General features: G+C 40.0%; 2 protein-coding genes and 1 non-coding gene across 4 annotated transcripts; 2 read left to right on the forward strand and 1 right to left on the reverse strand.

Moving 5' to 3' along the window:
• Positions 1–13,476: 13,476 nt before the first annotated feature.
• On the reverse strand, positions 13,477–13,582 carry LOC148364672 (U6 spliceosomal RNA). Its single transcript, XR_015850797.1, has one exon. It is a non-coding gene; the product is annotated as a U6 spliceosomal RNA (small nuclear RNA).
• A 22,832-nt stretch (positions 13,583–36,414) lies between these two features.
• Positions 36,415–58,824, forward strand: camkva (CaM kinase-like vesicle-associated a). The gene is made up of 11 exons (XM_088338853.1): positions 36,415–36,745; positions 49,310–49,436; positions 49,498–49,629; positions 50,884–50,958; positions 51,026–51,164; positions 51,251–51,371; positions 51,449–51,524; positions 52,054–52,190; positions 52,255–52,333; positions 53,473–53,560; positions 54,901–58,824. The coding sequence occupies exons 2-11, from the start codon at positions 49,342–49,344 to the stop codon at positions 55,171–55,173; spliced, it is 1,215 nt and encodes a 404-aa protein (XP_088194979.1). The 5' UTR covers positions 36,415–36,745; positions 49,310–49,341; the 3' UTR covers positions 55,174–58,824.
• Positions 58,825–59,506: 682 nt separating this feature from the next.
• On the forward strand, positions 59,507–80,718 carry rbm6 (RNA binding motif protein 6). Of its 2 annotated transcripts, none has more exons than XM_088338854.1 (23): positions 59,507–59,645; positions 65,247–65,296; positions 66,235–67,621; positions 67,742–67,831; positions 67,919–67,988; positions 68,735–68,808; positions 72,190–72,264; positions 72,411–72,666; positions 72,757–72,914; positions 72,984–73,087; positions 73,174–73,243; positions 73,322–73,370; positions 73,452–73,510; positions 73,586–73,682; positions 76,068–76,165; positions 76,240–76,542; positions 76,617–76,766; positions 76,838–76,903; positions 78,776–79,009; positions 79,086–79,160; positions 79,337–79,437; positions 80,190–80,241; positions 80,321–80,718. In XM_088338854.1, exons 2-23 carry the CDS (start codon positions 65,250–65,252, stop codon positions 80,414–80,416), a joined length of 3,711 nt encoding a protein of 1,236 aa, XP_088194980.1. In that variant the 5' UTR covers positions 59,507–59,645; positions 65,247–65,249; the 3' UTR covers positions 80,417–80,718. The 2 variants fall into 2 exon arrangements, with proteins under 2 accessions (XP_088194980.1, XP_088194981.1); XM_088338855.1 differs by having other exon boundaries at positions 59,508–59,645; positions 73,325–73,370.
• Positions 80,719–144,179: the final 63,461 nt, after the last annotated feature.

A 144,179-nucleotide genomic window follows, 5' to 3' on the forward strand; every position in this document is an offset into this window, starting at 1 on the left:
TGAGGAAAAGAGAAGAGAGGGACGTACAAGTGGGAAAAGGAAGAAATGAAAAGGGGAAAAAGTAATTAAATGAAATATTTTTGTTGACAATTGGCCGCAGTAAAGAAAGCATATGTTCCGGGTGGATGTGTATATCTAGATACCATCAGACAACCGAGAGGAATTCCAGAAGAATTTGAAGCTAGGAATAAAATTAAGTCTGGATTAGAATCGATATTTATCTGGATAACTCCGAATAAGAACGCAGAAGGGATTAATTACATTTATTACAACCAGCAACGTCATATGATAAAGGAGGAATGCTGTACTTATATACCTTTAAACACAGCCAAAGCAGGAGGCTTCACAAAAGCACTGTCAAAGATTCGTGAGTTGAGCAATGAAGTGACAGTAGGTACTGAAAAGAACAGTATCTCTTTTGATTGGTTCTCGTCTACATTTGGGTACTGGGGTAGTCTGTTAGCGAAAGGGGAAATTTTTGTGCTAACTGTCGTAATAATTATGTGTTTGTTGTGTTTCTGTGCCATACCTATTCTTAAAAGAGGAATGTTTAAGACTTTTGGAGAACAAATGACGGTAGTGGCTAATACTAGGGTGGCAGAAGCTCAATGAGCACGGTTAGTGATTAAATATCCAAGCCTATTCCTAAGTGAGGAAGAACAGATGACTCAACTAAATTCAACGCCTTGAATTTTATCTGGCAACGTTGATAGTCAGTCTACATTATAATAAAAAATGGAGCATCTGCGGAAAGAGACACATGTGATGATCTGGACTGAATACGATATCAATTAACACTATTGTTAAACACGCAACACACTATATAGCACTAGGAATAACAGCAACAAATATATTGGTTTCTGATTGTGATTCTTTTGTTGGTATGTCACACTGCCGGGGAGCAAGCTGCTGCCTGGGATGGTCAGGATGCATCGTCGCTTCCGGGTTTTTGGGCTGCATGGAAACTGCGCGTGATGCCTGCTGGGATGAACACTCACTCCAACATCTGACTTCACGACACCCGTTGACGAATACGACAATGCATGGTCTTCAAATTGTTCACGGGGGTCAGGCCAAAGGCCAATGTGGATATCACTATCCAGTCATGCACTCATCTTGAAATGTATCGACGACTGTTACCGAAATTTGTTATCACTCACTTATCAGTTCATTTATTCATTTACCTTTATCACGTACCGATCAACCGTCGACGGTCCGCGTGTATAATCCAGTATGTACGGATAAAGATAAATGAAGGGGGGGTTAGTGCATGGGTCAGATGTTTGGAGTGTTGGGGGTTTTTGTAAATGAAACATGAACAATGAAAGTTAGAATGATCACAGCAGGCTGACCGCCAGAATTTTATTTTATTTTCGATTCGCGTAAACTCTGTCCGTGTATTGATATCTATGATTTGTAATACTTTGCCACTACTCTGTATTGATTTTCAATTTTAATTTCCATTCAAAATGGGAGTATAAACTCCCAAAAGGGGGGATAAGGTAACAGAAGAAAAAAAAAAAAAAAAAAAAAAAAGGGGGGATATGTTGTGGCAAATACACTTGCAAATGTAGAATGGATTTGCATACATGTGGAAATTTAGAAAGACTTGCTTACGTTTGTGGGAAAAGGTCGGGTAGACATCCTTGAAGATACTCTTGGCAGACATTAAGTTTCCTTGAAGATAGCGTGCAAGGGACGGGACGCTCTGTACTTGATACGTGATACAGGACCGCCTTTTGGGGTGTACTCAATCGAAGCCTAATCGTCACTACCAGCTTTAAATACATTGTCATGTTCCTAGCTCTGTGAGATCTTTATTGACGCATCAATAAAGTGACATCTCCCTCCGTAACGAGGCTGGCTCTCTGTCTATTTCTTTTATCCACTTATGAGAAGACTTTCTCTCGATTATCGGACCTCCAATTTCTACAACATGCATGTGCGGCACAGTTCATGTCTTGGGAACCTCCTGCGTGGGTTCAAATCCAGCTCCAGACTTCCTGTGCGGAGTTTGTATGTTCTCCACGTGCTTGCGTGGCACTCCGGTTTTCTCCCACATTCCAAAAACATACATTTCAGGTGAATTGGCCGGTCCAAATTGTCCCTAGGTGTAAATGAGCGAGTAGGTTGTCTGTCCCCGTGTGCCCTGCGATTGGCCGGCAACCAGTTCAGGGTGTCCCCTGCCCACTGCCCGATGATTGCTGGGATGGGCTCCAGCCCCCCCGCGACCCTACTGAGGATAAGCAGTGTAGCTAATGAGATGAGATGAGACTTTTGCGGGGCTTGGAACGAAATAGCGCATTTACATTCGGAATATGTCTCTACTTACAAAGTTTTGATTTTAAGAAGCGACTCCCAGAACAAATTAAATGTGCTAGTTGTAGCACTGTATTTGAAATTATAGGGATTGATTTTTTTCATACGACAGTATTAAGTAAGTGTTGCTGAGAACGCATGTGGGCGTTATATCTCAAGTGACTTGATTTTGAAAGGAAACAACTTCAATGCCGGCTGTTTGTTTGTAGTTGGAGCGCTATCCTTGAGCTCGCCAAGCGCTAGCTAGCACATACCTGAATAAAGAAGCAATCTCTGTCACACTCCTTCATTGTTGCGCTCACTTTCACCGAGTGGATGGCACAGCCGGGAGGTCACAGATGGAGAAAAGTGTCATTTTTTGCCCCCGACTCTCTCGCTTTCTCTGAAGCCAGTGTCTTCACAGATGGGGAGTTTGCGGAAAGACGAGCGCTATCGCCGCTCGCTAAATGTACTTGTTAACCGGCATCCATCTTGTTGTCAATATGCCTGCGGAATGTGCGGGCTTCGGCAGGCGCAAAGCACAACTCATACATCGGGGTACACACTCGTGACAATCTGGGCTCGAGTTTGAGTATTTCCGTTCCCATTCGATCGCGGTCGCCGATGATGCCCGAGTAAGAAATATCAAGGCCAAGTGTCTTGTTGCGTGGGCAGTATTAAAAGCGTTTTTTTTCCTTCCTGTTCTGCTCAGAAAATGGTCAGCTTTTACTCTGGGGTATACAAGTTCTTATAATTTATCAATGCATCAATTTTCAGCCTTAGAAGAGAAGCCCGGGTCTTCTTATACCCATCCACGTCATCCAGCTCACCCGATGTGATCCCGAGGGGTTCTCAAGCCAACCTAGAGCAGTGTTTTTCAACCATTTTTGAGCCAGGGTACGTTTTTTTTACATTGGAAAAATTTTGCGGCACACCACTAACTAAAAATGTTATAAAATGACACTGTGTCAGGAAACGGACCGGGAAGCAGGAAGTCGGAACTCATATGGAGCGGCAGTAGCTCAGGAGGTAGAGCGCTCGTCTTGGGATCAAGGGATCCCAGTTCGAATCCCGGCTCGTCCGTGTTACCTGTCGAAGTGTCCTTGGGTAAGACACTGAACCCCTAATACCCCCAATAAGCAGGTTAGCGCCTTACAGGGCTGCAAGGCCGCTATTGGGAAATGTGAAGCACAATGTAAAGCGCTTTGGGAAGTCATTGACTTGAAAAGCGCTATATAAATGAAGATCATTTCATTTCATTTCATATGCGTAGACGATCTGTCACTTTAATTAGGAAATAAAAGTTGTCCAACACACAAACGGACCAAAGACAAAACAAAACAGGTTTAAAGGCAATCGAAATTACAAATTATGTATTACTCAGATCAAACAGGCATGAACAGGTCTTCAACAAGGTAAAGCAATGGTCTGGCAACGGGCAGTCCCAAAAGGAGCGTTTAAGTAGTCCACAAGCAATCAGTTCAATGCGTCTCAGCCGGTGTCAAGGGGCGGGGCCAGCTGGGTGCCATGACAACAGTGCAGGACATGACACATTGAACAGTATGTTTAATTACAATATCATTTATAATACCCCCATTTTTTACAACACAGACACTTGACAATGACACAATATTTGCAGAAATTGATTCATAAAGGTTTTATAAAATTTTGCATTTTAAATAGTGACATTGGATGATTTCTCACGGCACACCTGACGATCTCGCACAGCACACTAGTGTGGTTGAAAATCACTAACCAAGAGAACAGTGGGTCCTGGGTTGTTCCCCGGGTGTTACACCCTAACAATTCTTAGCTGTGAGCAATGTTCCCTCTAATTTTCAGAGCGTTCACACAAATTCGGCGAGCAACGCTTGAAACAACAGTGAGCAACAGCAATCCCAAGTGTGGCAACTAAATCATCATCAAAAATGTCCAAAACTTGACATCACGTTACATTTTGCCGAATTTTCCGGCAATGCAAAATTATTTTTCACTTTTGAATGAATTGACTCATGTACTATTGTAAAGGTTGTACAGCCTACAAACATCGTTTGTTCTGACAATTCTTTCACAAGATATCCATTTCTTTTTATTTCCTGATATATTTTGTCGCATAATACTAACATTTTGGGGGGCTTATTTAGTCGGTTGCACGATACAGAACTGTATTTAATTACATTTTTTAGTGGAAGTACAATGTTGGCTACAAAATTAACTTGATATAATTGGAAATTATTTGAATGCAACACAAACTTTTTCCTCTTTTTTCCTGTTTTTTCTCCTTTTTTAAAATTCCTTTTTTTTTAAAAAAATCTCAGTGTTTATTTTTTCCTAGCTCTTAATTTTTTCTTGCTTTTTTGTTGTCTATTACCGTTTTTCCCTTTATTTGCTTCTTTCTTTTCTTCTGTCTTTTTTCTGAATTTTTCCTGCTCTTTTTTGATCTTTTTCTCTCCTTTTTTTTTAGCTTTTCACCACTTTTTCATTTTAGTATTTTTTTCTTTTTTGTTCTATTTCCACCCCTTCCTTTAAGTCATTTTGTGCGCAATTTTACATAATATTTGGTCGTGTAGGGTTTTAAGAAGCAAAAACAACCTGAAGAGCCATTTGAACCCGAAAGAGCCGGTTCTTTTTAGTGAGCCGAGCCGAAGAAGCCGGTTCCCGAAAAACTCAACTGACTTTACTCAACTTCGTTCTACTTCGACATTGACTCCCAAATACCGCATTTAGAACACAAAGTCAGGGGAACCCATGTATTTTTACCTTCATGCACTTTAACTTTGACTTAATCCGCTTCTTAATTAGCAATTTCGAGCCCTCATTTTTGTGAGCTGGCTAGATTTTCTTGTGCGCGGAAAAGCTCTGGGTAGTGCGCAATTGCGCACACACACGCAGCTTAGAGGGAACATCGGCTGTGAGCAATGCCAAACAGACCGGCTGCAGCCCATACTTTTCAAGGTAGCTTGGACCAGCCACTCAACAATTAATCATTGACCAAGTAGTTGACACTAGTACAGGTTCATTTCAAGTTTGCCTGCGATGGGCTTAATTTTTGCCTTAATTTCTTAAATGCATCTAACGCCTCCTCTACACGCCTCCTCTTACGTCCATCCTGATGAATTTCCTGACCACTGCTCTCCTGAGGTACGGCCTGGAGCTCAACTCATCTCTACCCTCCAACCCCCCTCTCTGTTGTAAGATTCCCCTTATGAATATCATTTTTGTACTGATCAAAGTCTCCAGCCTCTTTCGTTCTGGGTCTCGGCATTAGTAGCTCTTCCAAAGTACATACCACCGAGTTTTCTGACAGTGGGACATGCTCGTAACACCTCTCTAGGGACGGGTCCAGGAGCCTCCGGACTAGATACCCATGGCACCTCACAACTGGCCTCTCTCAAATCAATTTATGAACAGTTGCTTTGAAAGTCTGGTCCCTCCATGCTACATCTGACGCTACTGGATCAAAGAGCATGGGCAAAACTGGAATTCATTTCTTGTCAATGAGCGCTACATTCAGACGATTCTGAGATTTTGGACGAAATCCGATCAAATCTAATTCTTCTGGATTAACATTGGGATATTGGATAGATAGGGATGGTAAAATCATTGATTCCACCCTTGCAGTCACAAAAGCAAAGACATGAATGTGTATCTCATCTCATCTCATCAGCCGTACCGCTTATCCTCATTAGGGTCGCGGGGGGGCTGGAGGCCATCCCAGCCATCTCAGGGCAGTGGGCAGGGGACACCCTGAACTGGTTGCCAGCCAATGGCAGGGCACACAGGGACAGACAACTCATTCGCTCATTCACACCTAGGGACAATTTGGACCGGCCAATTCACCTGAAATGCATGTTTTTGGATGTGTATTTTTGTCAATTTTTCTTCCTTGAAACTGTCAGAATAGTCAGGAATGGCTGACAATGGAGTTTTACAGTTTTTAAGGAAAAATATCCTGCTAAAAAGGTCATACTAAAATATCTATGAGTTGGGGCTTGAATTTTCTGTAATCATTGAATCAGTATTTAATGAGTTTTGTGTTGATATCCAATGAATACTACTTTCTTTTGAACAATGAATGCCACATGCCACTACAAACAATCACAAACAATGGGAGGAGTGTTTTTATTATGACTATGTAAAGGAAAATTTATATCTGTATTTTATTTTTTTTATTTTTGCACAATGTTGCTGCTTATGTCCTGGCACTATTTTCTGATGTAAATGTCTAATATTGTTGCAAACAATGTTCACTATGTTATCACTGACAAAGACAAATCATTTCACTACATACACTTTATACCAGTCTTCATCGACCCTCCAATTATGACCTATCTTTCTGAATATACTCTTTATTTTCTTATTATTATAAGTTTTTGCTTATCTTAATCTTGGAGTTGCCATGTCAAATCCTAATGTTAAAATGCACACTATTTGGAGCATTCTGGCATTCGGCATAATGTTGTGGTATGCTGGGAGCATGGCACCAGACTGAAAACCCATGCATGGTTATCAACACAGCCCAAAAATTTTTGGCTGCTCTCTGCCAGGTTTGGAGGGAATTGTGGCCAGCTTGTGATACTGCAGAAGTGCCAAAAGCTATATAAAGGAATCCTTATCAGGAAACCAGAAGAGACCAGTGGAACCCAGAACATTCGTTTAAGTCTTTTATCAAGGACGGGTTCAGGGCTTGCTGGAGACGTGATGGCTGTCAGACGTCAGCAGCGGCGCCGGGGAGATAACTTTGGAACGAGTCCAGAATCGTAGTGCGGAAGTCAGGCAGGTCGTGTTTACCGGGGCTGGAGAGGAGATCAAAGCGTGGGACGGAAACAGGTCGGATCGGAGGCAGGCAGAATCGGGTAAGCAGAGTTCTGAATGAACGGGATATCAGGAGAAACACACAGAGTTACAAAAATGTACGCTCTGACATTGCTCTCTGGACACAGGGCGCTTAAGAGAGAAGTGCCAGCCAATCAGAAGGCGCCCATCCAGGCGCCACATAATTGCTCCAGGTGATCTGAGTTAGTAATCATGACACTCCTCTTACCCTGATCACCACCTCTTTGACCTGCTGCCCTTTTTTAGACGTTACAGGTCCATTCAAACAAACACTAACAGGCTAAAAGACTTGGAAGAGCAGTTTCAGTGACAGACTGCTGTCACAGTCTTGTTCCACGGACAGACTAAGGAGATAATTTCTTCCTCATGGCATGAGGCTCTTTAACTCCACCCGGGGGAGTAAAAGCCCACATTAAACCTCACCCCCACATTTGCACACTACCCTATTTTTATTACAGTGTGCATTTTATGGAGCACTATTTAAATACTCTATATCAACACGTTACATTGGGTATTTATGTATTATATTCCCTTTCCTTTATTATTGATTTATTTTCAACACGGGGATACTGCTGGAAGTGTGAACTTCCCTACGGGGATGAATAAAGTATCTATCTATCTCTATCTATCAATCTATCTTTTCGGCTTATTTCTCTCTTCTCAATTATTATTATCTGTTTATGCTGGAGTGCCATCTCGTATTTCATTGTAAACAATGTTTACTACGTGTCATGTCCTGTCATGGCGCCCAGCTGGCCCCGCCCCTTGACACCGGCAGAGACGCATTGGACTGATTGCTCTTGGAGTACTTAAGCGCTCCTTTTGGAACTGCCCGCTGCCAGATAATTGTTTAACTTGTTGAAACCCTGTTCATGCCCAGTTTATCTGAGTAATGCCTAGTTTGTAATTTTGATTGCCTTTGAACCTGTTTTGTTTTGTTTTTGGTCCGTTTGTGTGTTGGACAACTTTTCCTTCCTAATTAAAGGGACAGATCATCTACGCATATGAGTTCCGACTTCCTGCTTCCCGGTTCGTTTCGTGACACTACGTTGTTATCAATGACAATAAAGACAGATGTAGTTAGATTGGGTGAGTAGCTATGTCTAGAAGTTCTGTTCTTTTTTGTTGTATTCTTGTATTTTTCTTTTCATTCATTAAACTTGACAGTGTTTTCAGTGTTTGGCCCTCCTGCTCTTTATTCAGAATGTGACATTATTGTTGCAACATTTGAGTATTGCAATTAGCCTAAAGAAAAAAGTTGTATGTAAAATCCAGAATTGAAAATGTACATTACTTTGTCAGGAATTACTGTAAATCTTTGACACAACTTATACCAGAAATCAATTTACATCCACAGATGTAAACGGGGAAGAGTTGACAAAAATTGACATTAGCCCCAAGGCCCATTCTGCTTTGCCTGTCCAGAGCTTTATTAGAGTCACATATTGGCTTAATTTCTGATGAGTGACATACAAAACTAACACACACATTTGTTCAACAAGTATAAAACTACAGATGTATTCAGAAGTATATATATTCCGAACACTACTTCATTGGATCTTGGTTAAATTATACTTACTACTATGAAGTTGTACCATATACTGTAAATCACACTTGCACGATGACTGAGTCCATTTTGTTGAATTATGCACACCTCAGCTTCCATCTCTGGAGGCAACTGAGCATGGGATGGCTTTCATTTCTTGGTGAATGGACTGAAAAATACAATTGAATATTTCAGAGAGAATGCAGGAGGCAGAAAGAGAGAGGGGGAGGGAGAGAGAGAGAGAGAGAGAGAGAGAGAGAGAGATGGAGGATACACAAAAGTCATTTTTCAACCCAATTGCTTTTTGAGCATTATTTCCATTGTCACTTGAATTTTCCTACGCGCACACAAACAGTTTGAATCGCAGAAAATTTCCATTTTGATTAAGTTGATACGCGTCTCATCACCGCTAATGCAAATCTACTGTTTTTTGTTAGGGGGGAAAAAAAAGAATTATAGACTGAAAATAGAAATGAGACTTTCTCTGTTGGTCTGTATTTGTCCTCCAAAAGCCATGTTGTGGCTTGTGCGCTTGTTTCTATGGCAACCGTCATTTGATACCAGAGGTTGTGTAGGAAGGCAGAAAAACATGGTTAAAAATTAGCAAACTGCCTTATGCATGGTCCATAATATGTCCATGTCGAATCATATGTGTGTGTTAGAGATGAGTGTGTCAATGCGTTGCGCATCTAAAACATGGCGTCCATTCATGCATTGCGAGGCTATCCGGGAGCGGTTTCACAAACACGGTCCGCGATGCTTTGAGTTAAGAGTGATTCTGAAAAAAATTTTATCCTCAGTTTACTGTGAAGTTATACTGATTTCTATATAATGGATGCATACATTGGTTATTTTAAATAATGCACAGGATAAGAAGAATAAGAATGTTTTTAAAATACTATTGACAAAATGGTGCATTTTCATTATAATTTTATGTACCGTATTTTCCGCACTATAAGGCACACATAAAATCTGATTTTTCTTTTAAAAAGCTGACTATGCGCCTTATAATCCGGTGCGCCTTATATATGGATCAATATTGAATTACAAGGTCTCGCAACTTACGGTAAGCAGCCACCGACTCCATTTTTCGCGTAGAAGAAGAAGTGCGCTGTGCATACTAGGAAATATTAAACACGATTCTCTTTTATTTGTGCGTTTGAAATGGCTCCTATTAAGAGACACGCTTACAACGCAGAGTTTAAACTCAAGGCGATCAGTCACGCAGTAGAACACGGAAATAGAGCAGCAGCATTTCGAACACTGCAGAAGAAGAATTCGAGGGATTTGTAAATGAGGAGCTGATAGAGTGAGCCTTATGTTTTTATTTTGTGTGTTTACATTTTACATTTTACAGTTATTATGTTATTGCTCTATTGTTGTTGTTTTGCACTTGTTATTGTTTTTGCCGGTGCGCCTTATAACATGGTGCGCCTTATAGTGCGGAAAATAGGGTATTTTAATAGTATTTTGTCCTATAAGTCAGTGTTTTTCAACCTTTTTTCAACCAGGGCATGTTTTTTACATTGGAAAAATTTTGCGGCACACCACTAACCAAAAATTTTATAGAATGACACTGAACAGTATGTTTAATTACAATATACAGTGGAACCTCGGTTTTCAAACGACTCACAGTTCGAACAAATCGGAGTTCGAACAAAAAATTCGAGAAATTCTTGCTTCGTAGTTCGAACAAAAATCGGAGTTCGAGCGCCGGTACGACGCGTGAGTGCGTACGCGAGGGTGGGATGCTGAACGGCGTACGGGTGATGAAAATACGTGAAGTTGCAAAACCACGTTAAGTATTCCGCAATACAGCTATGGCTAACTGTGGTACCGTCTAGGGGTGGATGTTTCACATCACATATTTTTACTCCTTTTAATTTTCTCAGGTGCAATTGCACCTCCACTACACTAGGGGACGTCCGAGATTACACAAATGTGTAGCTTATGGGCCGAGTTACAGAATTTCGTCGACTTCCACCACCCCGATGAAGCTGCAGCCACCAGAGTCATCAATGACTTTAACGACACTGTCATGAACCACTTCCGAAAAGTGCTAAAAAGAAGGCAGAAGCAAGTGTCATTGGATAGATATTTTAAGAAAAAAGAACATCCTGTAGCCGAGTCATCCGTAGCAAAGAGATTTGAACGTGTGAGCACCCCTCAGACAGAAGAGCTCCTCGAAATTTTTATGGAAGAGGACTCTTCTTCCAAACAATAATTTTCCTTCCTCCTCCATCCCTCTCCACCGTCCACCTGCGCCTTCGGCTGACCACCACAAAGGTAAAAAAATCCTATTTATAATTATTTTCTTTATCCTTTTATTTAATTCTTAGACGTTCATGTTAGCGTAATCTTTCGTACGGAAGATTACGATAATGGAACGTACGATTAGCCTGGGTTACATTTATGTTTATGTTATTTGTGTCTTAAAGGTAAACAAAGGTAAACATTCAGGGTGTTGGAACGGATTAAAACAATTTACATTATTTGTAATGGGAAAAATGATTTCGGTGTTCGAACAAATCGCTTTTCGAACAGGGTTCTGGAACGGATTTTCCACTGTAATTTATATGCCCTTTTTTTATAAAATTTTTGACATTGGATAATTTCTTACGGCACACCTGACGATCTCTCAGGGCACACTAGTGTGCCACGGCACAGTGGTTGAAAATCACTGCTGTAGAGAGTGTCACTAAACCCTCTCTGTCATCCCATTTTGATGGGGTGAATAGGGTGCAGACGTCTCACGACTAACCCTATTCTTACTTAGAAGAGCCTGGAAATCTCGGCTTGGGGTGTTGATGGTTGGATGGATAGATGGATGGATTGGTGAAGATTGCGGTATGCCTGTCTTGTGAACAGCATTTTGCTTGGTAGTTCTTTTGAGTTGGTCAGTTGCTTTTCTATTTTTATTAGGGCACTATTTTCTTCTGGATGCTACTCACCCCATGTCCAGTCCCTTCTCAAGGTTTATTCATTTTCCTCTTGTTGAGGTTTTTGAGTTTTTCCCTGCCCTCATGTAGGTTTTAGATCAGGGGATGGTGTAAAAACAGTCTGTGGTTTGCAATAATCTGTGGTCTGTGCAGCCCTTTGAGACTCCTTGTGATTAAGGGCTCTACAAATAAACATGACCTGACTTTTATTAAAGGTTTGTTGGATTTCAACTGGCGAGTTATGAAGGTATGTCTCATTTGCCTAAACTTGAATACAGGTTCCAACTGCAGTTGGCTAATATGCTTTAAGGCAGGGGTCGGGAAGCTTTTTGACTCAGAAAGCCATAAAAGCAAAATATATAAATTTTATTTTGGGAAAGAGCCACGCCATATATTATGAGACAAATTTACTAAATTGCTAAACCTGCGCCCCAGACAAAAGCTTTGTCTTCAGCACATTTATTTTTGATGATTTGATAAAAATTATGAAAAGAGAATAATGCCAGAGCCCGTGACCCAAAATCAACTACTTACTTACTCAAGATCGGTTAAACTCATTTTGACCTATTTTTCATACATATTGCTTTCAAAACCAGATGCAAGCAGTTATTTTGTAAAAACGTCACAACATTCTGCAAACAGGGAGCCTGATGTGCTTACCTTTGGCGCAGACGGCGTAGGGCGAGGGATGGGAGGGGGTGCTTGCACTTTTTGCATAGCTCCACCCATCCCTCCCACTCACCCAATCAAATAACTTTAAGTTCTCTTCTGGTGTTTTGGCGTATTTACAGTTTGTTCTGTGGATTCATCATAAGATATCTGAACACTGAACACAGATTATATGGTGAGCTTTTATACAAAGGATTCTTTAGCGTTGTACAGCCAAAACGAGTTTATTTTGGTGTGACCCCTTGACTGTAAATTGTAGTGAAAAACGTGTCCTACATATTCTGCGAAGTACTGTTCTGCAAGCCAGCTTTGGTTTGGCTTGGCGTGTATCTGAACAGAATTAGTGGCCAAGTTTTTAACAAGATGGAGAAAATTTGCATGCAATCAAATTTGTCTCTGAGCCACAGGTCCTCATAGAAAGAGCCGTATATGGTTCGCGAGCCATAGGTTCCCGACCGATGCTTCAAGGCACAGTTGCCAAACAGGCGGCCTGCGGGCCAAATCAGGCCCGCTAATGGATTGAATCTGGCCTGCGAGACAACACTCAGAGAAGCGCAAGAGAAAAACAAGCTGCAGGTTGAAATATGTCAACTTGATGTTGCCAAAACAAGGTTCCTCTCACAAGGACACTGTGCTTGTATTTGTTTCTCTCTCTCTCTCTCTCTATCTCTCTCTCTTCTCTCTCTCTCTCTCTCTCTCTCTCTCTCTCTCTCTCTCTCTCTCTCTCTCTTCTTCTGTCTTTCTATTTCTCTTTGGATTTCTTTCTTCACCTCCCTTTTTTTCCCCCTCTCTCACGACTTCTCTTTTTATCTCTTTTGTTTCTCACTCTCTCTCCCTTTTTTCTTTATTTGTCCCACCCTCTCTCCTTTTCCCTCCCCTCTTTCTCTTATATCTTTATCCCTCTTTTTCTTTCTCTTTAATCTACAAGTCCGGCCCCCGACAGAATGTTTGTTCTATCGTGTGGCCCCCGAGTTAAAATGAGTTTGACACCCCTGTTTTAAGGTGATCAACTCGAATGGTAAATGTCACTGTTTTTCTATACCTTTCAGTTTCTATGGGCTGACAGTAATCTCTTCATTTATTCGTATGAGGTTATGGTAAGAATAAAAGGTAGAAAAAGCATTCTTATTTTGTTAATTGTTACCGCTCCATTCATTTTAAAAGACATAACTTTCAGGTTAGGGTCAAGAAAATGAGGAACGCTTCACGAATTTGCGTGTCATCCTTGCGCAGGGGCCATGCTAATCTTCTCTGTATCGTTCCAATTTTAGTATATGCGAAGCCGAAGCGACGCATCGAGCCATAGTTTCGGCGTGGTATTTATAGAGTACAATATTCACTACGATTCAGAGTCACGGTTTTAGACCGACTCATCCCGTTTTCACTCTAATTTCCAAAGGAATTATTTTATGGAAGCTCCATAACAAATGAATGTTCACTGTTGAGACATCTAAAGAGTAAAACCCACGGAATAATTTGTAAACTTTCTAAAAGGCCAGCCGAGGTCCCAGAGCAATTCGATTGGTTGAGCAGTAGAGATGGGCGGATCTCTAGCACACTTCCCTCTGCTACTCTGCGTAATTGAGTCAGGCACACTTGTAGCCCCGCCCCCTCCTTAGCCACTTACAAATCACACACGATGTGTTTGTCAATACAGTGGGACCTCGCTACTTCGCGGTTCAACGTTCGCGGGTTCAGAGCTTCGCGGGTTTAAAAAAAGGATTAATAATAATTAAAAATAAATAAATAAGGAATATATATATATATATATATATATATATATATATATATATATATATATATATATATATATATATATATATATATATACCGTATTTTCCGCACTATAAGGCGCACCTAAAAGTCTTAATTTTTTTCAAAAGCTGACCATGCGCCTTATAACACAGTGCGCCTTATATATGGCTCAATATTAAATTCGCACGGTCTCGCAACTTACTCAACAGCCGCCGACTCGATTTTACCCCGAACGTGGAGTAGTCCGCGGTGTATGCTGGGATTTATATACCGGCGTTTCATTGGCTAACCAATGTGTCAATCATCATTTGAATCGATCACAATTGGCTGAAGTTATTCGGAGCCTTGGATTGGCTAGATGGCCGAAACAAACCTGCAATCGGCCGAGTTTAGCAATGGCGTAGCAAGTCCGCGGTGTATGCTGGGATTTATATACCGGCGTTTCATTGGCTAACCAATGTGTCAATCATCCATTAAATCGATCGCTATTGGCTGAAGTTATTCGGAGCCTCGGATTGCATTTTAAGACGTGTACGACGTACAAGAAAATCTGTACGGAAAAACGCAAATTTGTCAATGATGGGTACCATCCGGTATACACCGACTATCAAGAAACGGCAAATCGATCAAGTCAAACGAGTTCGCCGCGGAAGCCTCTATCTCGGTAACGTTATTTTCGTTGCAAACGAAGCGACCGGTTTGATGTAGTGAAAGGAAGTCCGTCTCTTTTTAGACAACCGGCGTTTTCAGCTCATGTCATTTAAGAGAGCCGGCTCTCAAACGGCTCACTTGCTTTGATGCATTATATTATGAATGATTATGTTGTATAAAGAAGTTAAGAAAAAAATGAAGTATAAAATGAGAAAAAGAAAAAGGACTGGTTTGTGGCTATCCCTTTAATCAGTATATTGCCAACAATAATTTAATGCAGAAAATGAATTCATAGTTTCATAAGAAAATGTATTATTCTACTTAATTATATTTGCATGTATTTTTTTCCTTCTACAGTGAACGTCCAAGCTACTTCATTTTTGAACTTTTTTTATTATAAACCTCATTTAACTCATGATCTCACAACAAAATGTTAATTAACAATATATATGATGTAACGAAACACATGTACAATATAACATATTAAACTACATAAATAAACACGTTTGTAAAAAAAAAATATGGTGTAAGATTATTTTGTATTTTGTAAGGGGAAAATACGAAAGTTTGTAAGGGCATGGAGCCCTGGAGGTTGACAGGTATGATTTGTAATATATGTTGCTGCCTGAGCTGTAGCCCCGCTAACACACATAACGTGCATTGCATAGCCTATGCCCTAGTCCACAGGTGTCAAACAGGCGGCCCGCGGGCCAGATCAGGCAACACTCAGAGAAGCGCAAGAGAAAAACAAGCTGCAGGTTGAAATATGTCAACTTCATGTTGCCAAAGCCAGGTGCCTCGAACAAAGACACTGTACTTGTATTTATTTCTCTCTCTCTCTCTCTCTCTCTCTCTCTCTCTCTCTCTCTCTCTCTCTCTCTCTCTCTCTCTCTCTCTCTCTTTTCCACCCTTTTTCTCCCACTCTGTCTCTGTCTCTTTCACTCTCTGTGTCTATCTTTTTCTCTTCCTTTGTTGCTCTTTGTCTCTTTCTCTCTCTGTGTCTTTTAAAGTCTTTTGCTCTAAATACCTTTTTTCCTTTTCTCTCTTTTCTCTTTCTCTCTTCATACCCTTCCCGCTGTCTTTTCTCTTCTTCTGTCTTTCTATTTTTTTTTTGATTTCTTTCTTTCTCTCCCTTTTTTTTCCCCTCTCTCATGACTTTTTATCTCTTTTGTTTCTCACACTCACTCCCTCTCTCTCTTTTTCTTTGTTTGTCCCGCCCTCTCTACTTTTCTCTTTCTCTTATTTCTTTCTCTCTTTTTCTTTCTCTTGAATCTGCTAGTCTGGCCCCCGACAGAATGTTTGATCTATTGTGTGGCCCCCGAGATAAAATGAGTTTGACACCCCTGCCCTAGTCCAAGTGGCTGGAGGATCAAGAATTAGAGCACAATAACCTGAGTTGACCGTGTGTTATAATCGACCACTAGTAGTCGCTGCATCAGATAATGGAGCCAGGCGTTATTTTTGGGGCGGCAGTAGCTCAGGAGGTAGAGCGCTCGTCTTGGGATCAAGGGATCCCAGTTCGAATCCCGGCTCGTCCGTGTTACATGTCGAAGTGTCCTTGGGTAAGACACTGAACCACTAATACCCCCAATAAGCAGGTTAGCGCCTTACATGGCTGCAAGGCCGCTATTGGGAAATGTGGAGCACATTGTAAAGCGCTTTGGGAAATCATTGACTTGAAATTGCATTTATATAGCATACCTGTCAACCTCCACGGCTCCAGGCCCGTACAAACTGTCGTATTTTCCCATACAAAATAATCTTACACCATATTTTTTTTTTCTCGGAATGATGCATGATGGGAAATCTCCAGGTGGCAGACGCATGCGCACAGTAGCATCAAACCGCTCGCTTCGTTTACAACGAAAAAAAATGATACCGAGATAGAGGCTACTGCGGCGTACTCGTTTGACTTGATTGATTTGCCTTTTCGTGATCGTCGGTGTATACCGGATGGTACCCATAATTGACATATTTGCATTTTCCCGTACAGATTTTCTTGTACGTCGTACATGTCTTAAAATGCATAATACTCGTACTTTGTACGGCAAAAATGTACAGGTTGACAGGTATGATATAGCGCTTTTTAAGTCACTGAAGACCTCCCAAAGCACTTTACAATGTGCTTCACACTTACTCATTAACTCTCTCTCTCACACACACACACACACACACACACACACACACACACACACACACACATACACACACACACACACACACACACACACACACACACACACACAAGGCGACTACCTACTTATTGGAGGCATTAGAGGTTCAGTGTCTTGCCCAAGGACACTTCAGTTCTTCAGTCCCACTACAGTATTACTACAAAACTAAATTTCAATTGAAATGATGAAAGCAGGGATCTATTTTTTGTTTTTAATTGTGATTGTTTCAAAACCCATGTGATGATGTAACGATACCCAGGTGGATAGGCTAGCTCCAACTGGAGTTACACATTTGTTTTCTATATTCTTGTTTTTAATTGTTGTTTTACCTCATCTGCAAAATAGATGATAAATGTCAGTCTCACACGACATAATTTAATTGTTGGCATCGAGGATGCAAAATGTTTGTTTGATTCTCCTAATTATTTACTTTGATAGTTTTCTTTTAATGAATAAAGTATTTTCATACTGTTTCAGTAAAATATTTTTCAGTCTTTTTTGAGCATAGTAGACTTTTTTCTTTCAAAAAAGTCTCAAGTTGATCCACCAAATGAGCAATAAAAAGGAAGAAAACTACTGTCTCCAATTACATTTTTAACACTTGAATTCTCAATAAATTCTATCATGTAGCCATTGTTGAAAATAAAATGTTATTCTCATCAAAGTGACTCGGATAAAATTTGTAATTTGTGGCCCCTGTGGGTCAGGAAGGAAAGTACCGTATTTTCCGCACTATAGGGCGCACCAGGTTATAGGGCGCACCCCCCAAAAATAGTTTTTGGTCCTATATTTTCCATACATAAGGCGCACCGGATTATAAGGCGCTACAATGGGAACGTCGACAAAACAGTCAGATGATTCAGTCAAACTTATTACCCCCTTAACATTCCCAAAGCTTGCAAAGAAGCAAATACGTGTCATAGACACGTGCGGATGCGGTGTCCGTACGATGTCACTCAAATGCATCGTTTCAAATATCATTCGGAAGGTTAAAGTTTTGGGATTCAAGAAATGCCAACCATTCCTTAGTTTCTATTTTCTTTTTCGCTTGCAACTTTACTGTGCATATGACAATAAACACTTGGAATTGAGTTTAATTCACCCAACTCATCACAGCAACATCAAAATCGTTCTAAAACAAGATACCGGGAAAATAAAAAGCCGCATAGCTCACCTAAGTTCTCACGTTCAATAATGATACGCAACCATGGTCTTCTCACAACCGTGAGTGTAGTAAATCCAGGAGAGTAAAATATTTACAAATACAGACTAATGAAACATGTTTCTTTATGGCGTACTTTAGCAAGCTTGCTTTTCAGAGTCATCTTTTTTGGCCAATTGCAAGGTTTGTTTTGGCCCTCTAGCCTATCAGAGGCTATGAATAACTTTAGCCAATAGCGATCGATTCAAATGATGATTGACACATTGGTTAGCCAATGAAACGCCGGTATATAAAACCCAGCATAAACTGCGGACTACTCCACGTTCGGGGGAAAATCGAATCGGCGGCTGTTGCGTAAGTTGCGAGACCTTGCGATTTAATATTGAGCCATATATAAGGCGCATTGTATTATAAGGCGCATGGTCAGCTTTTGAAAAAAATTAAGACTTTTAGGTGCGCCTTATAGTGCGGAAAATACGGCAATAGCAATCAGAAATTTTTAAAAATATTTTGTTGTTATTTCTCAATGTATCAGTGTAATTTATAACGTTTTGTCCGAGTTTTGCTATATCAGTTTCCATTGTTACGCAGATGACACTCAACTGGAGGAATCCGCCACACTAAATTGTGGAAATTTGGAGGCCTGCCTTAATGAGATAAAAGAATGGATCTCACTCAACTTCTTGCGCCTTACCTCTGAAAAGACCGAAATGTTAGTTATTGGTCCATCGAAATGCCGCGACTTGTTCTCAAAATCTGCTGTGAACATTGACAAATGTCATATCACCCAGATGGACTCAGTTAAAAATTTAGGTGTCATATTCAACCCCGATCTGTCCTTTCATACACACGTGAAGAAAATTACTAGAACCGCTTTCTTCCATCTTCGCAACATTGCTAAAATTCGTCCTATGCTGTCTCCGTCGGATGCGGAGATTATAATTCATGCGTTTGTTACTTCCCGTCTCGATTACTGTAATGCACTACTCTCTAGTCTCCCGAAGTCCAAAATCAAGAGCCTTCAGCTAGTACAAAATGCTGCAGCAAGGCTTTTAACTAAGACAAGAAAGTTTGATCACATTACCCCGATTTTAGCTAACCTGCATTGGCTCCCTGTTAGCTTAAGATGTGATTTTAAGATTATCTTGGTATTATACAAAATCATTCATGGACTTGCTCCCTAATATCTTTCAGATTCAATTTCCCCCTATGTTCCGGTCCGGAGCCTTCGCTCTGAAAATGCTGGTCTACTAGTAATCCCAAGAGCCAAGAAGAGTTCCGCAAGTTCGAAAGCGTTCTCCATCCGGGCACCGGTGCTGTGGATGTCATGAACCAGAACGGACACTCGGATCCAATTGCGTCAGTTTTAGAGTTTTTATTGGCAAGGATCGTTGGAACAGGCTTGGGACGTCGGCTCTTGCTGGTCGAAAGCCTCTTCGGACGGAACGGCAGCTCCGTGATGAAAAGCGTAAGGTGCAACGTAGCGGGTAAGTCGGTGGCCGGGGCGGGAGAGTAGATCGTAAAACTTGTAACAGAAATAGGTCAGGCAACGAGAAGCAGGCATGAATCAGGCAAGGGAATTCGTGGGTACCTTGTATGTTGGAGTCACACTATACGAGGATACGAGGAGTACACTCGAACGTCCATCTCTGGACGCTGACAGCTTAAGTGGGGAACGCCATCCAATCAGGAAGCGCATTCCAGCGCGCCAGATGATTACCCCAGGTGGCTCCACTTAGGTAATCACGACAGTGGAAGCTCTTCCCCCTGATATCCTCAGTGAAAATGTTTAAGTCTAAGCTTAAAACACACTTCTACTCAATAGCATATGAATAACCTATATTTTATGTTGACAACATCTGTGTATTATTTGTTATTGAAACATCCATTGCAGCCTGGTCACCCTGAAAGGGGGATTACCACATATGCGGTCCCTTCTAAAGGTTTCTTCATTTTCCTCATGTTGAGGTTTTTGAGTTTTTCCTTGCCCTCATGTTGGTTTCAGATCCGGGGATGGTGTAATAGTAGTCTGTAATAATAGTCTGTGCAATAACCTGTGCAGCCCTTTGAGACTTTTTGTGATTAAGGGCTATACAAATAAAAATGACTTGACTTGACTATTATTTTATGTATTTATTTATTTATTTATTTAATTGCCATCTGATTCACACCTCGAACAAAAGAACGTAGAGAGCCTCTTGCTGGCTCTCAAATAGGGGGGGAAGAGTTTAGCTGGGGACAATTGCTACTATAACAGAACAATGAGCAATACACCCGACCTCTATCAAGGTAGGGGGAAAATGAGAGACTGAAGAACCTCACACTCGCTGACCAGGGACCAATGACGGCCCTCAGGATGATAGGCTGAGGCCCCGGCCTAATGAGAAATCTAAAGGGACAGTGTGTATTATTCAAAGTTGTAGTATTCTGTTGTACAACCTTAAATGAGTGTTAAAAATCACATGAAAGAATGAAGATTACAGAAACTCAAAGGGACCATATTTTTTTTTGCCCAGCGTTTCACCATATTTTGTTTTTTTGGGTACCATTAGCTTCAAGATGGCAAACAATTATGTCAGCTCCCTGTATGTGGGGCTCGTGTTACATAAAATGAGTGCAAACATCTCAACTTAACAGTATTTTAAAAATGCACATATATATATAACGGTTCATGTATTTTTTTCTAATATATCAATCAATATTCGTTTTTTTAATGAGTGACATTTTACCGTTAGGAGATACTGAATAATACACACTGTCCCTTTAAGTGAAGCCCTAGCATATTATGGAATAATTTGTTACTGATTGATAGATTTTTATATGAATTGTTTTCTATTTTTAGAAATTATGTTGTGTAGGGAAGTATAATAAAAATTATATTCCGAAACAGAGTAATGTTTTCATTCGAACTTTTTGTGGAAAACCCAGTTGGCCCCGATCTCACCCAGACCCCAGCCTAGGCAGACCCCAGGTTAATTGATTTTAAGACCCGTGGCCTAGCGTATATAAGAACTCCCGGGACACATTATATTGGATTATTGTATGTATGTGGGTGGGTGTTGTATGCTACTCTGTGTGCCTTTTAATTTCCCCTTTGGGACAAAATTGATTGATTGATTGATTGATTGATTGATTGATTGATTGATTGATTGATTTAATCAAAACTATTTTTACAAGTTAATCAGCCAGTTTTTTTCATTAGTTTATCGCTAATTATTGGCCAGTGATTGATGCAAAAACCTTTTTTAATGTATAATGTTACTTTTCTTTATAAGGTGGAACCTCAGTTCTCGACCATAATCCGAACCAAAACCCTGTTCGAAAACCGATTTGTTCGATTACCGAAATCATTTTTCCCATTAAAAATAATGTAAATCGTTTTAATCCGTTCCAACACCCTGAATGTTTCCCTTGAATGTTTAACGTAAACTAAAGCTAACCCAGGCTAATTGTACGTTCGCGTTATCGTAATCTTCCGTACGAAAGATTACGCTAACACGAACGTGTAAAAATAAAAAAAAAGGATAAAGAAAAGAATTATGAATAGCATTTCTTACCTTTGTGGTGGTCAGCAGAAGGCGCAGGTGGACGGTGGGGTATTCCCTAGCAAGATCAGCACACCTTCTTCATATTTTGCTATTTTTTCTTTCTTAAATGCAATAGTTGTACGCACTACTTTTTTTTTTCACCTGTAGCAACTTTGCTGCTTGGACTGACTTTCCTCGGAGGCATAATTAGGGGCTAAAACACTTGGTACACCTATATTAAAAGCGAAAGCAAAACGAAGAACGTCCGCACGCGATAACAGTTGGTCACGAAACGAGCGATCTACACCCGTACGTCGCTCAGCATCGCATCCTAGCGTACGCACTCACGCATTACCGGCGTTCGAACTCCGATTTTTTGACCGAACAGCGAAGCAAGAATTTCTCGAGATTTTTGGTCGGACTCCGATTTGTTCGAACTGAGAGGCGTTCGAAAACCGAGGTTCCACTGTATTATAATCAATACTGAAATGTATTCCTTTATTTATTCGTAGAGTATGTGTTAATACTTTAATTTCATATCTAATGCAATATCAATAGAAATCATTGTATATAATCAATATGAAGTTATTTTAAGGACAAACCAGCAGGCGATTCCTTTGTCTTATAAAGTGTTTGTGTTTTACCTCCCACACGGCAAATGCAAACACAGGTAAGTAGGATGAGTTTGCATGGAGCTTTAGAAAAAAGGAACACTAATGCCGAGCAATAAAAAGAACCATTTACAAGCTGGGTGAGGAAGAGCATTTAACAGACAGCAACAAGACAAGCAGCCCTTATAAACTCCGTGTTAGTTGAGGAGAACGCAGAGATAAATTGCATTTATGGGCAGAGATTAAGTAATCAAGAGGATATGAAACTCAGGGATCAGTCTAGACAGCATGAACAAAAGATAAAATTAGAGTACAGATTTTTACCAAGGATTTTCCAGCCCAGCACTTCAAAAGTTCAGCTCTGGAGTTGCACAGAGCATATCTCATGACTTGTAAGATGTTTCTTTTTACTCAGTACCGCACACGATGGAACAAAGTGGTTGCTTTGACAACAGAAATCATAGATGCACACTGATCAACACTATGGACATCCGGTCTAACAATGTTGCGGTAACTATGGTTACCTCAAAAAGCACCAAATGTTCGCCACTAAAGTGTGAGGGTATCATCTGTGACACTGTGCAGAGGCGCAACATTCCAAATGGAAGCAACTGTCAGAACTGTATATGAAAAAGTACGCCTAAAGGAATGGTTGCGTGAGATATATACTTTTTGACCCAAAATCTAAAATTACATTTCTTCCTAAAATTTAAAAAATAGTACCCTCCGTGATCTGTCACCTAATTGTGGTGGAGGCTTTCACGTGTCACAAAGATTCTATGAGTTTTATTGTCTGGGGCTTTAAGCTACTAGTAGGGACTTAGGTAAGGGCCAGACAGAATGTAGCTCATAGACCGCTTGTGATGAGCAACAATAAGCCAGGCCTATAGGTGGGGTCTGCTTGCGAGTGCCAGCAGAACTTCTCACAGTGTCCCGAGAGAGGCAGGCGATATTGAATCTGAGTTAAGCATGTTCCACGACTCACCAATCTGCAAATGTGTGGCCCAATAGTCAAAAATGGTTCGAAGTGGTTAATGCGTGCAAGATTGTTTTAGACAGGAAGGATCCAATCATGGACAGTCACAGCAATCTAGCAGTTCATCTCGAGCCTTCTCATATCCAAGAGACCTTTTTTAACACCGCCATTCCCTTCTTGGGAGAGGAAATCAGTATGCCATTAACACTATGAATAGTGGATATGGGACATTGCTGACCCAAGCGGAGGAGTCCAAGTATCTTGGGATATTTTTTACAAGTGAGGGGATGATTGAGTGAGAAATAGACTGACGGAGTAGTCCAGTGTCTGCAGTCATGCTGACCCTGTACTGGTCCATTGTGGTGAAGATCAAGCTGAGCTAAAAGGCAAAGCTCCTTATTTACCAGTTATTTTACGTTCCTAACCCCACAATGGTCACAAACCATGGGTCGTGACCAAAAGACCAAGCTCTGGATACAAGCGGCTAAAATGGGCTTGTTCATCTGGGTGGGACTCTATGTTGAGAGGAGGCAGTTGGGGTGGTTCCGGTATCTGGTAAGAATGCCTCCCGAACGCTCCTCTCGGGAGATGTTCTGGGCATGTCCCACCAAGAAAAGGCTGCATGGATGACCAAGGAAACGCAGCAGAGACTGCGTCTCTAGACTGGCTTAGGAACGCCTCTGGATCCCGTCGAATAAGCTGGACGAACAGACACAGAATAGGAAGGTCTGCGCTTGCCTGCTGAGGTTACTGACCCCGCAACCTGTCCCTGGATAAGTGGAAGATGATGGCAGGATGCATTAAAAAAAAGAGTTCCCAATTTCAGTAGTCAAGTCAAAAATATTGTTTAATGGGGTGCAATTTTCTAAACATGCGGTTTTGATTAATATTGTGTTTGAACAATATATGTTCAGTAGTAAAAATCTGTATAAATCCATTTGTGTGGTTTACCCCATCTACTAGGTGTGTTAAATCAGGGTGAGCTTTACCCTTAACCTCATACTATTGGAAAAATGAGAGTCTATGATAAAAGTGGATGCAATTTCTCATAAAAACAGTCAAGTCAAGTCACGTTTGTTTGTATAGCCCTTAATCACAAAGAGTCTCAAAGGGCTGCACAGATCAAAGACTATTGCAAACTATTATTACAGACTATTATGACACCACCCCTTGATATTGTCAACAGAAATTATAGGTTATCCATACGCTATAGAATACAAGGGGTGTTTTAAGCTTAGATTTAGATTAGATTTCCACTGAGGTTGCAGATCAAATCTCAGGGGGAAGAGCATTCCACATCACCGGGGCCCGAATGGAGAACGCTCTCGAACCTCTTCTTGGCTCTTGGGATCACTAGTAGACCAGCATTTTCAGAGCAAAGGCTCCGGACCGGAACACAGGGCGAAATTAAATCTGAAAGATAGGAGGGAGCAAGTGCATGCATGATTTTGTGTACTACCAACATAACCTTAAAATCACATCTTAGGCTAAATGGCAGCCAATGCAGATGAGCTAAAATCGGGGTAATGTGATCAAACTTTATAAGCCTCGCTGCAGCATTTTGTACCAGCTGAAGGCTCATGATTTTGGACTTCGGGAGACCGGAGAGTAGCGCATGACAGTAATTGAGACGGGATGTAACAAACACGTGAATTATAATCTCCGCATCCGAATGAGATATCGTAGGGCGAATTTTAGCAATGTTGCGAAGATGGAAAAAATCTGTTCTAGTAATATTCTTAACGTGTGTATGAAAGTACAGATCAGACCTAAATTTTTGACTGAGTCACATTTGTCAATGTTCAGAGCCGTTTTCGAGAACAAGTCACGGAATTAGATGGACCAATAACTAACATTTCGGTCTTTTCAGAGTTAAGGCGCAATAAGTTGAGTGACATCCATCATTTTATCTCAGGGAGGCAGGCCTCCAAATTTCCACAGTTTAGTGTGGCAGATTCCTCCATCGGAAGATATAGTTGAGTGTCATCTGCGTAGCAATGAAAACTGATATTATACTTGCGAATATTATCACCTAATGGAAGCATGTTAATGCTGAAAAGAAGGGGGCCAAGTACTGAACCCTACGGAACACCACAGGTAACACTAAAGGGCTCAGATGTCATTTCACCATATTTAACACAGTGCGTCCTATCTGAGATGTAGGATCCGAACCATAAGAGGACGGTTCCTGAGAGACCAATCAATTTTCCAACCGTTCTAGTACGATATTATGGTCCACAGTGTCAAAGGCAGCACTAAGGTCCAGCAGCAGCAAGAGTGATGAAGCGCCGGAATCCATTACCAGTAGAAGATCATTGCTTACCTTAATTAGGGCTGTTTCAGATAGAGTGGCTATCCCTGAATCCTGATTGCATAGATTCGTAAAGATTGTTCTCGGATATAAAATCATTCAGCTGCTGTGCCACATATTTTTCAAGTACTTTAGAAAGAAACGGTAGGTTTGACACAGTCAATCCAAGGATAGAGCTGAGGTCAAGTTTGGCTTTCATTGCCATGGCGACACAGGTAGGTGATAAGGTTTTTCCGAAAGCAGAGCGGCTAGGGGTTGTTGTTTTTTTCTTTCAAGAAGGCAGCACTTCTTTTCTGAGCCATCCAAGCAATATAAACTTTTTAGTAAGTCTAACTCAAAAGTATGCAAATAATGGCCCAAGAGCCAATTGCGGCCTGCGGGCGATTATTTTTTTATTGGCTCAAAGCATAAGCTACAATTATGATGCCTCCCCTTAAAATACGGTTAATAAACTGTGCAATTTTTTTTAATATGCAACGATGTATATCTATAGTGACAATTTTCAAAGTGAGAAGCTTTTTTTTTATCATAAAATTGATTCTTGAAAAATAACTAAACCACAATGATTTTGGTGTGATGATGTATTACAGTAAACAGATAAAAGCACTGGAGAAAAATAATTAACATTTTCTTTCTGAGAGTCAATGTTACTTAGTAAGATGCTGTAACAATGGTCATTTAGGGAGAAATTTAAAAAACGTATGCTTGTAAGTATTCTGAAATTCTCTTTCTACATTTTTGAAAATTTTGTGAAGTACAAACCTAGAACCTCAGCAATATGAAGCATATATGCTAATAACCATCACTACCATGCTAATCAGAATCGTCCTATGTTTGGGGGGTTTGCGGCATTATGTCCAAAAAAAGCAACTATTAAGGAAACAAAAAACAAGTAGGAAAAATATTTGTTCAAACGAGACATCAGTAATGTTTCCTGAAAATTAAATGCTGTATATGCCTTTTTTTTGCCTAAAAACACAAATTTGATTAATAATAATTTAGATGCTGAGACTAAAGTCTGAAGCTGTGTTCCCAAATCGATTTTTCTCCCATCTGGATTTCAATTCGATGATTATTTTATAGTCTGAGCAGTGACTTGAAATCACTTGTTTTAGCTGGGTTGAGTTCCCAAAATAACCTGTAAAGCATTATTTTATTTTACTTTTCTTTACTAAAAACTTTGCTTTTAATTCACGCAAAACAAAGAAATCCAATTTCTTGCAGGCCCGGGCACTTTTTTAACAAATAAAAGGCTTGTATATGATATATAAAAACATTTTTTTCAACAAATAACTACTCTCTCTCTGTTTAGCAAATTAATATTCTGGGCTGAAGAGTATAGAACAAGGCTGTATTGGTTTCAAAATGGCTGAAAATTATTTATATACCAGAGGGGCTGATCACAGTGGGCTATGAGAAAAACTGAACAAAAGTCAGTGGATAATGCCCCAAATATGGTAGTGTGCCCGCTTTGAGACTGGGAGGTCGCTGGTTCGCGCCTCGGCCGAGACATACCTAATTGGTATAATGGCGGCGCCCTCTGTTGGCTGCGGCTGCATCGACTCGCTACAACGGGTCAGGTGTATCGACATTTCGTTCTGTGTACATTGTTACAAAGAATGACAATACAAAGGAAATTATTATTATTATTATTATTATTAAATACCAGGATTTAATTGAAAGACTTATACAATGATGGACAAATATGCAGTAACACATTTCAATGTGACAAAACAAATCAGAAGGTGTAACAAAACACAAAATGCAATTTAATAAGCAGCAAGCGTTGTCATTTTTTCAGTGGACCCTTTTTTCAGTGAAGGGGAAGCAGAAACCGAAGCAGGGGCGCTCAAAATAAAGGATGGTATTATTAACATGCCTGCCATGGTCCCTGCTACCCCTTCACTTGGGTCCACACCCAAAAAAATCATAACAGAATGACCCAATCACCAAAGGAACCAGGGGGAGGCTTTCTGGGCTTTCATAGACTTTCTGGACTAGTTTACAGGCTGAGGGCGTCGTTACTGTCATGCACTTTCCGGACATTTTCAACATCTTACCTAGTGTTTACTATTCTGTGTACAGTAATGCTAATTGTGATTCACCTTGGTCAACCCTGGAAGGGGGATTACCACATGTGAAGTCCTTTCTCAAGGTTTCTCTATTTTCCTCACACAGAGGTTTTTGAGTTGTTCCTTGCCCGCATGCTGGTTTAAGATCAGGTAGTTGTGCAATTGTGTAATTGTAATCCTGTGCAGTCCTTTGAGACATTTTTGTGATTAAGGGCTATATAAATAATGTGACTTGACTTGACTTGAGCTTATGATTTCTGTCTCGGTGGCGACGAGAGAACCCCTCGGCTGCTCCTGGTTGTTGCCCCGGTGGCAAAGAGGAAGCCCATTGCCCGCTCCTGTCTCTTGTCTCAGTGCTGCGGAGAAAGCCCCTTGGTTTCGGGCGGCAGTGGCTCAGGAGGTAGAGCGCTCGTCTTGGGATCAAGAGATCGCAGTTCAAATCCCGGCTCCTCCGTGTTACATGTCGAAGTGTCCTTGGGTAAGACACTGAACCCCTAATGCCCTCAATAAGCAGGTTAGCATGGCTGCACGGCCGCTATTGGGAAATGTGAAGCACACTGTAAAGCGCTTTGGGAAGTCTTGACTTGAAAAGCGCTATATAGATGCAGATCATTTCATTTCATTTCATCGGTTGCTCCTAGTTCTGGTGTGGGCGGTAAGGAGAAAGCCCCTCAGCCGCTCCTGGTCCCTGTCTCGGCGGTGAGGAAAAAGCCCGTAGGCTGCTCCTGGTTCCTGTCTTGCGTGCGAGAACAACTCCCCTTCTGCTTCTCTTTCACTTGGGTCAACCCCCAAAAAGTGTGACAGCAAGACTGTGAAAGATGAGCTGCATCATAGTAAGGTATTTGATTTGGAAAGATTTGAGATGTACAATATCTTAATGAAATGATCTGCATTTATATAGCACTTTTCAAGTCAAGACTTCCCAAAGCGCTTTACAGTGTGCTTCACATTTTCCCAATAGCGGCCGTGCAGCCATGTAAGGCTGCTAACCTGCATATTGGGGGTATTAGGGGTTCAGTGTCTTACCCAAGGACACTTCGACATGTAACACGGAGGAGCCGGGATTCGAACTGCGATCTCTTGATCCCAAGACGAGCGCTCTACCTCCTGAGCCACTGCCGCCCCAAATCACCCCAGGCACACCATTATTAACAAAGAGACAAGTTAAGACTAAGATAATACAAGACATACTCATCCAACTGTAACTCAGGTGAACAGATAGGAAACATTAATATGCAAATGTTTTTTCCTGACTCCATTTCATGGGAATGGAGCTTGATTTCAAAGATTGATGATCATTTCCAGATTTGGCCCACAACAATTGAATGTGGAGCCTCATTCATCAACATTTTTTTTCTTTTGCATGCGGTGGAAATTGCAGTGGTGCACAACTGCACTGCATCATCCTCAGACCTTGATGTTGCCACATGAAGTAAGTATGGAATCATCTCCAAGAATGCCGCAGTGTAATAATTCGACTTTATCAAATGTCTTCAACAAAATGTTGAATTGACGGGCATCTTCAAGGACGTTTCCATTAAAAAAAATGTACAAAATTCCCTCAATTCAAGCAGCAGTTTCTTTTAAGGTTTGATATTTCCCACAAAATAAATAAATAATAAAAGCGAAAAAGAAGAAAAAATCCACTGCAGAAAAAAAAAAGCTGTCAAGGTCTTTCGCTGATGCTTGTGAGAATAAAACATTGAGCTCTTCAGTGGTTTTCAACACGGACCTGCTCGCATACTTTGGGTTGCCATGACAACCAAGTTGAACTATACGTTGACTCATCTCTTCATGTTCGAGTATAAAATTGTATATAAAGAGAAAATTGACGTCAGAGTTCCGTCATGACCTGTTAATAATACAATACTTGACAGATTAATAAGAAATGCGCTTCCATCATTGATTCATACGTGTGGACAGAATTTCGATTATTTTTTTCAATTACCGAAGAGATTGTGGCAGAAGTGCGAAATTGTTGTCAAACAATAGCAGTCTTTTGCTGTTGCTATGGTGATGAAAATCACACATTAGTGGCCGAGTCCTGAACTGTTGAATGAGGGCAATCAACAAATGAATAGAAGTGAATTTCTTGAACTTGCGTTATAACATCCCAAAACAATTTACACAAAAAACAATCATAATGAGCTCCTCTTTAAAAACCATAAAGTGCAGAGTTGCTCGAGTGTTGTCATCAGGGATGGTGGTCCTAAAATGGAACGCCTGCAATCTTTTCAAAATAATCTCAAACAAAATGCCATTGTGGAGACTGGATTATGTTTTTTTTTTAACTGGAAATTGTGTTTGTTGTTGTTCTAGGTGCAGTTGCTTCCTAAATTATTCTAAAGTCATGGCCCACATCATTTTATCTGGCCGGCGGGAGCTTGAAACCTCCAAACCTTTAAAAATAAACGTGTAAAAATAGTGCTTTGAGCAAAAACTATATTTCCCGCAGTTCTTTTCGTCGATGATATCTATGAAGTGACTGCTCAGCGTCAATACACGCCAGTATTTAAAGATAATAAAGGACTGAGTAGATTTTTTTCACACAGATATAACTCTATATACTAGATAGATATATAGATAGATACTTTATTCATCCCCGTAGGGAAATTCACACTTCCAGCAGTCTACCCTATTGTTTATTAACGGATTAACATGATGCCCTAGGGGTGCTTGTAGCGGAGTGGATGACATCACGCTAGTCCAAAAGTTCGACATCCCTGCGGCAGATGGAAATCTTTTCTTTGTGTCCAGGGATACACCACCTCGTGTTAGCAAGTCCGCCTCCTCTCCGATTCCCACAGGCTTTCGTGTCTCTGTATAGCGGCGCTAAAGCCGGATAATAGCTCCGGGTAGCTCCGGGTGGCTACGCGTTAGCATCCGGAATGCTAAACGTGAGCCATGTTTCCGCAAAACACAGCAACTGCACTCCCTGTGCGCTTCGATGTTTTCCACCAGCACTCGTTGGTCTTATTTAGTAGTGAGTTCACATTTACCGTGATTACGGATGGTACCGAAGACTTATAACGCCGCTAGCCGCTTCGCTAGCTCCGGCTCTTCTTCCACGATAGGCCCTTTCATCACGCCGGCACGAGAATTCTTCAGGGCAAGGAGTTGATTCCTTGAATAAACTCATTTTTGTGCGCTAAAACCTATGTCCATAGGATAGAAAGTAATCCATAGTGTAGTTGTCAAACAGGAAGAGAAACACCGAAGATAGAAGCAGACAATAAAACAAAAAATCACAAAAAGGGAGAGATAACAGGGGAGCTGCTGGAAAGCATGTTGCAGGGCACTGCGGGAGCGTTTGTGCCTATCCCCACATCGCGACACGGCAGGCCAGTTTCACGGGTTCCCTCCAACCTGCGCTCGGCTGGTTTTGTCTTCATTCGCCACGATGCCCACCGCGGCCCATTGCGCCCTCCCTATAATGGACCGTTTAAGGTCCTGCAGCATGGTGACAAGACCATGGTCGTGGACATTGATGGTAGGCCAGAGACTGTCTCTGTGGACAGGGTTAAGCCTGCCCACATGGATATATCCAAGCCATTGGAACTGGCCCAAGCTTTGATCATCACTAGATTATATAATTAACCGATCATGCTAGTATCAAGAGTTGCTCATATCTTGAGCGAATTTTTCCAATAGGAACTAACTGAAAAGCAATTAATCGGACCTTGGCCTTCAAATTAACACTAAATAGCTCTAAAAGACATCATTCATCTATTTTCTGCGCCGCTTATCCTCATCGTGGGGGTGCTGGAGCCCATACCAACTATCTATGGGCAGTGGACAGGGGACACCTTGAACCGGTTGCCAGCGAGTCGCAGAGCACACAGAGACAGACAACTCACTCGCTCATTCACACCTAGGGACAATTTCAACCTGCCATTTAACCTTACATACATGTTTAGGAATGTGGGAGGAAACCGGAGTGCCAAGGAGAAAACTACGCAAGGACGAGGAGAACTTGCAAACTCCACATGGGATGCGATAGCTGGACATGAACCCTGGACTGCACCGTTGGGCTGCGCGCTAACCATCCAGCTGCTGTGCCACCCTGCTATAAAAGACGCCTAAAACTCCAAAAGATTTAAACATTAATTGAACGGGCAGCACGGCGGTGCGTGTGCAGGCAGGCACAGTTCTAAGGTTCAAATCCAGCTACCTGACTTCCTGTGCGGAGTTTGTATGTTCTCCTCGTGCTTGTTTCCTCCCGGCACTCCGGTTTCCTCCCACATTCCAAAAAACATGCATTTCAGGTGAATTGGCCGGTCCAAATTCTCCCTAGGTGTGAATGAGCGAGCGAGTTGTCTGTCCCTGTGTGCCTTGCGATTGGCTGGCAACCAGTTCACGGTGTCCCCTGCCCACTTCCGGATGATTGCTGGGATGGGCTTCTGCACCCCCGCGTTTCTACTGAGGATAAGCGGTGCAGCTAATGAGATGAGATGAGATGAACATCAAAACAATCATAAGATAAATAAGTTGATAATAAAATGATTTTAAAGCCCCAGTGTTTGGTGGAAGTGTCTGGAAAGTCTTGCAACTTTTCTCTCATATGTCAGGCAACATTTTTGTCTTAAAGACATCTCGTATCTCAAATTTCTCATAGTTCGTATGCAGAGGTATGACTGTAATTGATAAATAACACATTATATGTGTGGTGACATTTTTCAATGCAACTGTCATGTATGTCACGCAGGGTTGGGTAGGGCTACTTTAAAATAAAATAAAATTACAAATTTTTGAGCAGGCTTGGGGAGTAACAGAATACATGGAATGGCAAAAATGATGTTGGCAAGCTGTTTGGATTTCTTTTCATTTTGTTTCTGTCGCATTTGATGTTAGTTTTGCCGGAGATCAAAGAGATCAAAGCCAGGAGAGAAAGCTTACCACGTGTTGTGACTCATAATTTTATTCATATTTAGTTTCTTTTGTGTTTTATTAGCATATTTGGTATCGGAGTAATCCAAAAGTAATTGAAAGTAACCCTGTGTATGTGACTTGAATAATAGTTAAATTTAGAGTTACTTTACTTGAAGTGGTTACATTTATTATACATACATTTATTTTTTTAAGTCATATTTTGAGGAAAACTATTTCGCTGATGTGGGCCTGAATGAAAATTAATTTGACACTTTACTATGGACTAAAAGAAGTTAGATGTGATAGCTTTTACCTTGCAGTGTCTGAAACTCGTGACAAAAAGTTACCGGACACCAGGGCAGACAACCCTGAAAAGTTGCCTGCCCAGCCATAAAGTTGCCCCATTTTTCACAACTTTAAACACAATAAGACGACTAATTGCAAAAAAAACAGTATTGAGGATTCATAATCAGAATAAATAACAGAACATTTTAAAATTAAGTTTATTATAAATCTACTTATAACATTCATTGCATGTATATGACACTACTGTTTTCCATCTTCCATCAGAATGTAACTGTATTTACTCATCTTCATTCATGCAATGTTTGCGTTGCGTCGTCTGCTACAAACCAAGTGAACTCCTCTTTCCATGATGCTTTTAATGTACGTTTACGTTTTGTAGCGTCATCAATTTTGTTAGCTTCTTTTTAATATTTCTTCAGGGGCTGAGGTTTTGGCTTGATTCCTAACCACTTTTTTTTTTCTTGTGTTCTCTGTGTGTCTACTTTGGAAACTGTTATGCAAATGCACGACCTTATAACACTCTAGAAAGTCCGGAACCACAAAGTTATTCGATGCAGGTTTCTGATTGGCTGCCGAGTATGCAAATGTCACAAGCCGGATCGGAGACAGGACCCAGTAGCGTTCGTTTAATCAGTTTTATTGATAAAGAGAGAGAACAGCGCTTGCTTCTCCGATCCGATGATCGACAGACACAGGTACCAGGTGGCAGGAACGCGGAAGGTGCACTTCTGTGTCGAGCTAGGATAATCGTAGGCAGCAGGGATACTGGTCGATAGCCAGGACAGGAGAGCAAGGGCGGTATCGAGTCCAGAAAAGAGGTCGGCAACAGGTATCAGGCAGGAAACACGGCAAAACAGGTCAATGGTCGGGATGGACGAGCAGGGCAGAAACGGGTCCAGAAACAGGTCGGCAACAGGTGTAAGGCAGGAAAAAACAGGGCAGGAAAATGTCGGAAGGTAAGGAGCTTGCCTAGCTGGGAGCATAGGTTTGCAAACGGTCTGACAGCTTCCTCTTGGAAGCCAGGGGTTTAAAAAGAGTCTTTGAACCAATCAGCACTCTACGCTGTTGGCGCCAATTGGGCCGTCACAGGTGCCTTGAATCAGCAATCATGACAGAACCCCTCCCTCATGGGACGGCTCCAGAAGTCCACCTAAAAAAAAAAAAAAAAAAAAAAAAAATTCCACCAGGAGGAAACAAAAACAAAAGTAATCCATCAGGCCGGAACAACGAAAGAAAACAAAAAGTAATCCAAAAGGAGGAAACAAAAACAAAAATAATCCATCAGGCCGGAACGACATAAAGTAATCCAACAGGACATGACAGCAAATTGCTGAATGAACCGAAATTCCAAAATTTCCAAACCAAACGAAGATTTCGAAATCGGAATAAAGCAAACGTTTGATTTGAAAAAAAAACAACCCCCCCTCAAAAAAACCCACTTTTTTTTTTTCTTGAAAAAGTTGTCAGCCACCCAGGCGGAGACATTTTGTAAGTTGTACGCCCGTCTTAAAAGATGCACACCCCGGGCGTCCGGGCCAACATTATTTCAAACACTGCTCCTTGATTGGGAATGATATACTCAACCAGCTACATGGGCTTCTATATTGCCAGCAAGCAACGTCATACACAACATTGAGCTGAAAATGGAGAGTAGGTGGGTTTACATATGTGTCGGGAGCAGGGTGGAAATGCTCGACTCAGTCCCTCTGCTGTTTTACCTTGAACGCATTAGTCACATTACTCGGTGTAGGACAGATACAGGTACACTTGTCTTACATAAACTGGAGCTTAAGTGTCTGCCTACTACCCAAAAGTCCCTGCAGATATTCATCATGCATCCATTCTATTGTGCTTCTCCTCAATAGTGTCACGACTTCCGACTGAGCTGGCGTCTACCCAGGTTGAGAACTTCAAACAGGGGGCAACAATCACCATTAGAGCCATTAGTGCATAACCCTCTATTTTTAGGTGGCATTCTCCTTTTTGGCAGTGTCATTAGCAGATGAGAATGTAAAACACAAAATATAATACTGGGTCCAGATGGAGAAAAGGGGGTACAAACAGCCCAAATATGTAATCTTCCACTTAGATATTGTTTGGAAAAGATTTCCTTCAAGATGCAAAAAAATCCAAGAAGAAAACCAATGAAAACTGGAAGTTAAAAAGCAGTCATCCTCTTTCTATTTAGTGCTAAAAAAAAACTGAGTCAAGACTTTGCATCTTTCACATCTTGGGTAACCTACTTGACTGCCTTTGAAAAGATGGTGGTTTTATCTTAACTCATTTCCCCTTTTCTTGGGTGGACGGACACACAAACAGACATATATATATATATATATATATTTACATATAGGGCAGCACAGCAGCGCAGTGGTTAGCACATGTAGATTTCACAATGCATCATTTTTTAACAATTTGTTTGTGTGATATAGCTGCAAATAAGTATTTGAACACCTGTTCTTTCATGTATATATTTATATAATTTCTTAGTTTCGATTTTTACCCTGGCAACGATGTGGACAGCAAAGTAAGAATTTGATTGTGTAGGGAAACGTGGTTCTTAACTGTGCATGTGACAATAAAAACTTGTAAAATTTGAATTTACAAACTTGTTATCACGCATCTGTGCACCACTGCTTCGTCTGTACCATATGAAAGTTTTTTCAAAAGCAGGTGAAATTATCTGCAAAAAAAAAAGAAACGACCTTGGTCCAATAACTTTGGGAAAAAAACTTTTTTTTTTTCATAAAAATGAATACGTTAAGAAGCACTGCGGCTGAGTGGTTAGCACGCCCGCATTGCTGTTCTGAAGTCATGGAATCAAACCTTCCTTTGTGGAGGTTGCATGTTCTGCCCGTGCTTACGTGAGTTTCCTCCGGGCACTTCGGTTCTCTCCCACATTCCAAAAACATGCATTTCAGGTTAATTGGCGGGTTCGAATTGTCCCTCGGTGTGAATGAGCGAGTGAGTTGGTTGTGTCTGTGTGCTCTGCGACTGGCTGGCAACCGCTACAGAGTGTCCCCTGCCCACTGCCCAAGGATAGCTGGGATGGGCTCCAGCACCCCCACGACCCTACTTAGGATAAGCGGTGCAGATAATGGATGGATGGAAGTACTTTATTTTCCCTATTTCACTTTTTCACTTTTTCCATAAGCACAAAGTAACACAACTATTAATGAAACATTCTTACTCCAATACTCGCTCAGTACACTTCAAATATATTTTGGGGGATATATTATACACTCCCCAGTTTTATTGCGTGCACCAAGCATGTTATACATTTTTCTGTCCACATGATAGCGCAGTCTAAGACATTGATCATCTTGAAGCCACTCAGCTTGTGTGGAGCATTCTCTGCAGGGATTCAATGTTTTGAGTGGTTTAATTTTGCCATCACTTGTGGATGGTATCAGCAAAAAAATTTTTTTTTTCTTTCAGTGCGAATCGGTACCATATGACCCACAGTCCAGTATAGGTTTGCGTCCAATAAGCGCTGACCACTGGTGTACGTCCAAGACTCGGTGTACGACCTGAAACTCAATTGGAAATCATAGAAATAACAGAGAACATACTTCTGATGTACCTGTGAATAATTTTGCGTCTTCCATAAACAAAACACGCATGTTTGAAATGTGGAAACCCAATGTATTTAAACGCATGCACCGAGAAAACATTTCAAAGCTCCAACTCTACCCATGGGAATCGAACCTAGTGCTTGGGATGCGCACATTTTGACCACTAAAGGAGCGCACTGGTTCCCATTAATGACGACGAAGTGAAAACCGACGTAGAGGCTCTGACGCACGTAGAAGTCGTGCGTCCTGCGAGCGCGCACGCACCCATCCTGCCTCCCTCCGCGCTACACTGCGAACACGTGCGCGCTCCCGGCAGCAAGCTGACCTGTTGGAAATGTTGCAAGGAGCCTGAAAAATCGAAAAAGTCCCCACTGCATCCAAGAGGGCAAAGTGGAGGAAAAAATTGTGCAAGGAATTAAGAAGGACGAAAGAGGCTTGGATTCTTCTTACATAATCGATTCTTTCGAGGTAAGTGAGCAAATAGTGTGCATTTTTTGGAATATCTTTTTGTTTTCTTTGCTGGTTGTTTTGCTCGGAAGTAAAATGGTTTTTTTATTTCGTTAGCCCACAGACTTCATTTTTATTCTGAGACTTTATCAGAACTCTACTTGGAGACAAGCTGATTCTGTTTTCACAGTACAGTATTCACGGTGCCTGCGACAATTGACAAGTAATCCTTTCGCACCGAGTCATCTTGCACCCCGCGGGGCTGCACAATGAAGAGTGGGGAGGGAGGGAGTTTGAGAGAGAGAGAACGAGTCAAGTTCGAGACTGCATTGTGCGTCAAAAAATATATAAATGCATTAAATAAATGTGGTTGTTTTTCCTGATCAGCACAAGTAGTGCTTTGCAAATTTATCTTAAATGTCCTGGGGTGTGCCCTCGTTGTCTCCCCAAAAGTCTGCTTGGACGTTCTCTAGATCCTCTTGATCTCAAACATGGGGATCAATGCTGTGATGGATGTCAAAGCCAGGCCAATTATGAGATCATTTTGACACAACTTCAATAATCACAGCCAAAACAGATGTTCTATAAGCTTTGAATGTTAGGTGGACTTTCACAAAATTACGCTTGGCTGTTCCAAACTCATCAATGGGATTCAAAGTTGCTCTTCATTGTTTTGCCGTTATGTAAAATATCACGTCAGAAAAGCCGCAGTTTTCAGTCCCATCATGCAAAAGATGATCAGCGTGAATGCTGTATCGACAACAGCGCAGCCGCATACTGTAGCCCTGGGTCGCCATAGCAACTGAACAACATCAGAGAGAAGCTGGTCGGATGAGCCGGCGATGACAGAAGAAGATATGAATGGTCGATTCACGTTCTTGGCTGGCTTTTTTGTTGCTTGGCACCAATTCTTTCATAATTCCCTTATGGTTTTGGTTTGTTGCCTGAGCGAAATGTTCATATCTCAAATGGAGGCTAAATGAAGCACATACTTCACAGCCTGGCTAAAACACAAGACCATCTGTCCTGTTTCGTCAAGCCTTTGAAGAGGTGCCACTTTGGCGAAATCCGCTGCTCTGGGATGCGGCTGTGGAACCAAAAATCATGGGCGTTTAATGTGATATCACGATGTGCGTATGGTCAGAAAAGCAAAAAACTCTCAATTCAGTCAATAACTCCATATATATATATATGTATCCGCAGACAAACAGCTGAGGAGCATGTTTATAATGGGGCAATTGGGAGGAGTGGAGAAATGATAGACAAAAAACACAGTCCAGAAAAAACTCACAACTGGCAAGGTAAAGGCAGTCCTGAATCAGTCAAGGACAGGCATCAAGGGGTCAGGAACCAAGTTCAAGCAAAAATGGAAAGCAATGATCCTACAGCTTCTGCCTTTGGTCCAGTCATTATATACCTGGTTGTGGAGATTTTCCAATCATTCTGACCACTGGCACTCTCTCAAGAACGGTGGCGTGCCAGATCTTAACACCTATTGTATTTTTTATATAAAAATGTCGGGTGGATTGGGTGGATTACATGTCCAATAATTGCACATATTTATACCGTATTTTCCGCACTATAAGGCGCACCGGCTTATAGGGCGCACCCCGAAAAAATAGTTTTTGGTCCTATTTTTGACATACATAAGACGCACCGGATTATAAGGCGCTACAATGGGAACGTCGACAAAACAGTCAGATAGTTCAGTCCAACTTATTACCCCCTTAACATTCCGAAAGCTTGCAAAGACGCAAATACGTGTCGAGAACACGTGCGGATGCGGTGTCCGTACGATGTCACTCAAATGCATCGTTCCATCATTCGGAAGGTTAAAGTCTTGGGATTCAAGAAATGCCAAGCATTCCTTAGTATCTATTTTCTTTTTCGCTCGCAACTTTACTGTGCATATGACAATAAACACTTGGAATTGAGTTTAATTTAAAAATAGACACTCCATTCCATCCATTATCTACACCGCTTATCACAGAAACATCGAGTTCAGTCTCAAACAAGATACAGGGACAATATAAAACCCGGAGTAGCTCACCGAAGTCGTTGTGTTCATAATAATGTCCAGCCAATGTCCTCTTATATCCGTGAGGGTAGTAAATCCAGGAGAATAAAATATTTTCAAATACAGAATAGAAAAAAATGCTTTCTCTATGCCGTCAGCCACGTGCTATACACATTCATCTTTTTCGGCCAATTGCAGGCTTTGTTTCGCCGTTTAAGCCAATGCCAGCCTGTAAATGATAAAAAGGATCCGCCCCTTGACCTCCGAATAACTTTAGCCAATAGTGATCGATTCAAACGATGATTGACACATTGGTTAGCCAATGAAACGCCGGTAAATAAATCCCAGCATACACCGTGTACTACTAGTCGGCGACTGCAAGTTAGTTGGAAACCTTTGCAATTTTAAAATTGATCCATAAATAAGGCGCACTGTATTATAAGGCGCACGGTCAGCTTTTGAAAAAAATAAAGGCTTTTGGGTGCGCCTTATAGTGCGGAAAATACGGTACTTAGTCTAAATTTGGTTTCCATGAGTACATAGCGGCAAATTATGCATTATTTACCACAATTTCAGTGTGTAAAAATGACATTTGTTGTATTATTTTATCAAAATACCAAATGGGTTAAAAATTATTGTAGGCTGTCCAACTTCTTTATGTAGCTTTACTGAAGTTAACCCGTTCAATGAGTTGCTATCGTGGCACTGCTCAACACAGCTCTTGCACCAACGCAGAAAAAACATATTTATATTTATCAAAGTATTAACTAGGTAATACATATTATTATATCAGCGCACAAGAAAATCTATCCAGCGCAATGTTCCCTCTAAGCTGCATGTCTGCGCCATTGCGCACTACCCAGAGCTTTTCCGCGCACAAGAAAATCTAGCCAGCTCACAAAAATCAGGGCTCGAAATTGCTGATTAAGAAGCGAATTAAGTCAAAGTTACAGTGCATGAAGGTAAAAATATACGGGTTCCCCTGACTTTGTGTTCTAAATGCGGTATTTTTAAGTCGAAGTAGAACGAAGCTGAGTAAAGTCAGTAGAGTTTTTCGAGAACCTGCTTCTTCGCCTCGGCTCTCTAAAAGGAACCGTCTCTTTCAGGTCCTCAACGGCTCTTCAGGTTGTTTTTGGTTCTTTCATCACTATATGACCAAATATTATGTAAAATTATGTGACTTTAAGGAGGGGGGGAATAGAGCAAAGAAGAAAAAAAAAACAAAATGGAATCGTAGTGAAAAGCTGAGAAAAAAGAAACAAAAGGAAGAGAAAAAAGAAGAAAAAAATCAGAAAAAATCCAGAAAAAAAGAAAAGAAAGAAACAAAGAAAAAAAGGTAAATAAAGAACAAAAAGAAAAAAGTAACAGCTGGGAAAAATCAAACACAATCAGATTTTTTTTAAAGGAATTAAAAAAAATTGAAAAAAAAAAACAGGGAAAAAGAAGAAAACGTTTGTGTTGCATTCAAATAATTTCCAATTATACCAAGTCAATCTTGTTGCCAACATTGTACTTCCACTAAAAAATGTGATTACTAAAAAGGCCCCCAAAAATGTTAGTATTATGCGACAAAAGATATCAGGAAAAAAAAGAAATGGAAATCTAGTGAAAGAATTGTTGTAAAAACAAATGACGTTTGTAGGCCGTACATCCTTCGCAATAATACATTAGTCAGTTCATTCAAAAGTGATTTTTTTTTTTGCATTCCCGGAAACTCAGCAAAATGTAACGTGATGTCAAGTTTTGGACATGTTTGATAATGACTTTGTTGCCACACTTGGGTTTGCTGTTGCTCACTGTTGTTTCAAGCGTTGCTCACCGACTTTGTGTGAACGCTCAGACCCGTGGAAAATTAGAGGGAACATTGTTTACATCTGTCCAGTTTTTTATCGAAGCATGTGAATGTGACAATTTTCATGTTCAACATGACACCAACGTGCACATGCAAGCTCATTTATTTGTTTGAGAATAATTGCAAGCTAAGATGCTTTGTCATTTCCCCCTCAAGTGTTTCCTCAATCGCTGCAAGTGAATTCCCAAGCATTAACCAAGAGCTTTTTATCCAGATCGTCCCCAAAAGGCATAGATAAACGACGCCTTGAGTCAGCATTACAGGGTCCCTGCCGTCGTCTTTATCAAGGAGAACTGGCTTTTTTCTATGAGCTAGGTGAAAGAAGTAGGCGTTAGCCTTGTAGCTTGAGCACTAATGATGAATTACAGTACCAAACGTATAAACCGGGCATGTAAAATATTGTTGAATTCAAGACATTTGCCCAGGGTAAGTCGAAAACCACTACACATAGCGTGCGAGGGAGACAAGTCAAAGACATTGTCTTTTGTTTTGAACACTATTTGTGTATGTCTAAATTGATATACAGTAATCCCTCGGTTATCGTGGTTAAGGGGGACCAAAACCACCCGCGAAAAGTGAAAATCCGCGAAGTAGCGACGCCCCTTCAAAAATGCTTAAACATTGTTTTTTTTGTTTTTGTTTTTTTTTTAAATTATTTTATTTTATTATTATTATTTTTTAGACCCGGTTAATGGGGACCAAAACCACCAGTGAACAGTGAAAATCTGCGAAGTAGCGACGCCCCTTGAAAAATGCTTAATAAAACAAAACAAAAACAATTATTATTATTTTTTTTTTATTATTATTATTTTACTTTTTAAAAAAAATTTTTAGACCCGGTTAATGGGGACCAAAACAACCCGCGAAAAGTGAAAATCTGCGACGTAGCGACGCCCCTTCAAAAATGCTTAAAAAAATAATAAATAATTTTTTTTTAATTGTATTTTATTATTATTATTTATTAGACCCGCGAAGCTCTGAACCCGCGAAGCTCTGAACCCGCGAACGTGAAACCGCGAAGTAGCGAGGTCCGTATCATGCCCTTTGACATTTTAAATAACATCTCTAAAATAGACCCATTTGACAATAACTTTTCTCATTTTAAATATTATATTTCTATGTTTGGTGAATGTTTACTCACATTACACAATCATTTGACGATTTCTCAATAAGAATTAAATCCCCAGATAATTTTTCTTAGTCTTATTCTGAGAATTACTTTTCCTGTATTACAATTTTTTAAAGTTATTTTTAGTATTTTACATTTTATGAAATTCCATTATTGATTAAGTATGAGTTTTCTTATTTTACTCAGAAACTAGTTAAAATATGGTAGAATTGGAAAAATATTCCTAAAAATGAAGTGTTACTTATCTTGTTGTCAGAGAAAAACAAGGTAGGAAATCCAGTAAAAATATAAAATAATTACTTGTAATTATTTTTAATTACCCAGAAAAACAAATACGATAAAATGGGAAAATCAATGCCTAAGAATAATTATTTGTCTTATAATACTTGAAGATAAAGTTCAAACATGACGTCAAATAGAAAAAAGAAAACTTGAAATAAAAAAATATTTGGTTTTTTTTTTTGTGTGTGTGCACAATTTCAAGGATTTTAAGTGAAACACTCTTTAGCGAGTGCGAGAATTGAGATGATGAAATAACACTGGTCTAATTGAGGAGGTAATCCATATGTATATCATATTTTCAGTCAATAACCTAGCTGGTCTCATCAAAAAAGACACACTTATTCACTCCCTGCAAGCATTTTCTGCACAAACCCCACCCTGGAATTGATCATCCAATCAGGTTTATATGAGAATCGACCAATGGGCCCAAAAACTGTGAAGCAGACTTGTTCAGGGTATTGATGTTAACCTATTCGAATCAGAATATATCGTATCATTAATGTGAAAACGCAGTTGTGCAGGTGTTACTAAAAACATTTTTAAAACACCTTTACAGTGGAATTGCATTTTATTCATCCATTTTCTGCACCGCTCGTCAGTTGGGTCGCGGGCGTGCCTGAGCCCATCCCGACTGTCTTTGGGCAGGGGACACCCTGAACTACTTGCCAGTCAGTCGGAAGGAACACAGAGGCAGACAAAAGACAGACATTCATACCTAGGGACAATTTGGACCTGCCAATAAAACTGAAATGCATGCTTCTGGAATCTAGCAGAGAACATGCAAACTCCGTAAAGGGAGACCGGGAGTTGGATTTGATCCCAGGACCTCTGAACTGTGGAGCCTAGAACTGCAATTTAGAATTAAAAAAAAATAAAAAAATTTAACAAATGATTTAGAATGTCATAAAACTAAATGCTCAATCCATTGAGAATAAAAAAGTTTCTTAACCTTCTACCATTGATGTATTAAAGCCTGAGCAAAAATAAGTTAAGAAAAAAACATTTCCCATTTGTTATTAATTGTGTTGATCGTGCTTGGTTTTAAAGCATTTACTCATTTTACTATACTTTATATATATTTTTCTCAGTTAAAAAATGAACAATTTAAATCCTTAAAATGATTTAAAAATAGTCAGATAATTTTGTTAATTTCACTATTTCAAAAATCTTTAGCCAATAGTGACCGATTCAAATGTCGAATGACACAAATTTGTTACAAATTTTACACAATTTTACGAACTGTTTGAAATCAGAGCCAGAAAAAAAACATGTGCAAATGGCCTATATAAAATACATGAATGCAAAGTTTTAAGAGCTGTAAACTGGTGGTTTCCAAATGGCCACTTTTGGAAACGCCTGGACCTACCATTAGAAAAAGGTGTAAAATACAATGTCTAGTTTTTCAGATTGTGATCATATTTGACAAGGTACTAGGTAATATTAACATATATATATATATATATATATATATATATATATATATATATATATATATATATATATATATATATATATATATATATATATATATATATATATATATATATATATATATATATATATATATATATATATATATGGTGGGAATAAAAACCTTCTCATTTTGTGTGTTCCAACTCAGATTACTCAATGTTAGTAATTGCAGATATTATTAGAGTTTGGGACAAAAGTCTTGCTTTTCAAACGAGACCAAACAAGACCGTCCATATTCTCCAAAAAGTTCAAGGACAGCATTTGATTTACAATGGGTACGTCTTGGATTTTAAGCAAATTTGACAGGAACTTTAAGGGGTTAAGAAGATAGTTGGAGTGGATGCTCACTGGACAAGGAGGGAACTGAGAAAATAACCTTTGGGAAGAGAAGCTTGTCATGTGAATGTATTGAGCAGGAATCAAAAACGACCCAGCAACTTAAAGTGGGAGCCTGGAGTATTAATGGTAGTGGTTGGCTAATTTTCTGATTGGGGGCATATTGGCAGAGGAATTGTGAGTTGGACTGGTAAATGGGGTAATGCTGCTATCTCTCAGAGAAGAAAAGGGACTGCAGGCGCTGAACCATGACAGTAAAAAATAGACATTAGTATTAGTTCTTATTTATAGCTGTTAATGCCCGCGGCTTTAAATTCGTGAATTTGTTTTCTTAAAATTAAGCATTCGTCTTTCAATCGGGTGCGCTCTGTAGTGTGTAATTTACAGTTACCTTTAAAAAAAATAAGAAAAACCTCCTTAAAATGAGCAGAAATGTCAGGTAAACTTACCTATTTCAAATATTTTTTTTGTACGTGGCAGTCTTGTTAAAAGGGAAGCAGGAGGTGTCATTTTGCATCGATGTTAGTCAATTTTAAAATCTTAAAGTACCCGTTAAAGTAGCTTCAAATTCCCCCAGTGGTACTCGTACTCCAAGAACCACTCATAGAGTCTGTCTGAAACAAAAACAACACCGTCAACCTCTCCAAGCCACAGCTAGGAGTCCAGGCTGCTCTACAGCCTTCAGCTATTCTGGGTTGATGCTCCACTGCACTGTTCTCTGGTGCGCTGTGAAAAATTGATACTGCATAAACATGAATACCCTTTCATATGAGAGGCCGATCGCAAGTCAATTATACTTGCTCTCACATATAACATCTTACACTCAAACATGTACACCTATAATCTCATACAGACACAGTAATATTCTTACAAAAACAATACTATACTGTCTCATACATGCTACGATACACTCTATGAATCCTCTCAAACACTCACTTCTATACCCTATACCATACTACTATACCAGGGTTTGGGAACCTTTTTGACTCAAAGAGCCATAAAAGGAAAATATATGAATTTTATTTTGGGAAAGAGCCACACCATATATTATGAGAGACATTTACTAAATTGCTAAACCCGCGCCCCAGACAAAAGCTTAGTCTTCAGCACATTTATTTTTGATGATTTGATAAAAATTATGAAAAGAGAATAATGCCAGAGCCCGTGTCCCAAAATCAACAAACATAGCACTTTAAACTTGTCTCTTTCTTGCAATTACTCAAGATCGGTTAAACTCATTTTGACCCTTTTTTTCATACATATTGGTTTCAAAACCAGATGCAAGCAGTTATTTTGTAAATACGTCACAACATTCTGCAAACAGGGAGCCTGATGTGCTTACCTTTGGCGCAGACGGCGTAGGGCGAGATATGGGAGGGAGTGCTTGCACTTTTTGCATAGCTCCACCCATCCCTCCCACTCACCCAATCAAATAACTTTAAGTTCTCTTCCGGAGTTTGGGAGTATTTACAGTTTGTTCTGTGGATTCATCATAAGGTATTTGAACATTGAACACAGATTATATAGTGAGCTTTTATATAAAGGATTCTTCAGCGTTGTACAGCCAAAACGAGTTTATTTTGGTGTGCCCCTTGACTGTAAATTGTGAAAAACGTGCCCTATATATTCTGCAAAGTACTGCATCGAAATTCAGCTCTGGTTTGGCTTTGCGTGTATCTGAACAGGATTAATGGCTCAAGTTTTGAACGAGATGGAGAAAATTTGCATGCAATCAAATTTGTCTCTGAGCCACAGGTACTCACAGAAAGAGCCATATATGGCTCGCGAGCCATAGGTTCCCAACCCCTGTACTATACTCTCATGCACACACTACTATGCTTTCACACACATTTAACTATACCCTTACACACATACTACTATACTCCCACTCCACACACACACACTCATTTACTCTCTCACACACTACTATTGTTTCTCAAAGACCATTACACTTACTATTAATGTACTATATGGGTTTTTCACACCAAGTGTGAGCACCTCACCTCTCAGTGTTGTTTTACTTTGCGTACTTTTGGTAACCACACATTACACACTTTATCTCTGTGTGTGTGTATACATAGTACTGGAGTTGCTCCCAGCACAGAAGTATGTGTGAGAGAGTATCGCAGTAAATGTGGGAGAGTATATTTGTTTATGTATGACAGCATAGTAGTCTGTGTATGAGACAATAGTAATATGTGGGGGAGAGTATAGTAGTGTATGTATGAAAGTATGGTGGTATGTGTAAGAGAGTATAGTAGCATGTGTTTATGAGAGTATATTAGTATACGTGAGAAAGTTCTGTAGTGTGCGAGAGTAAAGTTGTGTGTATGAGAGACTATAGCAGTGCTTGTTCATGGGCATGACTGTGTCTGTATGAGAGTATATTTGCGCATGATATAGAGTATGTGTGATTTACGTGTAACAATTTACATTTAACGTGTGAGAGCAATTCCGATTTACTTTTCAAATGGCCTCTCATCCTTTCAGGTAACGGCAAACGTAGATTACCTCCAAGCCGGCAACAAACATAAACATCATCTTGTTTTCCTCTTACCAATTCCAGCAAGATTTTTTTAAGTGTTTAATTCCACAAGAATCTTATTACATTAGTTTGTTTTTGGGTGGATGTTTTCTCCTATTTAAATAATCCACGAGAAAATTAGGAAAGAAAGTTAAAAAACAAACAAAAGCACTTACTTTCAGTGGTTCCCAAATGTTTCATAGACTTGAACCCATTCACCACTCAATACCAATTTCCTCTATTTATAGCAGTTCATTTAAGATTTTGTTTGATATTATGGCTGACTCTGATTGTAAATTTAACTATACAGAGAGTAATAAAGGTTTTATCCGCTCCACAATAGAGAATAAAGCATATCTGCAGAGATATCAGTCTTAGTAATGAGCCCCCTCGTGGACCGTCCACTGACTCTCAACCTGCTTGTAAGCAATAAGCTGTATAAAAGCTGCTCGGTCAATACTCATTTTCTCATTCATATGGTTCAATTTTTAAAAACTGGATCGTCAGAAGAAACATAATATATGACGGCGCTTTTACAGCCAAGAGCAATTTTTTTGCTTTTGTTGGGGTCTCGGCTGAGGCTCCAGACAGCAGCGAGCTCACTTAGATTTCTCTTATGACTTCCCACTCTTTTCTGCTGGCTGCTGTTTGTATCGCGGAGCTTGCCAAGATAATGCCTGTTTAACATAAAAGGATCTAGTATTCGGATCGACTTGGTAGATTGTTCGTATTGTTCTCATGGTGCAGTATAAAACGTGAACTGGGGATTTGTTGTCAAAGCCGTACACCAGTGGCTAGATATTAGGTACACATGCATAATTGAACCACTGTGTCTCTGATAATATCGTTAAAAACTAAGCAGTGTATATATATATATATATATATATATATATATATATATATATATATATATATATATATATATATATATATATATATATATATATATATATATATATATATACATATATATATATATATATATATATATATATATATGTATATATAGAGCTCGGGGGTATGGCGCCCGCCCTGAGACTGGGAGGTTGTGGTTCAAGCCTCGGCCGAGTCATACTTAAGACTTAAACATTGGTACCCGTTGCCTCCCTGCTTGGCAATCAGCATTAGGGGTTGGAATTGGGGGTTTGGTCACCTAATGACTCCCAACACCTCAGTTGGGTTGAGCGAGGGGGGCTGGGAATCCCCTCCTCTTAATCAATCTCCCAAAAAGAGTCAGAAATGACTCGAGCCACCTCCCACTTGGGGGATATGGCTGTGGTATATATATATATATATATATATATATATATATATATATGCAATGCATGACTCGATCCGTTTCATGTCGTCTGATCGCAAAAAAACATGTTTCGCATCATTTTTGCTGGGGACGCATAGCCTCAAATCAACGTGCGTCCCCGGGACGCAACCTTTTTGCCACAAAGTTGTCATTATTAACAAAGATTTACTGCACTCCAAACTTTTCTTCAGGCAGATCCGCCATTGTTGTTTTGGTCTCGCGGTTCGAGTTTTCGTCTGCACGCCGAACTCGGCCAACGAGATCTCGTTGTGTAGTGAAAGGAAGTCCGTCTTTTTTTTAGAGAACCGGCTTTTTTGGCTCAACTCATTAAAACAGCTCACTTGCTTTGATGCATTGTATTACGAATTATTATGTTGTATAAAGAAGTTAAGAAAATAAGGAAGTATAAAAGGAGAAAATGAAAAAAGACAGGTTTGTGGTTATCCCTTTAATCGGTATATTACCAACAATACTTTGATGCAGAAAATGAATTAATAATTTGATGATTAAAACTGAATAAATATATAGATTTATACTATATATTTGTCGCCGATTTACGATTTCAACCTCGATAACACAAAATTTTGGGGACCCATAGATCTCTGTTGGGACCCATAGATTTTTGAGCATGCGAGTCCCCGGGTCCCATCACTTTTCAGAGGTAAAATGAACACTGATATGGTGGTGGGAGTTTTACTGTGTGGGGCTGCATTAGTGCTGCCGCCATATTGGTCTCAACTGTTCTATCATCTAACCCCAAAACATGTACAAGAGGACTTTCGTTTTTTTTTGAGAGACTCAAGGTAAACGTGATGGACTGGCAAAGCACGTGTCCGACTTGAACCCTGTTGAACACCTCATCCTTCACGGTTCACAGATCCCTTGACCACCTGGGTTGTCAGTGGACCACTGAGGATGCAACTCTGGACAGCTTTCTCCACTGCTGACGGTTCCAAACCTGTTTTTGGGTCGTGTGCAAAGTTGGCACCAGTCAATTCTTTGATGTTGTCTGTCCAGTTATTTTTCTGTCTTCCTCTTTTGCCCTTTTGGACTGTGCCCTGGAGAATAATCTTGCCCAGTCCTTAAGCTATTGTGAAGTAACCGTACCATTGCAGTTTTCTTCTGCGCACAGTTGACAACGGTTCTTCGTAGGGACCAATGTACCGTCTGACTGTGTTGGGCACCGTTTCCTTAGTCACCTGTAGCTGATGCCTAGAAGTTTCCAGAAGCATTGCATCTCCATTACCTGGATTTTCATTTCCAGCTTCGCTGTGAGAGTCCTTGCCTTGCAAGTGTAGACTATAGCGTAAAATGGAAGTAACCAGCGCTTGCATTGGTCTGATCTTTGATTTCACTGCTATGATCTTCTCCTTCCAGATGGGTTTAAGTCTGGAAAGTGCAGCTGTAGTTTGAACTATCCTGGCCATGGTTTCTGGTCCTGACCCATCTTCTGATATTTCAGCTCCGAGATATTTAAATTTTGTGAGAGGTCCAAGCTCTTGGTGGTTGTTGATGTTTGTGGTGATACCCTTGGGCTTGTTAGTCATTACTTTTGGGTTTTTTTGTGCTGATTTACATCCCATACTGTGTTGATGCTTTGTCCTCTGTAGCATCTGTGAAAATGAGGGAAATGAAAAGAATTGTCCTTGATGTGACTTGTTTTTTTGTCCAGCAAAAGATTCCCTGGCTAGGGCAGGAGCTGCCATGCCATTTGGTTGCCTGACGCTCGGGGAGAAGAAGGATTACAACAATCCAACTGACATCACTGACAAATATGATCTGGGAAATGTCATCAAAACGTAAGACTTGCTGAATTATGACAGGGTGCTTCCAAAATGTCAACATCTATTTGTTTTGCAGAGAGGAGTTCTGCGAGATGTTCAGAGCAAAGGATAGGACCACACTGAAAATGTTCACATGCAAAAAGTTTAACAAGAAGGATGGCAGGAACGTGAGGAAAGCAGCCAAAAATGAAATAAAAATTCTAAAAATGTAAGTGGCGTTTGCATTCAAGGCTGATTAATATTGAAAACATTTTACAAATACTGTGAAAATATAACGTGGAAGCTTTAACAGTGACTTTAAAGTGACACCGATTTAAGTCCCTGTTATACGTCTACTGCCCTAATGGTTACACATTTTTTTTTAATAGATTTCAGATAAAGATTGTATTGTACTCTGATTATATGACAACATCTAAGGATATAATGTGGTAATTCATCAATTTTCATTCAAGATCCATTTAATGAATTTAATAAATATGCTTTTGTAGATGCAGAAGAGCTGAAATAAGCCAGGAAATGTCGCCAGAGTATACAAATTAAGAATAAAAAAATTAACACATTAAAACCAGAGGCAAGCTTTAGTGCCAAACATTAGCCACATATTTAAAGTGATAGGGAAGAGCTAGAATAATCCAGGAAAGGTGGCAAAAGTATAGCAAGATTTTTAAACAATTAATTTTAAAAAAAACACACAGGTTGACAGCCTAAATTTCCATCGGGGTATTAAAATATATATCCTTAAATATTGACAATGCACAGAATTTATTAACTCATTTTTCTGACTAGAAAAAAGTCTCATTCCCTGCAACAAATCCCGTATGGAAACTGTAGTGAAATAAGTAAAACAATAAGTTTTGCACACTGTATTTTAATTATTAACAAATATGATTTGAATAAAATTGTGATAAATGGGCAGATGTGAGTTTGACAAAATATCATATTCCCTGTAAAGCGTATTCAAGGGTCCAAAAAGGGCTATATACATCAAATTAATCATATTACAAATAATATCATTATTGGGTTTTTTTTAATAAAAAGTAGTACCAAAAGTAGCTGACATTTTCTACATTAGATAATTTTACTGATTTTAAGTCTTAAATTTCTTATCTCAGTAGAAACACAATTAACAATTAGTACTATAAGGAAGTATTACTTATAAGTAAAAAAACCTTTTTTCTAGTGTATTTATTTCCATATTTGCTGCTTTATTCGTCTATTTTTGCAGTGCTCCTTATTGCTTTCCACTTGTAGAGTTACTGTAAATACTGGCTGGTATAGATTATTATCATTGTGATGTCTTGTATGTGTCAGTTTATCATCACTGTTTTGACCCTGTCATGACTCAAGATTCCTGGTGAAGCACTATGGCTTAATGTGCATTTTGATGATATTGCGCGTTATACATAGATGGAATTATTATCAAAGTATGACTTTTTTTTATTCCGCTTTCCCCTTTACGCAGGATAAAACATCATAATATCCTCCAGCTGGTAGATGCTTTTGAAACAAAGAAAGAGTACTTTATCTTCCTGGAGCTGTAAGTGTCTCCAGCTTCTAGAAAAAGCCTTGATGAGCCTTTCGACAAGTATGTTTCTCTTTTGTAGAGCAACAGGAAGGGAGGTATTTGACTGGATTTTGGATCAAGGCTACTACTCAGAGAGGGACACCAGCAATGTGATGAGGCAGGTTCTGGAGGCTGTAGCGTACCTGCATTCTCTCAACATCGTCCACAGAAATCTAAAGGTACAAAGGGTGCTCTGCTGACACCAGGTGATGAGTGAAGAGCACTTCAGCTGCATCTGCTCACATGTTTATGTTCTTTCACACAGCTGGAGAACTTAGTGTACTTCAACCGCTTGAAACATTCCAAAATTGTGATTAGTGACTTTCAACTGGCAAAACTGGAAAACAGACTTATTAAGGATCCGTGCGGCACTCCAGAATACCTTGGTCAGTCAAGTTGTATATGGTGTATATCCACCCGAAAAACTATGGAAAGCTATGAGAGCCTCTTTTTTTACTTTCAGCTCCTGAAGTTGTTGGAAGGCAGAGATACGGACGACCTGTTGATTGCTGGGCGATAGGGGTCATCATGTACATACTGTAAGTGCATTTTATTGGTGAACGAAAAGATTTTTTATGAATCGTACGTACACTCTTGTGTACAGTGTTGGGCATGTTACTGAAAAAAGTTCCTTCAATTAAAAGGTGATTCCGATACCCACCAGATTACTGACACTCAAAAGTAGCCTGTTACTAGTTAAATTCAACAGCCACATACTCCACCGCCACCGTAACTGCATTTAGTTGTACTTTGAGGGTCAATACAAACCGGCCCACCGTCATCTAGTGTTGCAGGTGGATTGAAGGTTGTAGTGTATGTGACATTGTGAGCAAATGAAGAACAGTTAATTAGAAAACATTGTAATTCTTGATTAACTTTTAATAAGTTAATGTTATAACGACAGTTAATTTCGAAAATTTAACTAATAACATGTTACACTACAGTACTTGTTCCCTTCCAGCAACATGTTCCTTTGTAACCTGTTTGTCCTAACATTGGATATACTGTATATGACTGGAAAAGTCAAAACTGCATCTCTAAAAATGTTTTTTCTTGTTGCTTTTAAAGATTGTCTGGGAACCCTCCTTTTTACGATGACACGGATGAAGATGATCCAGACAGTCGGGACAAGAACCTCTTTCTCAAGATTTTGTCAGGGGACTACGAATTTGACTCGCCATATTGGGATGATATTTCTGATTCTGGTAAGCAATTCAAATTTGTTTTGCCATAGATCTGAAAATAGTTGACCGGTGGACATCTTTTCAGCCAAAACCCTGGTGGCATCTTTAATGGAGGTGGACCAAGACCAGCGTTTGACTGCACAGGAGGCTATTGCTCATGAATGGTATGATATACATTTTTAAAAATTCCCACCTAACACAAATGTAAATATATTAAATTGAGCTAAACTGCATTTCCGGAGTGAGAAGAAAATGTGTCATGATGCTATAGATAGATCAACGGATGAGTAATCATTTTGAAAAGTGTTTTGAGATCCTACCAAATTACAATAATAAGTTTTCTTCCAAGAAAAAAAAAGGAATTACATAAATTAAAAATTGCATCAAACACACACACACACTACACTGCAAAAAGACCTACCCAATAACCAGAAATCTGTGCTTACAATTAAGTATAACTATTCTCATTTGAAATTAATTTTCTATAGAAATAAGAACAATCATGCTGAAAATGTCGAATATAGCAGGTGGTAAACTGGTAAATTTTAGTCATCAATTTTGTAGATGAATAATCTTAAAACACGAAAAATAATACATTATCTGTTATGTCATATGTTTAAGGATGTATTTTCATTTATTTTTTTCTGGATAAACAAATTTTTTTGAGTAGCTCGCGGATATGGTTGTAAAAAATTGCCCATCATTTAGGAGTCATTGCAATTATCGAGTAAATTTGATTTGATTTAACTTCTAATAACTAGTCCCTGGTGACAAAATACTAAGAATGATAATAGTAATAACAAGTTATTTTAGAATTGAATATCCAAATGGTAGCCCTTTCACTCCAATCAGTAAAAAGTAGGAGCTCTCAGCTTCAAAATGTTGGTGACCCCTGCTTTTAAGGATAACACTTTGAAATAAAATAAATAAAATTTCAGGGAGGTCCTTGATATAAGAAAATAGTTTAATGAACTGTTATGGCAAACGGTAGCTATGAATTTACCAGAAAATAATTTTAGGATATAAAGTATTGTTAAAAAAAAAAATCAATCCCAAAATAAAAAAGTTGTTTTCTCTGGGTTAAGAATGTATTTTATAGGCTCCCTAAGCTTCTGAGAAAAAATAGATTAAAAAAAATAAAACTTACATCGGGAAAATAAAGTCTTAACACACATCACAGTACAGAAAAATGCGTCATAAGATATAACAAAAATCGGGCTTTGGCAAACTGTGATGGAAACAAAAATGCTCAAGCCAAGTTATCATGTGTGCTGCTCACTTAAGTTATGGCGTTTTTCCACAGGATTTCTGGCAACGCTGCTTCTGATAAGAACATTAAAGATGGCGTCTGTGCGCAGATCGAGAAGAACTTTGCAAAAGCCAAATGGAAGGTATGCAGTTTAGATCTGTCTGCAAATGTTTGCTTTCTATATACAATGATATATTTTTTTAATTTTAGGATAAACACACTAAAATTTTAAATTATGGAGGGTTCATGAAATAAATGATAGAAATAGAAACGTATTTTTGATAGAATTTATCCTATATTCACACACCTGTCAACCTGTACGTTTTTGCCATACAAAGTACGTTTATTATGCATTTTTAGACGTGTACGACGTACGAGAAAATCTGTACGGAAAAACGCAAATTTGTCAATTATGGGTACCATCCGGTAAACATGGACTATCACGAAACGGCAAATCAATAAAGTCAAACCAGTTCCAGTTGAGTCGTGAAAGGAAGTCCGTCTCTTTTCAGAGAACCGGCCTTTTCGGCTCAACTCATTAAAGATAGCCGGATCTCAAACGGCTCACTTGCTTTGATGCATTATATTACGAATTATTATGTTGTATAAAGAATTTAAGAAAAAAAGGAAGTATAAAAGGATAAAATGAAAAAAGGCAGGTTTGTGGTTATCCCTTTAATCAGCATATTACCAACAATAATTTAATCCAGAAAATGAATTAATAATTTGAATAAGAAAATGTATTATTGTACTTAATTATATTTGCATGTATTTTTTCCTTCTACAGTGAATGTCTAAGCGACTTTAATTTTTTAACTTTTTTTTATAATAAACCTCATTCATGTCGAGCAACTCAGTATCTCACAACAAAATGTTAATTAATAATATATATGATATATCAAAACACATGTACAACATAACATGTTAAACTACACAAACAAAAACGTTTGAAAAAAAAATATGGTGTAAGATTATTTTGTGTTTTGTACGGGGGTATATATATATATATATATATATATATATATATATATATATATATATATATATATATATATATATATATATATATATATATATATATATATGAAGATCCACTTCCGTATTCCGATCACGATCCGATTGCGAGAGCGACTTGCTTCCCGCGTCCAGTAAGCACCGGATCGCTACGCATATGGGGCCTGATTGCGTTCTAGGCGTGACGTATGTATGTATGTATGTATGTATGTATGTATGTGTGTATGTATGTATGTATGTATGTATGTATGTATGTATGTATGTATGTATGCGTGTAATAAGGCACACCAGCCTATAAGGCGCATGGAAATAAAACTACATTAAGGGTTAGGATTGCAATAAAAAAAATTACCGGATTTGTGCATTCATTGATCAGTCCGAATATATCACTGATCACAAATGTATAACATTAGATGAAACAGAAATCAAGTCAACTCTAACAATCTCTATGTGTATGCCTACTCACAGAAAGCAGTCCGAGTCACCACCCTGATGAAGAGACTGCGGGCATCTGATCAGGGAGATTCTGCAGCTTCCGGAAGCGATGCCGGAGCACCGGCCGGGGCTGCTGCTGCTCCGTTAGCTGGTGGCGGAGGCCTTAGCTTTGCCGCTAGTTTAAAAGCAGCAATGAGCGCAAACGCCCCCGACACACAGACTCCCTCCAAGCCTGCAGACCCTCAGCCAAGCGCAGCCATAGCGGAGGAGAAGACAGAGGAACGGTGCAATGGTGATGTTCTCTAAAGATATGATGCGATGAGATTAAATGCACACAAAGGAGAAACATTTTGGATGACTAACAAGCACATAAGCAGTATAGTCAATAGGGTTGGCATAACTTTGTGGTGTATATGTTGTCCAAATATTCTCTGACTTATTCTATGTTATGTATTTCATCTATTTTCTGTACTGATTGTTCTGGAATTCACATTTCTCTTGTTACTTTGTGTGCAGTTCCCTTTAAAAAAATAATACATGTAGTTAGTTTAAAATGAGTAGCTACACTTTTGTGCACCCTCTCCCTCTTGACTAACTGTAAAAATGTAATTTCGTGAAATCAATTTCCACTCTGATCATCCATTGACTGCATTGAAATGTAAATTGTGTGAATTTATTTGTGCCGTTTATTCATGCAGTAGAAAATGTATCAAACAAAGCAAATGATAGTCTCACTGAAAAAGTGACTAACCTAAATGCTAACATTGGTAAGAATGTTCACATTTGTCTTCTGAAAACATTTATTGTTATCAAAAGGAGCCTTCTTAAAGATGTGTGACAGAAAAACATCTCAGTTTGTGGCTTAACGCTGGGGAACAGAAAAACTAAGTGTAAATAAATGCAATTAAGAGAATTACAGTTTATTAAAGGTCAATAACCGCATTTCCCGAACTACGCTGCAAATGAATGACTAAATACAGCCACCTTTGGTGTACCATTTGTTTATTCTAATTTTATTTTCTAATTTTAAAATATTCTTACTTATTTTTCTAGTAAAATGAGAAAACTCCTACTTAAAATTGCAACACAGTCTTCTGTGACAGAAGGTTGATGTTTTACCAATCTTAAGTCTTATCTTTCTAAAAGTGATAAAAAAATGATTCACAAAAAGAGAAAAATTATCCACCAACTGCCAAGTCTACTAAATGTGCTTATGATACGTGTTATTTTTCTTATTTAATTTGGAGGAAAAAAACAGTTAAACCCATTTTAAAATGCATCAAATGAACCATTGTTCTGCTGACACGGTTATAATTTTTTTCAAGTGTATAGAGCGCATCATTTTGAAGGAACACTTGCTTAAAAAAAAAACAATTCATAATAATAATAATAATAATAATAATAAAAATAAAACCTTTTTTTTTCATACTGGCTGAACTGAGCCATAAATTGCTAATATATATATATATATATATATGATGCGATATAAAATTGAATACCCGCACAAAAAATGATTGGGAACCACAAAATATTTAATGTGTAAAAAATGAACAAAATTTTACGTTCATGTGTGTTGTCCCATGCTGTTCTTAGAGTATGTAAAAAACAGGCATTGTTTTCTTCTAGAGCAGGGGTCGGGAACCTTTTTGACTCAAAGAGCCATAAAAGCAAAAAATATTAATTTTATTTTGGGAAAGAGCCACACCATATATTATGAGACAAATTTACTAAATTGCTAAACCCGCGCCCCAGACAAAAGCTTAGTCTTCAGCACATTTATTTTTGATGATTTGATAAAAATTATGAAAAGAGAATAATGCCAGAGCCCCTGTCCCAAATTCAACAAACAGACCACTTTAAACTTGTCTCTTTCTTGCAATTACTCAAGATCGGTTAAACTCCTTTTGACCCTTTTTTTCATACATATTGGTTTCAAAACCAGATGCAAGCATTTATTTTGTAAAAACGTCACAACATTCTGAGAATAGGGAGCCTTATGTGCTTACCTTTGGCGAGAGATGGGAGGGAATGCTTGTACTTTTTGCATAGCTCCACCCATCCCTCCCACTCACCCAATCAAATGACTAAGTTCTCTTCCGGTGTTTTGGCGTATTTACAGTTCTGTGGATTCATCATAAAGTATCTGAACACTGAACACAGATTATATAGTGAACTTTTAAATAAAGGATTCTTTAGCGTTGTACAGCCAAAACGAGTTTTCCCCCCCCCCTTTTTTTGTGTGACACCTTGACTGTAAATTGTAGTGAAAAACGTGCCCTATATATACTGCGAAGTGTTTCATTTGCATTTAGTTTTGGTTTGGCTTTATGTGAACCTGAGTAGGATAGACAATCTCGATTTTGAACAAGATGGAGAAATTTTGCATGCAATCAAATTGGTCTCTGAGCCATAGGTACTCATAGAAAGAGCCATATATGGCTCGCGAGCCATAGGTTCCCGACCCCTGTTCTAGAGTTAGCAGTGTATTTTCCTAATATGAAAACTAGTGTCTGCTGCTACGCTATAAATTAGGGTTGAATGAATGTGCCATCTTCGGTTGTGAAAAAAAGTTTAAACTTTTTCTATAATTTAGACACGTTGTCACATAAACCGCAGGTTTCCGGGCATTTAAAAGAAAAACTTTGGTTCATAGTCTAGAAAATACGTTATGCTATATACAGTAATTCCTCCCTTCTCACCTGTGTCCAGCAACACTATTTTCAAAAAAACTTTTATTGTGAAATTCAAATGACTGCAACAGAGCAAACATCACACTCCCCCTCATTAATTCTTTTTTTAGTTAAAGTGCCTTATATATTATTCTTTGCAGTAAAGATTTGTTTCAAAAGAAACCACTCTATTAAAATTGCCTATTTGTTATTTCTTTGAAATGTTTTACCTGCTTCATTTGCTCTTCTTCTTTAGAGTCTTTTAGACCACTTTCTACATAAATACTGTATTCCTTACATTTTACTGATGTTATTGGGGCCACTCTGAAAAGAAAAAAAAATGCTCCACAATATTAACGTCTTAATTTTACATTTATATAATTATAGAAGACATTTACGTGTTAAAAACGTTTTTTTTATTTAATGTAAATCTTAGCGGAGGTCAAAAATGTGTATATTCCTGACAAGTCATAATTTTTCCATATTCTGAGGATAAAGTGGCATAGAGTGGTGAGATTCAAAACTAAAAGCACTATATTTTTTATGCTATATCTGTTTTTTGTAATTGTAAATTCACATATTTTTACTCTGCAAAAAAGGTGTTTTTCAATTCATCATATATTTTGATATGTAATTCAAATCAGAAATTAATATTTTTCAGGAAAATGCTGAGTATTAAAATGAAAATAATAATAAAGTACTCATGATTATGGCACATCAATAATATAAGGTATTTATTAATGGAGTTTAACTCTTCCGATACTCTCATTGAAGCAAATTCCCATTGTAAAACCATTCTTGTGTTTTCCCTCTAATTATACAAAATTATTTTCCTAAATTAATAACTTCAAGATGTAAAATAAAATATGTAATCATAAAAAAATGTTTAACTGTATAAACTTAAAACAAGAGTAAAAAATAGTGTCGTCTGACAACTTTAATCACAAAAATATAAAATTGGGCTAAAAAACCTTATACATTTTAAGATAAGAACGTTAATATTGTGGTGGAATTATAAGTATTTTTTTCTGGAGTTTACCCCAAATTTCTCATTGTGTAAATGCAAGATTAAAATTGATGTGACGTTTGTTTAAGTTGTAATAGTAATGTTGTATTGTTGAGTGTAGTTAAGTACTGCTTATTCATTCCTGAAGCGGTATCTGTGTATTATCTGCATTATGTATTTGCTTTTTGTGTACTTAGCAACATTTAGCAGAGTTAGCAATTTGCTACAATGCTCATGAAAAAATAAAATTAGCAATACATGCCTGGTTGGTTGTTTGGTAAATTGAGCCTACTTTTTGTGATGAATGGATGAAAGGATGGATGGAGGGATGGACAGACGGACAGATGGATGGATGGATAGATAGATTTTTACTTCAACAGAATACTATGTGCAGTATGAGGTATAGAACAAGGCTGTATGGTACCTTTGTCAATGTCGTGGGCCCGCCGCATGAATTTATTTGGCCTGAAAGACCATTTTGAGAGAAGCACCAGAGAAAAATTAGCTGCATTGCGTCAAACAATGACTTGCGGCTTTAAATATGTCCACTGGATGTCCTCCCTGATGTTATTTGACTTAAAATAAAATAGTAGTAAATAGTAAAATATAGTATCTACCAAACGCATGAAATCTAACAGCAAAGTTACCATATTCATTTTTATTTTAAAAATGTACTTAAAAAGCTGAAAATCTTTTGATTTATTAAATCAATCATTTATATTTTTAAGCATTTTTGAAAGGGCGCCGCTACTTCGCGGATTTTCAGTTTTCGCGGGTGGTCTCGGTCCCCATTAACCGCGATAACCGAGGGATTGCTGTATGCATTTCAACGGACAACAAAAGCCCGGTTCGATTTACGACGGGGGTGGGGGCTTCAGGCTTCGGTAAACGACAACCTTTTGTTTATTTGACGATTATAACGATCAGAAAACCTCGTAACACGAGGATCCCCCGCGCAGGTTGTCTCTCAGTTACGCCCACCGGAAGTGTCCCGCTGGGTATATGCGTCACGTGACTGGCAGCCATTGGTAGCCCGACTCGATTACTTCTCGCCTTCAACCCTGTTCCAAATTCTTCGGTGACGACCCTACAGAGCGGCCGAGGTGGGTCCAAAATGATTAAAAAGCGTAGTTGTTTGCACAAATATCGCGAGGGACTTCCCAGTTCTATACGTTTGCCGCGTAGCTAATGGGACTGAGCTTTCCAAACAGAATGGCTACTAAGCTAATGCTAAAACCGTGCCTTCACAAATAAGCGCTAGCAAACGTAAGTTGAAATTGTATTGGGCTGGTTGCAGAAACACCACGCGAAGATAATTGATTATCTTCCGACAAAGCTCGAATCGGTTGCGATTTTGGACGTTTGCCTACGCGGCGAAAACCTCATTTATTGTTAGCGGGCCTTTATATTTTGGCCCACTTGGTAGCAAAGCATGCAACCAGACATTGATTGACATGAGCAGCCTTGTTCCCCTGGTAAATATAACTTAGGCTTTGCAAAGTACAGTAAAGTGTTCCCTTTTGGCATATCGAATTTCGAACATTTGCAATGGTAGGTATGGACAACTCCTACGGATTCAACTTGATTTCTTAGGATTGCACGCATTGATATTCTTTTATTGATTGCCGTGCCCCATTTTTATAAATGCGAAAACGTTTTAAAGTGCTTCAAACTACTCTTACATTGAAATGAAGTAGCCCTCGATCTGTTATCAGACGACACGCCAGGCAATTCCTTAAAGGGGCAGTGTACCGTAATATCTGGTGCATCCCTAAGGTACAAATAAATTGATTAGGTAAAAAAAATAAACTATCGATCTGAATACTTGGCAAAAACATGAACTTTCATATCATGTTAATTTTTGTATAAAAAAATCATAGATCTAGAAGTTTGTACTTCTTTTATACAGTGGAATCCACTCTGTTTGACCTGTATCCTGCTGCCACGATGTGCTCTGCAGCACTGGCCCTTGCCCGGACCAAGTCATTTATTTGCACAGACTATTATTTCAGACTATTATTACAACATCCCCAGTTCTGGAACTAACATGAGGGCAAGGGAAAACTCAAAAACCTCAACATGAGGAAAATGACGAAACCTTGAGAAGAGACCACACATGTGGTATCCCCCTTTCAGGATTACCAGACAGCAAAGGGTGTTGCAATTACCAGACAACACAGTTCCATTTAGTGGTCAACTATTACACATCGGGGATTCAAAGGGACAATGTTTTTTTTTTTAATTTTTTTTTTTTTTATTTAAAGCTTCTCCTGGTAGAATAAAAACCCTCATTTAGGGCTACAACTAACAATAATTTCGATAATGCATAATCTGACTATTATTTTTTCGGACAAATTGATATATCGGATAAAAAAAACACATTATTAATTTCCTCTTAATTGTAGTGCTTTGGGAGGTCTTCGTTGACTTGAAAAGCGCTCTATAAACGCAGACCATTATTCAAATATTAACATTTTTTGGGAGAAATAAGAAAATAGACAAAACAAAAATCAGTGTTTATGAAATCACAAACAAATTACAATTAAATGTATGCCAAACACCTGCAAATATATAATATATTATGTATGTGTGTATTTATTATTTTTTTATGTGCAAAAAGGGCATTACTGTTGTTTAAGGGATCTGAGCTTTTGGGACAAGAAATCATTGCATATTCTGAACCCAATGACACAAATTAACATTCCAAGTGTTTGTCAAACAATAGATAAAAATGCATACACATCAATGGTGTAAACATGCAAATGTATCAGATATCCTTTTTAAAAGTGCAAAGAATAGTAATATTGATTTTTAATGGGACATAAGCTTTTGAAACAAGAAATAAATGCAAATATGAAAACCCAGTATTATGGTTTTCAACGTTAACAAGCAAAAAGTAACCCATAACCTTTGCTCGTTTACTCACACAGACTTCCTTTTTCAGAACTTTGCATTGTAATGCAAAAATGTGAACATGTCAATGAGGATCATTTTGAGGATCCTCTCAATGATGACAGCTGCTTGCTGTGGTGTGCATGATGTCTCTTTCCACCATGAAGCTTGTCATCGTTTGCTGTTTTTTTTATTAAAATAAGAATGTATAGTATGATTATTACTGTGGCACAATTTACAAGGACACAATAATCACTCAGATTTTGCCAAAAAAGTAAGACTTGATACTTAATCTTAAACATATTAACACCATTATGTGCAAATTTACCTTTTTCATAAAACATTAATAAACATTGCTTAAGCCTACTCCCTTTGAGCACATGTTTCTGATAATATTGTGTTGTTTTGGTGATTTTATTTTCGTGTTTGGTGCAAATAATGTGTTGTTCCCTTTTGTTAACTAGTGGTTGGTACTAAGGCTGCACGATTTTCAGACTTTTCTGACTACCCAAAGTCCGATTTCATTAATGAATTTATTTTCAATGTAACGAGCCACGAAAGTTACGAGCCGTGCCATTTGTTTGGGTAGCCACTTGTGCGCCCGGCTTCTTAACTGAGCGCTTACGCCAACCTATCAGTCGCGCACAAACGTCATTCAAACTTCGCCTGGTCTTTATTGGCTAGTTGGCCGGCGCTGTTAACCATGAAATGTTACGATTATTGTTGGCCAAACACTCCATCACTCAAATAACAAACTGGAAGTATGAATCTTTAAAAAAAAACTTGTGCGGTTGACCTATCGCACGACGTCATATCTCGATATCGATTCGATTTCAGTTACTCGCGAGCCCTAGTTGGTACTGTTTTTTTGTTGTTTTTTTGTGCTGTGCCCAAATTAACTTCATTCCTTCATTTAGCTGAAATAAAAAGTAACTTGCTCACACTCACACATAGTCACTAACAAGCAAATGCTAGCACATCAAGCAAGCGACCAGAGACTAACCATACATTTTCTCACTTATTCTCTCGGACATTGTCACAAAATTAAAAAGTGATGCTTAATCTTACCATCATTGTGTGAAAGTTTTGTGTTTTTAAACACTGCTTAAGATGATTTAACTGAAATAAAACACACACACACCCAGTGATCAATCAATTAAAAAGAAAATGCTAACATCAGCCAGCTACCAGAGACAAAGGTTACGTTTTCACACTTTAACAAATGAATAAAAACATAATTTAGTGGCTTACCCTTCTTCTGAGCTCCCTTCATCCTCGTTGGTGACTCCATGTTTTGGTTTTGATTGCTGCCTCACCATCGTGGTGCTCCCGTGCCATGTCACTTTTGCAAAGCTTGCAAGTGACGCACATATTTGTTTTGTGAAGTGTTTTCTCTGTGTCCGTCGTGTTTCATGAATTGAACTGACCATATCCTTTGAAAACAGCGCCTTAATTATCACTGCACCTCGCTGTTATGCTCGCCAACTCGCGCTGCATGTGACGTCATTGGCTCAGCGACGCTTAAATCACGCGACTTAACAAATTGATGATCTAATTCGTTGCCAACGCTTTTAATCATCAATTTTAAACGATTGTATCGATTCGTTGTTGCACCCCTAGTTCATGTATTCAAAACAAATATTGATTTCAATAATAAGAACAAATACATGATCTATTATATAAACCTGCATTTTGCTAAATACTCTTAGGTAGCTAGAAATTAATTCTGAACCTCCGCACCTTGGTGCTGCGCGCTAACCGCCCAGCTGCCGTGCCGCTAGTTCTGCGACTTATGTATCAAATGTGTCTTTCGACAACGTTTTCCTGATGTTTATTAAACTCTTTCACTAAAACCCTACATTCTGTAGAATTTTCTTAAGAAGTTACTTATATCTGCCATCAAAATACCAATTTTAGTTTGAGTAATGGATCTCATAGTTTTTCATTTGAGGACTTGTACAACATTGCAAAATCCCAGAATTTTCTTATCGCAAAGGTCTCAATTTATTACCTTTTTACAATATTTCACTGCTTCAGAAATGGAATGGACAAGCATTATAGGAAGTTAACGTACGTTTGTCTTTATCTGTGTTGAGGTCAATATAGACATGCAACAAATAACTGCCAAGTTCTGAAAATTTCAACTGCAGGTTTATGCGCTTGTCATGATTGCGGCAATCTTGTATTGATAATGGTCATTAGTCAACCAAAAATTGTATCAGACTTTATCCCTTTTACCTCCGATATAGGCTATGACAAGCAGTCTGTTCTCTTCTAATCCTGCTTTTCCCAGCCACTTATAAATAGAGCATGGAGAGGCTACTTGGTCAAAATAACTGTACAAAAGAATCCATTTTGTACATTGTCCAAGAATGGCTCATATCAGGGCTGCATGGTTTAGGAAAAAACCTAATTGTGATTATTTTTCAGACCTATAATGCAATTTTGATGTGTTTTTTTTTTTTTTAATAAAAAAAAAAGTACATTTCTGTGCATGTTTGGTTTTTGGGGAAAACTTAAACATAGTGACATGCAAACTTACCCTGTGATGACGTCCTTAGAGACTGAGAGTATACGACTTGAACATAATAATAACTATAAACTATATAGTTATAAATAAAACAAACTTTATCGTCATTTTACAAAACTACTTCGAATTTGGAGGGTTAATCCTTTCAATGTAAGAAAGCGATTTAGAGAGCAGTTGGCTAGCTACATGCTAGTGACTGGTAACCGCGACTTCTGCAAGATCTTTGTAATGATCTAAAACACTCGAATCACAAATATAGCAGTTTTCCACGAGTGGTAGCTCCAAGTCGTCCATTTCATTCGTAATGGATCAGGTGTTGATGACGAGCCACGTTTGACAGTGGTGCCGTAGAAGTTGTTAGTCTAACTTTTAGCCATCCCTTCTGACCCTGCCACAGTCAATACCCAGGTGCAGTAAAAATCCATGGAGCACCCGCTGGTGATCAGCTTTTCTTTGCGCTCTTCTGACTTTTTTCAGGGTCACATTTAATTAATTTTCATTGTAACGAGCTGCCAAAGGTACGAGCTGACGTTTTTGTTTTGGTGTCCAGTTGTGCGCCTGGCTGTTTGACTAAGCGCTGACACCAGCGCATCAAAGTTTTGCTCACACATCTTGCAAACTTTGCTTAGCCTTTATTGGCTGATGCCATTACAACACGCTACTGATTGGCCGGCGCTGTTAAACCTCAAAATTCTTGAGGGCCAAACATTCCATCAAAACAAACTGGAACTATATATCCCTAAAAAAGTGCAGTGTTTTGAGGTTACACTAGCGCACTACGTCGCATCACGATATCAATTCGATTTTGGTTCATCGTGTTGCTCTAGAACTTAATTAAGGTTTATAATGCTTACTTGAAACAACTCAAGGCACTAGAACATGGCAAACAAGCACATGGAACCTCTGCCCATATTGGGTCATTTTAAAATGGCCTGTATTGGATTTTATATAAATAACACTACATGCTGCAGTTCCTCTATAGTTTATGATACAATCTTTTTAGACAATCGGTTTTCGGATATGCTTGCACAACAAATCTCAACATTTAGGATTTCACTGATTGGGTAAGCTGAGGTGAATTTACTCCTCCTTCCAGGAATATGGCATTGATAAAGAAAACAACATTTGGATGATGTCTTTGAGCCTTTTTATTTAATTTACTGGTAATTTATTTTATTTTCAAGATTGGGGATTCTGAGAATAGAAAAAACAAACTGAATTTATTGTAAGTGCATGTTAGATAGATATTTGTATAATTTTTTTTCTTTTTGTGACACACTAGAAAATGTGGGATGGACCAGGGCAAGGAATCAGGGGAAGACCTCCATTTAGGTAAGTAAACTGATGTTTTATACAGTTCAATGTTAGTGTTGGTGGTTGACTTCTCAGTTTAACATGATCAGAAAAGCACAAATATTTTGAATACTTATAATTACATTACCACTGGGCTTTTGTGCCACCCAAGGAGTGGTGCTCATCCGAGTATTGGAGGGTAGGTGGGAGTTCTTCCAATTAACCCAGCTCCTTCCTTTCTAATGGTAAAAATATGACAAAACAATGAGTTTTATCATCACAACGAATTAAATGGCTGATGCTGTGATAATGTTTTGGTTAATGCTCTATAATACTACAGCTTTCGGGGAGTTTAACTTATTTTTTCTTGTATTTCGTAGTTTTTGTTGTATATATTGTCAGAAAAAGTCTGTTTAGGGGTGTGCTGAAACAACTTTTTGACTTGTAACCTGATCCCGATATTTTAGCCTGGCGTTTTGTCCAAAATTGTCCGATATCCAAATAAATTCTACCTTCTGTTTTGTTTTTCCTTCATATAATCTGAATTAGGAATAACAATCCGTTTCCCCATTCTGGTTCCTTAAGTCAATTCATTTTTAGTATTATCAACCTTAATTTTACGCCTGCTCCTCAAAATTAGGTTATCTACAGCCAACAAGAATTAGAATTTAAAAATATATATTTTTAAGTCCTGGCTTTCTTTATCTCTTCTGATTAAAAAAAATGGGAGCAGAAACTGGAATGGACTGCATGTATCTGAGTGCCAATATCAGAGATTTGGGATAAAATTCACGAATGTTAATGTTACGATACCAATATCGTTTGTTACTCCCATAATACCATGAGCACTGATTTGATTGGGAATGTTTAAAGTTGACTAGGAAGCAGGAGAGTTGTTTTTGTTATACATAAATTGCATTTGAATAGTTGTTTTTGTGACAGTTAAACAATTGATGATGATTAACTTTCCATTTCAGAGGTAATCACCGGGAAGAAATATTTAGGGAAAGACATCCTCCACTGCCTGATCTTTGGGGTGGAAATGGCATGAATATGGGACCAAGGAGCCATATGGGTCCTTCCCGTCTGTCACACATGGACATGAGAAGTATGGGACAGCCACCTATGTGGGGACATGATATGGATCCACGTGACATGCATGTTAGAAATCCGGACAGAGATTTTTTCAGATCTGGCCCACCTCCGGATTTAAATTTCCAAGGGCAGTTTGACAGTAACAGCAAAGACGATATGAATTCGCCGGGTTTCTCTGAGTTTGATATAGGAGGCACTGACTTGCCAAATTGGGGACAAGACAACAGATATATGGACACAAGAGAAAGGGACATGTTCCATGATGATAGGTCTCCCTTCAAAAATCCCAACATGGATGGGAGAAGAGGGTTTCCAATGAATAGAAGGGAGAATAATGATGACGTGAGGGATTTGCGACTTCCAACCGACGTTGACAACAGGCGTTTCAACATGGACGTGCCTCCCCATGAAAGGAGGATGATGGAGATGGATAGAAGAGGACCACCACCTTTTAATCAAAGAGGTAAATTTGAATCGGACATAGACCTCAGAGATCGCCCGGGTCAGCCACCTGAATTTATAGGCAGGGAACGCTCTCCTTTGAGATTTAGAAATGATGCCCCTCCAACGGAAAGGGCTGGCATACCTTCTAATGCAGGCAGGTCACAAAGATCCATCTTAAAAGTTGGGAATGACCAGCATGAAATTACTAAGGGGCGAGAATCCAGTGAAAGTCCCCTTATGGACTACAGGAGCGGCGAAGAGATGACTCTTGCTGAAGAATGGAAACGTCGACAAAAAGATAAACCCCCGCTCTCAGACGAAAGCGTGCCACCCTACTCTGCTGGTTTTAGGAAAGATGCTACAAATCAACCTCCCCCGGTTTTTGTTGAGCGTGACAGACTGCCAATTCACCTTCCAGGAAGAGATGTCCACTTTCCTCATGGTGATCATTTTCCTAAAACGGATTGCCCATTACTTGGTAGACACTCTCCCTCAGAGAGAACGCGAAAGGAGACTAATCGCTGGCTTCCTGAAAACGACTCAGAACGTAAATCAAAGCGTGTTGAAGAGTACCCCAAGAACAGACACACATTTGGGACCCAAAATCCAAATGGTGGTTTCACAAAACGTGATGAAGGACGGATTGGAGATGAGATGGTAGAACTCGAAGGTTTTCAAAGCGGGGACCAAGACTATAGAGACATAGATTACAGGACTGCTTCTGGAAGGATATTTCAGTACAAACATGAGGATCTACACCAAACGCCACAGATTGAAGAATCCAGATCAGATGTTCTTCCACAATTCAGTGCGTCTGGTTCCAAAGTAAGTGGATTTTTACCAGCTGAAATTAATGTGTCATCTAAAATCGCAGAATATGCTTTGATTGTTGCAATTCCTAATTCTCTATTTTGGTCATAATGGATTTTTTGGGGATACTTAAAGGATCAAGATTACAGGAGCGCATCATTGGATAGCAAAGTGTCCAGAACATTATCTGTATCTGGCATTCCAAAGTCTGCTACGATGGAGCAGGTAATCAAATCCACATACACTTTTGGGCTTCCACCTTTCCTCTTTATTAACCGCCAATAACGAGGGGCCATACATTTGTTTCCGCAGATTGTTGGTGCCTTTTCGCTGCCAGATGGGGTACCACCACCGAGGATGACAATTAAAAACGTTGTCCCAGGTAAAGACCGTGAGCTTTTGGAAATTTTTGGGGCAATCGATCGTCCCTTGATTTTACGCGGGTTCGACCTCCGCTCCACTGTGTCTTTCCTTATTTATTTTTGATGTTGTTCTTGGCGTGTATGATCCTTGGTCATATAGGAAGGAGGGCCTGGGAGGGTGGTTGTCTTTTAAGTCCATAATGCCATCATTTGCCATGTCTGCGAATGTTTGGCCATTTCCAGCAGTTGCAGAAATCGCTGTGAACCTTGCGTGGAAGTGTGATTCTCATTTGTGTGTCCATCAGAGACGTCTATGTAGGTACATTGTCAAAACTTTGATTTATTCCAATGAATGTTTTGTGAACATACTAGGTATTTTTAGGGATATTTTTACACTCAAAATTTTACAAAGCTAAATATCCCCACAATGCCACTTTGGTCTGTAGCCACGGAAAACGCCACAGAAGTTCCTCTTGCAATCGAAATATGACTTCTTGTTGAGTCTTTAACAAGGCCACGGCACTGTTAAGGCTTTCCAATGCCGAAGGATGTCAGTTATCAAAAGACTGATTTAGGGTAAAAACCCTTAATTTTGCTGGGTTCCTAAAAGGTACAGTACTTTGGCTGATAACAAAATCTCCATTGCAGAAGAATTTGTTTTCATGTTGATGTGTTGACGCACTGTTTTCTTCTGTTATGGCAGGATTACTGTGCTTATTGGAACTGACTAACAAAAGCCCATCTGTATTTCAAATGCTGTCCCCAGGTTACAGCCACGATACGGCCTATGTGGAGTTTTTAAACATCGAGGACGCAGTCCACTTCATGGAGTCCTACAAGGTGGCCCATCCTCGTCACTCGACCAAGGCCGCCTCTCCCAACAGGATTACGGGGAGGTCGAGGGGGCAATTAATAGATTGGAGACTACAGAAATAAACCCATCAGTCATTGTTGTTCTATTGACCCCAAACAATATCTGGACAAAATATTAAGTTGTAAAATCCAATGGACCCATCTTTTTTCGTACCTTTGTCTAAAGTAAAATCTTTAATTAACTGTTTTAAGTTGGGGTGCATAGTTTGAGGGTTCCTAACAAGTTTAAAGTTAAATATTATCTGTATTAAGTATGAGTTAACAATGCCCAGCTGAGTTCAAAGAGCCTTTTTATATATATATATATATATATATATATATATATATATATATATATATATACTTTTTTTCCCATATTAACCTTGAGGAAAGGAGGCGGAGGGCTTGGGGTACAGTGAATTCTCACGCGTGCGCAAGGTTTTCTTTAATTTTGGATGAAAGTGGAAAAGAAAAGGACGGTCTCAAATACAGTGCCAATGCCAACCCAAACCCTGAAAAAGAAAAAAAAAATATTCAAGCCCGTGTTAAGAGAGGCACGTTCGTGGACGCATTACAGAAGCATCTTGACTGAGGCTGCAATGATGAATTCAGCTAAAAGATGGCTTCAGCGAGTAGACTATTTTGAACTTGCAGACACCACCTTTTAACTGCTCAGGCAAGACCTCTCTATCTGCGGCCATTTTGTCCTGAGCAGAATCTCGAGGTTTCAACTTGGGGGAAATGGGAAGTGTAGTCTCTAATGAGTGGTCTTTGTTGTTGCTTTAGTCTCCTATGGGTGAGATGTGCCCAGAAACCCCATTTCCCCCCTAATCCTTTATTTCTATTGTTTGTATTTATTTGGTAAATGGACTATGGTCTTGCAACGGTATTGCAGCCAAATATCCTCTACAATGACCTTCGTCGTTTTGTTTTTCCCAAAACAAGGCGAGTTGATATGACTTTTACGCACAAAATTCCAAAGGTGCACACTTTCTTAAAATAGTTAATTTTGTTTGTTGAACCGAGTAGTTGAGATGGTGATGTGAAGGTTTCAACATGAGATTTTTTTATTGTCGAAAAATGAGTGTTTTGGCATGAGCACCGCAAATGCTAGAAGAAACGGGCTGTTGTGGGCACTGCTAAGTATTGGCAGTTCTTTCATTGTGTAAAATTGTCATGCCAAGAAATTACCAGTAGCAAAGTCGCATGCAAAATATGGAGGTGTATCTTTAAGACAAAAGTGCACTTGTTATGAAAGCCTATTGTAAACAAGTCATTGCTTCCTGGCGGAAAAGTATCAGACAACGTTCTATGAACACAAATACCAACTGTAGTGAATAGCAGTGATGAATGGTGGTTGAAAAAACAAAGTTGTGAAAAATGGATGTTAAGTGTCGAGAAATTTTCACCTCTAAAAATAGGGCCTTGGGGGTATGGCGCCCGCCCCGAGACTGGGAGGTTGTGGTTCAAGCCTCGACCAAGTCATACCTAAGACTTAAACATTGGTATCCGTTGCCTCCCAGCTTGGCGTTCAGCATTAGGGGTTGGAATTGGGGGGTTTGGTCACCTAATGACTCCCAACACCTCAGTTGGGTTGAGCGAGGGGGCTGGGAATCCCCTCCTCTGAATCGATCTCCCAAAAAGAGTCAGAAATGACTCTAGCCACCCCCCACTAGGGGTATATGGCTGTGGTATATAATATATATATATATATATATATATATATATATAACTAGTGTAACGGGAAAAAAAACGCGTAAGGTTCTCTTGTGAAAGTACTCATAGGGATAAAAATATGAAAATGAGACTTGATTTTGATGTTCATAACTGAAGTTGACTTTACTTTTTTTTTTTTTTTTTTTTTAATTAAGAAGGGCACTTTTTAGTAATCCCAAGAGACTGGTCTCAAAATATATTTTGATAGACTCGGTGGAAAGATTTTGCCACGTGTGATCACTTTTCTTGGGAATGTTGACCTTTTGTTGAAACTACAAGCTGGTTGAATGAGTTTAAATACCTTGTTTTGGTTGCTTTTTGATGTAACTTTGAAGAAAGGTCTTCAAATACCCCTCAATATTTTTCTTGGGTTGTGCTGAACATATGCCTGAAGTTCTATGGCAAAAATATACTTCATAATGATATTACCCGACATTTTTAAAGAAATTGATCACCACCTGCTTTTTTTTTTTTTTTTTACTTTTTTTACGCAATCTTATCTAAGATTTCTCTTCTTGTTCGATTTGTGATATTCCTATGTTTAAGTGTTGCAAAGGTTTTTGCGGGATTTTTAAGATCTGAAGATTTTTTGCAAAGTTAAGTTAGTATCTTTGTTTTGACTTCAGGTGAACATGGTGACAAACAGAATGCGCTCGCTTCAGCTCGCGTTCCTATTTTAAGATGATAGAGGAATGTATTATTTCAGATAGCCTGGTTTAACTGTATTGCCAATCATTAATCTCACTGCATATGGTAGTTCGGTAGATTGATACCTTATACATGCTGTGGCTTTCAATGCATATTTAATCTTTTCAATTTTGAATCACTCGTGGACCTGTGCAAGAGAGAAGGTTGTTTTTCTAAGTATGCATATACTGTATGTAAAATTTTAGCTGAGTTGTGGTGATTGCGATCTGGAAGGGTCCTGTGGTTTGAATCTGTAATGAATGTCAGAATTGAGTTGTAAAGCTGATAACAAGCTGAGTAATAAGCTAACTATACAGAGGCGGTGTATTGACTGAGTGGTTAGCATGTATGTTGCACGGATCCGGATTTCTGGGTTTTAATTTACCTCCTAATGTGAATTTTGGATGTGAGTGGAGTTTCTCCGGGCACTCCAGTTTTTCTCGTACGTCCCAAACATGCATGGCAGATGGATCGGGTTGTATACATTGTCCCTGGGAATGAGGGCATGAGTGAGTGTGATTGGCTGGCAGGTTGTCCCTTGCCAAATGCCTGTAGTCTGCTGGAATCGGCTCCTGCAACCCTGTGACCCTTGTGTGGATAAGGGTTTGCAAAATGAACTCATTTGAATCTACAGTGATCAAAGTATCTCAAAGGAATTTTGAATTAATGTTCAAACAGCGCATCATGCAGTGGACACATTGGGGCTATTATGGTTTACCTCAGCCGTGCGGGTTATTTAAATTAGAATAATAACTATCAATACTTGATTCAGCATTTGCTGATAGATGGCAACCTACTGTAGCCTGACTGAGTTAGGTTTATTTGCTTCTCAAGGATGGTACTGGAACAGGACACGAACTTAGGCACGCATGCCATCGAGCATTTTGGGTGTCATTGGTCTTATTTGAGGTTTTATTGACTTTAGTAATGGCTCATTTTGATTTCCTTATTATACTGTTGTTTCAGGATTCCCTCAAGGTTGGCACTAGCTCCTTGTCTATTTGCTACTCTCATCCAGATGACAGAAAAAGAAGTGTTCATGTAAGTAATGTGAGTGGAGATACTTGTTGCCCTTTGAGACTCCTTGTGATTAAGGGCTATACAAAAAAAACGGACTTGTTAGTGGCAATGACCACGCCTACATTCTGGGGTAAAGCTGACATTTGTTTCCATTATTGGTGCACAAGGAATCCCATCACATCTTGCCTCCTCCCTTGGAATTTGAGTCTGGTGAAAACGGGTCAACGCCTGGAGACAGTGCAGTGGCACGACTGGGCGCCGATTGGCAGCGTGGCTCCGACCTTACCCCCGAGGCTTGGCAGCAACAGGTGGAGCAGCAGTTTCAGCTGCAGGAAAGTGAGATGCAGGGGGGATCTCAGGGGATACAGAACTCTCCTACCTCCAATTCCCATCCGTCCAATTCAATCTTCAAAGACAGCAAAAGTATGTGCACTTGTATTTTAGCCACATTCTGGCTAATATTAATGGATACATACAATGATAAGGCTGCATTTCTTTGCTTTTCCAATACAGCCATGATTCTAAAAAATCTAAAGGCCACCACAACAGTAGAGGAAATTCTCAAAGCTTTGGATCCCTACGCATATCTGGATGAGAGGAATGTTCGTCTAATCAAGGCCAAAACACCTGGAGCAAAATGCTTCTGCTTTGTCGATATGGATTCCCATGAGGTGGCGTCCTTAAACTCAGCATACTTTTATTCTATCTACAATGTGTCCTGAAAATCTCCTTCTTTGCAGCAAGTGACACGCTTGGTGGACGTCCTTGTCAGCAAGCCTAATTCCCTTTATATTGATGGAGTGAGAGTGTATGCAGAGATTGCAAAACCCCTAAAGAACCAGGGGTAAATTGGTGCACCGTATTTGTTGAAAATATTAAAAATCCACTGGCGGTTAGGTATTGACCCCTTTTAAATCTTTTTTTTTATAGTTCCAGAAGAGAGTTTGACAAACCAAATAGCTCTGCTCCAGACTATCTACATGGAGGTGGCACGATGGAGGTCAATTTTGCTCTTTCTTTTGTAGTGATGGAAATGATCAGATCTGTCAGGTGATTCTTTCCTCTTTTGTTTCAACAGCAGGCGTCCTACCCGCCCTCGTTCATGCAGCAACCACCTGAAATGCAAGGTTGAACATCTTTCTCACAGTGTGGGGTTTCAATAGCTTTGTTTGTGAATTTACCTAAATATGGTGATTTTTCTTTCCCAGGAGTTTTGCCGACTGGTAGCAATATTCCACCTCTGTCAGTTGACGACAACATTAACCAGGTAGGTACTTAGGATTTTATGGTAAAACTGGGTGCTGTCTAACATGTACAGGTAAATGTCCTTCTCAATTCATAGGGTCTTGACAATGCCAGTCAAGCTGTGGAACCTTCCTACAAGGCGCCTGAAGCTCATGTGTCTGAGAATGCCCCTGCAACAGCCAATCCATCATATGGTATGATTAGACAAAGTGTAGAATATTAGTCGTTTCAGAGTACAAAAATCTTACACGGTATATTTTTTAACTTCCAGCCACAGAGCAGCTAGAAACCCATCCCGTGAAATGGAAACTCAAAATAATGCTGTTGGCCCAAAACAGTTTTTATTCCCGTACGGTCGGCTTTGATTTATTTCAACACTTTTAGGGATAAACATAATGATCTAAGGTTTTATCGGTAAAACCTTTTACCCCAACTGATGCTTATGTACACTAACCTTCATGTTGGTAACTGCAGTACCAGATTTTTTTTTGTATACAATGTATACAATCTTTTTCCTCAAAATCAATTACTTTAAAGTCCCAGGGTTTTAGTGTTGTAAAAACACGTCATCCATTTAAAGAGAACATTATTTAAATGATACATATTTTTAAAGACCTGTTGGTTTGCGATTTGTAATTCTATTATATTATTGAAGAAGCGGTCATGTTTTGCCGCCATTTCAATACTACAGAAACTCGAAGGACGATTTTGCAAGTGTAGTATGTCCCGGCGTGGTGCCCTTCGTACTTAATGGCTTCTTACCTTTCTCAGCTGAGCCCTGGATGCATTGGTCAACAAGTCCTGTGATTTGGGTATCTGGTTCTTGTCCTCTTGGAACATTTTCCCGCTTTTCCTTCTCTAGCCTTTAATGTTAGTCACTTTGCTGTAGACTGTAACTTGCCGTTATTGTTAGTTGCTACATGTAAATAAAGCTTGCTTAGTCCTTCAGTTTCACCCACTTCACATAACTGGTCTTGAAAGCGAACGTCGCTGCGTTCCATGATTCAGGGTCCCAATGCTGTAATCAAGTTCCGGTTCGTCTTTTAATCCTTTTGTTACGTTTATACTGGTAGACACTCAAAATTACGAGAAAAGACATCAATTGAATTTTGACTTGGAAAGAGGACAGGCAAATAAGCCTTCAAATAAAGAATTTCCATCCCTGTTCTGAGGCTCATCCCCTATTAAAACTTAATATTAAAAAAAAAACAGATCAGCTTTAAAGGGTGTGGATAATCAAAGAACAGGAAAAATAACTGGCCGATAGCATCCATGATCTAATGGTCAAAACAAAGAACAACACTGCGCAAAATAGTCTAACTGGTGTCTTGTGAAATATCCTTTGCAGGTGTCCAATTCTAAAAACACACTAAACTTATTACATTTCCTAGCCTTTTCAGCTTTTTTTCCTGCAAGCTGCTAAAGTTAGCCACCCACACCAGCTTTGGCCAAGTCATGGTAGTCGCTCTTTTCAGCCCCTCCGGTACAGTTGCTTGGTCTTTTGTTGTCGCTGAGGAGGATTAAAATCTGCTTTCATGTCATATGGAAGCAGCTTCCAGGTTTTTGGGAGTGTTATCCTTCAGGCTTCCATTCTTCTCCCTTTTTGGATGCACGTGTTTCAGCTGTTTTAAGTGACAACGGCCTAGTGGCGAATCAGTGCACACTGTCACATAAATGTGTTACTCCCTGCTTCCATCTCCTGGCCTAAAGTCCTAATCGGAGCCTCAGTAAGCTCATTCATGATGCTTTTGCAAGGTACATGCATTTCTAAGACACACTCGAAAAAAACTTTCTTTTTTGGGTTGGTTTGGATTGCGATTGGACTCTACTAGAAGCATGCCTTTCTCTTTCTTTCACCATTTTATGCTGCACTCACGAATACAAATTAAAATTAAGGCCTTAATTCACATTAAGATGTCTTAAATCCAATTTTTGAAAGTCTTCAAAATGTAAACACAAAGATTTAGTAATATTTATCAATTCTCCACATCAATTTCTCCAAGCATGTGTTTTTATGATGCTACACTCAAAATTGGTCATGAATATAGCAGTGTTATGTTTTTACCACCTTGAATCTAGTTATTCCTCCCTAACAGCTCCGCTTAATATTAAATGAAAGCAAATATGCGCTGTGGAAACGAATTCATAAGGGCTCTATAAACTCAGCTGGGCATTGTTTACACATATACACTTTATTCTAATTTCAACTTTTTGATGATACCTCAAACAATTCCTTCCACGTATGAGGATAATTCCATTTGAAAATCAAAAATGTATTTGAAATTAAGTGAAACTAATGCCATACATTTATGGTAATGTCTTGTTCCTTGGTGTATTCAGTAAATACTATAAAAGGCCAGTTGATACTTGTACCACTACTATCACGAGTATTACACATTAAAATAAAAAATTTGAGGGTTTTTTAAGATATTTTTATTTTCCTTGATTGCATAATGGACACTCAAGAAAAATGGCATGCACGAAAAACATGAGCTGCATTAGATTACAGTGAAAAAGACATTCTAAAATGTTATTTTGTAACCTTCAGGTTATGACAGTTTCTCCTTTGATCCCTTTAGATGCTGATGCACACGATACGTCCAGTTACTTGTATGATGCCACATCAGGTTTCTACTATGACCCCGAGACCACCCTGTACTATGACCCTAACTCAAGAGTGAGTAAACAAGTGGTAACAATACTGTTTTGTTTTTACCCCGAACAAAGACTTGCATATGTTTTTGTCCGTAGTACTTCTACAATGCTCAGAGCCAAGAGTACCTGTATTGGGACGCGGCTGCAAAGACGTACATCCCGGTGTCTGGAGGCGTTCATGGGCCCCAGACTGTCGTCATGACCGCTGAGGACCAAGCAATTCTTTCCAACCCGGCTGCTGATGCTCCCCTAGACATGAAAAAACCCACAGAGCCTCCGTTGCCGAGCACGACGCCGCCGGTTCCTGCTGACGTCCAAGAAACGCCATCCCCTGAGATGAAAGAAGACGACGACTCGCAGAGAAAAGACGAGAAACCAAAAAGTATCGCTGCTGTCAAGGTTGTTAATCAAAGCAATATCACACGTATATGTTAGAATAAGACAATAAATGGCTTCATTTACCTCTTGCTCAGATAATGAAGGATATGAAGCGCTGGGCCAAAATCCAGAACCAAAAAAAGGAAGTTGTGCGCTCGCCGTCACCTGTTTTGAAAGGCAGCGCATTCGACGACGGCAAGCAATCAAAGTCTGCTGATGCAGCGTTTGCCGTTTTTGAGAGGAAGGTTAGGGCAATACAAATTGCTTAAGCATCCGCCATTATTTTCAAGTCGTTCATGTAGTTTTGTATTCACAGAAGTCGGGCTGTGAGGAGCTCTTCAAGAAGCCTCTCACTCCTTTGAAAAAAGATGAAAGGTCAAAGGTATGGCATGACGAGGATTCCTGTTACATTGAAGAATGAACGAATGAATAAAAACTTTATTTCGAACATTGAGTCAACAACAAAATAATGTCACATAACATGTTCGAAAAGGGGTAGTCAGAAGCAGGTGCTTATTTTCCCTACCCCTTTATCTTCCCTATTAAATACATTTTACAAATCCTCTTCTCTTGTGTCTAATATAACAATACTTATTACATAGGTCAGATATCAATAATTATAATAATTACACTAATCTTCGTAATACCCATCCCTCAACATCATAATGCGACTAGTTACGAAATATCACTGCGGCACCAATGATAATAATAAAAATAAACATATTTATAATAACAGACCTACTACTAAGCTGCCGTTGACCTGCTACTGTACTGGATTTCCTAATATCTAAAGGATTTAACCTAACTTTCCTGCTAGTCTTATAGAAAACCACTGAATTGTTGCGACTTTACCGCATAACCCCCAATACTTATATTTGTCTTTTATGGCATGATAATTTTTAACCCACAGTACCATATTGATCCCAGTACAAGGTTGCCATAATACTGATTAAAAAGAAATTGGGGAAACAAAATAATGCTCAAAATCCACAGTCCTGAAGATTAAGTGCAATGCTGTAGGCCAAACTAAATCCCGCAGGTCACAGGCAGTCTGTCAGGCTTTATAACATGGTTGGTTGGTTGGATCCTTTACCCACGGGGTTGTAGAGACACCATTCCCTTTGGTGTGTCTTGGGCAAGTACAGCCTAGTGGCGCCCACCTGGTAAAATATAGTATTGCTAATGAAATATTGTTTTATTTTGGTGCCACTCTCGTTCCCCAGATTTTTTGTGTATCACCTCCATTCAAAATTATACTTTTATGAAGCATTAATGTGTAATACACTCATGGGCAACACTCAAATAGCTGGCTATATTTTTCTGTACTTGCATTTTTAGCCATTTGTTTATGTTACGTTTTATCATATCAAATTTTACTCATGAAAAGAAAAGCTTTCGAGCTAGACATATTGTATTTTGATTTTTTTATTCCATTATAATCAAATTTTGTGCTTAAACTACAACTCCAAGGATAAAAAACGTTTTTCATAGACCATAATTCTTTTGAAATCGGATATTACTGCTTGAATCAATGATTCATTTATACATGGTTACCTTATGAAATGAAATGATCTGCATTTATATAGCACTTTTCAAGTCAATGACTTCCCAAAGCGCTTTACAATGTGCTCCACATTTCCCAATAGCGGCCTTGCAGCCATGTAAGGCGCTAACCTGCTTATTGGGGGTATTAGGGGTTCGGTGTCTTACCCAAGGACACTTTGACATGTAACACGGACGAGCCGGGATTCGAACTGGGATCGCTTGATTCCAGACGAGCGCTCTACATCCTGAGCTACTGCCGCCCTTATGCAGAATAATTTCTTTGTATTTATGCATTTCCAATTGCAACTGTAAGGCGCACCAGAATTTAAAACACTCTTTGGAATTTCTTTCAAATGAGTGGTTTCTAGGTGCCCCTTTATAGTCCAGAAAATCTGGTAAGCTATTTATGGACAATTATAAACTTAAATACAGCGTGCATTTGTAGATTTATGCATGTATATTTATTCATAGTATTGAATAAGTCTACATTATTTTTTCCTCGTGTATTAGCTCTGAGACTAATGGCGGATACAAAAAAAAAAAAAACAATCTTTTTTCGTACTGGCCTGGCCCCTCTTCCAATTTTTTTTTTTTTTAAACCAATGTGGCACACAACTAAAGTTCTCTGACCCCTTTAGGGGTGCGATTTAAAATCTAGATTACTTTAGTAAAAGTCAGCACTCTGTATTAACATGTTTTATGTCGTCAGCGAACGATGGGCTCCTTGAGCATGCTGGCGTCAGAGTACGCTGCCGGAAGCGACGAGGAAGTGGAAGAGGATAAAGAAGAGGTGGCACGTGGCATTCCAGTCAGCAAAGCACCGCCCGTCGAGCGGGAAGACAAACTAACGGACTGGAAGAAGATGGCCTGCTTACTGTGTAGGAGACAGTTCCCCAACAAGGACGCGCTCGTCCGCCACCAACAACTTTCAGACCTACACAAAGTACGGTTCATCTTACTGGTATTGCTAGCGCCATCAGTATTTACTTTTAACATTTTTGATTTAATTTTTTTCTCAGCAAAACATGGAGATCCACTTAAGGATCAAGAAGTCCAAGAAAGAGCTGGAGGCATTGGAGAACCAGGAAAAAGAAGTGAGGGAAAGGAAGCAGTTGTTTTGTGGTGTTTGGATATTTTGTCTGTGAAAATGTAGCTTTTCATTTAAACCTATATTAATTGCTTTTGGTGTGAATGTAACACGTGTGATTTTGTTTCCCATCAATTAGCTCGCTCATAACGTTTGCTCTGTCACCTAAATGTGCCTCTACAGCTTAGCACCAAAGACGGTGCCAAGTCACCTGAACAGAAGAAGAGAAAACATCACCACCAGCAACAGCAACATCGTCATAACAGCTTGGCTGGAGGATCCAGGTACGACTCAAGACAAAATCCATAAGAAGTCAAATATGGAAAGGGCCATTATAGGATTCTGAGAGTGAAATATTCTACAGCAAAAATGTAACAGTATTACAATGATAGCCCAAAATCCAATTGTGTGCAGTGTTTTAGTCACAGCAAAACAATTCACTATTTACAATTTTATTGTAACCAATTAGGACACAGATTCCCTGAAAAACACTGAAAAAAGTGTATATTAAAATAATTAGGGAAAAAGGTCAGCAGTTGATTGAATAATTGAATTCGCTCTGTTTCGGAGCAATCAATATCATTAAAATGAGGCCAAATTTGGCTCCTTTTCTGCTTTTTATTCATATCGTACGTTTTTTTTTTTTGATCTTCCGTTTTGAACTCAACTGTTACCAAACACCTATTGAGCTCTTCCCGTGATTGTAAACAATTGTGACATATTAAGAATGTGTGTGCATTGTTGAAGAAGAATGTCTGTTTATAGCAGCCCGTTGACACATAAAGATTGTACATCATAGATGGGAACAGCACAAAATATTTGCTAGCAGCAAGATATCAACTTAATTTTAGTCATCAAAGTTGACCAAAAAGAACTTGTTTTGATGGGCGCTGGATTTTTTTTCCTTTACTGGTACTTTAAAATTGGCCTTGATAGTGCTTGAATTTGGCCACGAGAAAGGTGTTACAAACTCTGATTGATTGTCACAAATGTTAAGACACCTATGAAATACGAATACTGTTTTTTTTTTCTTTAGGGAGATCAGTAAAGGCGGTGACAGACTCGGTTTGGGCTCAGAACCGCCACCCGTAAGTGTACGCCCGACTCAACTTGAAATTTCACACAGTTCTCTCCTTTTGACTTCCAAGTTTTGAATTTTGTCCCCAGAGCCGGCAGAAGAAGGATCACGCCGCTTGGGATCACGGCACCTACAAACAAAACGTGCGCAAGGCCATGTTTGCACGCTTTAAGGAATTAGACTAACATCACCACAGTACTCTCAAGAGACTCCCAGAAACTGGTCTTGCCCCGGCCCTGTCTGACACACATTGTGAACACAAACCCGGTAAACCGTCACCAAAATGGTGATAATGGATATTGCTTTGGCACTGGCGATGAAGGCCACGTTTCATGAACTTAAAACTATGAAAACCACGCACAGACTCATGGTAAAAGTTGGTTTTAAAGCTTCTACTTTGTTATTATTTTCTTTGTTCGTTTTATTCTGTGAATGTAGTATTATGTGTATTTTTTTTTTCTACATAAAAAAAAAACCACGACCTCAATATTTGTTTTCAGTTTCATTGTTTTTGTTGGAGAATTTTGTGTAAAAAAATGGGACGGCAAGATAAGCACTACATCGGGTCACTTGCTGTATGCTATTACGCTGGAGGTTCATGAATATTTGTACAATATCTCCCTGTAAACATGCTCTTAAGTTGTTGTGCGTGATCATACCGAGTGCAGTGGACTCCCCTGCAGAATTTTCAAAGTATGGGACCAATGAGATAGTAGTAATGGGGCTATTACTTCACTGTGGCATAATCGGATACTAATTTTCAATACTTTCTCATGTGCAGTACACACGGTTCACCACAAGATGACAGCAGGATCCAATGTTTGCGATTACTGTACAGTAGTTGTTTCTTTTGGTAGTACTTGGGACCTTTTCTGGATTGTACGGTCCTAAAATGGTTTCGCTTGAATTATTTCAATTTTGTTTTAAGCAGTGGTTTTATGCACTCCTGGGGGTATGCAAAGACCGTCTGGAGTACGGGAGATTCTGAATACATTAAGCATTCATAGTAAAATTTTTGTTTTTTAAATTTGCTCAGTTATGTCATTTCAGTAAAATATAAATTTTGGTTTTAAATATTTTTACTATGGGGATTTACACTCACTCCAAAAGAGAATATCTGATGTTTGTGTAAAATGCAAAATAAAAATTTTCAAGTATAGTAAGGAAGAAACACTTCAAATTAGCAAAATATTCAACACGGAAGATCCCATACACGTATTCTCACTAAGTACGGTACTATATAATAAAATGATTCTTCGTTCATAAAATAGAAATATTCCAACTGAGTGAAATTACTCACAAAGAGGAATATTTTAGTCGGAGAGAGCTTTATTTTACTAATGTATATACACAATAGTTGTACCATTTCTAGGTGTTTTGGGATTTATTGAATTGTTTTATTTTATGAATACCTTAAAAGAATTAAATCAATTTTGTTCCTAATTGTTCTATTTTTACCATTATAAAGTTTTTTTAACCTTGTTTTTTGAGTTGAATGTATCTGATAAAGGAAACAAGTTTAATCGTTTTGTAAAAATAAACCAAAAACGTTTTAGTGCAGTGCCATGAATTTGACACTTGGGCATTCACTCAAGACCAGTGTTCCCTCTAAGCTGGGCGTGTGCGCAATTGCGAACTGCTCACACATTCTCAGCGCACAAGAAAATCGAGCCGGCGCACAAAAATGAGGGCTCAAAATTACTAGTTAAGAAGCGACTTAAGTCAAAGTTACAGTCCATGAAGGTAAAAATACACGGGGTTCCCCTGACGTGTCCTAAATGCGGTATTTTGAAGTCGAGTCGAAGTAGAACGAAGTTTAGTAAAATTAGTAGTTTGTCGAGAACGGGCTTTTTTGGCTCGGCTCACTAAAAGGAACCGGCTCTTTCTTTTCCTAAACGGCTCTTCAGGTTGTTTTTGCTTCTTTAATCCCAACATGACCAAATATTATGTAAAATAATGGACAAAATGACTTAAAGGAAGGGGGAATAGAACAAAATAGAAAAAAATACCAAAATAGAAAAAATACCAAAATGAAAAACTAGTGAAAAGCTGAGAAAAAAAGAAGGAACAATTTAGAAAAATGCCAGAATAAAAAAAGAAATGTAGGAAAAAAAGTAACGGCTCGGAGATTTTTTTTTAAAGGAATCTTTTAAAAAGTAGAAAAAAACATGGAAAAAAGAAGAAAAAGGTTGTGTTGCATTCAAATCATTTCCAATGATATCAAGTGAATCTTGTTGCCAACATTGTACTTCCACTAAAAAATGTGATTAAGTACAGTTCTGTATCTTACAACCGACTAAATAAGCCCCCAAAAATGTAAATATGCGACAAAATATATCCGGAAATAAAAACGACTCTCGTAGGCCGTACAACTTTTGCAATCATACATGAGTCAATTCATTCAAAAGAGAAAAATAATTTTGCATTGCCGGAAACTCAGCAAAATGTAACTTGATGTCAAGTTTTGGACATGTTTGATAATGAATTATCTTGCCACACTTGGGATTATGGTTGCTCACTGACTTTGTGTGAACGCTCAGACCCGTGGAAAATTACAGGGAACATTGCTCAAGACTGAATTATAAATGTGTCGTTTGTGATTGAACTGGCTCAATGAACCAGTTTGTTCGCTAACAACACATTTCTCAGGAAATCTGCCTCATTGACTTTAAATTTGTAGTATAAAATGCCATGAAAATGCATGAACCAAAACTCAAAAGCTTCCTTTAACTTTAACCTGCACCCAATTTAATCCAAAAAGCATGACAGTTACACCGTCATAACATTGTGCCACAACTCTACCCAGACATTCATTTTCCACAAAAAATCGCATGATAAGACCTGTATTCTCATCTGCTAACCTTTCCAAATCTGACGAAGCGCTCCTTGACACGTCTGTCCCCGATGTAACTCACAACCAGTGCGAGATATGCTACATTAATCGCGCCTGTCGTCTCATCCAACTTTGAAGGGACGAACGCTGCTTTATGAACTTCCTATCTGCTCTCTTCCCCCATCACTTCATCAATCGCAGCGATCATGTTATTTTGTAAATTGCCCGACATCCCACTAAACACTTATTTAGTGGATTAGTGGTCATGTAAATCAGTCCTCGCAATGAAAGAAGCTCCACATAGTTCCCTTTGTTTTGCGATTCTGCGTTTTTACCATGTCCCCAGGATCAAAGATCTTGCTTACCCCCCAAAAAATTACACAGTCAAGTCTTTTTAAAATTCCCCTATTTTTTTCACCTTTTAGAATAGAATAGAATATGCCTTTATTGTCATTGTTACAACATGGGATATATTATAACAACGAAATTGGACGACTCCAGTTCCACATTTTACAGTGAGGATAATCAAACAAAGAGATAAAGGAACAAAGAACATGTTTTAACTGTCTTTGTTGTAAATAGGCTCTGCTTCCTCCGGAGGGGGGGTGATGAGAGGGGTGAGGGACAAACAGAAATGGTGGATCGAACTGGATGTTTGATCTTACAGTGCACAGTAATACTTATACTGTTTTCCTGGCCATTTGCTCGCTGAGCTGTGAATCTTTTGTGAAGGCTGTGCCAGGGAGCTCAAAGTTAATGGGCTGAAAGTGGTGGACAAATCCTTTTCCCTGTTGCGATTTCTTAAAGCCCCAATGTGTGAAATTGACCAATAGATAGCGCTGTGTTGTCTGGTGCGAGCGAGGCCCAGTGCCACAGAGGACATTGGTAAGATAGTTCATGTATTTTTGCTAAATTTTGTGCAGGCTTGGGGAGTAACGGAACACATGGAACGGCAAAAATGATGTTGGCAAGCTGTTTGGATTTATTTTCATTTTGTTTCTGTCGCATTTTATGTTAGTTTTGCCGGAGATCAAAGAGATCAAAGCCAGGAGAGAAAGCTTACCACGTGTTGTGAGTCATAATTTTATTCATATTTAGTTTCTTTTGTCTTTTATTAGCATATTTGGTATTAGAGTAATCCAAAAGTAATTGAAAGTAATCCAGTTAAAGTAACCCTACCCAACCCTGAATAAGTATGACTGACCTCATCCAATAAAAGACGGGAGTTATCTTGTTTATTTTACTTCCTCCTGCTCCATTCCCTGACCACTTTAATTTGTGGTCTGGCACATGTCAGCCCTAAATAGTTCATTTTTATGCAAATACAAAATACAGTGCATGTCTCGATCTGTTTGTTTGACTGTCGCCACAGGACATCACGACCTACAAATAACCGAGACGAGGGATCTCTTTCTGAGCGACAAGCGATGGAAATTTTCCATCAGTTGGACAAACGTTCGTGGTCTCGAACATGCTTCACTTAGTCCAAGCCAGGGGTGTCAAACTCATTTAAGCTCGGGGGCTACATGATAGAACAAAAATTCTCTCGGGGGTCGGTTTAGTAGATTAGAGAGAAAGAAAAAAAAGAGAAAGAAATAAAGATAGGGAGAGAAAGGTAGAGAGGGTGGGACAAAAAAGAGAAAGAGAGACAGAGAGAGAGAGAGCGTGAGAAACAAAAGATTAAAACAGCAAGAAAGAGTTAAGGAAAAAATGAAGAGAGAGCAAAAGAAGGTAAAAAGACAGAGAGAAAGAGAAAAAGGAACAAAGAAAGAGAAAAAGAGACAGAGAGTGAAAGAGAGAGAGAGTGAGAGAAATACAAGTGCAGCGTTTGTGGACCTATTTCAACCTACAGCTCTTTTTCTCTTGTGCTTCTCTGAGCGTTGACTCGCGGGCCGGATCCAATCCCCTAGTGGGCCTAATCCGGCTCGCGGGCCGCCCGTTAGACACCTGTGGTCTAAGCCTTAGACTCTAAGGACATATCAAGGTCACGACAAGTTTATTTTTATTTATCTTTTGGGTTCTCCAAATGACTCCGGATAAAAATTGTTCACATTTCTTACAACATCAAATTTTCATGATTTAAGAATAGTTCCATATTTAGATTAACCCCTTGTGTATTATTAATGGTGTATAATAAAATATGTAACACAGAGTGAGCACAGAGGCAGAAAATATTATATACTGTTGATAGTACTCACGAATATTTCGATGAGATTTCCATCTCATTAGCTGCACCGCTTATCCTCAGTAGGGTCGCGGGGGTGCTGGAGCCCATCCCAGCAATCATCGGGCAGGGGACACCCTGAACTGGTTGCCAGCCAATCGCAGGGCACACGGGGACAGACAACTCGCTCGCTCATTCACACCTAGGGACAATTTGGACCGGCCAATGACATGCATGTCTTTGGAATGTGGGATGAAACCGGAGTGCCCGGAAGAAACCCATTCAAGCATGGGGAGAACATGCAAGCTCCGCACAGGAGTGCTGGTAGCTGGATTTGAACCCATGACCACAGAACTGCGCTGTGGATGTGCTAACCACTCAGCTGTGCCACCCAAGTAAAAGCATTTCTTTATTATTTATTAAGTGCTATATGATACCTTTAAACCAAAGCACCAACCCCATTTTTGGGCTAAAACAATTAAAATTACCGTATTTTATAAACCTTTTTTTTTTCAACAAATAACTTCTCAGGGGCAGCACGGTGGCGCAGTGGTTAGCACGTGTGGGGCACAGTTCTAAGGTCTTGGGAACCTGCTGTGTGGGTTCAAATCCAGCTACCGGACTTCCTGTGCGGAGTTTGTATGTTCTCCCCGTGCTTGCGTGGGTTTCTTCCGGGCACTCTGGTTTCCTCCCACATTCCAAAGACATGCATTTCAGGTAGATTGGCCGGTCCAAATTGTCCCTAGGTGTGAATGAGCAAGCGAGTTGTCTGTCCCTGTGTGCCCTGCGATTGGCTGGCAACCAGTTCAGGGTGTCCCCTGCCCACTGCCCGATGATTGCTAGGATGGGCTCCAGCACCCCCGCGACCCTTACTGAGGATAAGCGGTGCAGCTGATGAGATGAGATGAGAACTTCTCAGTTAAATCAAGTATTTTAAAAACAAACTTTCTGCTAGAGGAGCTAGTTGAGGTAGCTCGGGCATCTGATGAGGATGCCTCCTGGTCGCCTCCCTCGGTAGGTTCCGGGCATATCCCATAATATGGCTCCCGAGCCATAGGTTCCCTACCCCTGCTTTAGAATGTGGAGAAGCCTAACTTTGTTGCAATAAGGTAGCATCTTCCTCTGCCTTTTAGTACTTTTGTGGGTCCAGAGCTATTTGTTGACATAATGACTTTAAGAAAAAGTGGAAATTAAAAAAAAAGTGCGCGTAAGTTATGTGGGTTCATCAAGCTGTTTAACTCGCAATAAAGGGGTGGAGCTGCTGTTTAGCCAATCAGAATGCAGAACACAATGTAGCATGAAAATCTGTGTGGAGCAATGTTCCCTGTAATTTTCCACGGGTCTGAGCGTTCACACAAAGTTGGTGCGCAACGCTTGAAACAACAGTGAGCAACCATAATCCCAAGTGTGGCAAGATAATTCATTATCAAACATGTCCAAAACTTGACATCAAGTTACATTTTGCTGAGTTTCCGGAAATGCAAAATTATTTTTCTCTTTTGAATGAATTGACTCTATTGCAAATGTTGTACGGCCTACAAACGTCGTTTGTTCTTACAATTCTTTCAAGATATCCATTTCTTTTTATTTCCTGATATATTTTGTCTCATAATATCAACGTTTTTGGGGGCTTATTTAGTCGGTTGTAAGATACAGAATTGTACTTAATCACATTTTTTAGTGGAAGTGCAATGTTGGCAACAAGATTCACTTGATAGAATTGGAAATTATTTGAATGCAACACAAACTTTTTCTTCTTTTTTCTGTGTTTTTTTTCTACTTTTTTTGTTACTTTTTTTTTTTGTTCTCTATTTACTTTTTTTCCTACATTTCTTTCTTTTCCTTTTTTTCTGGCTTTTTTTCAAAGTTTTTCCTTCTTTTTTCTCTTCCTTTTGTTTCTTTTTTCTCAGCTTTTCACTACTTTTTCCTTTTGGTATTTTTTTCTTTTTTTTGTTCTATTCCCCCCTTCCTTTAAGTCATGTTGTGCATAATTTTACGTAATATTTGGTCATGTTGGGATTAAAGAAGCAAAAACAACATGAAGAGCCGCTTAGGACCCGAAAGAGCCGGTTCCTTTTAGTGAGCCGAGCCGAAGAAGCCGGTTCTCTACTAACTTTACTCAACTTCGTTCCACTTCGACTCGACTTCAAAATGCCGCATTTAGGACACAACGTCAGGGGAACCCGTGTATTTTTACCTTCATGCACTGTAACTTTGACTTAAGTCGCTTCTTAAATAGTCATTTTGAGCCCTCAATTTTGTGCGCTGGCTAGATTTTCTTGTGCGCTGAGAATGTGCGAGCAGTTCGCAATTCCTGATTATAGGAAGTACTCTGATGGGAGGGGGAATTGCATATATTATTATTATCATTATCATTATTATTATAGCATTAAAAAACAGCCATCACAGTTTTAGGCCTGTTCTTCATAATCGGATCCTAGTGCTTTAGCTCTTTGATGAGCAAAGCAAATATGTAGCTTTCTTTTCACCTTAAAATCCAACCAATGTTTGAAAAGAGCTTCAGGTCATTTTCCTCTTTGTTAGCACCGTAATACTATCGCTCGGTTTTTAGCCAACCCCTGCGGTGAAAATAAAAATACGGGGACTGGAAATGATTCATTGTTATTCATTGCGTCCTGAAGGCAGCAAGATGAGAAAACGATGCATGGTTTTCGCTTTGGAGCGATCACTGAAGCAATCTCACACATATTTCTACGTATCCAAAATCAATAAATATATAAGTCACCACCGCAACTTTGTAATAGAGAAAATTAGATTGGTTTAAACTTTATGTCTATGTTTTGTGAATATTAAAAGTAACACGGATCCCTTAACCACTTGGGCACCAACAGGGTTGGGTAGGGTTACTTTAACTTGAGTACTTTTAATTACTTTTGGATTACTCCAATACCAAGTATGCTAATAAAAGACAAAAAAAACTAAATATGAATAAAATGATGACTCACAACACGTGGTAAGCTTTCTCTCCTGGCTTTGATCTCTTTGATCCCCGGCAAAACTAACATAAAATGCGACAGAAACAAAATGAAAAGAAATCCAAACAGCTTGCCAACATCATTTTTGCCGTTCCATGTATTCCGTTACTCCCCAAGCCTGCACAAAATTTAGTCATTTTATTCATATTTAGTTTCTTTTGTCTTTTATGAGCATACTTGGTAGTGGAGTAATCCAAAAGTAATTGAAAGTAATCCAGTTAAAGTAACCCTACCCAACCCTGGGCACCAATGACTTTGGACAGCCTTCTCCACAGTTGACAGTCGCTGGTCTGTTCCTGGGTCATGGCAAATTTAGCACCAGTCCATTCTTTAATGTTGTTGGCCTAGTTCTTTTGGGTCTTCCTCTATTCTTGCTCCCTTGGACTGCACCCTGGAGAATCATCTTGGCCAGTCCTGATGATCTTATGACGTGACCATACTATATCATTTCTGTTAGTGCACAGTTGACATCAGTTCGGTGTAGGGTCCAATGTGCCCTCTGATGGTGTTGCGCCCCGTTTTCTTTGTCACAAGGGCTAAGTAGCTTATGCCTAGAGGTCTCTTGTAGCATTACATCTCCATGGCCTGGATTTTCTTCTTCAGTTTTGCTGTGGTGGTACATGTCTTGCAAGCGGTTTCTTATTTTCTTCATGTTGGGGTTTTTTAGTTTCTTCTTGCCTGCATGTTGGTTTGAGATTAGGGCATGTTGTAATTGTGTCCTGTGCAGTCCTTTGAGACATTTTGTGATTAAGGGCTATACAAAACAATTTAACTTGAATTACATTTAAACTTGAAATAAAAATAGTACAGTTATCAGATTAGAGAAAGGTGCATAATATTTCTTATTTTTGGTTTATTTCTCCTATTTTATCATGAAAAAAAACGTTGCAATAATATTTAAAAACAAGAATAATTTGAAAAACAACTAGTGGAACACTATAGTTTTGACACGATTATTTAATTTATTTGACTGCATTTTCTCCAAACTTTCTTAAAGCCCTTTTTGCTCACGAATCAGTGTTAATTTTAAAATACAGTTTATTCAACACTACAATTTAAGTAACTTTAGCAAAAGTAAACTTGGATTCCCTGCAGAGTAGGTTATCTACTGTTTTAGCAAATCAACCATCCCTTCAACACTCTTGACCACCACTACATCTAAGATTAACACTGAAGCCTGAAATACCGTATCCATGGATAACGTGCAGTGTATTTTTGCAATGATTGATTACCGGTAGTTGAAAAATATTACTGACCGCAATCGCAAAATTGGGATGGAGCAGGAATTGAACCTGGGTGAGAGCACCGGATCTTAGCTACCATACCACCAATGATATAGATCACCTTTAAAATGGCATTAGATTTGATCTAATCCTCACATTATTTTTCTTGCCGATTCCAGAGACAAATGTCAGAGAATAGAGAAAACAGAAAGTCGCCCTGAAAGATTTTTCATTTACAGTGTGCCTTTTTTTTAATTTACAAAACATTTCTATGAAGCAAAGTTAGCTTAAGGATTGTAGCTATAACATCTCACCAACTCATGTGTTTTTATTTGTGTTTTCCAACCACGACACATTTGCAGCTTTCCTCTTATTCTTTTGTGTTGGTGAAACCCAAGAAGGAAGTCTGGTGCGCTCGGTCCTCTTTCATTATTTGGCTTTGGCGTATGCCAAGCATGTTCCTGGATGGCGTGATTCAAACCCCCCCAGTACTTTATTTGAATATAGTTTGTCGGGTGTGAAATTACACAGCAATTTAAATGTCGTCTGCAGCATCTACCGGGTGACAGCCATTCATTAGCGTGGGCTCGTCGTCCCCTGCTGGACGGATCAACCTGCATCCTCGGGGGTGTTCTCAGCACAATGAAAGCTTTTTAGTTGCACAGATCTGCGTTACACTGCCGTTTTGGTTACAGAGCACTGAGGGCAGGGCAGCAGGTAGCATGGTTTCTTTGTTGGTCAGGATCTTGACGATAGAGTTTCTATTCATTAACAACAATGGGTGGCAGGTTTAAAACTCGAGATATCTTTCAGATCTGATTTCCCCCTATGTTCCGGTCCGAAGCCTTCGTTCTGAGAGCGCCGGTCTTCTGGTGATCCCAAGAGCCAAGAAGTGTTCTGCTGGTTCGAGAGCGTTCTCCATCCGGGCACCGGTGCTGTGGAATGCTCTTCCCCCTGAGATCCATTCTGCAACCTCAGTGGAAATGTTTAAATCTAAGCTTAAAACACACTTCTACTCTATAGCATGTGAATAACCTATACTTTTCTTGGACAGTACCTCTGTATTACTTGTGATTGCAACATCCTTTGCTGTCTGGTAATCCTGAAAGGGGGATGCCTTCTCAAGCTTCATTTTCCTAATGTTGAGGTTTTTGAGTTTTTCCTTGCCCTCATGTTGGTTCCAGATCAGGGGATGGTTGTCACGAGGTGGAGTGAGACCGGACCAGAACGGAGGCAGGAGGCAGGAAGGGAGAACTCAATTGCGTGACGATCAAAACTTTTATTTACCAAAATAAAAGTTGTCCAAAAACTCCGGGACAAAACAGAACAAAAACATTCTTACACTCAGAATGGTCAGGTACAGGTTTCCTCCGACTCAAACTAAACAGGACAGGGCATAACAGAACGGAAAAGGTGTAATGAGCCAACACCCGCAATACCCACAACCCAACCTTAAGTAGCAGCCACGCAGTTAGCTGATCTGCTTCAGCTGGTGCCTAGGGGGCGGGGCAGACCGGTCGCCACGGCGACCATGACAATGGTGTAATAATAGTCTGAAAAAATAGTCTGTGTAATAACCTGTGAAGCCCTTTGAGACTCTTTGTGATTAAGGGCTATACAAATAAAAATGACTTGACTTGACTCCGACCTTAAAACACTGTATTTCTTCATGCTCTCGACAAAGCCCAATAAGAAACATCCTCAATGAGGTGCTCCACTCAACATTTAGAAATGTGATGTGAACAACATGCTTAATTTATGGCAAGCTCTCAATCACATCTGCAGAATATCAGACAAAGACGTAAAATCTTGCAGCTGTTGCTATGCACATTACTAAGGGCCTGCAATCAAGTTTGTTCATACAGACTGCCCTATTTCCGGACGATCGTTCGTAAGTTGAATTTGTGCGTAAGTTGCTTCAGTGCTATATTTTGCATGTTTAATGTTTATACAAGTATGTTTTAGGCTTGTATAAGTAACCTGTATTGTTTTGTACTAGAAAATAAACATTTCATAAAATAATATGCTCTATAAAGATAAATATAGTTAAGTTCAACTTACTTTTGGAAGAAGAGCTTCAAGGGTTAGGCGACTTCCTCCTCCGTGGTAAAAGTGGCTGAAAAAGGTGATCTAACAATTTTCTCAACAGCATCAAGCTTCCATATTCCACTTTCATTTCAAATGAAACAGCTCGCCCCTTCTTTACACCTTACACCAACCATATTGAATGGATGCACAAGATATTAAACAATAAAGATGTCAAAGTTCTTAGCACGCTGGAGATATTGCATTGAATGTTTACAAACGAACAAGGAAGACGAAGCGGATTTCTTCTTCGTGGTGGATGCTGGGTGACCTCTCACAGCGCCACACACCGGTAGCGGTAGAAAGAAGCAGTATAGCATGAGTTGGGAAAAAGGTGCACAGCATCAATCATTAATTAACAACTACTGATGGACAAAAAATAATTAACATCAGATAATTCAGAAAGGTCTTTAAAAGAGTTGTAAGTAGGTTTAAAGGTCTAAACTAGTTTGGACTTTAGTAGTTAATTCATACACAGGGTTGAGTAGGGTTACTTTTACTTGATTACTTTCAATTACTTTTGGATTACTCCAATACCAAATATGCTAATAAAAGACAAAATAAATATGAATAAAATGATGACTCACAACACGTGGTAAGCTTTCTCTCCTGGCTTTGATCTCTTTGATCTCTGGCAAAACTAACATAAAATGCGACAGGAAAAAAAAGAAAATAAATCCAAACAGCTTGCCAACATCATTTTTGCCGTTCCACGTATTCCGTTACTCCCCAAGCCTGCACAAAATTTAGTCATTTGATTCATATTTAGTTTCTTTTGTCTTTTATTAGCATATTTGGTATTGGAGTAATCCAAAAGTAATTGAAAGTAATCAGGTTAAAGTAACCCTACCCAACCCTGTTCATACATCAAAGTTTGAACATAAATCTATTTTATCTTAAATATTTTAAGATAATTTGGGGGTCCAAATTCGAAAAATGGAGTACATTCTAAGGACATCAATGCAAAGTAGCCGTTGGATGAAATGGGAAAATGACTGGTCATCCAGCGTCAATTTTATAACTGGATTAGGTTATGTTTTTGTAATATGTGCACAACACGTGATAAACAATAACCGACAGAAGGAGCAAAACAGGAATGATGATGTGACCCCCAAAGCAATGTCACAGTTCTCAGATTGAAGAACAAAAGACAACTCCAAATAAAGGAGGGAAGCAGACTACACTTAAAAAAGAAAGAAAAACACAGGATCCGATTGGTTTGCCATGAATTTACATTGATGGTTGTCAAGTTGTTAATTGCCAGGGTTGGGTAGGGTTACTTTAACTGGATTACTTTCAATTACTTTTGGATTACTCCAATACCAAATATGCTAATAAAAGACAAAAGAAACTAAATATGAATAAAATTACTGAATTTTGTGCAGGTTTGGGGAGTAACGGAAGACATGGAACGGCAAAAATGATGTTGGCAAGCTGTTTGGATTTATTTTCATTTTGTTTCTGTCGCATTTTATGTTAGTTTTGCCGGAGATCAAAGCCAGGAGAGAAATCTTACCATGTGTTGTGAGTCATCATTTTATTCATATTTAGTTTCTTTTGTCTTTTATTAGCATATTTGGTATTGGAGTATCCAAAATTGAAAGTAATCCAGTTAAAGTAACCCTACCCAACCCTGTTAATTGCATTGAAGGACAAAATTGAGGTGGCAGGGGCATACCTCCTTGACGGGTTCCATACAAGTCCCTGGAGGTTCTGACGATAACGCAGGACACCCTGGACAGGCTTGCCTACGAATGCCTCAGGATCATGTCAGATGGCTGGGGATGGATAGTTCGGGGCTTCCCTGCTAACGCAACTTCCCCAACAACCTGATCCCTGATAAGCGGAAGAAAATAAATGGATGGATGGAATAAATCATGGACAGATTGGCGATGCCAAAATGCCAAATTAGTTTGGCCAGAACCTCTAACTTGAGGGTGGAGCCTCACTTGATGTACAGAGGGTCCATTTTAAAGCTCCATTGCAGCCGCCCAACATTGTCAAGTCCATGTCCGACAAAGAGTTGACAGGCAGAACATTCACAGGGTCTACATTACACTTCCTAGTTGATGGATGTTCCCCCCTGGAGCGCTCAGCTCCTCTCTCATCCCAGCCTTACGTGGACCACATCTGGCCCTTATCAAGCCAGCAGATGAGAAGAAGAAGGTGTGAAAAAGTCTCATGTGGGCGAGGTAGATGAAAAGTGGGCTCCTAAAGGTGCAACACTTAAAATGAGACGCTCTCCCTGGCTATAAGTATTTTTATTCATCATTAACATTTCTGTGTGATAGTTAGTGGTCTTACTGTTTGGAATAGAATAGAATATACCTTTATTGTCATTGTTACAAAATGGGTTGAACATATTGTGACAAAGTTGGACGTGGCACTCCAGTTTCACATTTTACAGTGTGGATAAAAGAAAACAAAGAAATAAAGGAACAAAGAGGATGTTTGTAATGTCCTTGTTGCAGGCTTTGTTTTCCTCCGGAAGGGGGTGTATGAGGGGAGTGATGGACAGACAGAGATGTCCGGAACCAACTAAATGTTTGATATTACTGTACACACGGTCCAGTTGCTCAGTCCACGTATTGAATTAATTTTGGAAGTACAGTCCTTAAGCATGCCTGATTAAAGTCGCCGGCGACGATAAAAGCTCCGTCGGGGTGTGCAAGCTGCTGTTTATTGATAGCTGCGGGCAGGAGATTTAGCGCTATGCTAACGTTAGCATCCGGTGGAACGTTAGCATCCGGTGGAACGTAAACAGCAATCACAATGACCACGGTTAGCTCTCTCGGTACAAATTTCTCAGGCGAGAAATTACGCTTATTTTGCTGGACAAGGCAAAGTTTATTAAAAAGAAAGAAATAAAGCTTGAACAAATTAAAAGTAAAGCATATGTTGTTGATGATAAACACAAATTTCAAGGGCCAATTTACAACAAAGGGAAAACATCTCAGCGTTTATTTTTTAAGTATTTTTTTCAATAGAAACTGATTGAAAAGTTTATAGTTTAGTAGACTTTTAAAATATAAAAAGAAAGCAACAATGACATTTGAACTTGCAGTGAGAACAGGAGAGGACTGTACGAAACCTTCAACATTCAAAACTCAAACTTGTTCTAAAGGTCCTCCCATGAGCCCACCCTTTGCATTTAACTTCATAGGTTACAAAAATGCAAATCAGCCCTGAAGGGTGTGAAATTAAGGAACAGCGACATGATTAGCCAATAGTGATAACGATTTAAACCCGGGGGTCCGGAACCTAAGGCTCCCGGGCCATATATGGCTCTTTATGTGTACATATGGCTCGGAGATACAATAGAACTTGTGCAGTTACGGTAATTAATATATTGATTAATGTAGCGCCCACTGACACGCATGCGAAGCAAAGACCATACAAATTCATAGAGGGTTTGGTCCAGTGGATATAGGACACACTTTTTACTACATTTTACAGTAAAGGTGTCACATTAGGGACCCGGGACCTTTTTGAGCCAAAGAGCCATAAAAGCAAAAATATTTTGATGTTTTTTGCCACACCATATATTTTAAGAGAAAATTCATGAAATGAAATTATCTGCATTAATATAGCGCTTTTCAAGTCAATAAAAACTTCCCAAAGCGCTTTACAATGTGCTTCACATTTACCCACACTCACTGAAAATTTGACTGTTTTTGGTTGTGTATTTCTCAGACTTCCATGCTATGAAATTAACCTGTTTTTATATTCCTAAATATAAAGACAATCATCACACACACACACACTTAGTCACGTTTTAAAGATCAGTCTAATTCCATTATTTGTAAATACGTTTCTCAATTGTATTTCATTTTAATGTGAAGTCGCGCTTATGTGTGACTTCATTTCCTGTTTATGTGTGACATCAATAAACCACGCCTACTGACCGAATGTTGTCAGTACGGCCCGGGCAACCTGGGAAGATGGCGGCTGGTCGCTCCATTCGCGAGGGAGGTCAAACCTCAATAAGTGTTTTTATCTGAATAATTCTGCCAACAGAGAGTTTATATCTTGAATATCTCTCACACTCACACACTCACACACCAATAGCGGCCGTGCAGCCGTGCAAGGCGCCAACCTGCTTATTGGGGGCATTAGGGGTTCAGTGTCTTACCCAAGGACACTTCGACATGTAACACAGAGGAGCCGGGATTCGAACTGTGATCTCTTGATCCCAAGACGAGCTACTAGTACCTCCCGAGCTGCTGCCTCTCCAAATCTGCTCCAGACTTATGCTAATTCTTCAGCACATTTTATTTCACTGTGATTTGATCAAATCTATGAAATATGAATCATGCCAGAGCCTGTGTCCCATCTCATCTCATCTCATCTCATCTCATCTCATCAGCTACACCGCTTATCCTAAGTAGGGTCGCGGGGGTGCTGGAGCCCATCCCAGCAATCATCGGGCAGTGGGCAGGGGACACCCTGAACTGGTTGCCAGCCAATCGCAGGGCACACGGGGACAGACAACTCATTCGCTCATTCACACCTAAGGACAATTTAGACCGGCCAATTCACCTGAAATGCATGTTTTTGTAACGTGGGAGGAAACCGGAGTGCCTGGAGGAAACCCACGCAAGCACGGGGAGAACATAAAAACTCCGCACAGGAAGTCTGGAGCTGGATTTGAACCCACGCAGGAGGTTCCCAAGACATGAACTGTGCCGCACATGCGCTAACCACTGCGCCGCCGTGCTGCCCCCATATCAACATAAATAAACCACTTAAAATTTGTCTCCCTCCTCAGATACCTAAGAGTGTTGAGGCTCATTTTGATTGTCATTTATCTCCTAAATAATGGTTTCAAAACCAGGTTTGAGCAAAGTTCTTTTGTAAAAAATGTCACAAAATACTGCAAACGAGGATACCAACATAGTGCAGACGGCGCTGGGCGAGGAAAAAGAGTGCACGCGTCCTGTCCTGTGTATAGCTGTAAACAGTCTATGACAGTCAAAATAACAAAAAACAGAACTACATTCTTTTTTGTAAGCAAGCTGAATAAAAGTATCACTATTACATTGGAAGGTTTTATGGTTATTTGGTGAAAAACAATACATTTCATCAGACTCATCAGTCTTATAGTTTTTAAAGAGAAAGTATTAAGGAATAAAGACAAAATGTAATTTTCTGAAATAACACATTGTGGCGGGCAGAGTCAATTGTCCATACCATTTCGAAAATCTTTCAGAACAAAATCTGAAATATATTAGGGAGAAATATTTAAAATGTGTTAAATTACCGTACAATCTTTCCTGGCATAAAGGCGCACTTTTGCATCAATTCCAGGACTTATACTTCTTTTAATCACGAAATGTAATTGGACTTTTACTGATTAGCTCAAAATTGGCATTAAAATCAGGAGGACCAGTGAAATAAAATACAAGCGCTTCTTTAGGAAACCAAAACAAGAAGTTAGTGGTTTGGGTTTCAAGTCAAGTCAAGTCAAGTCACCTTTATTTGTATAGCACTTAATCACAAAAATGTCTCAAAGGACTGCACAGGATTACAATGACACCATCGCCTGATCTTAAACCAACAAGCGGGTGAGGAAAAACTCAGCGTCAGGAAAAAAAGAAACCTTGAGAAGGGGATGACCAGGGTGGAATAGATTTAGCATTGGGTCACAGTACAAAAACATAGTAAACATCAATAAAAGAGAACACTAGGTAATATGTTGGAATTTGTCCGGAAAGTGCATGACAGCAATGACGCCTCAAGCCTCTTAACTAGTCCAAAAAGTCCATAACATCAACGATGCAGCTTCCCATCTCTGCCGGCTGGTCGATGCAGGTGTTGACATGCTTCAGGTCCAGATGCTGGTCCGCTGACTCATCTCAAGTAGTCCTTCTCCTTCGTATCACCACCAGCCAGGCAGTCGGAAAAAGACAACACAATACAAAATATGAGGTGGGCATCAATCATAAGCTTTTGAATAGAAGTGTGTCTTAAGACTAGATTTCAAAACTTCATCTGAGGTTGCAGATCTTATCTCCAGAGGCAGAGTATTCCACAGCGCCCGGACCCAGAAGGAGAACGCTCTCAGGCCAGCTGACTTCTTCTTGGCTCTCGGAGTCAGAAGTAGACCGGCATTTTCCGAGCGGAGGCTTCGTGCAGGAACATAGGGGGAAATCAAATCAGAGAGATAAGAGGGTGCAAGTCCATGCAAACATTTGTTTGTTAATAAGGGAACATTAAAGTCACATCTTAAGTGGACTGGGAGCCAGTGCAAGTTGGCCAATACAGGAGTAATATTCTCAAACTTTTTTGTCTTAGTCAAGAGTCTAGCTGCCTCATTCTGAACCAGCTGCAAACTTTTGATGCTAGGTATCGGGAGACCAGAAAACAATACATTACAGTAATCAAGCCGAGAAGTAATAAATGCATGAATTCGAACCTCTGCAACTGAATGGGACAGCATCGAACGAATCTTCACAATATTACGGTTTAACGCTGGGCTGGCAATTGAAAAAAAACTTATATCAGGATACAGAGTTACAAATTTGACTAAGCAGAAGTTTCATTGGTTTTGTCAAAATAGATTTAAAGTGACATTTTAAGCCTAGTTATCAGAAATAAATACACATGTATGTGCACACATTCGCACATATTGTTCAGTCAATTTGAGTTCTTCTGTATGGCTCTCTGCAGAAAAGCAGGAAATGGGTGAAAAGGTCAGTGCGGGAATGATTTCCAGGCCAGTCCAGGTTTAGTTAATGTAGTGCGGCTGCACGCTCCTTGCAATGAGGTGCTACGCGATGACTGCTTAGATGCTTTCAGCGACTGGGAACCGGAAAGAGTTCAGACATCACCATATGTCACGTTTTCTCTAGAATGGACACATTCCATACATTACCAAAAGGAGGAAAAAACTGAAAATTATTATGATATTTACTTTAATATTATGAAAGAAAGAGTATTGATTCACATTTTTCCCTCGGTTCATCCAAATATAAGGTTACAATGAATCCAAAACCAACTTTAAGAAACAGTTAAAAAAAAAACAGAGAGAAAAAGGGGCTCCTGGGAAAAAGCCAGAGTTTATCTTGGTCTCACCCCCTTGACAGTCTAAACACTTTCCACTATAATTGTACCATGATGTCAAATTCGTATAACTAAGTACTATTGCGATTGGCTGGCAACCAGTTCAGGGTGTCCCCTGCCCACTGCCCGATGTTTGCTGGGATGGGCTCCAGCACCCCCGCGACCCTACTGAGGATAAGCGGTGCAGCTAAGATGAGAAGTGTTATTGTAAAAAGAAATCACATCTGATAACCATTGTAAAGAAATCAAAATATGACTAAATGTGTCCAAAGTCCGGCCTGTTACGACCCTCATTATTTTTTTTACCGGCCCACTGCCTTTGTCCAAAAATTAATAATATGTGGCCCGCCAGTAATGTGGCCCGCTGTAAAAAATGAATTTATGCAAAAAAAAAAAAACACCCCATTTATGTCATAGCGACTGTACATTTTAAAAAAAGAAGAAGATGATTAAGAGGACCGCCGCTTCTAGGACAAGTGGACATTTGAATATTTTTTCCGAAACAACTGTATCTGCATAATTTGCCAAGAGACTCTGGCCGTTTTCAAACAACAGTATATTAAGAGGCATGCCAGACCAAACATGTGGCCTACCACAAGCTAACTGGAAACGACCGCTGTGAAAAGGTGAAGCAACTGGAAACAGTTTTAACGCCACACAGCACTTTCAGCACTGTCAGGCTGAATAGCCAGCAATCACACATTTTCAACTTACCAAATCTAGCCTGATTTCTCAAAAGCTTGGACAAACTTGGCCTAATATTAAGTCAGAAAATATGTGTAAAGATTGTACTAGTGAGTATTAGTCAGCAAAATTCCTAAAATAGTAAATGTAAATTGTCATTAAAATTGTCTTTGTTTTCATTGACCACAACATAGTCAAAACTGTTTACGTGACAAGAATAAACACGTAAGACATGAAGGTACATTGTGTAATATTTAGCGCCTCCCAGTGGCAAAAAACGTCATTCGTTAAAAAAAAACCCAGTATGGATTGGTGTAATAAGCAAAAGGACATGACCCATATAATGTGCTTTTTTCTTTTTTTAGGTACTCGTGGGTCGGGAAATATGTGTTTATTTTACATAACATGAGGCTTCCCTGAAGGAACTGGCATGATTTTCTGCCATCTTGCTGCTACAGGTATCCAAAACCTCATAAAGGCTAGCCAAATAAAAAGTGAAGTAAAATGGTGCTTTTTGGTTACTTTGGGTCTCCAAAGTCTGTTGTCTTCCTTGTGTTTCGTAGCACTCTTTATCGATCACACTACAAAATACAGCAAAAATCTAATGATCAGATATTACACACTATCCCTTTAAAAGAAAAAAAAATGAGCCAAAAGACTATCAGGCTAAATAAGGTAGTGCTTGGAGATTGGCTTAAGTTGCAAGTGAAACAGAACATTGAAAATAATGTAATTACTGTTGGAAAATTTGCCTGAATGGGCTGTACACATGTCCAAGGTTTCAGCCCTTCTAAATGGCCTGAATGTCAGCATCTTGAGATCTGATTGGCTATTGCAACTTACACTGCTAAGACGCCATCACTGTTGGTTATGAAGGCCTTGGGCAGATTGTATACATGCTGATGAAACAGGTCAGCTGAATTCTGATTGGATCAAAACTCTGGCCTAAAACTACTCGAAGGACTGTAAACGAGCTGATAAAATGCATCAGGATTTTACAAAATACAGAGAATACTTATAAACATGTATACACATTTTGTTACAATTATGATGATGCAGAGAAGGCCTTAGTGGCCCTGTTGGCCCACCACTGCATTTTATATTGTATTTTGTTTTAAATGAAAAAGTCTGATTCACTTTTTTCGATGTTTACTTGGGCAGTATGACTGTCTAACTCGGGCTTCATGTTTAGGAAACAGTGACACTAACGAGGTGTGCGTTTGAAACACGGCATAGCGTTTTTTTTCTGCTATTCTTTCCTGTTATAGTTTCACCCAAGCACCTATTTTACTGTTCTGGGAACCAAAGACTGACCTGAGTACACATCTGGAGGCCTGATGACAGGCGCACAGCTGCATTGTGCCTCAAAGACCGTCTGCGTTGTCACACTGGACGGCCTGCAGGCCCGTTGTGGTTGTTTCTCTTTGGGTTTGTTTCGATTTCAACTGGCGAAGTCAATTTCGTGCTGCGGATTGTTGTTGCTGCGACATAAATCACCTTGTCAAGCTAATTAAATGTCGTGTAAGCCGGCGAAGTGTAAACTGCAAGACCACCAGCACGACTTTTTCATTACTTTTCTGTCTTTTCCTTCGTCATCACGTTCGTTCGACGGCTGTGCAACGTAAACACGGGCCACTTCATTATAAACACTCATGCACACATGGCTAATATGTATTTAGATTTTTATTTAATATCGATTTTGTGCATTGTAGTGTTTAAAGTTCTAGTGTGATTGTAATTTGTTTTACATTTTTAAAAATATAACATGAAGGTACAGTTACTATGGGGGGAGACAACATCACTAAACTTGGTTTCGCTGATGATCTTGCTGGATTGGCAGGAGACAAACAGGAACTTAGAGATCTGGTTAATCGCCTTGACAAAGGAACAACCCAGTATGGGATGGAAATCAGCACAGAAAAAACTAAAGCAGAGACCGATAATCCCCAAGGTATCACCAAAAACATCACCATCAACCACAGTGAGCTAGAACCTGTTACCAAATTTAAATATCTTGGAGGTGTCATGGTAGAAGAGGGGTCAGAACCAGAAATCATGGCCAGGATAGCTCAATCTACAGCCACACTTGCCAGACTTAAAACCATCTAGAGGGACAAGAACATAGCAGTGAAATCAAAGATCAGACTTATGCAAGCGCTGGTTACCTTCATCTTCCTCTATGCTTGGAGACATGGAGTCTCACAGCAAAACTGAAAAAGAAAATCCAGACGTTGGTGGCACGGAACCGGACCAGATCGGGGGCGGGTTCATTCTGTCACGAGACCGGACCAGATCGGAGGCAGGAAGGGTGAACTCATTCGTGTTAACGATCAGTTACTTTTATTAAGGAAATAAAAGTCGGGGACAAAAACAAAAACAGGCTTACAGGCAAACAGGAACTCAGACTAGGAATACTCACAAAACAGGCTTTTACTCAGAACGGGCAAGTACAGGTTTCCTCAAGTCAAACAGAACAGAAAAATGCAAAGTAAAGCAATGAACCAGCAACCGGCAATACCCACAACCCGCCCTTAAGAAGCACACACGCAAATTAGACGATCTGCTGCAGCCGGTGCCCAGGGCGCGGGGCCAGCCAGTCGCCACGGCGACCATGCTGGACATGACAGTTGGAGATGCGATGTTACAGGAAACTATTAGGCATCAGCTACTTTGACCATGTGGGAAACGAATTTAGTAGTTGAGTAGTGGCAAAGAACTATTTAAAAAAACAGTCTTTGGATACATTTGTGTTGGACACAATGAGTACACATAACAACACATCCATAGGCATTTACCGTAAATTCCGGACTTTAAGCCGCTACTTTTTTCCCTAACTTTCAACCCTGCGGCTTATTCAGTGATGCGGCCAATTTATGTAATTTTTCTAACGACCGCTAGCGGCGCTCGAGTGTTGCTACCATTAACTGCCCTGTCAAAGCTATATTATTATTATTAAAGCTTTGAAAACTCTCTCGGTGTACCGTCTTTCTTTGTAAAAAAGTGTAACCCATGTATAATATGTATTTGCAACTGTATATTTTTGTAATGTATTTATTTGTATTTATTTTAGACACTTATTCTGATATGTTTTGCACGTGTGAACGAAAAATGAGGGGCGGAACAAACGCGGGGTGCCGAGTTTAAGTGGGGAAAGCTAAAGGTGAGGGACAGACAAGGAAAGAAGAGGGGGTAAAAAGTTGGTTAAAATAAAAGAAGTTGCGTGAGTAAATGTGTTCATCTGATATATTTTTCCCACCCTTACCTTTGGAAATATACACTTTTTTCCTTGGATTACTTTCAACAGGACCCAGACTCTGCAGGTCTGCATCAAACCTTAAGTACCGGTATCATTTTCCGTTCATTTTGCCGGCTGTGATTTTTGTAGTGTGGACTTTAATGAAGGACATTTGGTTTCAATCGCGGGACTTGAAGTCGGGTTTGGGTTAATTTTGTGTTTGTGTTACATGTTTAAATGTGGGCGCATGCGGCTTATATACAGGTGCGGCTTGTGTATGTACAAAATCGGTTTTCAGCTTAAAATGTGGTGGGTGCGGCTTATAATCAGGTGCGCTCTATAGTCCGGAATTTACGGTACATCATAAAATTGTTTTTGTGAGATAAACATGCTAGAATATTTTCATGCTAAAATAAAAAATGTCGTTTCCAGGAAGTACAAAACATGCTTTTAACATGCACTATTTTCCCCCCATCTATAAACGAGTGCATTATCCCGCTCGTCAAATATGTCGTATCGATCGCTACATTCGTGTTGTGATGGTTTTCGAGGCCAAACTGCCGACGAAAATCCAGCTCATCGGTTTTCTGATGTAACAAGAGCGGACAACTCACAAGGTACTCAGTCAAGTTGAATAATTAATGTTTGCTGCTAGTAATAATCACTTTGTAGAAAGTAGTGGTCCGAGAGTGGTCACGGGTTGGAATCTGTCGAACACCATGATTTTTGTTTTAGCTCGCACAGCGTTTTTCGGCGTCCATTTTCAACAGGATTTCCCCTCATGTGGGTTGTAAGTAAATTGTAGACATCTTTTGGCGACTCTACTGGGTTGGGCAAATTTTTCAAGTTGCAGACCGTGTTGGGTTAAAAAAAATTGTCCAAAGGGCTGGGAGGAAAAAAACATTGATTTCATTCTTTGTATCTGTTATTACATGCCTTGCTTGTTTTTTGTTTTTTTTGTTTTTGTGTATGTGTTTGTCTTGCTGTCGGATATGACCAGTGTAGATATATAGATAGTTAATACATGAGGGGATCCAATTTTTTGCATATCGTCGCTGCCATTTCAAAAAGACTTTTAAGCATATTTCTTTGCACATTACATACAGGCAAAATAAAAAATGACCAATTAAATGGGGATAAGTCTCAAATAGCAACAACCATATGCATTTTTGAATAAACAAACAAGCAGTCGTCTAAAAGTATGTGTTATATGTATTCATTGTCTATGAATAAGCTATTTAAACAAATTGGTTTTGAAACACTTAGAATGAAAGTAAATAAATAAATGATGCCACTTTTTACAGCACCTGATTTTATAGTATGCAGTAAAAAACTCAAAATGCATTACAGCTAGCTTAGGTTTTTTTGTCATTGAATTTGATAAATATATTGAAAAAAACAGGATAATTAAAAGCAAGTGAAGACAAACATAGCCAATTACTTTAAAAAAAAAACATTTTGTACATGATTCAATGATGAAGTCGATAACAGGATACGTGTGAGTGGATGAAGGAGAGGTAAGATATTGAGCCCAGACCAAGCCTGCATCAAGGTTAATACTTGAGATTGTATTTAGGAAAAGAAAGAGACACAGAGTCGGAGATTAGGTTTTGGGTAGCCCTTGCATTGAGCGTGCTTCCCACCTGAGCTTTCCCCTGCATCTGCTTTCAGGATCTACTCAGAGAGGAATCTCACACACCCGATAACTACTTGCCCATTTATTAAAAACACAGATGTAAAACAACTCATCTGATTGGCTTAACATGATCACATGAATACATGAAACAAATCTGATCAAAATAGACAAAATCCCATAATAACATCGAGCGATATAGTGTTGGTTGCTAGATGGCGTGCAAGCATAATAAATTAACAGTAAGAAAAGTGAAACTTTTGTAACATAAAAGAACAATAAGTTACTGTAAAGTCAATGGAGGATTTCGGGGGAGGCAAGCTTGTGACTAGACTTACGGCACTAAAGTGAAGGACATTTTGATTAATAGTTAGCGGGCCCCAAGACGATACAATTGTTGTAAGAATACAAACAGCAACTGGATATAATCTTTGGCTTCAGTAAAGTACTTTTGAGGATAAAATCATACAAAGGCCCATTCAAACTATAAACAAACTATATTTTCCTTGACACCTTGGTCCGAGTTTTAAAGTCAATTATTACTTTGGGTTCGGGCCGGGTTCTCTGACTTTTCTTTTTGGTTGTCGGTCGCTAGCAGCGTCGGACGGAATGGCAACTCCGTGACAGGTAGGCAGAATCGAAACAGCTTAGCGGGCAGGTCGGTGGCCAGGGCAGGAGAGTAGATCGTAAACGTGGGACAGAAACAGGTCGAAACAGGAGGCAGGCAGGAATCAAGCAGGAGAAGTCTTTGGTACTGGTAATCTGGCGAAATATACAGAGAGAGACACATGTACAGTCTGACACTCCCCTCTGGGTGCTTAAGAGGGGAGTGCCAGCCAATCAGTGAGCGCGCTCCTGCGCACCAAACGATTGCCCCAGGTGTCTTCATTTTGGCAACCACCTATTATACTACTTTCTTCTTTCTGGAAAATCTGCGATGGATTCCGCCTTTTCTTGGCGCGCACGCGCTGACTGGCACGCTCGTGCCTGTTGGCGCCGCAGTCTCCATGAATAAAGTTTGAAATTCCGGGTTTACTTCGAGTCTGGTCCCTCAAATCAAGTTAATTGTTTGAATTCAGGTACACACAGACGGCTGGGATGGGCTCCAGCCCCCCCGGGACCCTAATAAGGATAAGCGGTAGAGCTAATGAGATGAGATGGAATTGTTCATTTTATTTTTTCAGAGACATTTTATACCTGATTCTGGTATATAAAATATTTCCTTGAAGGGCTGCCTCCACGAGTAAAAATACCTGCCTGAAGGATGCACCAATCGGATGTAATCAGACTAGACAACCTCTCAAAAAGGCTGTGGCTTGTGTGATTAAATTAGTCTTGATTAATGTGTAATTAGATCACATAAGAACAAAATTTGGTATAAAAGTAAAAAAGGTACATTCCTACTCTCATTGGCATAAAAGCAATGAGTGAAAGTGCCTGTAAGTTGTGGGTGGACGTTCACCACCAGGCCCCCGTGAGCAGTGACCATGGCAGTGGCTTTATCCGATCATCAAAAGAGGGCAGTGCATTTGAAAGAGCAAAGGGAATGGTGAGCCCATACAACCTCTCTAGCGGCCCTTTTAGTCTAGATCAGGTGTCAACACTGCATGCCGGAGTTTATATAGCACCGGGCAACAAGTCGTGAGGGAATCAGAGCCCCTCAGAAGCAGCAGGACGGCTTTCTGCAACACTCTGGCAGCCTCTGTGGCTGGATACCAAGCTCCGCTAACCTCACTACTTGGGGTGTGGGTTACTTCTTCCACAGTGCTAAACCATCCCTCCGTCACCTCTTGGCCCCCGTGTGAAGTCTGTCCAGTTGCTCTCCGGTTTCAGAGGCGCCAGTGCCGCCGCAGACCTCTGACGACAGCCCCGGAAGGATTGCTTGACGTAGGCCATTCCCAAGGAATGGACGGTGGAATAGTCCAGAGAAAGGCAAGAGGACTAGACTGACATTCATAAAATGACATTGCTGACTGGGATTCTTAATGTCGAGCCCTCTGTGAGTGCTGAATGTACCTTATTTTCCGCACTATAAGGCGCACCGGGTTATAGGGCGCACCCCCAAAAAATAGTTTTTGGTCCTATATTTTCCATACATAAGGCGCACCGGATTATAAGGCGCTACAATTGGAACGTCGACAAAACAGTCAGATGGTTCAGTCAAACTTAATTATCCCCTTAACATTCTGAAAGCTTGCGAAGAAGCAAATACGTGTCTCAGACATGTACGGAAACAGTGTCTGTACGATGTCACCAATCACTCAAATGCATCATTCTAAATATCATTCGGAAGGTTAAAGTCTTGGGATTCAAGAAATGCCAAACATTTCTTAGTTTCCATTTTATTTTTTGCTGGCAACTGTGTGGACAGCAAAGTAAAAATTTTATTGTGTAATTATATCAAAACTACCTAAAGCCAAACAAGATATCATCGCCTTTGTCACCTTTTAAGCACGTCGCTTGATCCTACTAAGATGGAAATCATCGGTTCCTCCATCTCACAATATGTGTATTAAATTTACTCTATATTGCTTACTTTGGGGGAAAAAAATATTGATATACATATATATAAATAGGTACACTGCTCTTGTTTTATTACCTATGTTAGGAAAATTAATTTCCCTGATATTCTGGATTGATTAATCTGCTTGTTGTAATTACCTTAAGCCTGTTCGACTCACCTCATTGAACTTTTTAACTTTGCTGTTCTACGAATAATGTGCTGCTCTTTGTTCTATCTATCTATCTACCTTGGTCATATCCCTCAAGAGGGGTGACCGACAGACAAACACATAAAATAACAAAGAAAATAAAAGGAAAAAAAAAAATCAAAAAACACACAAAAACATTTTTGGACCATGGCCAACCCAATTGCCCAAACACCCAAACAAGTTGGGCACCTCGGCACCCAAGTTGGTCATGCTTTCGTTCCTCCAGATGAAATGGGACACCAGAAAGCGACCATGTCACTCGGGTCATGGTGACACAACACACTCTTTTGTTCAACAGCAGGGCCCGACAGCTTTCACTGGTTTACCCCTGCCGCATCATACGGGTGCCCAGCCCATCCTTAAGAACGCGTCCACAATCCCACTATCCTTTCACAACACCTCTCCACTCCTTCCTATCACCAACAAGAGCTCTAGCTTCCATTATATTTATAGGCTCTTTGTTGAATATGCGCAAATGTTTTTTTTAATATATACATTTTCTTACAAGAGGTGTCTCACGTGTAGGGAGCCACCCATTGCACCGGGTCGATTTACTTTATGTCCTTTTTTTGTGTACGTCAAGGTACTGTTGCTCTTCTGTTTTGTTTTCTTTGTTTTGTCACCTTTGTCACCTTAGATACTACAATGAACAAAATTAAGAATTGTCAGAACCAGAACAGGAGGAGGGCCAACGAGATAAATACCAGATATCCGAGCAGATACACACAAGGTAGATACCGGACAGGACGGGATTGATACCAGATACTGAAGACTGGCGCTAGATATCAGACTGGACGAGACAGACAGGATCGATACTAGACACTGTAGACTTGAGTCAGATATCAAACAGGACGGGATAGACGGGATCGATACCCGATACTGGAGACTGGAGTCAGATATCAGAGAGGACAAGACAGATGGGATCGATACCAGACACTGGGAACTGGAGTCAGATATCAAACAGGACAAGATAGACGAGATCGATACCGGACAGGATACACAAGCAGGATACCGGTCAGAGTCAAAACACACGTCTTGCGGGTGCAGAGGTTTGTTGACGGACTGACAAGGAGTGAGTGAGAGCACTGAGCTTAAACAGAAGGGAAGCCTATCAGGAAACGAGCCGTAGCTGGTGCCAAACGGGCGGGGCCAAGTGAGGTTAATGGGCAACCGTGACAAGAATAAATAAATAATTCACGCGTTTGTTACCTCCCATCTCGATTACTGTAATGCACTACTCTCCGTTCTCCCGAAGTCCAGAATCAAGAGTCTTCAGCTGGTACAAAATGCCGCAGCGAGGCTTTTAACTAGGACAAAAAAGTCCGACATCACGCCGATTTTGGCTAACCTGCATTGGCTCCCTGTTAGCCTAAGATGTGATTTCAAGGTTCTCTTAGTATTATACAAAATCATACATGGACTTGCTCCCTCTTATCTTTCAGATCTGTTCTCCCCTTATGTTCCGGTCCGAAGCCTTCGTTCTGAAAGCGCCGGTCCTCTGGTGATCCCAAGAGCCAAGAAGTGTTCCGCTGGTTCGAGAGCGTTCTCCATCCGGGCACCGGTGCTGTGGAATGCTCTTCCCCCTGAGATCCGATCTGCAACCTCAGTGCAAATGTTTAAATCTATGCTTAAAACTCACTTCTACTCTATAGCATATGAATAACCTATACTTTTCGTGGACAATATCTCTGTATTTTTTGTGATTTGTGATTGCAACATTCTTTGCTGTCTGGTAATCCTGGAAGGGGGATACCACATGTGCGGTCCCTTCTCAAGGTTTCTTCATTTTCCTTATGTTGAGGTTTTTTGAGTTTTTCCTTGCCCTCATGTTGGTTCCAGATCAGGGTACGGTGTAATAATACTCTGGAAAAATAGTCTGTGTATTAACCTGTGAAGCCCTTTGAGACTCTTTGTGATTAAGGGCTATACAAATAAAAATGACTTGACTTGACTTTACCTTCATGTAAAATTTTGTAATTTCTACTATAAATGTACATAAGTACAACATAACTTAAAAAAAAAACCATGACAATCAACAACTTTATAGATACGCCATAGTGAGGGCTACTAGAACCTGTGCTAACATGGGACAAGCGTGACTACATGATGACAATAACAACTACCATAGCGTGTCGTCGCCTCTCTCCAAAATGATGCATCTGCGGTTGGATTCTGCCCAACTAGCTGGCAGATAAGCTGCATGAGCACATCAAAACAAGAAGCACATCAGATCTACCTCTTCCGTCCATCAGCTTAAAAAGAATAGCCCAGATAAGGAATGATCTTTCATGCAACAAATCAAGTGGTTTATCCATTCTGTCGTCAATCTAGTGATATATTTTAGAATATTAAAGCGGGAGAATAACGATTCCAGGGCAGCCCAATGTACATATGCTTTACATTCTGGAGATTGGTTTGCAAGCTCAGCTCAGGCCCTTCCGTGTAGGATTAATGGTTGTGAATTAAAAGTAGATTGTAAGTTTAAATTCTGACTTTCTTGTATGGAGTTTACTCTCCTCTTCTCATCTCATCTCATCAGCCGTACCGCTTATCCTCATTAGGGTCGCGGGGGGGCTGGAGCCATCCCAGCCATCTCCGGGCAGTGGGCAGGGGACACCCTGAACTGGTTGCCAGCCAATCGCAGGGCACACGGGGACAGACAACTCATTCACACCTAGGGACAATTTGGACCAGCCAATTCACCTGAAATGCATGTTTTTAGAACGTGGGAGGAAACCGGAGTGCCCGGAAGAAACCCACGTAAGCACGGGGAGAACATACAAACTCCGCACAGGAAGTCTGGAGCTGGATTTGAACCCACGACAGGTTCCCATGACATGAACTGTGCCGCACAAGCGCTAACCACTGCGTTGCCGTGCTGCCCTACTCTCCTCTTATTCTGTTTAATTCTTAAGTGATCAAACGTTCTCTGCCATTTGTGAAGGACAGATTTTTTCTTCCTCCTATGTTCCATTCAACATACGGGTCGCGAAACAAGATGGATAAAAAAATAAATAGCTGGAGAGAGCAGTTCCATGAAGGTTTTTATCACAATAAAGCAAATGAAAGAAATAAAACAGAATTTTTGGGGCTTGACATAGTTTCACAAGTGCGCTTTTAAAATGACCGACAGAATTCAGATAGAATCCTGCTGTCACGAAACAGAATGGAATCTCGGACCCAATTGCGTTCGTTTTAAAAGAATCTTTATTGGATTGAGCTGACAGAGCTTGCTTTGGAAGCCGATGGTTGTCGGTCGCTAGCAGCGTCGGACGGAATGGCAACTCCGTGACAGGTAGGCAGAATCGATACGGCTCAGCGGGCAGGTCGGTGGCCCGGGCAGGAGAGTAGATCGTAAACGTGGGACAGAAACAGGTCGAAACTGGAGGTAGGCAGGAATCAAGCAGGAGAAGTTTTTGGTACTGGTAATCTGGCAAAACACACAGAGAGACATAAGTACAGTCTGACACTCCTCTCTGGGTGCTGACAGCTTAAGAGGGGAGTGCCAGCCAATCAGAGAGCGCGCTTCTGCGCACCAAACGCCCCAGGTGTCTTCATTTTGGCAATCATGACACCTGCAGGTGTTTCCATAAGACTCAATGCCTCTCTCACAGCAGTATGTTAACTAATTACGAGTGGGAATTTAACAAAGTGAAAATGAGGGTGAACTTTTGTTTGCCTAAATGTACCACCCAATTGGCTTGTAAATAGTCAAAATACTTAGAAACAAGATTTAAAAACTGGTTAGTGGAGAGATTCGGAGTTTATGTGCAGAGATTGGGTGTTTTTTATTTGGCATTACGGATTCCTCTCAAGAGTTCAAAGCACGCATCCCAGTTTTTGGACTCGCTGGCAGCAAGTCTAGTTTCGATTAAAACTGATCAATAAAAGTACGACATGATGAATCTGTGAGTGGATGAAAACCCACTAAAAGTTGGAAAAAAATCAAGAGAAACATGAACTGAAAAGGCTTTGTGTTATAATCTTACCATTCTTAAGTTGGATTTGGACTCCAACCATTTAATTTTTAACAAATACAAGAAAAACATACCAACATCCCATCATCCATCAGCATGAAAGGGCTTTGCGTGATACGAAATCTGGGTGCTTCCAATGCTATCCAGGAGATCTAACGCAAATACCCTCATCCCCACCATGCAACAACAAAGGAATGCTCCTCTGATCATCTCCATTCCGTGCCTCGGCCTTGAAGGGAGTAAGGAGGCAGTTTTGCAAGTGAGCGGAGAGCATCCGAAGCATCCTTAGACAATGTTTATGGGGGGGACAGGCGAGGGGGGATGACTCCTGTTTGAAGTGCAAGATAAGAACGATAAGTATGATGAGAGAGTCCAGCGACACCGTCAAGCAGATAGCGTGCAAAGACCCGAGGCCATGACATCAGGATGGATAGTGGCTGCGTCCACAAATGATGACTCGAGATGGAGTCGATTGTGTTCTATTGTATGTGTTCCTGGCTCAGGACAAGTGGGACAGCCCAGTAAATAACAAGGCACTAGGTATTGTTACCATCATCGGACGCTGATGATCATTCATTGCAAAAGAATCCAGATAGAATTCTTAGTCAGTTGTCTCCAGTGGCACATACAGTTGAGTGTCATCTGCATAGCAATGGAAACTAATATACTTGCGGATAATGTCACCAAGCAGAAGCATATAAATACTAAAAAGAAGGGGGCCAAGTACAGAGTCCTGTGGAACGCCACAGGAGACATTAGACTTTTTAGAGGTCAGATTGCCAGAATTAACACATTGCATCCTGTTTGACAGGTAGGACCTAAACGACAAGAGTACAGTTCCTGAGATACTAATGTATTCCAGACGAACAAGTAATATGTTGTGGATGACAGTATCAAAAGCAGCACTGAGATCCAGCAGCAGTAACATTGATGAGGCACCGGAATCTATTGCTAAAAGGAGATCATTGGTTACTTTAGCCAGGGCTGTCTCAGTAGCGTGATTTGCCCTAAATGCTGACTGGACAGTTTCAAAGAGGTCATTTTCCGACATGAAGTCATTTAGCTGCTGTGCAACGACCTTTTCAAGTAATTTTGCAAAAAAATGGTAGATTTCACACTGGCCTATAATTACCTAGGCTTTCTGGGTCAAGGTTAGGTCGCTTAAGTAGCTCTCAGCTTCCAAAAGGCTGCTGTCCCCTGCCTTAGAGCTCGCCTGAATATTAATTCGGAGTCCATCATTAGTAAAGAAAACTAAAAAAATAAATTTAACAAAATAACTCTGGACCAATGTTCCCTCTAAGCTGCGCGCGTGCGCAATCGCGCACTGCCCGTACATTCTCAGCGCACAAGAAAATATTTCCAGCGCAATGTTCCCCCTAAGCTGCGTTTGTGCGCAATTGCGTACTACCCATAGCTTTTCCGTGCACAAGAAAATCTTGCCAGCTCACAAAAATCAGGGCTCGAAATTGCTAAATAAGAAGCGAATTAAGTCAAAGTTACATTGCATGAAGGTAAATATACACGGGTTCCCCTGACGTTGTGTTCTAAATGCGGTATTTGGAAGTCAAGGTTGAAGTAGAACGAAGTAGTTTTTCGAGAACCGCCTTCTTCGGCTCGGCTCACTAAAAAGAACCGGCTCATTAGGTTCCCATCCGGCTATTCAAGTTGTTTTTGCGTCTTTAATTCCTACACGACCAAATATTATGTACAATTGTGCACAAAATGACTTAAAGAAAAAACCAAAAAGAAAAAAAACCCAAAATGAAAAAGTAGTGAAAAGCTGAGAAAAAAAGAAACAAAAGGAAGAGAAAAAAGAAGGGAAAATTCAGAAAAAAAGCCAGAAAAAAGAAAAGAAAGAAACAAAGGAAAAAAGTAAATAGAGAAAAAAAAAGAAAAAAGTAGCAGCTAGGAAAAAATAAACACAATGGGATTTTTTTTAAAGGAATTAAAAATAAATAAATAGAAAAAAATAGGGAAAAAGAAGAAACATTTTGTGTTGAATTCAAATAATTTTCAATTATACCAAGTCAATCTTGTTGCCAACATTGTACTTCCACTAAAAAATGTGATTAAATACAGTTGTGTATCGTGCAACCGACTAAATAAGCCCTAAAAAATGTTAGTATTATGCGACAAAAGATACCAGGGAAAAAAAGAAATGCAAATCTTGTCAAAGAATTGTTGTAAAAACAAATGACGTCTGTAGGCCGTACAACCTTTGCAATAATACATGAGTCAATTCATTCAAACGTGAAAACATTTTTTGCATTGCCGGAAACTCAACAAAATGTAACTTGATGTCAAGTTTTGGACATGTTTGATAATGATTTAGTTGCCACACTTGGGATTGCTGTTGCTCACTGTTGTTTCAAGCGTTGCTCACCGACTTTGTGTGAACGCTCAGACCCTTGGAAAATTACAGGGAACATTGCTCTGGATTGTTGTAAACACATATTGACAGCTTCAGCTGGCTTTTCCAGTCAACACACTCTCATTTTCAACTCGACATTATGTGCCAAGCCATCAAATGTTGGTCCCATCACTAAAATCCATGCATTGAGGTGACGTTGCCAGACAGTTGCCAATTTAAAGAGGGAAATCAATGGTTCTGCTTCCCATTGTTTTCCTCTGCAAGACGTTTTGAAACATTGTTGTTCTGGCCTGCAAAATAACCGAACGGATGAGTGGATTTACTGGTTTCTCGTTCTCACTGCATTGCATGCCTAGCACTCCAAATCTCTGCCCGCTTAGGCTGTTGTTTCTCTTTAAGCTCACGCTTGGAAGATAAGGCAGAGGAATCAAGATAATGCAGAAGCCCCAGAAGTAATCTGCGACAGAGCCAACATGGTGAGAGCCTAGCTCCAGCCCTCATTTAGTAACTCTGACACAACGTAATTACCCCTTAGGAAGCAGATCATCACAATCTAAAGCAATGAGCAATTAGATCGGGCATAAGCTAGGGGCCCCCTTGAGATGCCAATTCGAATGATAGCACGGAAGCTTTGTTGAATGTTTTCATTCTTATACAGTTGGCGATGTGATTGGTCCCTTTTGGGCCTGCCACCGATGGCAAAAACTGTGAGTACTCTATTTTCACGACCAGGGTTGGGTAGGGTTACTTTAACTGGATTACTTTCAATTACTTTTGGATTACTCCAATACCAAATATGCTAATTAAAGACAAAAGAAACTAAATATGAATAAAATTACTCAATTTTGTGCATGCTTGGGGAGTAACGGAATACATGGAACGGCAAAAACGATGTTGGCAAGCTGTTTGGATTTATTTTCATTTTGTTTCTGTCGCATTTTACGTTAGTTTTGCCGGAGATCAAAGAGATCAAAGCCAGGAGAGAAAGCTTACCACGTGTTGTGAGTCATCCTTTTATTCATATTTAGTTTATTTTGTCTTTTATTAGCATATTTGGTATTGGAGTAATCCAAAAGTAATTGAAAGTAATTCAGGTAAAGTAACCCGACCCAACCCTGTTCACGACAATAAGGCGCACATAAAAGTCTCGGATTTTCTTCAAATTGTGCGGCGCCCCCTATTGTTAAAATGCTTGTTTTTGGAATGTGGGAGGAAACCGGAGTGCCCAGAGGAAATCCACGCAAGCATGGGGAGAACATGCAAACTCCGCACAGGAAGGTTTTATCTCATGACCTCAGAACTGTGCCGCACACGCGCTAACCACTGTGCCGCCGTGCTGCCCCCATTTAGATATTATTTGGATTACTGCATTTTTAGCACTATAAGGCGCACCGTGTTATAAGGCGCACCTTCGATGAATGATATATTTTAAAACTTTTTCCATACATAAGGCGCACCGCATTATAAGGCGCTACAGTAGAGGCTGTAATTACGTTATGCAACCATTAGATGGTACCGCGCTAAAGAGAATGTCAACAAAACAGTCAGATAGGTCAGTCAAACTTTATTAATAGATAACAAACAAGCTTTCCACAACTCCATTCACTCCCAAAATGAATAAACAGCTGTTTTATTATTTTCTCTGAGGTAAAGAATTTTTGTGACAAATCTTTGACATCTTTGAACAACAGCAAGGCATAACATTTTACTTTTCCTCCATTAAGTCAACACGCAAAAAACCGTCTGATACTGTTAGGGTAAATTAAACGTTAGTGCAATCGCAATATAGTGACACTCGTAATGTGCAAAAACAATAACAAGTGCAGAACAATAACAATAAAGCAATAACATAATAACTGTAAAATGTAAAACGTAAACACACAAAAGAAAAACATAAAGCTCACTCTATCAGCTCCTCGTCTACGAATCCCTTGAATTCTTCTTCTGCAGTGTTCGAATTGCTGCTGCTCTATTTCCGTGTTCTACTGCCTGACTGATCGCCTTGAGTTTAAACTCTGCGTTGTAAGCATGTCTCTTAATAGGAGCCATTTCAGGGTCATTATACAAACGCACAAATAAAATAGAATCGTTGTTTAATATTTTCCAGTATGCACAGCGCACTTCTTCTACGTGAAAAATGGAGTCGGTGGCTGCTTACCGTAAGTTGCGAGACTTGTCGCGGCTCCATATTGATCCATATATAAGGTGCACCGGATTATAAGGCGCATAGTCAGCTTTTTAAAAAAAATCTGATTTTAAGTGCGCCTTATAGTGCGGAAAATACGGTAATCCTTTTTTTTTTTTTTTTTTTTTTTTTTTTAATGAATGACATTTTTTAACACTAGATAAATAATACACACTGTCCCTTAAACCTCCAGTTTTGACAAGAGACTAGCTAGACTCAATAACAGCTTAGTTTTCAGAAAGAAAACCTTTCCATGATAGGTGGGCAGTCAGTCATAGGGTACATATGAACTACTGCTCCTACTTTAAAAAAAAAAAGCAATTTATCCTTAATGCCATTTTCCAAATAGTCCAACAGGGTCCAGTAAATTATTGCAGACCTTCAGGATTGCCTAAGCAGAGGTCCACTAAAATAAAGGGCTTTATGTAATTGTACTCCGACGAGAGCAAAACAATCATGTAGAAGGGTGGCAGGGGGATCAGGGTTCAGAGGTCAAGAGAGACATGTTATTCATTTTGAGAAAATGCTCCAGGGGTCTTCAAAGCAGTTTTTTTTTCTGTAAAGTAAAACAAGATGATACATGACCTGACATGCCACATTTGTTTTTCTATTCTCACAGTAGAATTCTCGAAGGCTAGATTTACACGGCACGGTTCAAGTGAAGTCATTACTGCTTTGCTTTCGGGCTCGATTTACTCAAATAAAAAACGTATTTTAAAACATTTATTGTGTAATGCCACGTTTTTGTAGAAAGAGCTTTGTGTGTGTAAAACAAAAGAAAAGTTCCGGGTATATTGGTTTTTATGTATTAACAGTGTTGGGACCAATGTTCCCTGTAATTTTCCACGGGTCCGAGCGTTCACACAAAGTCGGTGAGCAACGCTTGAAACAACAGTGAGCCACCATAATCCCAAGTGTGGCAACTAAGTCATTATCAAACATGTCCAAAACTTGACATCAAGTTACTTTCTGCTGAGTTTCCGGCAATGCAAAATTATTTTTTTCTTTTGAATGAATTGACTCATGTACTATTGCAAAGGTTGTACGGCCTACAAACGTCGTTTGTTCTTACAATTCTTTCACAAGATATCCATTTCTTTTTATTTCCTGATATATTTTGTCGCATAATATTAACATTTTTGGGAGCTTATTTAGTCGGTTGTAAGATACAGAACTGTACTTAATCACATTTTTTAGTGGAAGTACAATGTTGGCAACACGATTCACTTGATATAATTGGAAATTATTTGAATGCAACACAAACTTTTTCTTCTTTTTTCCGTGTTTTTTTTCTACCTTTTTTAAAATTCATTTAAAAAAAATGTCATTGTGTTTATTTTTTCTGAGCTGTTACTGTTTTTCTTTTTGTTCTCTATTTACTTTTTTCCTACATTTCTTTCTTTTTATTATTTTCTGTAATGTATAATAATAATCTGAAAAATAGTCTGTGTAATATAGTGTAATAACCTGTGAAGCCCTTTGAGACTCTTTGTGATTTAGAGCTATACAAATAAAAGTGACTTGACTTGACTTAAATTTTTCCTTCCTTTTTCTCTTCCTCATGTTTTTTTTTCTCAGCTTTTTACTACTTTTTCATTTTGATATATATATTTTTTGTTCTATTCCCCCTTCTCTCCTTTAAGTCATTTTGTGCATAATTTTACATAACATTTGGTCATGTTAGGATTAAAGAAGCAAAAACTACCCAAAGAGCCGTTTAGGACCCTAAAGAGCCGGTTCCTTTTAGTGAGCCGAGCCGAAAAAGCTTGTTCCCAGACAAACTCTACTAACTTTCCTCAACTTCGTTCTCCTTTGACTCGACTTCAAAATATCGCATTTAGGACACAACGTCAGGGGAACCCGTGTATTTTTACCTCTATGCACTGTAACTTTGACTTGAGTCGCTTCTTAATTAGGAATTTTGAGCCCTCTTTTTTGTGCGCTGGCTCGATTTTCTTGTGCGCTGAGAATGTGCGAGCAGTGCGCAACTGCGCACGCATGCAGCTTAGAGGGAACACTGGGTGGGACGACTGCGTTACAAAGGCAAACTAACTGGAACACGATTACTTTTCTCGGTAACGAGTACTGTAAAGTGTTACTAATAAAACTCTGTAACGCTACTGTCATTACTATGTAATACATAACTGCATTATTCAGCAACTTTACAAACGCAAATCATGCATTGCAATTTTATCTACCAACTGAACACTCCTTTATCAGTTATTTTGTCACATATACAACCCTCTATCCACCAGGAATTATACCTGGTGGGCAGTTTATATTTAAATACAGAGTACAACTGAATACAGATTAAGGAAGGCATAATTTTTTCCTCACGGATATATTCTCCCAATGGTATATACTCGCCTCTGAGACGAATTTACAACTATAAAATAAAATACTGAAATCGGAGACTCACCTTATTTCCACCGGATGCTAATGTTAGCATAGCGCTACATCTCCTGCCCGCTGCTATCAATAAACAGCAGCTCGCACACCCCGACGGAGCTTTTATCGTCGCCAGCGACTTTAATCGGACATGCTTAAGGACTGTACTTCCCAAATTCATTCAATACATGGACTGAGCGATTAGGGTAAAAAACACTGGACCGTGTGTACAGTAAGATCAAATATCTAGTTGGATCTGGCCATCTCTGTCTGTTCCTCACCCCCTCATACACCCCCCTCCGGAGGAAAACAAAGCCTACGCAATCAAGGACAGTACAAACATCTTTGTTCCTTTATCTCTTTGTTTTCTTTACCCTCACTGTAAAATGTGGACCTGGAGTGTCACGTCCAATTTCGTTGTCACAATATCTTCAACCCATGTTGTAACAATGACAATAAAGGTATATTCTATTCTATTCTATTCTATGCGCATAAGTGGTTGTGTGTCACCAGTGGCGAATGCTAAACAGTGTGTGGGAAGCAACAAACTAAATCAATGACGGAAACGGGATTACCGAATTTATGGTAATGCATGCTGAATTTTGTACTTTTTATCTGTGGAACGATTATTTTCGATGGGAGCAATAATGAAACTTCTTGGACAGTACCCAGAAATGGGTAAGGAGAGTGGGTTGAAGACCAGAGAAAAAATGGATATGGAGTGTCTCAGCTGAGTGTTCGTTTGCAAGCTTTCAAGATAATAATAATAATAATAATAATAATTTCCTTTGTATTGTCATTCTTTGTAACAATGTACACAGAACGAAATGTCGATACACCTGACCCGTTGTAGCGAGTCGATGCAGCCGCAGCCAGAGGGTGCCGCCATTATACCAATTAGGTATGTCTCGGTCGAGGCGCGAACCAGCGACCTCCCAGTCTCAAAGCGGGCACACTACCATCTAGGCTTGCATAATCCAAGAAATATGAAAGGTTCAGCGCCCCCACTGGTGTTTTACATTATTTCTTGTATTTCATATATTATGTTGCTATTTTAAAGCAGCTTTGGGGGGTCAGCTTCTAACTCACAGGTGTCAAACAGGCAGCCCACGGGCCAGATCAGGCCCGCTAAGGGATTGAATCCGGCCCGCGAGACAACACTCAGAGAAGCGCAAGAGAAAAACGAGCTGCAGGTTGAAATATGTCAACTTGATGTTGCCAAAGCCAGGTGCCTCGAACAAAGACATTGTACTTGTATTTATTTCTCTCTCTCTCTTTTTTTTCCACCCCTTTTCTCCCACTCTGTCTCCGTCTCTTTCACTCTCCGTGTCTCTCTTTTTCTCTTCCTTTGTTGCTCTTTGTCTCTTTCTCTTTCTGTGTCTTTTAACCTATGTTGCTCTAACTTCCTTTTTTCCTTTTCTCTTTCTCTCCTCCTACCCTTCGCGCTTTCTTTTCTCTTTTCTCTCCTTCTGTCTTACTATTTCTCTTTGGATTTCTTTCTTCCTCTCCCTTTCTTTTCCCCCTCTCTCACCACTTTTTATCTCTTTTGTTTCTCACGCTCTCTCCCTCTCTCTCTTTCTTTGTCCCGCCCTCTCTCTTCTTTTCCCTGCTTCTTTCTCTTATTTCTTTATCTCTCTTTTTCTTTCTCAATCTACCAGTCCGGCCCCCGACAGACAGTCTATCGTGTGGCGCCCGAGGTAAAATGAGTTTGACACCCCTGTTCTAAGTATTTTTTTTTTTCGGAGTAACACACTACTTTTAGGTGTCAGAGTGGGATGGGTGTTACCAGGCTGTACAAGACACACCAAAAGCAGTGCCCCTTTTATCTAGGTAGTTAAGGGATCCATAAATCGTGAAATCTGGAAAGTAAATGTGTTTTTTTTTAAATGAAGTAATTAAGTAACTGCAACTAATGCCTATTTTTCAGTAATACTTCTAATACCGTATAGTAGCCACTGCTGACAGCTGTCCCTGTTATTCTTTCAGCTTGCAGCCTTCTGCGTGAAAGGGTCTCCAACAAGAGTATGCCAAGGGTAAGTGAAGGTTTGTGTAATTGGAGACCTGCAGTGCGACATTGTGCCCTTGGTGGTGGGGGTCATATACTCTTGTTGTGCTGTAAACACTTCAGAACAATACTTGCACCTCCAACACCATCTTTTCCGACTGACTCCAGGAAATGTACCCCATAACCGCCTCAGCCCCGACAGTGAACCTCCGTCAGTTATTCCTGTTTATCCCAAAGCTCTCATTGGAAGTCACACTCTACCACACGCCTGTGCCGCTGGGGTCCTGGGCAATGTTCCCTGTAATTTTCCACGGGTCTGAGCGTTCACACAAAGTCGGTGAGCAACGCTTGAAACAACGGTGAGCAACCATAATCCCAAGTGTGGCAAGATAATTAATCATCAAACATGTCCAAAACTTGACATCAAGTTACATTTTGTTGAGTTTCCGGCACTGCAAAATTATTTTTCTCTTTTGAATGAATTGACTCATGTACTATTGCATTACAATTGCATGTGCGGCACAGTTCATGTCTTGGGAACCTCCTGCGTGGGTTCAAATACAGGTCCAGACTTCCTGTGCGGAGTATGTATGTTACCCTGTGCTTGCGTGGGTTTACTCCGGTTTCCTCCCACATTCCAAAAACATGCATTTCAGGTGAATTGGCCGGTCCAAATTGTCCCTAGGTGTGACTGAGCGAGTGAGTTGTCTGTCCCCGTGTGCCCTGCGATTGGCTGGCAACCAGTTTAGGGTGTCCCCTGCCCACTGCCCGATGTTTGCTGGGATGGGCTCCAGCACCCCCGCGACCCTACTGAGGATAAGCGGTCTAGCTAATGAGATGAGATGTTCACTCGATATAATTGGAAATTATTTGAATGCAACACAAAATTTTTCTTCTTTTTTCCGGTTTTTTTTTCTACTTTTTTTTAAATTCCTTTAAAAAAATCTCATTGTGTTTATTTTATTTATAGCTGTTACTTTTTTCTTTTTGTTCTCTATTTACTTTTTCCCTACATTTATTTCTTTTCTTTTTTTCTGGCTTTTATCTAAATTTTTCCTTCTTTTTTTCTCTTCCCTTTTTCTCAGCTTTTCACTACTTTTTCATTTTGGTATTTTTTTCTTTTTTTGTTCTATTCCCCCCTTCCTTTAAGTCATTTTGTGCATAATTTTACATAATATTTGGTCTTGTTGGGATTAAAGAAGCAAAAACAACCTGAAGAGCCGTTTAGGACCTTTGTGCGCTGGCTAGATTTTCTTGTGCGCTGAAATTGTGCGAGCAGTGCGCAATTGCGCACGCGCGCAGTTTAGAGAGAACACTGGTCCTGGGTGCAAAAAGGTTGATTAATCCTGACGTAAGACGACAGTTCTCCAACTAACGTGATGTATTTTACCACACATGTTCAGCCGGGACCTTAGAGAGCATTTAAAACGCTCACCTTTCTGGCGTCGAGCCCCCCTCCTTCCTTTTTTCCTGCAAAACGGGCCCTGTCTTTGCCCATTAGCCACCGGAATACTGAAAAACGGATCAGACCCTTCAGTCTGCGCCCCGGCTAATAAATGGATGGCCCACAGGAGAGGAGGTGAGAAGGTGTTGCCTACAAGCGGCCCATGAAATGGTGAAACCGACCCAGTGGCTTGAAGCTTTTGTCACTATTAAGCACCGGGTTCGTAAAGTGGACTCTAGGGAATATGCATGAAAAGTAGCAAGGAGTTTTGGGACTGCATTGAAAGCTGTAAAAAGAATACTGAAATTCAGGGAATTTAGTGATGGAGCATCTCAGACAAAAGTTTAGCAGAGGTACCACTTTTAGAAGGTCCAAGTTGATATAATCAGCAACTAAAAAAATCTATATAATACTAATACAAAACATAGGGCAGCACGGCGGCGCAGTGGTTAGCGCGTGTGCGGCACAGTTCTAAGGTCTTGGGAACCTCCTGTGTGGGTTCAAATCCAGCTACTGGACTTACTGTGCGGAGTTTGTATGTTCTCCCCGTGCTTGCGTGGGTTTCCTCCGGGCACTCCGGTTTCCTCCCACATTCCAAAGACATGCATTTCAGGTGGATTGGCCGGTCCAAATTGTCCCTAGGTGTGCAAGAGCGAGCGAGTTGTCTGTCCCTGTGTGCCCTGCGATTGGTTGGCCACCAGTTCAGGGTGTCCCCTGCCCACCGCCTGATGATTGATGGGATGGGCTCCAGCACCCCCGCGACCCTACTGAGGATAAGCGGTGCAGCTAATGAGATGAGATGAGACTAATACAAAACTTTCTGCAAACATTTCAAAAAAACTAATCACAGTTTATGAATTTCCAAAGGAGGCAAAATAATATTATCAGTCAGGATACGAGTAAAAATGTATTTAAAAATGGTCAAGCAATAAAATAGCAATCTAGTTTGCCGAAAGAAAACCATCATTTATTCTTAATGAGGGTTTGAAAAGCTATGAAAATGTGATTGTCATGATTACTGGTTAGCAGCCCGCTCATTTGGCTCCAGCCCTGCGGGCAACCTGATTGGTTCCCTGTCCCTTTTTAAGCCCAGTCCTTTTCACTCTCCGGTTGTCAGTCCGTCAGCGAACCTCTGTTGTTACAAGGCAAGCATTTTGACCCTGACTCCCGCCAGTCCCGTTTTTGCACCCAATTTTCCACCTGTCTGTTCCTGATCTCCCCATTTGTGTCCGGCTACGACCTGTTTTTGATCCCGACCACGTCTGCTCTCCCATCCCGGCTTACGACCTATTTTTGATCCCCACCACGTTTTTGCTCTCCTCTCCTAGCTATCAATCTGTTTTTTCGTCCTTGACACTGCCATCTCCCGCTACAGAAGATCCCCTACGTATTCAGATCACGATCCGATTGCATGAGCGGCTTGCTTCCCTCATCCAGCGAGCACCGGATCACGGGTGCTGCCCTTCCTCTTTCTATCAATAAACTTGTGGTTAACGACACGCATTTGGGTCCTGATTACGTTCTGGTTGTGACAGTGATTTTTTGTAAAATTAAAAAAAACATGTCCAGGCTTAAATGTATTTTACATATTGAAATCTTTATATAGCATTAATACTGTATAATAATAATATAATAAGGACATGATATCACATGATATCAAGAGGATCAAAAACAAAGGATGTCAGAGTACCCGTAACAGTCTTATTGTGTGGTTAGTAACTGTAGATACTGTTGTATCACGCACATTTTATGACGTCTGTACAAAGAAGAATTTACATTTTAAAATTAAATAAATGACTGACATTGTAAAATATTTGGTCAACCGATGTCACTGTACTATCGTTCTATTTGACACCCTACAGGTGTCACACAGGCGGCCCGCGGGCCAAATCAGGCCCGCTAAGGGATTGAATCCGGCCCGCGAGACAATACTCAGAGAAGCGCAAGAGAAAAACAAGATGCAGGTTGAAAAAAGTCAACTTGATGTTGCCAAAGCCAGGTTCCTCTCACAAAGACACTGTACTTGTATTTATTTCTCTCTCCCTCTCTTTTCCACCCCTTTTCTCCCACTCTGTCTCTGTCTCTTTCACTCTCTGTGTCTCTCTTCCTTTGTTGCTCTTTGTCTCTTTCTCTCTCTGTTTCTTTTAACCTCTTTTGCTCCAACTTCCTTTTTTCCTTTTCTCTCTTTTCTCTTTCTCTCTTCATACCCTTTGTGCTTTCTTTTCTCTTTTCTCTCTTTATATCTTTCTATTTCTCTTTGGATTTCTTTCTTACTCTCCCTTTCTTTCCCCCTCTCTCATGACTTCTCTTTTTATCTCTTTTGTTTCTCACGTTCTCTCCCTCGCTCCCTTTTTTTTCTTTCTTTGTCCCGCCCTCTCTCCTTTTCCCTCCCTCTTTCTCTTTTTTCTTTATCTCTCTTTTTCTTTCTCTTTAATCTACTATTCCGCCCCCCAACAGAATGTTTGTTTTAGCGTTTGGCCCCCGAGTTAAAATGAGTTTGACACCCCTGCCCTAAAGAGTCAAAGAATGAGTTGGTTGTAGGGTTTAAAAAACTCACTTGTGAAACAAAGAAGGTGAAATGTTGATATTGGAGAAATGCTGTGATGTAATTGTTAAGGTTGCTGTTGGGAGATCACAAATAGCTGATGGTATTGAATAAACCACACGTAATGTTATGCAAATGCAAATTAAACAATTCCACAAAATAGGTTTCAAAACATGTATAAGGTTGCAATTTTGCGAGAATAAATTTTCGATCTAAAAACATTCATTCCAGGGGGGGGGGGGGGGGGGGGACAAGTTTGACACAAAGAGCCGAAATTTTTTAACTGTGAGAGTCAAAAAGCCACATTACGCACTGACCTGCCATGACAGACAGACACACACAAACTCACACAATTAAAAACGTATTATTACCCATAACACACTCCTCTTCTTACAATACAACATGTATTGTTCTTGTGTTGATTTCAAGGAAAGTGTCCACCCTCAATACACAAACCTACACATGAAACAAGGCAAAGAGCCACAGTACAGTGGAACCTCGGTTTTCGAACGCCTCTCAGTTCGGACAAATCGGTGTTCGACCAAGAATTTCGAGAAATTCTTGCTTCGCTGTTCGGTTAAAAAATCGGAGTTTGAACGCCGGTACGCTAGGGTGCGATGCTGAGCGGCGTACGGGTGTTTTAGCCCCTAATTATGCCTCCGAAGAAGGTCGGTGCAAGCAGGACAGGTGAAAAAAGACAAGTTGTTCGTCCAACTATTGCCTTTAAGAAAGACATAATAGCTAAATATGAAAGAGGTGTACGAATTTCCGATCTTGCTAGTGAATACAGCATGGCTAAATCTACTATCAGTACGATAGTAAAGAATAAGGAGGCTGTGAAATCGAGTGATGCGGCTAAGGAAGTTAGCGCTATGAGCAAGCAACTGCCGCAAGTTTTGGAAGAGGTTGAAAAACGTTTGAGGATTTTTCTCTCCCCACCGTCCACCACAAAGGTAAGAAATCCTATTCATAATCCTTTTTTAATTTTTACACGTTCATGTTAGCGTAATCTTTCGTACGGAAGATTACGCTAACGCGAAGGTACGATTAGCCTGGGTTAGCTTCATGTTTGCGTTCGTGGTAAGCATGCAGGGTGTTGGAACGGATTAAAACGATTTTCGGTGATTGACCAAATCGGTTTTCGAACAGGGTTCTGGAACGGATTATGGTCGAGAACCGCGGTTCCACTGTATATAGAAAATATGATCAGGGAAAGAGCCGCATCCTTATTGGCCAAGGGCCGCATGCGGCTCTAGAGTTCTAGTGTTCGCCACCCCTGATTTATCCCATTGATTTGTCTTATAAGTACAAAAAATAATACATTTACCATCAGGTACTGGTACGCAATTTGAAAAAGTAAGCTAACCCACTAAATCCTTTCCTTAATTGTACATTTTGTACAATTTCACAAGTACACGCTGGTGGGTGGCAAAGAAATAGAGTGAACAAAGATGACGTAAGAAATACACACCACAATTAGATTTATGATCCGGGCCAATCGATGTTTTGCAGATGTGGAGACAGATTCCGTAATTAGAAAACATTCTGTGCCTTGGTGGCATCAGTCACATATCTGCCAAAGGGAGAACGTTTTCAAATTTTCCAAAACACAACTGAAAGAACGTATTTTCATGTCATAGCCATCCCACAATGTAGTAAAGACATTATGGGAGAAAACCCAATTTATAAAAAAAAGAGTGCTGGAAGGTGAAACTGGAAAGAACAAATAAGGTGGTGTTAAGCTGACAGCCATGTTAAGCTTACGTGCCTTGTAGACTGATGGCCCCGAGTATAACACCACAAGCGCCACGGGCTGGATCGAATTAAGGAGAGAATTCGTCTGCAAACAAGACAATCTGCCACGTACGGCGTTTGCACCATTGCCTGCACGTTTGAAGAAAGACCAAGGTTTTGCTCTAAATAGGCCTTGACGGCTGTTAACTTTGTTGGCAGGGACCTCACAAAACAGATCATGCAATCATTGGGTTCTCCATATTAGATTTGTTTTACAATATTTGGATGATAGGGCACAGGTGTGTGATAATCGGACACGTCTGTGCCCAGTTCAAAATGCCAGTTGGGGCCCTCTGGTGGTGGGAGGTATGCTAGACCCTAACAGCAGCCTGGTCATTTTCGAAGGGAGTTTACCTGTCTTGAAACGGGTCAGGAAGCAGGAAGTTGGAACTCATTTGCGTAGACGATCTGTCACTTTAATTGAGAAAGAAAAGTTGTCCAACACACAAACGGATCAAAAACAAAACAAAGCAGGCTCAAGTGCAGGCAAAACTACAGACTAGGGGGGGTTCAAACAGAACTTGCAGGAATGTCTCGGAATGTTACACTGAAGTGCAACAAAGTCCAACAAGCACAACAAGAATAAACAGGTATCAAACAGGCATGAACAGGTTTTCAACAAGGGTAAACAATGATCTGGCAAAGGGCAGTTCCAAAAGGCGCTTGTAAGTACCCATAGGAGTAATCCGGAAATGCAGGTCAGCCGGTGTCAAGAGGCGGGGCCAGCTGGGCGCCATGACAACCGTGCAGGACATGACATTACCTCAACCTGAGGTTTTAAGTTTTTCCTTGCCCTTATGTAGGTTTTAGATCAGGGGATGGTGTAATAATAGTCTGTACAGCCCTTTAAAATTTCTTGTGATCAAGGGCTATACAGATAAACATGACTTGAGTTGACCAGCTTAACTTGTTTTTCAAGCATTGATTTTTATGTATTATCTGTAATGCATTGTAAAATAGAGACGCATAAAAGAAGTATTACTACCCACCAAATCTCAACGTACTGTAAACATGAAGTACCAATTTATGAGGTACTGAAAGATATTTTATGTGTAAAATTATTCAATTGTAAGTTGTGTGAAATGTTTTTAATACATGATTATGAATATATTTAAGCCTGGCCGCATAAACAAACGTTTCAAAAGGATTTAGAACATATGTTACGTAAAACACTGTTTTCATATTGTTAGGTTCATTCTCTTTTGTCTTGGACACAAATTTGTCTCTGATTTTATAATATTATTATGGTCATCGTTGATGTTACCATGACAAGTTTATCGGATTATTTTCCTGATGAAATAATACAGATTAGTTTAGAGAGATAAATTAGCGACGGGTTTAGTAGCAAGTGTTGAGCGTAGCGAGGCTAGCTGTTAACATTTACATGGTAGCTATTATATGGTAACAATTGAGTCTAAATAGTCAGTTTTGATGGTAAATATTATTTTGAATCATCAAGTCCTCCAGGGGCAGCACGGCGGCGCAGTGGTTAGCGCGTGTGCGGCACAGTTCCGAGGCCATGAGACCGAACCTCCTGTGTGGAGTTTGCATGTTCTCCCCGTGCTTGCATGGGTTTCCTCCGGCCACTCCGGTTTCCTCCCACATTCCAAAAACATGCAGGTCAGGTTAATGGGTCGGTCCAAATTGTCCCTAGGTGTGTGTCCCTGTGTGCCCTGCGATTGGCTGGCAACCAGTTCAGGGTGTCCCCCTGCCCACTGCCCGAAGATAGTTCGGCTGGGCTCCAGCACCCCCGCGACCCAACTGAGGATAAGCGGTGCAGATAATGGATGGATGGATGAATAAGTCCTCCAGTAAATATGACATAATTTGTTTTAAACTGAAACCACATAGGTCAACACATGTCCAGCCCGCTATCTCTTTTTCAGGTCGAATAACAAATGAAAGCCATGGTTCTTTTCCTCCCCACCTACCCCAAACTCCGCACACATCCTTCGCCTTTAACTGGTTTTAGATGAAAAAAACGTTAGCCTTAACATTTAACACTAGTACTAGTATCCTATTACCCCCAACATGAACAGAGCCGTATAATGATTGACGTATGCTTGGTCTTTAATGTTGCTTCTTCACGGTCAACTTTCGATTTCCTTGCATTTCACAACAAGTCAAACAGCAGATGTGGGCCAGGTCAAGCCTCAGCTGTTGCCTGTAAGCCTCAGCAGCCTACCTGACACTTTATCACTATTGTCACGGGCTGCACACAACAACATGCCTAGAACGAACCAGGGAAGGAAATATCGTATCATTTAAATGGGCCAGTGGGTCTATTTTTTTTTAAAGGTCACACTTTTTTAAATTGAATAATTAAAGTTGAATCACAATTTCAATTGTCTTTATTGTATTGTGTATTTTTGTATTGTTCACATACAGTGGAACCTCGGTTTTCGAACGCCACTCAGTTCGAACAAATCGGTTCTCGACCAAAAATTTAGAGAAATTCTTGCTTCGCTCTTCGTTCAAAAAATCGGAGTTTGAACGCCGGTACGCTAGGGTGCGATGCTGAGCGGCGTATGGGTGTAGATCGTGTAGATTGCCCCCACCCCTCGTGAAGAACTGTTGTGACGTACGTGCGCACTTCTTTTCGCTTTCGCTTTTAATATCGGTGAACGGAGTGTTTTAGCCCCTAATTATGCCTCCGAAGAAGGTCGGTGCAAGCAGCAAAGTTGCTACAGGTGAAAAAAGAAGAGTAGTGCGTACAACTATTGCATTTAAGAAAGAAATAATAGCCAAATGAAGAAGGTGTGCGAGTTTTCCTTCTTTCGAGGGAATAGAGCATGGCTAAATCTACTATCAGTACGATAGTAAAGAATAAGGAGGCTGTGAAATCGAGTGATGAATTCATTTCTTTATCCTTTAACCGCTTACCACTTTTTGTGGAGACCCGGGTGCTAAATGACCTGTAAACGACCTGATTTTTTTTAGTTGTACACGTTCATGTTAGTGTAATCTTTCGTACGGAAGATTACGCTAACGCGAACGTACGATTAGCCTGGGTTAGCTTCATGTTTACGTTCATGGTAAACATTCAGGGTTTTGGAACGGATTAAAACGATTTTACATTACTTTTAATGCGAAAAACGATTTCAGTGATCGAACAAATTGGTTTTCGAACAGGGTTCTTGAACGGATGATGGTCGAGAATCGTGGTTCCACTGTATTTTCTTTTTGTTAATGTAGCAACAAACATCACATCACTAAAGTAAAAAATCACCTGAAAAGAAAAAAGGATGACATGTTTAAGCCAAAAGCTTATGAGAAGCCATCCTCTTTGGAGTGGGTCATCGTCATAGATACTAGCCTAGTAAACATTGTTTACAATGAGATTAAACCTGGACAATCCATTTTCTGCACCGCTTTATCCTCACTACGGTCATGGGGGGTGCTGTAGCCAATCCCAGCCCTCTTTGGGCAGTGGGCAGGGGACACCCTGAACTGGTTGCCAGCCAGTCATTGAGATAGACAACTCACTCGCTCATTTACATCTAGGGACAATTCGGACATGCAAATTAACCTGACATTAATGTTTTTAAGAATGTGGGAGGAAACCGAAATGCCCAGAGGAAACACACACAGGCATGGTGAGAGCATGCAAACTCAGCACGGGGAGGCCGCAATATCCGGATTTTGGACCCTGGACCCTCGCGTGCTAGCCACCCTGGAACTCAAGTCTAAACACAAAATTAAAGACTGAAAAGAGAAAAGTTGTAAGTGCATTTTTACAATAGTGGACTGAAAAATAGTGCAACAACATTATGCAGCAACGAAATTCCCAAACAAGTCAATAAAAAAGATATGATATTGTCAGCCCAGTCCTTTTTCTCTCCTTCTGCCCCTTTGGGTTGTGTCCTGGACAATGATCCTGGCCAGTCCTGATGATCTTGAGATGTGATGATACCACTGCATTTTTCGTCCACGCACATATGACAATGATTCTTTGCAGGGTCCAATGTGCTCTTCGACATTGTTACAAGGTCAATGTAGTTAATCCTTAGAAGTTTCCTGTAGCATCGCATCTCCACAGCCTAGGATTTCTCTTCCAACATTGTTATGAGAATCCATGTCTCACAAGCATAGAGGAAGATGGAAGTAACAAGTGCTTGCATGAGTCTGGTGTTTGATTTCTTTGCAATGTTTCTGTCTCTCCATCACTGTCTAACCATGGTTTATGTTTCTGACCTCATTTTTAGATGAGAGCTCAAAATACTTTGTCAAATGTTTTCCTGAAATCCACAAGAGACGCAATAAAAGTGTCTCTGTTGTTGTTAAAACTTCTCGCATAGAATGCACTAATTAAAAACCTATACAATACACGTTTTTTCCACAAAACTGGCAATACACGCTTGTTGAGGGTGTTGATTGCCCTTTGGAAGAAACTCTCTGAGCATGTTAATCCTTATTTGAACAGAGGGCAACAGATATGGCGATTGAGAAGCTAAGTTGTGAGTGCAGTGTATTAGTGCGCCTATTTCATTCTGCATTCGCTTGGTATTATGTTTTAAAATTAATCCAAATACAAAATGAAGACGAAGAGAAATTCGTGTCTCCTCCTCATCGTCAAACCAGCATCTGGATTGCGGGAGACTCCAGGTATTAAAACAATAGCTTGAGCATAGAGGTTCAGTTGAGGGTTTTATTACAATAAAACAAATGAAACAAAAACAAAATACATTCTGGTCCTGTGAAATACAAAACCAGCTGTGTGTGTGTGTCACAATGGTAAGTAAATGAAATTGTGACTTGTGTTTGAATACCAGAAGAGAGGGAGGGTGGCTCTAAGGAGGGAAAAACCCTTGCTGGCCATTGTAAAGTCTCAAGGCGTTCTTTGACCTCAAGACATCACCTGGAACAATCTAACGACTGAATGAAACGTCAAATAACAACAAATATCATTATGCACAGTGAGAAAAATCTCCCACTTAGAAGTCATGGAGGGTTTGTAATTTTCATCATAGGTGCATGTCCACTAAGAGAGATAAACTAAAATGAAAAATCCATAAGTCACAATGCATGATTTTTTAACAATTTATTTGTGAGGTACAGCTGCAAATAAGTATTTGAACACCTGTGTTTCATCTAGAATTCTGACCCTGAAAGACCTGTTAGTCCGCCCATTAGAAGTCCACCTGCACTCCATGTATCATCCTGAGTCAGATATACCTGTTTGAGGTTCTTGTCTGCATAAAGACACCTGTCCACCCCATACAATCAGTGAGACTTGAACTTGTAACAGGGCAAAGACCAAAGAGCTGTCCAAAGACACCAAAGACAAAATTGTACACCTCCACATGGCTGGAAAGGGCTACGGAGCAATTTCCAAGCAGCTTGCTGAAAAATGTCCACTGTTGGAGCAATCATTAGAAAATGGAAGAAGCTAAACATGACGGTCAATATCAATCGAAGTGGAGCCCCACGCAAGATATCACCTCGTGGGGTCTCAATGATTCTAAGAAACGTGCGGAGTCAGCCTGGAATTACATGGCAGGAGTTAGTCCCCCTGCTTGAACCAGCACATGTCAAGGCCACCTTAAGTTTGTATATGAGCATTTGGAAGATACAGAGGAGTGATGGGAGAACATTTTGTGGCCAGATGAGACCAAAATATAACTTTTTGGTCATAATTACACTTAGCGTGTTTGGAGGAAGAAGACTGAAGAGTACAATCCGAAGAACACCATCCCTACTCTGAAGCACGGGGGTGTTTTTCTGCACATGGGACAGGACGAGTGCACTGCATTAAAGAGTGGATGACTGGGGCCCTGTATTGTGAGATTTTTGGGAACAACCTCCTTCTCTCAGTCAGAGCATTGAAGATGGGTCGTGGCTGGGTCAACGACCAGAAGCCCACAGCCAGGAAAACCAAGGTGTGGCTCTGTAAGAGGCATACCAAGGTTCTAGCATGGCCCAGCTAGTCTCCAGACCTGAACCCAATCAAAAATCTTTGGAGGGAGCTCAAACTCCGTGTTCCTCAGCGACAGCCCAGAAAACTGACCGGTCTAGAGATCTGTGTGGAGGAGTGGGCCAAGATCCCTCCTGCAGGATATGCAAACCTGCTGAAAAACGACAGGAAACGTTTGACCTCTGTAATAGCAAACAAATGCTATTGTACCAAATATTAACATTCATTCTCTCAGGTGTTCAAATACTTGTCTGAAGCTATATCGCACAAATAAATTGTTAAAAAATCATGCATTGTGACTTCTGGGTTTTTATTTTTAGTTTATCTCTCTCACAGTAGCCATGCTCCTACGATGAAAAATTCAAACCCCTTCATGATTCTTGAAAAATAGCAAAATAGCAGGGTGTTCAAATACTTATTTTCGTCACTGTACTTCACTCAAATGCATGGATAATCAAAAAGTGGATTAATTACAACTAAATGAACAACATGATTAAAATAACAATGTGATGATTAGAGTAATCAACCGGAAAGTACTGGAAACCTCCACAATTATGGCTATACAGTATATGCATTGATACAGTATATTTAAACATTTCAACAGAAGGCAAAGTAACAGGTGCTGTTCCTGGCTAAATGCATGTTACAAATATGTTGCATGCAGCCCTGAAACGTTTACTTAGCCTCAGTCACCATTGACCCTTTCAGTGTGCACGCATCCTCGTCGCCTGCAGGCCTGTAGGCCTGCTCCACACACTCCATAACAGATGGACTTCCTTTTGGGTGCAAAAGGCCATGGAGTTTATGGAGCACAAATCCTCCGGGAAGAGGAAGTTCACCGCACACAAATGCCCACTCTCACCCGTGCACATGAATTCCCACTGAAGGGACATTTTCAGCCATGGCAATGAAGGGGCTCAGTCAGCCCATTTGTAGCTTTTCACATACAGAGGAGCCGGCTTTGGCCGCGCAGATTTGAGATTGGTGATGACCAAAACTGTTTAAGGTGTGGAAATGGCCAAAACAGCTTTACTTTGAATGATGGAATTTGCTTCAACTGCTAATCAAAATGTGCGAGCACTGTAACAATGAGTTTTATTTGCTGTTTGTTCTCCAATTGGGAGCATGGATTGTTTTTATCATTTTTTTACAGTAGATTGCAAAGTCCTTAGTCTGCACATAAGTCAGTACAATGCAGCAATGGCCATGATCAAAATAACCTAAGGAACAGACCCCCCAAAACCTGACGAATCTGCCTTTATAGTAAGAATTATGACATTACTTTTGGAACAAGGTCATAGTTCTGCCTTCAAAGTATCAATCCTCACACAAATCAGACCAAAAAATACAAATTCTGATCAAAATTCTTACTTAAAAGTCAGAATCTAGAAAATATTTTTATTATTCTTCACTGGCCCTAATTGTTTCCATGCCTTTTTTGTACAGTGAACCTTTGCTTATGGCATTGGTTACGTTCCTTAGACCTAATCTGATGAAGAAAACCCTTTTTATTTTAAAATATCATACAATTAGATTCCAGTCGTGCCAACAGTTTTAAAGGCCCAAGGATTTATTTAACAAATAAAAGTACACTATGCTGTACCTTAAAACGTTTATTTATTCATTTTCTTAACCAATCCCTACTCTTTGATGAACAGTATATTCAATCAGAATGTCCGAAAATCCGTGAAACAGTGGGACCATGAAAGGTGAACTACGCTATAGTGGGGGATTACTTTACTCTTATGTGGATTACAAACTTTAGTTTAAAAACAATTCAGTCCATTAAGTAAACACAGCATTGTTGAAACACCACGGTGAACAAACTCAATAGTGCCCTGTATCAACCAAGAGAACATTTGGTTTACATTTATTAAAAAGAACTGAACTTTTGATTTAAATGACCTAGACACTTTTTTTGACATACTCAGAAATTGATGGGTGGCCAGATGAAATCATCCAATGGGCCGGATCCGGAACGTGGGCCGTATGTTTGACACGCTTGGTATAGAGGTTTTAAGTATCCTCAATTAATGAGCATTTCTCAAAAATAATTGCAAAGACTAAATTTATTGAATAAACAATAAGTATGTGCTATGAGAGACAAAAGTATAAATCTAAGGCATCTACCCCAAATACAGAAGCAACTACGCATTCTGGGTTTGGGTTTTGGGTTTTAACAAACTTTATTGACACAAACACACTACATCACACTCCAACAACATGGCCCAATTTAGAGATTACAAACATTGCTTATTCAAACATCATTACTAATGTTCAGGGAGGGGTAGGGTTACTTTAACTGGATTACTTTCAATTACTTTTGGATTACTCCAATACCAAATATGCTAATAAAAGACAAAAGAAACTAAATATGAATAAAATGATGACTCACAACACGTGGTAAGCTTTCTCTCCTGGCTTTGATCTCTTTGATCTGCGGCAAAACTAACATAAAATGCGACAGAAACAAAATGAAAATAAATCCAAACAGCTTGCCAACATCATTTTTGCCGTTCCATGTATTCCGTTACTCCCCAAACCTGCAGAAAATTTAGTCATTTTATTCATATTTAGTTTCTTTTATCTTTTATTAGCATATTTGGTATTGGAGTAATCCAAAAGTAATTGAAAGTGATCCAGTTAAAGTAACCCTACCCACCCCTGCCAATGTTTCAATAAAATAAATAATTGTGGCAGGATAACAAGGTTACCATGACAAATGAACAAGTAAGAGGGGGTAGACAAAATCACAGGCAGAGAAAAACGGGACCAGCTGGAAAATAAAAACAACCAATGTGTACAAGAACAGATTTTTCTTGGCTTGAACAACCCTCACATCCTGGAATATATAAACTGATATTGTCCATTTATATATGATTTATATATAAGTTTGGTGACGTCATCATTTGCTTTGTTGCCTGGAATTGGTAAAACACGTTAAAGCCATAAAAGATAAGATGCAACTGGGTCATGTGTGTGCAGGATTATCAAAATAACTCAATAAGCGTGTTCACACGAACCCTTTGCGGATTGGTGACACTAACGCTGAAGCCGGCGACTGATGGGAAAGTCAAAGAAGCAAAAACAACAAAAAAGTATGTGTGGCAAACATGCTAATGGAGTCATATAGCAAGGATGTAAAGGTAAGATCAGAGAGTCTGGAAAAGGTCTTGAGGCATTTCCTCTTGTGTCACAAAACGAGGAATTGAATCCATTTGTGAGTGGTCCTGTTACCGCAAAACCGTGTTGTTTGTGTTGGAGGGCAGGAAACAACCAGAGGGTGGTCGTCTGTGGGTGTGGGTGTGGGGTTAACCCCAATTCCGAGCGTGACCACTTTAATATGTAGGCCAGCCTTAATGGCATGCGCATGGTTTGGAGGGGTCGAGGGCCGAGGGGGGGATGGCACGGCACGCCGAACGCCAGTTCTGAGTTCAATGTCCTTGTTTGTGCTCTTGAAAAAGGCACTTGTACTGCACAATAGTTTGATTTGGAAAAGCCAAAGAAAATATTTCATTTAACTAATAAAACATATAAAAGTGAATTAGATGTTTTTGCCACATAACATGGAGAGAAAGCATGGAGGCAGTGTTGGCATATATGGAGACAGGTGCACAGTAATGGAACTTCCTGAGGGTGCCCCCTTCCACCAGAGAGCGCCAACTGGTTTTGGAACCTCCTGTGTGGGTTTTGTATGTTCTCCCCGTGCTTGCGTGGGTTTCCTCCAGGCACTACGGTTTCCTCCCACATTCCAAAGACATGCATCTGTGGTGGATTGGCCGGTCCAAAATGTCCCTAGGTGTGAATGAGCAAGCGAGTTGTCTGTCCCTGTATGCCCTACGATTGGCTGGCAACCAGTTCAGGGTGTCCCCTGCCCACTGCCTGATGATTGCTGGGATGGGCTCCAGCACCCCCGCGACCCTACCGAGGATAAGCGATGCAGCTAATTTGATGATATATATATATATATATATATATATATATATATATATATATATATATATATATATATATACAAATGGGCTGACTGAGCCCCTGTTGTGGCAGGTGCCAAGAAGAAGGATGCCTCTCTTCTTAATAAACTGGTGAGGAAAGCGAGCTCTGTTGTGGGCACAGAGCTGGACAGCCTGACAACTGTAGCTGAGGGACGGGTACTGAAAAAGCTGCGGTCAATCATGGACAATTCATCACATCCACTGCACAGCATCATCTCCAAACGGAAGAGCAGCTTCAGCGACAGACTGCTGTCACAGTCTTGTTCCACGGACAGACTGAGATCGTTTCTTCCTCATGCCATGAGGCTCTTTAACTCCACTTGGGGTAAAAGCCCACATTAAACCACACCCCCACATTGCAGATTACTCTATTTTTATTATAGTGTGTATTTTATGTAGCGCTATTTAAATACTCTATACTAACACATTGCATTGCGTATTTATGTATTATATTCTTTTTACTTTATTATTGTTTTATTTTCAACACAAGGATACTGCTTGAAGTGTGAATTTCCCTACGGGCATGAATAAAGTATCTATCTATCTATCTATCTATCTATCTATCTATCTATCTATCTATCTATCTATCTATCTATCTATCTATCTATCTATCTATCTATCTATCTATCTATCTATCTATCTATCTATCTATCTATCTATCTATCTATCTATCTATCTATCTATCTATCTATCTATCTATCTATCTATCTATCTATCTATCTATCTATCTATCTATCTATCTATCTATCTATCTATCTATCTATCTATCTATCTATTTATTTTTTAAAATGTTGATGTCATGTATGTCAACCTTTTGCTGTAATTGTAAAATAGGCACGCCACAAACTATATCATTCGCTTGGGGTTGCCATAGCAACAGAAGTCAAATGTGAATGATCAAGTCACATTAGGGTACAGTAGATTAACCAAACATGTTGGCACACGGCCGCCCACAGGGCCTCAAGGGCCATGACATCCAGGCCTGCTGCTGACACACATTTAGTTTGGCTTCCACCTCCATGCTGGGCTAACAGACTCCTACTGAGTTCCTGTCAGGCTGGATCTTCATTAATATTCATACATTCTTCTTAAATTATATCGTGGAGCAGGTAGCGAAGTCTGTCAGAGGTTTGGGAGAACGCTTTTAGTTCTTTCTAGAAGTGCTTCAGAGAAGAACAGGGACAGATTCAAGTCTGTGAGCGCTGCCACAGTCTGGAAGTGATCCAATTGCACAAAAGGAGCCATATCGTGCAAAAACGACCACTGGATTTTAATTGGGGTTAGATGAAAATCAAGGGTGGATAGCAAGTTTGATTTCCGGACATCCTTTTTGTAACCAAGGAGACTTAATAAAAGGCAAGGTCTTAGGGGAGGGCTTTTACAACAGATTTGAAATTTAAGGAGATTTTTGTAATGAAATGATCTGCATTTATATAGCGCTTTTCAAGTCAAGACTAGGGTATTAGGGGTTCAGTGTCTTACCCAAGGACACTTCAACATGTAACACGGACGAGCTGGGATTCGAACTGGGATCCCTTAATCCCAAGACGAGCGCTCTACCTCCTGAGCTACTGCCGATCCTTAGAGAGATATTAGCATGTACTTGGATTTTACTCTGGACTATCAGTGATATAAATGACATATGAAAAGGCATTGAACTGAGTTTTGCTCAGTAGGGGGGAAGTCTTGAAACATTCAGTAAAGTGCATGTAGTGTTTTCTTTACAAATTTAAATGAATTGATGTCTTCCCTTCTTATTTTGAGTGTCTACTAAACTATAAACATACTAACACAGAAAAAATTGATATAAGTGAACAGTTGTTATTTCAAAAAGGTGGTTTTATAACTATTTGGCAAACAATGCAACTCTGAATTTAATTTGCGATTAGAATAAAAACAAAGGTGGAATAGTGTGGTCAGGAAGTCTGACTTACAAATGGCTTTGATCACCCCCCCAACGGTGCGGAGTATTCATCTTTCTGGGTAAAAATTAAAAGCATCAAAACAAAATATTCAAAAACTGAAGTTATGCAGTATCAGCAGGGCTGATGGGTGTCTAAAAAGGCGAAAAGTAGCGCGCCGTCTCACCGAGTGACAGTCAAACGCAATTAAGGCAACGACGTGAAAGCGAGACGGGAGCTTAATTACCTGACAGCGGACGCCTTCTGTCTCCCCTGCAATTTCTAATGAGCAAAAAAGATATGCACATATTGCTGGTTTCACAATGCACACTGAAGCAATTAGCACGGGATTTTGTTCTATAACACATGCTGTGGGGGATATTGTGGTCCGGAAACAATGAAATAAAACACCACCAGAGAATGGAGGACTATTTATTGGCATATCATACTCATAGAGTAGTGTATATTTATTTTAGTCTGACATTTAAGAACAGTTCCAAACAATACGTCTGCAGGGCATATCTACTTGTACATAAATCAACATGTAACGTGAGTGTGAATGCAGCTGTGACAGTTTTTAACGCATAACCGATGCAGATTTGTTTCACTTTTTTAAGAAAACGCAAAGTCAGCTGTAATAAGGGATGAGCAAGTACTGTTCCCAGGTATCAGTATTGGTAACCATTCTAATTTTAGCGTATCGTTGTTTGAGACAGCTTCAGTACAATGTTAGTGTGGCCCACCCTTTTGTCTTTTAAAAATGAGAAAGTTAGAGCGTTTATTTTCATGCATTTTCTGTGGACAACTGATGTTGCAAAGGAGATTGTGTCTCAAGGCAGAGACGGAGACAGGACCCAATAACATTCGTTTTTACTCAGTTTTATTGAGAAATAGAGCAGTGCTTGCTTCCACGATCCAATGATCGTCAGACATGTGTAGCTGTTGGCAGGAACGCGGAAGTGGCACTTCCGTGTCGAGCGAGGATAGTCGTGGGCGGCGGGAAAGCTGATCGATAGCCGGGACGGTGGAGCAAGGGCGGTAACGAGTCCAGAAAAAAGGTCGGCAACGAGTATCAGGCGGGACTCAGGGCAAAACAGGTCAATGGCCGGGACGGAAGAGCAGGGCAGAAACGGGTCCAGAAACAGGTCGGCAACAGGTTTCAGGCAGGAGAAAACAGGGCAGGAGATTGTCGGAAGGTACAGAGCTTGCCTAGCAAAAGCGTAGGTTCGCAGGACGGTTTGACAGCTTCCTCTTGGAAGCCAGGGATTTAAAAGGAGTCAGGGAACCAATCAGCGCTCAGGGCTGTTGGCGCCAACGGGGCAGCCACAGGGGCCCCGAATCAGTAATCATGACAGATTACATAGAATGCCAAGGTTGTTCATTATTTTTGCTATAATTCCTCACTTTTGTTTAGTCATTTTGACGTTTAGGTTCTTTTCACATTTTTAAGTTTGCTGGCCAATCATGTTGCTATTCCCGAACCCTTTAGAGACGTATCTACTTTTTGTAACCTAGGCATTTCTTTTTTTTTTCTTTTAAAAAAAGGAAGGGCTCAGTGGAGGACACCTTTAGAACAGATTGGAATTATCTTGAGGATTTTTGTACAGTTCTTTCCTGTTCTCTTGTTCAAATTTTGACTGATGTCTCTTTATTTTGAGTGTCTAATAAACATACAAAAACTGAGATAAGGGGATTTCTTAAAAGACACTATTTAAGTCACTTTTACTCATCTTTTACTGTCTGAAGATATTTCTCAGAGGAAGCATTCCGAATTCAACGGGGATTGCAACACACCAGTCCAGCTATTTTCTAGAACTGCAGTCTCAGTCTCGATTTTTAGGTTGAGTGACGGTTCGGTGCGCTTTTCAGTTAGTTGCCAGTAACTAAAACATTATCAGACATTCCAACAACTTCACAGGCAAAGCCAAATTAAGAGAGCTGTGTCAAATGTTGTCAAACGCACAAAACACCTTTGTTGAGTGTAAGTTTTGATTCATGACTTTCATTTTACGAGACTTTAACTGCGCGGATATATTTTGCTTTGTGCTGAAGAATCATGACACGACTTGGTTTGGCTGACTAAATCAGGAACCGATGAATGCATCCTTGAATACTTCCTGCCCTTTGCTTTACCCACTTGGGGTGATCTGAATGCCTTTCCTAAACTATGTTTAGACCAAAGTCTTGTACTGTATGTTTTCTTTTGTCACAATATGTTACACATTATGCGTTTCCTCCGTCACCTAAACCTCGAACGGCTCTCATTGGAACATGTAGCTTGTCAAAAAAATAACCACAGCAAATTGTCTTGTACACAAATGATCAAACCTTGAGTTTCACAAATGATATTCGCAAGTAGACCACTTCACATTTCCCATACGTATCGCCTTACTACACTCTGCTATGGCAACTAAAGAGGAGCAGAGGTGGAGGGGTTGTGTCAGAAACCATTGATGACCCAGGTCTCCTGGCTCTTTAGAGGGGCTCTGTTCCGTATCTAATACTGCAAATGTGGTAAAAAGTCTTCACCCTTTCCATGAAACATGTAAAATAACCCCAATCCAAATACAATAAATAGATTCAGATTTCAGATTCAGATTCAGAACTACTTTATTGTCATTCTAGTACACGTGTATACAGAACGAAATGTCGATGCATCTGACAGTTTCCTTGAATGTACAGATATAAATAAAGTTGTATTGTATTTTGGCTACGTATAGTATTTTACCATAGTGCCGATAGTGCAAGAAGAGTAGCTAACCAGATGTGCAAAATGGGCAGTCAGGTTAACAAGTCAGGTACACAGTAACATTAACACTGTAACAATAACGCTGTAATTACAATAGTGCAGAGAGCAATGTGCAAGGAGTGGCAAGCTATAAAAAACTGCCAGTAGTGCAAAAAGTCAGATTAGCAGCCGTTTAGATTTAAGTTAACTATATGTTAGATTGACCATTTAACAGTCTAATGGCCAGGGGGACTAGACTATTGCGGAGCCTGGTGGTCCTGCACCGCACACTGCAGTACCTCTTCCCAGAGGCTAGCAGAGTGAACAGTCCATGATGGGGGTGAGAGGGGTCCCCGGTAATGTTCTTAGCATGGGATAGGCAGCGCTTCTGGCCAATGTCCTGAATGGAGGGAAGTGTAGTCCCGATTATTTTCTCTGCTGTCCTCGTTACCCTCCTCACACTACCCCAGTCGGTAGCGCTGCAGCCTCCACACCACACAGAGATACAGCTGGTCAGGATACTCTCTATGGTGCCCCTGTAGAATGTGATGAGGGAGGGTGGGGGCAGGTGGGCTCTCCTCGTCCTCCGCAGGAAGTACAGGCGCTGCTGTGCTCTCTTAACCAGTGATGCAGTGTTCACGGACCAGGTGAGTTTGTTTGTAATGTGCACCCCTAGGAACTTGATACTGCTGACAACCTCCACAGCCTTGTTGTTGATGCAAAGTGGGGCATGGTTGGGCTGGTTTTTCCTAAAGTCGACAATGATCTCTTTAGTTTTGTCAACATTCAGGACCAGGCTGTTGAAATTGGTACAGGATGAAACATGCTAATTTTCTTGACCCTTGCACTTATGACAAGACCAAGCAGGTGTAATTAGGATCCTGTCAGGGAATAAACCAGGAGGCAGGAAGTGTGAACTCATTTTGCGTGTACGATCTGTCACTTTAATTTAGAAAATAAAAGTTGTCCAACACGCAGGGACCAAAGACAAAGCAAAACAGGCTTAAAGGCAATCAAAATCACAAAATAGGCATTTACTCAGAACAAACGGGCATGAACAGGTTTTTCCTCAAGTTAAGCAATGGTCTGGCAACGTGCAGTCCCCAAAGGAGCGCTTAAGTATCCCACACGCAATCAAGTCATTGTGTCTCAGCCGGTGTCACGGGGCGGGACCAGCTGGGTGCCATGACGACCGTGCAGGACATGACAGATCCAGAATTGAAGGAGGGACACTTCCAATACATATTATGGTAAGCAAAGGTAAATTGCGTTTTAACAGATGTTCATATACAGTACTCTAGTGGCATCAGCTACCCGTGTTAGCATCTAATACAAAGTAAGAATGGAAGAATGGAATTTGTGCTGGTCATTCATTTCAGACTAGAATAACAGCAGGGATGTTTGATACAAGATTTTTTCCAGACCGACTTTTGAGAAGCCATTGATACCGATACCGGATATTGATATCTCAAATTGTTTAAATCTGCCAACAAAACCCCAAATACCTTTAAACCAAATCATTAAGATATATAAAAAGTAGAAGAAACTAAAAGCAATGTATAGTCTCTCAACTCACGAGTTGTATTTTCTGATTTAAAAAAATACTGAGGGCAGGCACGGTTTTAGTGTTTTTTTCACCACCGACTTGTTTTAAATTTTGAAACGACAAAATATTTATGAACGATTTTCTTTCCACAAAATAAACCTTTTTATTTTGCTAAATTCAATTAAAAAAACAAAATGCCCAGAGGCCTAAATCAAAAGTATGAAAAACAATAAATGTATATAAAGAGAAACAAATTGGATGCCAATTCATTGTTTTTTAGTGTGTTATATAGCTAATGCAATCCACTGGTTGAAACCGCTTTGTTGAGATAAACACTGCTGCTGGAATCTGTGGGATAGACAAATGCTAAAATCAGGCTGGTAGTAACAAAAATATGGGTACTAGCCAATATGGTGGTTATCCATGAAAAAAAAATTGTATAAATGATAGTTTTTCCTTTTTACCTTTACGCATGTTAACCCAAAACGAAGTTCTTAGGTCTAAAACCATTGCCTCCCCCTTCACCCATTTTACTCTTTACTCTACCAATGTGCGTTAATGTGTCATGAACCAGAAACAGACAGTAGCGTTCGTTTACTCAGTTTTATTGAAAGAAAAGGGAGAGCAATGCTTGCTTCCACAATCAGATGATCGACGGACACGGGTAGCAGATGGCTGAAACGCGGAAGTGCCACTTCCATCTGCTACCCGAGGATAATCGTAGGCAGCAGGGATACTGGTCACTAGCCGGGACGGGAGAGCAAGGGCAGTATCAAGTTCAGAAAAGAGGTCGGCAACGGGTATCAGGCAGGAAACGGGGCAAAGCAGGTCGGATGTCGGGATGACAGAACAGGGCAGAAACTGGTCCAGAAACAGGTCGGCAACAGGTATCAGGTAGGAGAGAACGGGGCAGGAAAAATGTCTGAAGGTATGAGCTTGCCTAGCTGGGAGCATTGGTTTGCAACCATCTGACACCGGTAACAAGGAGCCAGGGGGTTTAAAAAGTGGCAGGGAGCCAATCAGCAAACAGCCGCAGGTGCCCCGAATCAGTAATCATGACATAATGAGAAAAAGTCAAGTCAAGTCAAGTCATTTTTATTTGTATAGCCCTAAATCACGAAGAGTCTCAAAGGGCTTCACAGATTGTTACACTATATTACACAAACTATTTTCAACCGACAAGAGGAGTAGGTTATTCGTATGCAATGGAGTAGAGGTGAGTTTTAAGTTTAGATTTAAACATTTCCACTGAGGTTGCAGATCGAATCTCAGGGGGAAGAGCATTCCACAGCACCGGTGCCCGGATGGAGAACGCTCTCGAACCAGCAGAAGACTTCTTTGCTCTCGGGATCATCAGAAGACCAGCACTCTCAGATCGTAGGCTTCGGACCGGGACATAGTGGCAGATCAGATCTGAAAGATAAGAGGGAGCAAGTCCATGTATGATTTTGTACAATACTAAGAGAACTTTGAAGTCACATCTTTGGCTAACTGGGAGCCAATGCAGGCAAAGTGTAAGGAGAGAGGGAAGAGTGATAGCTCAGGACTGCCTTAGTTTCTCCCTAACCAACAAATGTGGGAAACAATTATCAAATTTACATTTATATCTTTTGTGATATATGGTGTTACGGAACTCACGTTACAACAAACGGTGCTGTTAAACAAAGGAAAAGCATAGAAGAATGATTGAGAGATCCTTGTGGAGAACACAAGGGAAGAATAAACAAGAGTTAAGCGCAAGTTTTGCAAGTTAAACACTACGGCTTGCTATTGTAAACAGTTCCAAATCTACTGTTTTGAGTTAAGAGCAAAAAAAGTGGAAAAATCATGACCCGTGTGGCTCTACAGATCACGTGATAAACAGGAATAACTTAACAAAATTCCTTGAAGAATCATTCCCTTGTCCTCACCAAATTAGTGGCTGAGGGAGGGGGAGTCTAAACAAGACAAAGAGGCTAGGTGAGAGGGGAAGTAATGGGATTTCCTTAGCCTTTAAGTACATTTGACAAATTTGCAAGTACCACTAAAATGTGTTTCCACCTATGTAATATACTTAATTTGGCCAGTTAAAAATTGACACCACATTGTCGGTTTCACGCTTGCGTACATTCTAACCTCTTCCCATTGCTCCAGTGTATAAAAAGATCCATTCAGCATCCGTATCTGGTTCCAACCCGGGCGCACAGTGTGCGGCCTGACATGAGTCTGGATATAGCAAAATAGCAAACATCCATTGGATGGATGCGCAATGACACCCAGAGAGCCACTCACACTCGAGCACAATCGCGATGCAGAAAACGTACCCCTCCGGCTTGTCGCGCTTGCCAGGGAGTTATTAAACATGTTTCCTAACAACTCCCCGCAAGCATGTAAATAACCCAAATGACTTTGACCGGCTGCACGTTTACCGTTTGTCATGCTGCCCCGGAAATATAATAATAAACACAAAGCTTCATAGTACGTCAACACACGTCACGGGCTATTCTTGCATGTTTGTCACGGTAAGCCCCCCCTTAGTGGACGTTGTCC

Source organism: Urocampus carinirostris, chromosome 6, assembly GCF_059441175.1.
Source record: "Urocampus carinirostris isolate Australia breed hairy pipefish chromosome 6, RoL_Ucar_1.0, whole genome shotgun sequence".
NCBI lineage: Eukaryota > Metazoa > Chordata > Actinopteri > Syngnathiformes > Syngnathidae > Urocampus > Urocampus carinirostris.

Excerpts from the sequence above, each read along its gene's own strand:
- camkva (XM_088338853.1), top strand. The coding sequence starts at position 49,342 with ATGCCATTTGGTTGCCTGACGCTCGGGGAGAAGAAGGATTACAACAAT. Across the intron at positions 51,165-51,250 it reads TCGTCCACAGAAATCTAAAG|CTGGAGAACTTAGTGTACTT; the intron begins GTACAAAGGGTG and ends TCTTTCACACAG. Across the intron at positions 52,191-52,254 it reads GGATGATATTTCTGATTCTG|CCAAAACCCTGGTGGCATCT; the intron begins GTAAGCAATTCA and ends ACATCTTTTCAG.
- rbm6 (XM_088338854.1), top strand. The coding sequence starts at position 65,250 with ATGTGGGATGGACCAGGGCAAGGAATCAGGGGAAGACCTCCATTTAG. Across the intron at positions 67,622-67,741 it reads TCAGTGCGTCTGGTTCCAAA|GATCAAGATTACAGGAGCGC; the intron begins GTAAGTGGATTT and ends GGATACTTAAAG. Across the intron at positions 76,904-78,775 it reads AAAAAGATGAAAGGTCAAAG|CGAACGATGGGCTCCTTGAG; the intron begins GTATGGCATGAC and ends TTATGTCGTCAG.